The following is a 144,179-nucleotide window of genomic DNA, read 5'->3' on the forward strand; positions in this document are numbered from 1 at the left end:
GAATGTTCTCTGATATTAATATGATTTATGCTTGAATGACATAATAGATTATTATCTAGGGCTTGATTTTATTGATTATCATAGTATATGGTAGTTACATTTGTTTGAAGGTTGTCATAAGACATATAGCTTCACATGCACCTATTGTAAAAGCTTTATATTTTGCTTCTTTTAAGGAAAAACATACTGTTGGTTGTATTTCTTGCAGCAATCTCTTTCATAGTGTCCAAACTTGTGACATTAGTTGCACTGGATGTTTGACACATTGGTGGATGCATTCCCTAGTCCTTGAAATCTTCCTCGATTGGAATGATTTCCTCTTTGCTAATTTTGATGTTGCTGAGGATGATGCTGATGCTGATTCTAATTTTGTTGATGATGTTGTTATTCTAATATACTAAAGTTTAAATTTTTAAAGTCTTTGCAAGAGCTCGAAAAACACAATGCTCCCCAAGGGGATGAGTTTGTGTGCTAGTAATGATTATTATTATCACTCATTACTATCAATAATTATTATCATTATCATTAAAGGGGGCTATTGATACTCTTGGACTTATGCCATTGTACAAACCATGTTCAATTTTTTTTAATTTTATACAAGTTTAACTTATTCAGGTTCATCCTTTATCAAACTATATTAAAAAAGGTTTAAATCTATCTACGTTCGCTCTTTTCAAAAAAGATTCCATTTGATATATCTTTTGCTACTTGTTTTGGGCAAGAGCAATTATATAGTTTCTTTCTTGATGCTTTTGATGCGGTATAAACATTTCTCTATTGCCTCAAGACCTCGTAGATAATGTTTTTAACCATCTTGTGAAGTAGTATGTAGCTACAAGCTATAGACTTGTCTAGACGATCCCAAAGCAGAAATGGGCACCATAAAGTCTCCCACTTCCCAAAGGGGAGGAGAATTAGAAGGAAGAAAGAGTCTCGATTTGATTCTCTTTCTAATTTCCTCCTTGGCAAGCATCACAAGTATCAATTGGCTATCTTTTATCATAGTCAACAATACCTACTAAGAGAATTTTCCAGCTGTTGATTGCTTAGAGTAATGCCCTCCATAGGCAGTCATGGAATTTCTTGAGGATATCATCTAAGGCCACACATTTCTAAAGATTCCTTGAAGAGGTCTTCAATGCAATGCTCGATAACAATGAAGTTTTGATATTGCAAGGCTAGCTTGCATTTTTAATTTCAGTTGGATTCCCTAGGAATATTACTAATCTAGAAGTAAGTACAACATTGCATACTCTAGGATTTTCTCAATCCAAAGTAGACCTTCTTTAAGCACGTGAACTTAGTTGCTCTTGTTGTCATCATCTTTGGGCACGGTTGCCTCATCTTGCTATTTATTTCTTCATCATCAATGGTGGATACCTAGCACTCTAGCATAGATTGCAACCAAGAGGATTTATTCTTTAATTCATAAGTGAACATCTAGAGGAGCACAATCCACTTCATCAAAATAAAGCAGGAGGTCTAATCTTGTTGAACATAAGATGAATACTTCTTTTAGACAAATATCACTCCTTTCATTCATATGATGTAGTGTCTAATCTTTTGGGTGGCAGATAGTATTGCTAAGAGTTCAGCATGGCCATATTGGGCTTTTGCCAAAAGTAATGTTTGATAGTAGCAAACTATCAGATGATGTAGTCTGTCCTATAATGTGGCTACAAAGGCATTTGAGACACTATCGTGGCCAACAAGCTACCATCAAAGCACTATGGTGGATGGGAAGATGTAGAGTTATTGTTCATAATAGGTACTCTCACAAGCATTCTTTACATTTCCTCAAATGCTAGCTCTTGCTTAGAATACCACTAACAATCTTGATCCTTCTTTAGTATCTTAATGAAGTGCAAAGCTCGAGCTACATAATCCAAAATTGAAACTTTGGTAATAACATATCCTACTACCAAAGCTATGGAGATGCTATGTATTGCAAGGAATTAGAAGTTTTGAGATGTGCTAGACCTTGTTAGAGTCAGCTACTACTACCAATACTCCACATCCTATGTGATCTTTGCTCTCAAAGTCTTAGGGTTGACAACTGCTCAATACCTTCCTTAGATTATGGGAATTTTCACTTTTGTACCCCAATTTTTGATTATCGTGATCTCAAATCCCCAATCATGCAACACCTTGGCATTTTTCAATCGAGGTCTACCTAACAAGATTGGATATATATCTACAAAAAAATGACAATCAAAGTTACTATGCATTGTATCCCTTCTATGGTGATGATGACATCTTGAAGTATCCTTTGGGATCCATGAGTCATCATCACTGATCTACCATATGTACTAAAAAAGGAGAAGGTTTCAAATTCTTAAGCTTTAGTCACTCGGCCACATCCTTCGGAGATGATATTAACTCTTGAGCTTTCAAATTCTTAAGCTTTAGTCACTCGGCCACATCCTTTGAGATGATATTAACTCCTGAGTCACCATCCACAATCACACCAAAAACACTCTACTTTTTATCTTGGTAATGACAACCAAAAGTTTCTCATCCACTACTCATATATCAATGAGAAGAATGCTAGCTAGAGAATCTGTGACTGAGGGTTGTTCCTCGGTAGAAGAACTCTTAGCAATAATGTGGAAAGCTTCAATAACTCACCATTGTGGTATAGATTGTCATATTGAAGAAGGTTTCCCATGCTTCATCTTTGAACTAGGTTCCTCAATGATACTTGGCTTGGTTCAAGACTTGCTTGTTGAGGCTTCACCTAACTTAGTTGATGGCAGAGCCAACTATGGTTTTGATGGAAAATTCACTATAGTTCTTTCCCTTTTTCTTCCCTAGCAAGCTTAGCTGCCACTTATTTCTTATTGGATCTTGACCTAGCTAACATGTTTGGGACTTATTGGTTGTAGTCATGCTGCTCTAACCTAGGTAGGACTTGCAACTCAATGAACAACTAGAGTTGAATGGTCACCTGGTCCATGTCAGTAACTCCCACTATGGTTATGGTTGTCGTGCGTTTAACCTAGTATGGGGACATTGCAAGGTCGAGTAGTTGTAGGTGGTTGCTTGTGCATCAATATATCTTCCAAATGGACTCACCTTCCACCAACCAGTGTGAACCTCATAGCAGGTGGACCAATTGGTGCATCCCATCCATAGTTTTTCTCTACCTCCATTGTACAAGCATATCTTCTTTGTCTTAATTCTGGCTCCAAGTTTTGTCTGGCCTTAGGACTTGCATGACACCTTTTAGGTTGTAGATTGCACTCCTGGCTCAACTCATGGAGAAAGGTTTTATGAGACAACTCAAAACTATGTCTTTCTGTGGATGAATGCTTGGATTGTTTATACCACCACCTTGAAAGGACATAGCATTAATATAATGATAGGACTACCGATAGCATGCCATTGATCACGTAGAAATATTTCTTGGTTCGTCATGAGTTTTTTGCTTATAAAAGGCTTGCAAGAACCAAAATCTCTCTTCATTTGGCAAGGTTATAGCCCATAGCTCTTGTTCCTATTGTGTTAAGGTAAGGTAGAACACAATTGACTCTTGAGAGGATGAGGGTGAGGAAATTTGTTCATTGTGGTTACGAAAGTTGTCGACTGCTCAGATATTGGGGTGAGGGTTTACTACAACTACAAGCCAACAAATGTGATGGAGAATAGGGGGGAAGACTGAGGTAATGAGATTTCAAAGAGGTTATTATTTTTCATTTTTTGAATATAAATTCTAGTACAACTTGCACACACCGCACTTTATATTTGTGTGAGGTGCCAGTTGTATCTAAGAGATTATATTGACATGTCTTTATGCTTCTAGGCTTTTATAAGTATGGAGACAATATATAAATGCATAGTATACTAAAGTACAAAGAAAGAGTGACCTTCAAGTAGCAGAAAAGTTACAACTATAGCTTAAAAAAGAGAGGCCTCAGTTGTTCATACTATGCACAATGTGGTTGATAACCCGTTGAATGGAGTTGTTAATGCTAATGCAAGTCAAAATGAAGCTCCACAACCACAAGTGCATGAAACATCTTCCTTGCATAATTCTCATGAGATTTGTAGGTTAAGGTACGTGTAGAGCCTTTGTTAAGGGTTCTCAAGCAATACATTCGTATAGAATGGGAATTTGCAATCAATTTGTGTGACTATGTTGAATGTAGATGCAAAATTTTTCGTGAGGAGAAATTTACAAGTGCCCTCATACGAGGGGTCAACTACTTGGCTCTACAAATAAATCTATTGCACTTTGTCATGTCTTGGTTAGCAATTATATCTATGGTCACGTATGAATTACAAATAGTACGCAAGGTATTTTGCATGCATAAATTCAAGCACATGACAAATTTAATATCAATGCATGGAGCATATAAGATTTCACAATTCAAGCACATGTAACATTTAATCTCATTGCATGCAACATTTTACATAATAGGATGCATGATGCAACATGATGATGATGCAATCCACATGATGCCACAAGATATGATGCATGAGGATGCTACATCAATAAGATACAACATGATCCAACGTGATATGATGCATGACCTACATGATGATGCATAACAATGCTATATGATAAGATGCAACATGATGTTACTAAAGGATATGATGCATGATGATGCTACATGATAGACGTACAATCAATTCCAGGAAAAATTTATTGCTTATAAATGCTGAATTACAATAGAACTTACATGTCCATGAGATACAAAACATGCATAAATCAAAATGCATGCATGCAACATGATACAAAATGCATGTATGCAACATGATAAGGAATGCATGCATGCAACTTAATACAAAATGCATGCACACATGCAAAAGGGAGAGTCTAGGCACCTGCACCTCAAGAGTCATCTCATCTAGCCCCTAGACTTGGCTATGCCTTGGGGGTGGGGCTTAAAATAAGAGAGGAAAACTAACTCTCAAAAGTAACACCTCAAGAGTCATCTCATCTAGCCCCTAGACTTGGCTATGCCCTAGGGGTTGGGGATTAAGATAAGAGAGGAAAAGTAACTCTCAAATCAAAAGCATCAAGAATTACCAGGTAGGCTTCTTATGTAGATGGGGCAGTGCAGCAATATTACCCCATCAGTAGTATTCTTGTTACTATCACTTATAGAACCATTGCAAATGGTCCAATATCATACCAAGTTTACCATCCGTATTTATGCCTTTGTAGGTGGTACTGCTGGTTCTATATATTGACGGTACATTTAACATCTATCAACAGTATTGTTTGCATCTACCGTTGCTAGTAATAGAGCCATTGTGGACAGTCCAATATCCTACCAAGTTTACCATCGGTATTTATGCCTTTATAGGTGGTAGTGCTAGTTCTACATCGATAAGCTTCCATATACTGATTGTAAATTTAACATTTATTGATAGTATTGTTTGCACTATTGGCAATAGATTGTTGGTTTCCAAATTTTTGATATTGGGCAAATTTTAATCATTGTGTTGGTCGCCCTTCACTTTATCTTGTAACCTTTTGAATTCATTTTGAGTAGGGCTCCTCATGTGTAGCCATAATAAGTAATTGCCCAAAATACTATGATGATCGCATATCCTTTGGAAATATATACATATATTATGGATGCTAGACATGAATTATGGATTCTAGATTTTGGGTTTTGAGTTCTATGGAATGGGTACACTTGTTCCAAGTTCTTGATCTAGTTGTTTGGGATTCGTGTTTACTTGGATTCTAGATTTCACGAGGATTACATATACAGATACTCACATGCACTTTTGTGTGCTTTACATACATGACCATTATTTTCATGCGTTACAAGAAACCTCCAAAAAAACATTAGCATCCCATATAATCATTCTTATTTGGCATCCTGAAGATGTTCTTGGTAGACAAACTCACCTACCATCATCCCACAATGCACAAACTTGGAAGTTACAATGCCACCTTAAGGAAGATGGGTTTCAATGCTTACCTTTAAACTTTGTAGGTGGTTTACTCACTTGCTACGAACCCACATTGACAAGCTTACAATGCCATCCTAGGGAAGATAGAACTTGATGCCTATGTACAGAGGTTGCAGTAGATGAACTCACGTACCACCATCTGATAATGCACAAAGCTAGAACTTATAATGCCATACTGGGGAAGACAAGCTTCAATGCCATCTATATTTGTGTTACCACTTCATCAAAATTTTAAATAATTCATAAGCCTATTAATAATTTTTTGGGAAAAATAATCAATGCTACACAAGTTCAAATGGATATAACACGATTGTGTGCATCTGGTGTGTGTGTGTGTGTGTGTGTGTGTGTGTCTTGTTAGGAGCAACGCAATAATGAAGCAACAATGCGAGAAGCGGAATGCATAAAATACACAATACAAAAAGTGCATAAAATGGAAGAGACGCCGATATAAGTGGTTCACCCAGCGTAGGCTAAGTCCATGGAGAAACATCCAATCTTATGTCTTTCTTATCCAGCAAGTGAAAAGATACAAGATACAAGTAGTATATCCACTACTTTTTTGCTATGTGAGCGACACCCTTATCTTACAATTTTGACCACACAACTCATAAGTAACTCATGCACCAATTTTCATGTATTTTTGGCTTTGGGGGCATGTCGCTGGCCCCCTTGGGAACTCCTCGATGATGTCCTAGGGGGGGTGTTGCCCCCCCCACCCCTTCACAGAATGGGTATAAGCACACCTGGGTCCAAAGCACAGCAACACAAAATAACCTTTGAAAAAAGATCAGGCTCCACATACAACATGTGTATGTGGAGAGAAGAGAGAGAGAGAGAGAGAGAGTGGGGGGGGGGGGCATGCACACACATACACATAGACACACCAACTTCATTAAGGTCTTGAGAATGCAAAAATGATACCAATTAAAAGTATAAATACGTGGGTTCAAGAGTGAAACTCTCTCACAGACAAAAAATAAACAATATCCTTAACCATAGGCTAGAGAATGAGAAATCGTTATCAAGAACTATCTATCTTAATGGTTGTCAATCTACTAGTATGAGGCATGAAGAGTCTCCACACTTCAAAATTGGTAATGTGAATATTTCTAAGTGCATGTTGATAATGACTTGCTTTGATGGATTAGATCCAAGTAAGGGTTGCAAAGTTGTTTGAGAACTATGGTACCCTCCTTGAATAGGATGGTTGTATGCACTAGGACATGTGGATCAAGTGATATGAATGAGGGGCTAGTCTAAAAAAAGAAAGAATATGTTGGTTTCTTTATTAACATGGACAACATTTTGTCATTGTTAAAAAGATACCATTTCAAAAGGTCCCATTGCGTCTGAGAATATGTTTTGTATCTAATAAAGTAAAAATCACCCAAAGGCAAAATCATCTAAAAATTAACATAAATACTAGGGAAATTTTTATAGTCTATTATTTTCATTTTTGGATTTTTTTATGTCTTTTGATTATACATCTAAAACTAATCAAAAAGATCTAATATGTGACATGGTAAGAGTAATTAAATAGTGCCATTTTATTATCCTCTACTAAAGAGATGTAGCTTATGTGGGATTCTCAAGAGTAAGAGCGCAAGCCCATTCTAATAAAAGGCAATGAGGAGTTTCTAATATGAAAGTAGCATTTTAATCTCTTTATATATCATACCCTAGATGAATTGCAAATTTTGACTTGCATATTTATGGCTCCATGCAAAGCAATGCACACTAGAAGCCACGCAGATGACATCCATAAAGTATCTCCTTGATTGCGTGGTCCACAACAACTCAAAGCAAGCTTCCCATTCTCAATCAAAGAGCTCGAAGATTCTTCCCAAGTTGATGCTTTCTAGTTACTAAAACCAATGCAAATCGAAGGTTGTCCTACAACATCTCCTAAAGGATGGGAGAGAGAGAGAGAGTCTACAATTCTTACATTTTCATTCTTAGAGAGTAGATTTGCAGCATACCAATACCTACACAAAATGCATAGTTACTAAGACCCCCAAATTAGTTTTTTGCAGTCGACAAACAAGCATAGAAGATTCATGCATATTCATGTGTTCTTTTTTATCTCTCGATAAATTTAGTGCTATGAGACCTCTAAAATTCCCGAAAGCTATCCATAGAGCATGGAAAAGGAAAGACCTAAAGTACTAGTAGCTTGTAAGACTTCCTAGGCAAATCTAGGGGAAACTCTTTAAGTAAAATTGTTATTATATACATAAGCCAATGTCTAGGGTATCAAGATCATATAAAATAAGAAGATGCAATCCTAGTAATGCAATACTTTCTATCCATCCATCATTATATTAAGGCCTCACATCATGCCATTGCTAATCCATATCAACAAATCCATGGTTTCTTGAAATAGTTGCAAGAATATATCATTAATACCCAAAGGATCTTGCATCATCTTTTGATGAAAGTGACTAAGTCTCAAGACTTTCTATAAGAGTATTATCATCTCATACATTAACACATGCCAATCCGTTATTGCAAGAATATACAATTGATACCCAAGGGATCTTGCATCATCTTTCGGTAAGACTAACCAACTCTTTATAGGAAGATTATCATCTTAGACACCACCTCTAAAAAATGGCGTAAGTGATAGCATATTAGCTATTAAAAAATTGTCAAAGTGACGCAAGATCAATCCACTATAGCTAGGTGCCTGGTACATATATCCTAAATGTTAAATGCATTCAATTTGCTATAGGTATGAAACAAGGATTCTCTTTTCTACTTGATGAATTAATTAGTCCTTATTTGAATTTTAGGAGCTTTTATTTAGTTTGAGAGCTCATAAGTTCATCTAGAATTAATGAAAGTTTCATATTATATCAAGGTAAGAGCTTCAAATGGAAAAAAATTAAAATGTGTCCAATGAGGCCTTTAATACTTTAGCAAAGATCTTGAATAGTACATGTATAAATACTTTAAAGCTAAAGAAGCATGGTGACCCAACTATGGTCCACATATAATGCTCACATATGTAGCTATCAGAGTATCAAAGAGAAGGGACTTTAGCTCTACTTTGTTGAAGGTTACGTGGAAACCATTAGATCACAAACATTCTATAAAGCATTCAAGCATGCACTTATAATTACAAGCTAGCACCTAGAAAATTTAAAAACCACCGGATTCTAATATGCCATTGCCTCTACCTGGTGTGAGTATTATTGTATGCATAAGATAGAAAATTCAACGAATCTATAATTGAAATATGTATGGCTCCCCTAGTGAGTGTAAAGGGCGTATTAATTAATTAGTATGTGCCCAACCCCCGTGATGAAAATTTAACGTAAGCATAGTAGCCCGATTAGAGATAAGCTTTCAACAATGAAACCTTCCATTCCGCCCGACCAAAAAATCTATCTTCTAGCAATATCTGTGGTTGCTCCCTACTCCCTTTCATTTCCTCTTGCTCCCCTCTTCCTCATTTTTCCACTCCCTCCCTGATCACTTCCTCCCTACTGCCCTTTCATTTCCTCCTACTGTCATTCGAATATTGTGTTGAGACAAGGGCCAGAAGGCTAGGATAGAGAGAGATATTGAGAGATGGGAGTTGTGCGGAGGGGGAGAGAGGGATGGAGATGAAGATAGGAGAGAGGGGGAGAAGTTGCTATGAGAGAGAGGCAGACTGAGGGGTTGAGCAAAGGGAGAGAGCTCACGAGTGAAAGGCATGAGAGGGGAGGGCAAAGAGAGCTAGCGAGAGAAGAAAATGGAAATTTAAGTGACGGCATGAAGAATGGAGGGGAGGTGAAATTTGTGGACATACCTTGCAATGGGGCTTGTCAGAATGGAGGCAAATCTGTGGGCTTGTCAGAATGGAGGGGAGGTGAGATTTATATTGGAGAGCATACCTTGGAATTAGGCTTGTCACTGAGGAGATCTAGAGTGACATAAATCCAGGCAAGGGAGAGAGTAGAGATGTGGTAATCGGAGAGGGAGGCAACAAGGAATTGAGGGGGAAGAAGTAGAATGTGTCGGTGACATCTTGGCTAGTGAGGCTCAGGAGAATTTGTTGGACACTAGGGTGGGGGGGGGGAATGTGAGCATAGGAATGGGAGCAGAGATTGGTGGAGATGAGGGGAAGGCCAATGGAGGAGGTGGCATCGTAAGGAGGGAGGAGAGCGGAGGCGGGCGAGGGTTGAGACTTAGGTTAGTTAGGTTGATCTAATAATTTGTGTGTTTAAACTATTTAATGAATTGATTCAAGCTAAGCAGCAATTAGGAGGCATAAATTGAATTGTTTAGGTGGGTGGGCATAAATTGTTTAGTTGTATAAATTGTGTATGAACTATGTAAGAACTGTTTAGGTGGGTGGGTGGCAATTAAAATTAATCATTGAAATAACCTAGTACAACTTGTAAAATATCTACCAATGAAGACTTGACACATCATTAAACCAAATAGCAAGTTCATGGATACATACATCATTTCACCATCTTATCCCCAAAAATAATTTTCATACAAACTAATAGAGCATGAACACTTCCCTTTACTTATTATTCCTGACACAAATGAGTATTAAAATCCATGTTTAGTGACATTAAGTTAAAGTGTTTCCCAACATGGCGAAACCATAGCCTATAGATTACTCTAGGAAACACTTAGATATTAGCTATAAAACAACCAATCATGATGATCTTCCCATTGGAGGGATCCATAAAGTCTCCAATGTAATGGGGGAATGGATGGACTAACTGAAGTAGATCTTTGGGGGATTAAGTGATGTTGGTGGATCAAAGTATTATAGGATTGCAAGAATTGTTCTAAATTCACACAAAGTGCAATACATAACATATAGAAAATATTTGACTATCTCTATGCTAGCAAAAAGGTTGAAAACTTGAACTTTGATGGAATGGTCTAATTTCAAATCTACAGATTGTTAGAAATCATGTGAGTGCAAATGGAGAGGAGCTCACAAGAGGGATGAAGAGATAAGGTGGTGAGCCACAGAATAGAATTGACACACAAGATCTTATTAATTATAACCTTATCAAAGGGAAGGCTAGAATGATCCACACCATAAAAGAGGGGTGACCATCCATTAAATAGGAACCAAGTCTCCACCATCACTGACCCCATCTAATCTCCACATCCACCAATCACGAAGAAGTAGATTTACACCAATCCTATTATCCCGATGTACAAATCTCAACACTCCCCCTCAATACAAAAGGGTTGGAGTATTGTAGGTGATATCAACTAAGGTACAAGCATTTATCATTTATACAAGGTTTTGGGTGGTAATTTGAAGACATGGTGTTAACACAACTCACTACATCAATGTCTCTACATATCACATACATAAATCCATATATGATGTTATAGAAAGGCCTTACCAATGTCATATGTCATGACATGGCAGTGTCTACAAGAGATATATCATGTGCATGAGCATGAAAACATAATAAGAGTCGACACATCCATCACTACAATAGTGATTTATCCAAAGAATCCCATATATCGAGACTTCCTCTAAATGACGGAGGAATCTATTATTAACATGTAGCAAAATATCAGTGTGAGCTAGCACATCTTCCTCCGAATCAAAGGCACTCTCAGGATCAGATAATCTTCCATGTGGCAATAGTCTCTTTATTAATAAGAGACTATTTGATTGAAGTTTGCCATATAAAAAGTATCTTGCCAATGGAAATATCTTGGACCATTGACGCCCAAGAAAGAAGAAAAAATTACCGCAAAAGAAAACCATCCTTTTTCAAATAATTGCCTTAAATTGTAAAAAGAATGACCTTGATCGAAGATATTGAGGTACAATATAAACTGCCAGTAAAAGACGTACAAGAACCCTATTTGTAATTGCCTAAGGCTTCAACGAATGCTGACATTATTTGGATACATAAACAATGGTCAAAAGATCAAGAGGGGCCAAAAAAATCCCAATTAACCGTATGGTTGACTTGGATGAGAACCTTAGAGAAAAAGAAATCTGATCTAAGGTTAGAAAATGTGCCACGCATCAACATAGGAGGACTCTTGAGAATCTTAGAAAGATAACATTGAAGGAAAGCTCAGAGATTCTGAGGCATCGACATATATATATATGTTTGTATGTGTTGGAGCATGAACTGAACACTTTATTCATGAAGAATCCCAATATATAGGCAAGAGAGTATACATCTTTGACATCATCAATGATCTTAGGATGGATTCCTTAGATCCTACCATCACTCCCTGATTCTCTCAATCACACCTAATAGAACCTTCTACTCTAGCACACCTACACTCGCACACTCCTAGCGTAGAACTCCTAGCCCATAGGCACACACCCATACATCAATTTGTCCTTCATTTCCCTCTACAAATTGATGACCTCATCCCTCAGCATTAGTACATGGGATGCTCCATGGCTTGCCCACCGTCATGTGGCAACACACATGGCCCCAACCTGTGACTCACTCCTAGGACTCTTGGTTTACAACTGGGAGATAGACAATGACTATGTATGAAAATACCTCCAGCAAGTCTCTTTTAAGAGCCTTCGTGAAGATGTCTGTAGCATTCTCTGTAGTCGGACAGTACACCAAGTCGACCTCTCCATTCATGATGAGCTCGCATACAAAGTGATATTGAATCTCAATGTGTTTTGTGCGAGCATGGAACACAGGGTTCTTTGTGATCGCCATGCAACTCTGATTGTCACATGATAACTGCGTAGGCTTGTTTTGCACTGCACCCATGTCCCCTAAAATCCTCCTCAATCACACTGTCTCGCAACAAGCAAAGCATGTTGATTTGTACTCGGCCTCGATAGAAGAAAAGAGCAACTATGGGTTGCTTCTTTCTGACCCATGACACAGCTCCATATCCAAGTGAGAAATGATAACCCGTCACTGATCTCTTGCTGTCCACGTCTCCTGCCCAATCCAAGTCACAGAATCCGGTCAAGATGTTGCCCTTGGTATAGGTGATGCCGTAATCAAGTGTGCCTTTGATGTATTTCAGCACCCGCATCCCTGCCCTCCAATGGTTCTCCCGGGACTTATTGAAAAACCTACTTAATACACCAGTCGCAAAGCTGATGTCTAGCCACGTGTTGCACAAGTAAATCAAGCTGCCCACAAGCCTTCTGTACTTCGCTTCCTCCACCAGTGGTGATGAATCCTCGTTTGAGAGCTTCACGTCAACCTCCATAGGGGTACCAACTGTCTTGCACTCAGCCATGCCAAATGCCTTCAATATCTCACCAGCATACTTCAGCTGTGAAATGAAGATCTGCTTCGGCTCTTGCCAAATTTCAATCCCCAAACAGAAATGCATCAGTCCGAGGTCTGTCATTTCAAACTCTTCCTAGAAAATGCTTTGTCTGCGAGATCATCTCTTCATGGTTCCCTGTTATAACAAGGTCGTCCACATAAAGGACCATGATCATACACCTGCCTCCTCTGAAGATATACAAATTTGCATCAGATGGGCTCCTCCTGAACCCGTTTTGCAAAAAGTAGCCATCAATTCGTTGATACCCTGCTCGTGGGACTTGTTTCAGCTCGTAAAGTGTCTTCTTCAGTTTACAGACTTTACCTTCTGAACCGAGGATCTCAAAACCTGGTGGTTGTTCCACGTATACCTCCTTCTTGAGATCTCTATTCAGAAAGACGAATTTTACATCCATTTGAAACACGGCCCAACTTCCTTAGGCAGCTAAAGCCAAAACACTGCGAATTGTGGTTAGTCGAGCTATGGGAGCAAAAGTATCCTGATAATCAAAACCATGTACCTGTGCGAATCCTTTTGCCATAAGCCGAGCCTTGTACTTATCCGTGCCGTCGGCGGACTTGTACTTGGTCTTGTACATCCACTGGATTCCGATTATCTTACGTTTTGGTGGTCGATCCACAAGGTCCCAAGTGTTGTTCTTCATTATGGAGCCATACTCCGACTGCATAGCCTCCATCCACCTATCATCACCTTGTGCCTCTTCAGGACACTTGGGTTCTTCAGCACGGATCACCTTTGTCATCAACGCGTAGTTGACCAAGTATTCATGCGCCCTTCTTTGCTCCTCTAATCTCTTGGACCGGCGGTATTCGGATGGTTCCTCCTCAATGGCTGGAGATTCTCTGCCGTCCAAAAGCTGCTTTATCCACTTCGAAAATGACTGTTGCCGTTGTGGTTCTGCAGGCTCTTCTTCCTCTTCTTTATCTTCAATCCTCCCAAGCACCATTGGAGGAGTTCGGTCTATTGTTGGTGGTTGTACTGGATGGATATCCTGGTCTTGGTTGTCTGAGAAGAAAGCATCCTCCTTCAATTGATGCGGCTGTTTTGAGAAGACTACATCGCGACTTACAATTACCTTCTTGGTAACAGGGTTATAGAGACGGTAACCCTTCGCCTCTTCACTGTAGCCCAAGAAAATACACTTCCGGCTCTTTGCTTCCCATTTGGTCATGTTAGCATCAGGGACATGCACAAAACAGTCACATCCAAAAACTTTGAAATGTGCAGCTAAAGGTTTCTTATCAGAAAAGGCCTGTAGTGGAGTCATCCTGTTCACAGCCTTCGTGTAGCTACGATTCAGAATGTAAACTGCACTGTTACATGCTTCAGCCCCAAAAGTCTTTGACAAATCTTTCCCTTTCATCATACTCTTGCCCATTTCACAGATGACGCGCATCTTGCGTTCTGACACTCCATTTTGCTGTGATGTATGTGACGGGGATTTCTGCCTCTTGATCCCGTGACTTTTGCAGTAACTCTCAAATTCAGTTGATGTGAACTCTCTACCTCTGTCTGATCTCAACTTCTTCACCTTCTTCCCCGTTTCTTTCTCGACCATTACATGCCATTCCTTGAACTTACTAAAAGCCTCGTCTTTAGTCTTTAGAAAGTATATCCATATCCTTCTACTGTAATCGTCGATCAGCGTCATGAAGTAGTAGGAACCACCCAAAGCTTTCGTCTCCATCTTTCCGCAGAGGTCCGTGTGAACGAGCTCTAGAGGAGCCTTTGCCCTGCTGGCCTCTTTAGGAAAGGGATGCCGATGCTGCTTGCCTATCATGCAAGCTTCACATACATCGGACAGATCTGCAATTTCTGGTAGGTCTGCAATCATTCCACTTTTATGCATCTCCTTCAAAGAACTAAGGTTTAGATGACCAAACCTCTCATGCCACAGCTTAGTGTTCTTCACATCCGCTCGAGCAATCCGCTCGAGCACTGAAAGCTGAGAGTTCGTAGATGTTGCGCCGTGTACCTTTACCAATGACCTTCCCTTAAAGATCCAAAATATGTGCGCCATTCTTATCGAAGTGAACTTTGAGGTCCCGATCCGTGATCGCAGAAATGAACAAGTTCCTCTTGATATCTGACACATAAAGAACAGTAGACAACTGTTTTACAACTCCATCTGACTTGAGAGCAATCGTACCTTTTCCTTTTGCTGGACATTTTGCATCATTTCCGACTACTACCAAGATGTCATTCCCTACCGGCTGTAGAGAGGTATACCAATCCTTGTAACTGGTCATGTGACGCAATGCACCACTGTCAATGATCCACGGTTCATCTACAGGTACATGAACTGCCTCCGTGCAAATCTCCTCAATTGCTACGAACAGCTCTACTAATACTGCCTGCGCGCTGTTGCTGGACTCTTTCTTTACTCCGTTCTCATCTGCAATCTTCTTTCGACACTCATTCTGCTTGTACCCTGCCTTGTTGCAATAGAAGCACTTGATCTTCTTCTTTCTCTTTTTATCATCAGAAGATGGATTACCAGAGTCCTTACCCTTACCTTTCTTTGATCCAGCGTAGAAAGCCGAATCTTCTCCAGTCCTCGTCTTTTGACGCATCTCCTCCTCCAAAAGCATTGCGCTAAAATCCTCAAAGTTGAGGGACGGATTTTTATTCTGTGTATTCAGCGCCGTAATAAGACCGTCGTACTTTAGTGAGAGAATCCATATGCACCTTCGTGCTAGATTCTCACTGGTGAGAGTGATGCCTATCGCAATCATCTGATCGCGCAGATTCTGCACCCTGGTGATGAACTTCTCTGTCGCTTCAGACTCAAACAGCTTCTCGTTCGCGAGATGTCTCCAGATTCTGAATCCACGTCTGATTCGTGATCTCGTACTAATTTTTCAAGACTGTCCATGCCTCCTCCGATGTGGTGACATGTTGAATTAACACCATGACAGAGTCACTTACATTGCAGACAATAGAACACAGCGCATCTGCATTTCTTGTCCACGCAAGAATCTCATCCGCAGTTGATACTATCCGTTGTGCTGCATTGACCGGATTCGATCTCGGGACCGGCTTCATGTCCACCCCAATGTCCACCCCAATAGCAGTATCCCAAAGCTCGTATGCGCTTCGAATGGTCATCTTGAACTTTCAGAGTGGATAGTTAAAGCCGTCCAACTTTTCGCTTTCACCAATCGGTGGGATTCGCAGTTTTACGGACTGGACCATCTTTCAGAAATCTGCTCGGAAACAGAGTCTAGGCTCTGATACCATGTAGGAAAACAATACAACGTCTGTGCTCAACAGATGATAGGATCTCAAACGCAAGAGAAAACAGATAGTATGGAGAATCAAAAATTTGATTATTGTAGAATTGATACAATAGATGGCATTGCCTCCCAACCGTGCGCTCCTGTGAAAGAAGCTTCGATGGCATGCTGAAAACAGTAGAAGGCGGAGGCTAGATGCTAAGGAATCAGGATTGCTGTAGCCAGTGATGAAATGAGCTTCACGGGCTTGCTCTTGTATAGCCACCACAAGTGATCGGCTAGAGCCAATTGGGTGACCGACCCAGTCCGCTCAAAACGATCGACTGGGGATCGGTCCCGAAATAGACCACCGACCACATGATAGAACTAGCGCGCAAAATAGAGCAACTAACCTACGGTTACAGTTCGGTCCAGAGCCATCTGAAATCATCTTAGGCTCCAAACGAATCCCGCAACTTGAGTGGGATGTCATGAGAAATACTCCGTCTACCCTCAGTGCGGTTAGTCATGGGATGCATTCCCGCACTTGCATGTAGCCTAGTTGACGGTGTGCCAACTCTATCTGAAGCCGTCCAACCATCAGGCCACACATGGCCTCCATCTGGTGTCCAAACCAGGTCCTACCGGATAACCGAGCTACTCAAATGCCTTCTCCTAGGCTTACAAGTAGAGTTAGCTGGTTCCTGCGTAGTTACACGAGAGTGGAGCATTGATATCTAACACTAAGTAGGAACCAAGCCTCCATCATCACCTAATCAAAATTCTATCCCATATTCACATTTGTCAATTACGCGAAAGTAGATTTACACTTCTATCACCTGGATGTTCAAATCTCAATACTTATCCCCTTGTTAATCTCTCTCCATACTCTCGAATGCAAAAACACCTTATATTTTCGTCACTAAACAACCAATCATGATGGCCCTCTCATTGGAGGGGTTCACCCCATTGATGGGAGAAATGAGTGGTACTAACTTCATAATGATGGCTTGAAGCATTAATTCAATTCCATAGCAATCTTTGATATATTCTCCATTATATAATTGTAGATAATCATCTATTGATAACACAAAATGAGAAAAAGGATACCTCAATGGAAAAAATGTGTGAAGAAGATAGCTTTGACATCAAAGGAATGGAGATAATCTATGATTAACATATTGATATAATTTATATGTCATGAAATTTTACTTGTAATAATATTATATACTACATATTAATACATGTAGTTTTGTACACCATAATTACATAAGACATCCACCTTGCATTCAATCACATTGCTTTTTGTAACCTAGACGACCTTGTACACTACTCGAACATAGCCACCATAAAATTGTAATGACATAAGACATTTCAACATTGGTTGATTGAATATATCATCTACATTTGCTATGTGTGAATAATCTATTTACAGTCTCTTTCAAGTAGTTTGCTGGCCAGAATCATTGTGTAGCGACCCTCACTAAACAGTAAATCGCATAATGATATTTGCAATGTGTGACAAATGAATCAAGAAGCATGAATAAAGGGAATATCAATTTTCATCCGAGAGGATTTACAAAGCTGTTTCAAGTAGTTTGCTGGCCAGAATCATTGGCTTGAGTTTGCTGGCCAGAATCATTGTGTAGCGACCCTCACTAAACAGTAAATCGCATAATGATATTTGCAATGTGTGACAAATGAATCAAGAAGCATGAATAAAGGGAATATCAATTTTCATCCGAGAGGATTTACAAAGCTGGGGCAACATTTCAGGAGGGAGTCCTCCAAAACCTTATTCATCAATATAATTCACTTTACTTTTTCAACAAATTTGAACTAGTCACAAGCAGTAAGTGTAAGAGAGGAAGAGCTGTTACAGGTTCCGCACAACCGAGCTCTTGGCCTCCTATTTTGTAAGCTTTACCTTTTCTTGATCCCGTTTCTCTTGCAAAATTATGGTGACAAAAATATATGAATGCAAATGCACGAATTGCCAACATTAAATATATGAATGCAAATGCACGAATTGCCAACATTAAATGAGTGGAACCCTTTTATTCATTCTGCCCTCATGCAAAGATCAATCAAGCTAATACATTGCTCAGGGCTGCAACCCATGTAATATTACATTTCCCTTTTAGTAATATAGAAGAGCATAGCCTTTCTAAGAGCCTCATTTTACATTCTAAACTCGCTCCTTTGAGCCCTCTTTCAAAGTATCCTAAACCTAATTGAAAAAATAAGGCGCTTGCAAGACCTCCTGCAAATCAAAATCACCTCGATTTGGAACAGGGGGGAATCTCGCTTCTGGAAAATCCTTTTCAAAACCTTTCAGCAACTGTTGCATCAAAAACATTCTTAGAAAAAGGGCCAAGCCATTGAATAGGTTACTTGAAAGCAAGTGTGCAAGTGAGAGTGAACATAAATGCCAGAAAGAAAAGGAGGTTGAGCCTGATTCCTTCAGATTAAAAAAAGGGGCAAGCCTGATTCCTTCCAATAAAATCGTCTTACACAGGAAACAGACTTAAGCGGGAAACGAGTGAAAACCAAAAGTTAGGAATGACGAAACGTTAATGAACTAGTCAATTCTAATGAACAAGTTGCTATATGAGATTCCCGACCTCACGCCATTTCAAATATACACCTGAAGGAAGAGAGAGCAAGAAGAAACTCGACGACCTTTTCAACTCTAAAGAACAATCTGCTGTATGACTTCTAGACGTCTCATAGAAAGTAAGGCAAATATTTAAAACATCAGCACTAGAGGAAGGAGAGTAAAACAAAGGACAACATTCTCAAACTCCATAAACAATAGACAGGAAGAAATCTTCAGGAATTAATCAAAGATATATATCTTTGCACACCCACAATCCACATCTACAAGAACTGCGGTAGTATTTCAGATACCACTGCTTTACGCAATTGGGAGAAGACATTACAAAACATTCAGAAGAAAGCACAATCATCATAAAGGAGACTTCGATGCCCCAACAGAAGCCCAGCAGGCACTAATAACAGAGGAAGGCAAAGACCCATGTTGGATGGATGAATTGATGAGAACAACAAAGAAAGGAATGGGTGGAAGAACACCTCAAAGGATGACACACATGGACAAGCATTTTGTGGGTGTTTCGGTTACAAATGTGTGATAGTACACATTGATTCAATGACACACAAACAAACATGCAAGACTCCACAAGGGTCTAACATGGTTCATTAACTCATAATCAGCCTATAAGCAACACACATTGTGGACAATTTTATATTGAGGAGACTCTGGAATCCAACCACCATGAAATATTTAAAATTAAAAGAGGAGAGTCCAAAATTCGGCATAACACAAGTGCAGAAAAAACAAGAAACCAGCAAGAGAACAAAATTACAAAATAATGATACGAACAAAGAAACAGGTTTATTAAGGACAAACAGTTTGAACAATTCAAGGAGCCAAAGAGAAACCCAAGAAGTTATTCAAGAAGCTGCATGCAAAAATTTTAACAAAGTAAAAGCCTATCATTATAGATGCAAACAATGAGGGCCTGACAAAATTAGAAAATGGAAAGGCCCCTGACCTCTACAGGGCCCCTTTCGCCAAAAAGTTGAAATGGGAAGGGGATAAACCAAAGAAAGGCTAACACTCATAGAAAACAGGCATTGGAGGAAGATTTTCCCAAAGCGTGACAAATCAGTAAAATAGTCCCAATTTTCAAAGGGAACCGATGCCAAAAACCTTGCAGTTATTGCAAATAGTTATAGTCAAAACTCATAGTTGCGATAGATGCATTGGAAATTGAAACAGCAGGCATCATAATACTTGAATCTGATTGTTGTAAGCAATGTGAGATTGGGAGTCCTCTCTGCCTCACACTTTTCGTGATCATTTTCCCTTTTCCTCTTGTTCCCTGGCCTAGATTTACCTTTGAGGAAGTTTCATCACATCCTTCTTCCTAGCTGTTTTGAGTTTTGCCTCCTAGAGGAGAGAATTAGCAAAAAATAACCTCAATTTCATGAACTTACACATGGGTTTTTTGGGGACAAGAAAGATGCAAAGAGCTATGGAACATTATGATACACAGCTCCATGGCCAACCTCTATGGAAATAGCTGTTTTCTAGAATATATAAAGCCATTGAGAAGGAGCTAATCAGGGGCAAATAACCTCCACTTCATGAACTTAGAGAACGGGTTTTTTGGGGACAACAAAGATGCAAAGAACCATACCATTATGAATGCAGCTCCATGGCCAACCTCTATGGAGCTAAGGGCAACAACAAGGCACTGAATTGCTGTTTTCTAGAATTCATGAAACCATAATACACCATTGGAACCATTGAAACCGGCCTCCGGGAAATCCAAAGGGCAGTGAACAGATAACAACCAGCGAATACTTAACTTTCAGCCATAAAGAAAAATATCCACGACACCAAAAACAATTCCAAAGCCATTATAGAAATTTGCGTACCCATGACACCGTACACGATGCCTGGCAAGCAACTATGGGAAAGAATGGGAAGCTAAAAGTACCTCCTCAATTGATCTCTCTCTCTCTCTCTCTCTCTCTCTCTCTCTCTCTGTGGCAGTGCTTCATCGACACAGTTTCACGTACCAACGCGAGGCCTGTAGAGATTGTGCAATCCTCTACCCATATCTCGGAGTAGTTTTCTTGGGCCCTATCTTTAGGATGGTCCACACAGCCAGACCACGACTCACACGCGCCCTAGCTCGAGGGTTTAGGGTTTTAGGACTAGAGCAACATGGCTTTTAGGCACACTTTCAAGACCCTCAATTGAAGGGATGGCTTTTTGATACACTTGTGAGACCAACAGCCATGTATGCAGCACCCTTTTGAGGGGGCTGACAAGAAGAGGTTTCAGAAACTGGAAGTGATTATGGGTTCACGGAAAATAAGAAGTAAGCTCTCGGTCCCTCATTAGATTATACAGACAGGGTCCGCCATGACACCTCTCCAGATTGATGCTAATGTTCAGACCGTGACATATATCCATAAGGTTTGGGATCTGCCTAGCTGGAGATTGCAAAGCCCAAACTGGAGATTACAGAGATTGGCAATAGAGTCATCGCGATGACGGCTTGCAGAGAGTGGGGTCAGCACATCTTGGTATGCATGTGTCTTTAGATGGTTTGATAGCGAACGGATCCACATGAGTCGACTCCTGCCCTTTTGGTACAGCTTTGATGCCCCGTTCTTCCTGATCCCACGAGATGAGATCAACCGTACCATACGGTTGGATCTATTACAGCTCTACACAACACAGACTTGGGGAGGGGACCAGGAGTTGCCCACCAAGATCCAATTCTATCGCAACCACTTCCTTAGGATATTAAAGGACGGATTGGCAATCAGACCATCATACATGAGAACAAACGTGTCTCACATTCGTTGAGGATTGCCATCAGATAGATGAGAGTCTCATCCCAGTAGTTGGGGATAGAAGAAGATATAGTTGTTAGCATACCGAGGGAGCATCAGATATGCATACTCTGCATATTAGGGGAGGTGGAGACGGAGGAGCATTCTCTATGCATATGTTCAGCATACTATTGAGATTCAAGGGCGGTACCACTGCCTCTAAATGAGGGACTTAGCTTTGGACCTCTCTCACTTGATCCACTCCCGAGACTAGGTCTGTGTCGGTCTTTTTATCTGATGGAGATGCGATGACATAGAGAGACCCTTTTGAGATGGATCAAATAGCTTGCACCAACAATCCTATCCGGGCCTGAGATAGATGCAACCCAAAGACATGTCACAAATTTTATGCCTTTGAGTCGGCCCCAAGACGCAACAGAGTGGAGGAGGAGATTGATGATACGAGGGCAGAGTGGGCTAGTGAGAGGAGACAACATAGAGCAGGAGAGCAGAGAGTGGCTAGACCATGCACCATGGAGGTCCGGTGAGGTGAGCACCAAAGTTAAGGGGTCACTCTTGCCACGGCTCATCGGATACAGAAGTCTTGAAAACCATGCCCTCCCCTACCATTGCACGAGACGACACGACAGACGTAGCTCCAAGATATCCTCACACTGGTCTGTGTCGGTCTTTATCTGATGGAGAGGCGACGACATAGAGAGACCCTTTTGAGACAGATCAAACAACTTGCATCGATAGTCCTACCCGAGCCAGAGATAGATGCAACCAAGAGACATGTCACAAATTTTATGCCTTTGAGTCCGCCTGGGGATGTAACAGAGTGGAGGAGAAGATGGATGATATGAGGATAGAGTGGGCTAGTGGGAGGAGACAACATAGAGAGGGAGAGCAGAGTGCGCCTAAACCACGCACCATGGAGGCCCGGCAAGGTGAGTGCCACAATCGAGGGGTTCACTCTTGGCATGACCTAACAAATACATAAGTCTTGAAAACCACGCCCTCCCCCGCCGTTGCGCGAGACGACACGACAGACGTAGCTCCGAGATATCCTCGCATCTCACAGGAGAGCCACCATGGCACCAAGATATGCCTTCTGAGTAGTTTGAGTATTTTTTAGTTATGATTTTCTTGGAGTTGTCAGCAAGGGTCTTAGCAAACCCCTTGCCTCAGCCCATAGCGTCTTGTATGAATTACCTCATGATTATACTTTGTCTCATAGGCCCGCGAGGCCTCCCGAAGACGTTAATGCATAGAGAGACTTGACAGTCAACCTTGGAAAGACCAAGGTTATGGTCTTCAACACCTCACGCGCAGTGCTCCGCCGACTCACCTCCACTTATCGTGGCGAGCCAATGGAGATAGTGCAGTCCTATACATATTTGGGAGCAATCTTCACACGACCCATTTTCATGATGACCCATGCAGCCCAAGCACGACTCTGGACCACAAGATATTGAGGCTGACTGGGCACAACGATGTTTTGGTTTTGGGAGAGTTCCCTTCTCTCATTTCCTTTGTCAGATTGGTGCCTTTGCCTTGCATTTTTTACACTATGGCTAGCAACAAAAATGATCTTTTTGGGATGCTTGGGACTGATGACAAGCTTGATGGCACCAATTACCCCATGTGGTCATACATGATGGGGCATGTTTTGGTTGCCAAGAATCTATGGCACATTGTTTCAAGTTCTAAGGCCAGACCTACACGTAATGCAGCTGCTAGTGCTCCACCTTCTGCCTCTAGTACTACTTCAAGTGATGGGTCTTCAGGTGATGGTTCTAATGCTTCTTCTAGAGCAACTGCATCTACTACTATAGGTACTTTGCCTCCTACATAGGAGCAAATTCAGTGGGATGGTCAAGATGCCAACAAGGCCACCATCCCCCACGTGTAGTCCCTCTGAAGGCTCTGCATGCTAGTCATAATCTTGAGGGCTCCCATCCAGATCCTCACTGCACTACGACATCTCCAGAGGCAGTGAGGGATCGTCTCCAAAAATCCAGCAGAGCAGCAGTGACACTGACACTCCACCCGCATCTACTCCAACCACGGGTCTATGGGCAAGCCTCCAAGGATGGCCAACCAAAAGAAGTAGGAGATCTTCCTTGGCCGCAGATTGGACCACAGAAGCGTCCAAAACCTGGAACGGACCTCCTGGGGCACCCTCTGGGCCACCCAATGCCTCTCCCTCGAAGGGGTCAAAGTCGAAGAGTCCATCCGAAGCCTCCTGCCAATCCGACTGGTATAGGAAAAAAAAGGCACCTCGCCACCTGCTCAGCAAGGCCGATCCTGGAAAGCCAAAACAAACTCTCCCGAATCCCACTGGACCTCCCTCAGGGGCCTACCTTCCCAAACCCAAAGACGCCATCCGGGGGCATCCTGCTCTAGGATGCTAGGAGGATCAATGTGCCACTCCTTCCCCAATCAGCCCACCACTCTGACCATTTGCCAATGAATCCCATCCAAACTCTCGTCCATCTCTAGTGAGTGCCTGAAGTAGGCTCCCCGCCCCTACACGGAAGTTTTGTTACACTAAAAAGACTATTGCTTTCTCTATCTTTTTTTCCTAGTACTTATTTACACTGTCATGACAAGAGAAATCACTAATCCGTGATTATTAGATATTGAAAACATTATTATATATTATACGCCAATGGTGTAACATGTATATGTATTTATGATGGACACCGACCGATTTGTTATGGCGGTGGATCATCTGAGTAGATAGGACTAGTCAGGCAGGAGCCACTGCTTCAGAGGGCATCGAATTTGGACATGTGATACTTATTCTATTAATATAAATGTGCACATACGTGTTTAGGTCCTAGGGGCAATAGGAAGCGAAGGGTGCATTAAGGTGCATTGAATGGTAGATGCATGGGTCATAGGCTAAGGGTAGGTATAAATGGAAAGATGGAACTTGTGTGATCTCAAGGGCCATTAATGAAAGGGCATCACCCTTTCATTGTGAATCTCACGTAGCATTCTTCATTCACCTTGCATTCATCCGCCATCTCTCTCCCACCTTACATGTAGGTCGAATTAGAAACAAGTACTCTCATGAGGGCGCTCTTCCCAATTGGAGAACCAATTGGTATTCAAATTCTGCATACATTGCACACATTTGCATTCTCGAAAAGTCTGGTTCTTCACATACACATTGTGAGATAATTTGTCTCATAGGCTATTTTTGTCTTCCAAAGAGGTTTATAGACTCTTCTTGCTTTTTATAAATAGGCTCCCTTTCAAGGTTTCTACCTTAATAGAATACTTATTTCCTCTTTTCTCTCTCCGCTACCTTCCTGTCTTCTACCCTCTCACCTATTAAATCTCTTTCTATCCCTAAATCTTTCAACTCACCTCATTAATAGCTTTCATTTTACTAAAAGTGTAATTAAGAACACATAATGTCAAAATTCTCACATTTTCTAGAATAGGTTGATTGTATAGCTCGACAAACTTCACCCGTAGAATTGTATTCAAATTTTCCACATCTCCAGCATGCGTCCAAAATGAATCATGCACACCTGTCAAAATAGAATCAATATGTTTTCAAGCTGAAACTCGTATAATCTCCGCAAAGAGTTAACCTCTTAAAATTAAAGTCATAAAGACAAATGCATTTCTGCAGCATTGAAATCGAAAGCCTACTCACTCACACCACACAGAGACACACACACATATCCACCCACACCCACCTTTGTAAGACTCTAATATTAATCTCAGTCCAAATTTCTATCTATCTGTGTGTGCTCATGCATGCGCAGGTATACATACATACGCGCGTACGTGTGTGTGCGCGCGTGTGCATATGCACGTGTACATATATTTTGGAAATGGAAGCGAGAGAACAAGAGAATGGAGCTGAACAAGATGACCTAGAGTTGCAGCAACAAGAATAAACTAGGGTAGTCATAAAGACAAAACCCTAGGATGGACCCTAAATGGTGACTAACTCACCCACAAACTCAATCTCACTTAGGTTGAGGGGGGGACGTTTAAAAGGAAAAGAGTGCCCCTAACCCTTAATTAGAAACTATGAATATTTCTAACACCCCCTGCAGAGACAATGTACAATGTAAACATCAATCACAAACGGATATAAGTTCAAATGTCACAAACGGATATAAATTCAAACCTTTGTGGAAAGCCTCAAATTTGGACGAGGTAATGCTTTGGTGGAAAGATTCACACATTCTATTATGTAAGGTAGAAGACCAAGCTGATATCCCATGCATGTAGCTGCTCCCTGATGTGAACATGAAACATAAGATACCGTGCCACAGCGATGGCACTCTAACTGCCACTGAAAATTGGAGTAGGGTCCTCCAATGATGCATTAAAATCAGCCAGCGGCCACCTCAACTAAACACACTCGACTGTGGTTGTGAAAGCTGCCCTATGCTCAGCTTCACAAGATGAGGTAGCAAACCAAGAGAGTAACCTTGCAAGTATCAAGACGCACGCTTCACAACCTGCCAATGTCAAGTCTTAGGGCTGTGCATAAATCTGCTCAGCTAGGACACTGAATACTAAATATCAGGCCGCACCTTACACAAGTAAATGAGGCATCCCATAGCCTAGCTGTAAATAGTGGTATCAACGGTTCACTAGTATCATGAATGGACAATATAAAACCTGGCCCCATAAGAGTGGAAATTGAACCATTCCAATAGTTTCCCAATATATTTGGACTGCAATAACCCAATGCCTCTGTCATCTTGCAGAAATTGAATGCCCAAATGAAGAAACCCCAAATCAAACAATTCAAATGTCCGCCGCATTTTTTGCAAAAATTGTGTCAGTGACCGTCTGGACATATAGGACCATAACAAGCAAATTCCCCTTTCTTTCTTGACATAGGGATGCTCTTATGCAGACTATTCGGCATTCCCTTGCTGGTCAAAAAGGCATCAATTTCGGCATAAATCAATGGACTGAGTAGCATAGACCACACCTAAAGGTCCCCGTTTAAGAATGCAGTTTTAATGTCCAATTGATGGACATTCCATCCATAAAATGCAGCTAATGCAACCACACATCTGATTGAGGTCATATTGGAAGTGGGGGAAAAAGTCTCATCATAATCTTGCCTTCCTTCTATTCATAGCCCTTTGCAACAAGATGGGCTTTGTACCTGTCTATAGAAGCTTGGAAGTGGGGGAAAAAGTCTCATCATAATCTATGCCTTCCTTCTATTCATAGCCCTTTGCAACAAGATGGGCTTTGTACCTGTCTATAGAAGCATCTGCTTTGTGTTTCACCTTGTACACCCACTTAGTTCCAATTGCTTTCTTGCCGGCAAACAATTCCATCAGCTCCCAAGTATGGTTTTTATGTATGTGTACAAGACCTTGATTTGGCTCAACACGTCATGCCCATTCAAATATGATAAGTGTGGTTATCTTTATGATGCACTCTTTTTACTGTTATGCATTACAATAAACTGAGTGTCAATCTTACCCAACCAATGCCTCGATTGATAGAACAAAACAACACTTGATTGATCACTCTTACCCACCTAGGGCCTAGGGGATTGAGATTAATTTAATCAAACACTGCATCTGGCAATTCCATCCCGTTGGGGGAACAACTTCAACAGATTTTAATGCAATGGCCAACCAAGGCGGAGCTTCTAGTAAAGGCTGTGGGACAAAGAGTGTACTTGTAGTAGTGGTTTTGCTCAGCAGATCTTTGTTGCAGACTTCGCCAGCAGTGATTTTCCAGTAAGAATAATTACACAGGCTCTGTCAACAGAGGTTTTGTGTAGAAACTCTGTCTGAGGATTATCATCAGCAAAGATGAGGTTGAAAAACGTCTCTAATAGCAGTAGGAAAGGAATGGAAGGAAGGGAACAGGAAAGCAAGATCATCAGGCTATGCAAGAGGAGGAAAATAGCCTAGAATGAATCGCAACTGAAGGGCTGGCATAGTCTTTCTGATCAGAAAGAGAAACGGGGCCACAATGGAGCTGCTGGTCTGCAGATCACTGGAACCCAGCAGCAGATTGCTGGAACAGGGTGCAACCTGGAGTACAGCGTTGAGAGGGACTTTTTCATTCCACAGAAGTTCGCAAACTGCAGCAGGGTGGAGAGGGTTCAGTAGAGCTAGAGAAGCTTCACATGGGAATGAAGTAGAGGGAGCAGCAGCGTTGCAGCAAGGAAGAGGCGAGAATGAGAGTGTCTTTTGTAGGAGAGGAGGCGAGGGGACGGAGAGGTAGGGCCTCAAATACTTGTCGCGCAGCAGGAATTTGTTGTAGTTCCAATGTCCTCTTTTTGTAAGGTTCTTACAATCTATCAAACCTTTGATCTCAAAGAAAATGTATTTGAAATTGCACCTTCTATTGCCCCTTTGGAGTAAAATCTTCACCTTCTCAAGCCCTTCGTCATAGTACCCGCATCTTCAAAAAGCTGAGCTTGATTTCATTCTATTTACCAAAAATACTGATAGAGTAAATTAAAGGTACAACTAAGCTCTGATGCATCACCCAAGTCATGAGTAGCTTTAATGCCTTTTCATATCCCAGGGGGAAGATCTGTTAGTGCAAAAACCTTGGCTAGTTCATTTAATGGCCACAAAGCTAAAAATAGAAGGTTGGCTAACTAGTCCCTGTCAAGTATCTCAAACTATATGCTCTTTAAGCGCTTCCCCATAGTGTCCTTTTTTTATTGAGACTGACTTTATGGTGAAGTATTTTACGATTGGCTGACTATTCCAAGGCCAATTTGACTTCTTCTTTCAAGGGTGGACCCTATTCACGTTCTTTGTGCATCCCTAGAAATGTTTCGCCCCACCAAAGTAGTGAAGGCGTGATTCAGAGGATGCTTTCGGCATCAAATCGCATTAAATTTTAGTCAAAATAAATCCTTAAAAATATATGTAGAGACCTAGGGATGCAGAACTATCAAAATGGATCAAGTTTAGGTAGTCTACATCCTCCTCTAAAAGCATTAATGCGCTGTGGTGCATCATTAAATGTGCAGTTAGTGCACAATCTTAGCGAGGTTGCCCCTAAGATGACTTATAACTCCAAAACTTACGTGGCATCCCTTTTGCTTTAAGCATGTATCTCCCCATCTCCATAAGTGACCTATTTTTCTGTTTAGCTACTCAACTATGCTGAGAGGTGTACCATATCATACAATGATGTTTAATGCCTTTCTCAGCCAAACGGTCTGTTAATGCCTTGGACATATACTCCCTCCTTCCCCCCCCTTCCTCCCTCCTCCCCCCCCCTTCCCTCGATCTGAACGAAGAGTCTGCATACTACATACCAAATTGATTCTCTACCAAGGCAATAATCGGATTGAACACAATGAATACTTCAGAATTTTGCTTGCAAGGAAAAACCCAAGCAAATCTCGTGAAGTCATCTATGAAAGTAACAAAATAAAGATAAACCCCCAAGAGACTTCATCTGCATTGGACCACAAACATCACTGTGTACAATCTGTAATTTCCTCACAGCCCGGACCGCACCATCCCAAAATCTACACATTTTTCCAAAATAGAGCCCCCAAATATATGCTCAGGCGGGGCCTGCATACTGAGGAAGGCAGCGACAATCTGAAATTTATGTAACAACAAAAGGCTTTACATGCCCAAACCAGGCATGCCATAACTCTTCATTTTTGCATGGCAGAGGTAGATGTAGAAACGGCATAAGATGAATGTGTTCCATTCCAATAGGCATCAAGCTGAAACAAACCATGAGAAAGTGTGCCTTTCAACAACAATGCATAATCCCGCTCTCTGTCACGTATCATATATTTGTACACGGAAAGAAAATTCTTCTTAATCCCAAGGACAAACAAAGCATCCTAGATGCGGAGATCTGAGCCATCCGAGGCTGTGAGCAAGCTCTCTCCAATCCCTTTAACCGGATAGAAGAATCGTTGGCACATGAGACTTTCTTGCCAACTTCAACCTGTCAAACAATTCTTTTCAGGATATAATATGGCGGGATGCACTGTTATCAAAATACGATGTTTCTGCCGTTTCATTCATGCTGAAAGTGTGCGACTCCCAAGAGGGATCATAGCTGCAAGTAAAAAATGCCCAATCATGCTCAACAAAGTTGGTTGAAGTATCATCTCTTCCTGCATTATGGGCTGAGGCCATACTGGATTCCTTCTTCATTTCCTTTGCAAGCCTCTTCTGGCACTCATTGATGTTGGGAGAAGCAAAAGCTTGCATGGGGTCGTTGGTAAATCCACGTGGTTGGTGAGCTGGTTTCATATATGCATGGAGCAATATCTGGGCAGATAAGGGGGGAGATTCCAGCCTCTATTGACGCTTCTATTCCTCAAGTGATTCCTGACTGCATCAACTTCATGGCAGCTCCGTAACTGGCACAATTTGGTGGGTTCTTTCTTCAACTCCACAATAAAGGAATGGCACGATGTAGAGGTACGATGCAGAAAGCAAGTTAGATAATTTCAGCATGCTTTTGTTATGTAATCCATGATCCTCCTACGAGCCCCATAGTGATGCCGAGGATCAATGCATGTGGAAGCTTACCTTGCTTGCAATCACACTATATTGACTATGAGTGTACTCATCATATAGTGAGATTTTCTCATGACGTAATTGTGCTGGCCTTTTTCGGGTTAGCTTCTCTATAATATAATCACTCATAATTTTCACCCCAAAAAAAAAAGCGTGTGTGTGTGAGTGTGTGTGATCACAATGCACACTCACAATATTGGGGCCGATTGGATAGGTGGTACTTGATTCATGCAAACTTAAATAATGATTTCACATGTTGACATGTGATTGGATCACTCCCTTGTACTTTCTGATCATTCACGGCTTTGGATGGGTCTCTATTTTGGTATGCATACTCTTGCTCTCAAGCTGCCCATGGAAAGATTTCACATTGTCAATAAAAGTTATCTGAAACATCGACAATATACAGAAATGGTGAAGTATGCACTTTGGCCTTTTCTTATGCAAGCCAACACTATTTTGCCAGAAGGATGCAGTATGTCATCAAGCTATTGCCGTCAATATTTAGGGAATCAAAGACAAAATGTCGTAATTGCAAAATAGGAAATGCAGGAAAACTCGGAATGGTGTCAACTACGGCCATTGCAAAATGCTGAGATGCTTGATTTTCTTGCAGCTGGTACCTACATAAAACAAAATGACCAGTGCAATCTTCTCAAATGGCAAATTCGTGCAAGACAAAAGGCTTTGAAGATAAGGGTTGCTCATCAAAAAGCTTCTTTAAAAGTCTGCACACTTCTAGACAAAATAATCCATTGCTCAGGTTAAAAGATTGGATGGGACTTATGAGAGATGGAGAGGGAGATAGAGTAGGGAGTAGGGGTTGACTCACTGCACACAGCTCGCTAGTGGGGATAATCACAATGAGTGAGTGGTACCTCCCCAAGCACACACTTTATATATTATGGATAAGGTAGTAACCCTTAAGTACAGCTAAGTACAAATGTGTACTTAGCGTACTTAGGTGTCCTACACTAAAGTACAACATAAAGTACTATTTACATAGGGTGGCCAGTGCCTTTACCCCAACAACCTCCCACTTAAAGGCAGTGTGCCCTCAAGGAGAGAAAGAATATTGGCCTCAACCAATACCCATAAGAGATCTGCAGTGTGCAAACCTCTCTGCAGCTAACCCTTTGGTTAACAGATCTGCAGGATTGTCATCTGTATGCACCTTAACAAGCTGAATTTGCTTGTTCTCAAGCACCTCCCTGATGAAGTGATATTTCACATCTATGTGCTTCGTCTTTGCATGAAAGACAGGATTACGTGCCAACTGTATGGCACTCTGACTGTCACAATGCAACAATGGAATCTCCAATGGATAACCCAAATCTGCCACTAACCGAGATAGCCATATAGCCTCCTTGCATGCCTCAGTGGCTGCAATATATTCAGCTTCTGTGGTAGACAAAGCAATGCATTGCTGCATTCTAGATACCCACGACACTGCACCTCCAGTGAAAGTGAAAACATATCCGATAGTAGACTTCCGGGTATCAGGGTGACCGGCATAATCAGAGTCTGTATAACCTTGCACTTTTGCATCTTGACTGCCGAAACATATACACAAATCTTGTGTACCCTTCAGGTATCTCATGACACCTTTCACTGCATTCCAATGCTTCTTGCCGGGGTTTGCCATGTATCTACTAACCACTCCCACTGCAAACGCAATATCGGGCCTGGTTGCAACCATAGCATACATGAGACTGCCACACGCTGATGCATACGGGATCTTTGACATCTCAGCTCTCTCAGCATCTGTCTGAGGGCTGTCCAAAGCACTGATTTTCACATAAGGAGGCAATGGAGTACCAATACTCTTCCCCCCTTCCATGTGAAATCTCTGCAAGACGTTGCCAATGTATTCCTTCTGAGACAAGTATAGCAACCGCTTTTCCCTATCCCGAAGTATCCGCATGCCCAGTATATGGTTGGCATCACCAAGATCCTTCATATCAAAGGTTTGGTGCAATCTTTTCTTCAAGGCATTGATCTCCTTATGAGATTTTCCAGCAATCAACATATCATCCACATACAAAATGAGGATCAGTAAACTGCCATCTGAAGCTTTCTTGGTATACAAACAGTGATCAATGTCACTTCTCCTATAACCTTGGATTCGCATGAATGTATCAAACTTATGATACCATTCTCTGGGTGCCTGCTTAAGACCATAAAGACTTTTCTTAAGTCTGCACACAAGCTTCTCCTTTCCCTTCACTGTAAAACCTTCTGGCTGCTGCATAAAAATCTCTTCATGTAAATCACCATGAAGAAATGCCGTCTTGACATCCATTTGGACCAAGTCCATATCTGCATGTGCAACCAATGCTAATACAGTTCTGAGAGTTGTCATCTTAACGACAGGAGAGAATATCTCATCAAAGTCAACACCATATTCCTGCTTGAACCCCTTGGCAACCAGTCTGGCTTTATGCCTTGGCTTTTCACCAGGTGTGACCTTAAGTCGATAAACCCATTTGCATGGCAGTACCTTCTTACCAGTAGGCAAGGATACCAATTCCCAAGTGCCATTCTTGTGAAGGCTGTCCATTTCAGCCTTCATAGCAAGATCCCATTGAACCTTGTCTGCCCTCTGCCTAGCCTCTCTGTAGCATGAAGGCTTCTAACCCAATGACCATCGTCTTGAGCTGGCTGTCCAGCCTGTTCATCACCCAGATAAGGTGGCTGTCCCATGTCTCCTGGCTGCATTTGCATGTCAGGAAGATCACCTAACTGTGCCTCATCCATTGGGATGTCTTCTGCCATACCTGGCTGTCCATTAGGACCTGCTGCAGCATCATTTAATGGCTGGTTATGCTGCTGTTGTGGCTGATTTACAGCCTGTCTGTGTTGCCCATGATGCCTGTCATCATCAATAGTTACTTTTAAAGGTCCCTGCTGTACAACAGGTTCCTTGAACATGATGGTTTCATCAAACACGACATCATTGCTGCGTATAAGCTTTCTGTTCTTGGGATCCCAAATCCTGTAGCCCATCTCACCTTTGTCACCGTAACCTAGGAATATGCATTTAAGAGACTTTGGATCCAGTTTAGTTCTGTCCTCCCTGCGTACATGCACATATGCGACACAACCAAAGACCCGTAGGTGTTTGTAAGACGGAGGCTTACCCGTCCATACCTGTTCAGGCACACCGCCACATAGTCTCTTGTTTGGTGACCTATTAATAAGGTGCACAGCTCTCTTTACAGCTTCAGCCCAAAATGTGTGGGGCAGTGCAGCATGTGACAACATGGATCTGACTTTCTCTTGAATGGTCCTGAACATTTTTTCAGCGGTACCATTCTGTGGAGGATCATATGGTGCAGACAACACCCTTTGAATACCCTTTGCCTCACAGAATTCTTAAAACTCTTTGGACAAATACTCTCCACCATTGTCAGATCGTAAAGCTTTCAGTTTATTGCCTGTCTCATTTTCGACCAGTGCAACAAACTTAGTGAAAGCCTTGAGCGTATCACTCTTCTTTTTGAGAGTGTAAACCCACACTTTGCGGGTGGCGTCATCTATGAATGACAGTATGTACTTAGAACCTCCTAAAGAGAGTGTAGGCATCTCACACACATCTGTATGTACAAGCTCCAAGAGCTGTAATTTCTGATCTGACCTTCTCTTATGAGGTATTTGTACTTGACGACCGTAGAGACAAAATTCACATTTCTTTAAATCTGAAAATTTTAGACTCGGCAAGTAACCAAAATGAGCCAATTGCTCCATTCCCTTAATACTCATATGGCCAAGCCGGCTATGCCACAATGAAATCTTTGGCAGCTCGGCGGCATTTACATCGGAATGCGGACAATGTCCAGCATGAATTGAATACAAAGTATCAACCTTAGGACCCCTGGCAATAGCCATTGTCCCTTTGCTGATTTTCCATTTCTGACTGCCAAAGGCGGTCTGATAACCATCGTCATCCAATAAACCTGTGGAAATCAAGTTCTTCTTCACTTCAGGGACATGCCTGACTCCTTTGAGCATTAACTGTTGGCCATTTTCAAGAACAAGCCTGACATCACCTATGCCAATGATCGAACATGCATGGTTATCACCAAGAAAGACAACTCCCTTCTGCCCTCCTGCATATCTGACAAACAGATCTCTGTAGGGTGTAACATGAAAGGAAGCACCTGAATCTATAATCCAGGAAAGCATATCTGATCCATCACCAACATGAAGTGTATGAGCCTCCAGTGAAGAGGTGAAACATATCTCACGTCCACTGTCACTGTCACTAACATAAGTAACATGCAGCTCCTCTTTTTCCTTGCCCTTAGACTTGCCTTGAGTCTTGCCTTCTTTGGCTCTCAGGTCGTTCTTCTTTTGAAAACACTTTTTCTCAATATGTCCCTTCTTGCCGCAATAGTTGCATACAAGATCACTTTTAGAGCGGGACTTGCTCCTCTCTCTTTCTTTGTAATTTCCACGTGTCTTGGACCTGCTGCGTGCATTCAAAGCATTCGACTTCCCAACAGCATTGTTCTTTCTATTCATCTCTTCCTGTAGAAGAGCACTCTCCACATCTGCAAATAACAGAATGGCATTTGAGTTGCTAGTAGAAGTCCTGAATGTGTCCCATGACTCAGGTAGAGAACATAGGATGAGTGTAGCTTTCAGCTCATCATCGAGCTTCAACCCCTGGTTGATCACCTGGCTGAATATGCTGTTAAACTCAATAATATGAGTGGACATAGGTGTCCCCTCCTTCATTTGAAGACCAACAAGCTTTTTTAGCCAGTAAGCTTTTCCCGTGGCACTTTTCTTGGCATAAGTATCCTCAAGACGTTTCCACATCCTCCACGCAGTAGGTTCATCCCTGATGCCTACAACCAGTGAATCAACAACTGTAAGCATAATGGTCGACATGGCCAAGTTGTCCATCTTCTCCCACTGCTCATCAGTAACGTTGGAGGGCTTAACACCCTTCTCCTTTATAGGCTTGTACTGGTCCTTCTGCATCAGCACATTGTAGCATTGTGTCCTCCATATGTCATAGTTTTTAGCTCCTTCGAGCTTCTTTATCTGGAACAAGGACGACACGTCGCTGCCGGAACTCATGGTAAAGAAAGTAGAGTTTGTTCCTCAATGGAACCGCCTGACTCCCTGAATGAATGTGCAATCACGCACAAATAAATAATCTCCCACAAGCGGAAGCTTCAAGATAATTCCCTTACTGTTTATGTGGCATAAACCACTTCTCCCACGTGCTGCAGAAACAGTACAACAACCTGTTTTTCACTTCCAGAGCGGTACAGCTGTCCTAAAACAGCGTACAATACGGCCCAGTAACTATAGAGATCAATAATGAGGCATACAATGCTGATATAACAGCAAGTACAGACTTGAAATCTGCGTTATGACAGTCCCAAAACTGTCGTACAATCTTCAGGCCTGCATGTGGCACGGTTCCCCCAAAAAACCTGATTTTAAAGTGACGTTTATTTACTTGAAACAGGCCTGATACTGCAATATACAGTATAGGACTGGAAGCCAACAAAAGCCCCTTGTTTGAATCTGAATTTCTGAGAAATTTATCACAATCTTGCTCTGCACCGCTTTACAATGTCGAATGAGTGGAGCAGTTGCTTCCCCCCAAATCGAAATACAGAGAGTGTAAAAGCCCCAAATAATCAGTCACTGCATGTGCTCTAGGAATGCATTTGTTCTGTGAAATGTCGTTCACAATCTTCCAAAGAAAACATGCAACTGCCTGTAATCACTGCATGTGCGAGTACACACTGACAAAAGCATAAACCTCTGCCCAAGTGTCAAGCATACACACTGCAAATCTGACAATGCATACACTGTGTCAACCCTCACTGGCCAAGTGAATAACCTGTCTCAACTCTGTTTGCGGCATAAGCTAAGCCTCAGAGTTGAGTGATGCCCTGCCACAGTAGCACCTGCATACCTTTGCTGCGTCGCAAAAATCGTGAAAATGGCTATGCTTTGTCGGAGATGAGTGCAACCGTTGCTGCTGTTCGTCTGGCACGGAAAAAGGAGCCGGAAGAAAAAAAAGGGGGGGGGGCTGGTACGGCGATGTGGCCGACGGATGTCGGCCTTTGGCCGACTGGTCAGCTGCGGGGCTGCAGCTGACCTTGCTCGGCTGTAGCTCGCCCACCTGCAGCTCTTACGCTGCAGCTAGCCCTTGCAGCTTCGCTCGCCCGCACCTTCACCGCCGCTTCTCCGCCTTGCACACGCTCGCCCGGAGAGCTCGTAGAACCCCTGTCGGCCGGCTTGGCCCTGGCCGACCTGTGTCGGCCGACCTGTTGGTCCCGCACGCTGTGTCGGCCCTGTCGGCCGACCTGCTGGTCGTCGCGATGTGTCGGCCCTGTCGGCCGACCTGCTGGTCGTCGCGATGTGTCGGCCCTGTCGGCCGACCTGCTGGTCGTCGCGCGCGCAGCCGCGCGCAGATGTCCGCCGACTTGCAGCCACTCCCACCTGTGTGCAGCTGCTCAATGCTCGCACACAGCTCGTGCATTCTCGTCTGCTGCTCGCACACCTTGTGCACGTGCCTTTGCCATCGCAATGAGAGAGAGAGAGTTCCCTGTTCCAGCCCGTTGGCTGAGAGAGAGAGAACCCGCAATGCCCGTGAGGATGAAAGGAGGGGAGAGAGCCCGTTGGCTCTGATACCAGTTGAGAGATGGAGAGGGAGATAGACTAGGGAGTAGGGGTTGACTCACTGCACACAGCTCGCTAGTGGGGATAATCACAATGAGTGAGTGGTACCTCCCCAAGCACACACTTTATATATTATGGATAAGGTAGTAACCCTTAAGTACAGCTAAGTACAAATGTGTACTTAGCGTACTTAAGTGTCCTACACTAAAGTACAACATAAAGTACTATTTACATAGGGTGGCCAGTGCCTTTACCCCAACAACTTAGACAATAGATACATTTGAACTTGAAACGAATGCTTGACCCATTTCAGCCAACTATTTGCAGCACCATTGCCACCTACTCCATCACGGATTGAAGCCAATAATCTGGTTTTGAATACTGTAATGCCGATGGTGTTTCTCGAAGATGCTCTCAATATGGATATGCCTTTTCTTCAGAGTGAGCTAGATGATGCTTTGAATTCTTTAGGTGCATGGAAATCCCCAGGAGGGATGGGCTTACAGTGGAATTCTTTCATGCATATTGGGGTCAACTCAAGGGTCCGCTCCTTCAAATGATTAACCATTGTTGGGAGATTCAGCTCCTCCCACCCTCATGGAAAGAGGGACTAGTAAAGTTGGTCCTGAAAAAACAAATGTGTGAAACCATCTCTAATTGGAGACCTATCACTTTAATGCCTATTACATACAAGCTCATAACAAAAATGTAGGTCAATCAATTGAAAGGGGTTCTTCATGCAGATCTACATGCGGCTCAGTATGATTTTGTGCCACAAAGGCAGATACATGACAACATTGCCAATATGCCAAATATACAAATCAAGATGTGCTAATTATGCAAGTTGATATTGCTAAGGCTTTTGATACTGTGGAATGGGATTCCATTGCTCACGTAATACACAAATTGGCGCAATGCTATCTTTAGTTATATCAAAATAGTATTGCTAGTTGGTGGTGATCTCTCCCGCGCGTTGGATGTTGGATAGATCAATGAGGCAAGGATGCCCTCTCAGTGCTTTACTTTATGCCACTGCTACCCATCCATTATTGTTATACATGGACAAACTTACAGCTGAGAGCAGTTTACATGGGCTTCAACTTTCGAATGGCAAACACTTTGTGGCTCAAGCATATGCAGATGACTCTTTCTTCTTCCCGCGCAACACTCAGTCTCACTCGCGCTTTTATCATGGATACTTTGGAATTATATGGACTGGCTGCTGGGCTACATATCAATTTTCAAAAGTCTAAGCTCTTGCCTTTGACTACAAAAAGATTGGCATGAGATACTATGGCCAGGTCAGATTTTGGAACCAGGACAGATAGTATGTCACTTGGGATACCCGATTGGCTGTTATGCTTCTTTAAAGGAGGATTGGGTGATGCTGACTACTGAAAACTCTCTACTTGGCCACTACATTGCGTCAGGCAAAACTCCTCCCAAATTAAAGCCAAGGGACCCATTGAGCATCATACAAGCAATCATCATGGCTTATATACAATTTCATTTGCCGCTTATAGCTTCGCTAGTTTGTTCTCGAAAAATGCATAGAGGGCTTAACATTTTAAACATACACTATCATTTGGTTGCTCGAAAAGCTACTATGCTACTTACTTTTGCAACTCAGCAGGAGCCATGGACGCAAATGCTCGCCGAAATGTGCACTGAGTTTCATACACATGCTTTTGGTGGCTAGGAGACCACCTTCTGAGATTTTATTACGGGCTCTTTTCAAGGAAACATCCATGGTAGTCCTTTTCCAAGCCGAACTGATTGCTTATTGGCAAGTAATCCTGCAATACCTCTGCTGGTCTAGAAGTCCACTAGATATGGAAAACAATATGGCATTGGGGAGTATACATTGGAGCAGACTCTTACAAACACCTCTTGCTGTGGTAGAGCCATATTTTTTTGCATGCAAAGGTGTCAAATATGTGCAGGATGTCATTCAAGATAATAGCACTTTCATGTCCTTTCCTACAGCAAATAGGCGTTATAGTTTGTGCATGCACTCGAGGCCTGTATAGCATAAGCTGCAGGGTTTAATTCAGCCCTTCCTCCTGATTCTACGTCTTCAAAGCAAGATCGATTGGAGAATTGAAAACTTGAAAGACTAGAGACTGGTTGTCAAAACATTCCGATGACGAAACTAACTGCTACGCGAGCTTATTAGCTTTTAAGTGAATAAGAGCAAAGTGCTTTTTTGCTTCCTTCTCACCCAAGAATGCTGAGTGGGAAAAACTGGAGGTGGTTGTGGAGTTTCTGTCCTTGCTGAGGGCAAAACTACTGCTTGTCGTGGAGCTGCGTGGTTCCGTGCCTCTTTGGCTTCTTGAGCTCTGTGGTCGCTCGCTCTTTGGCCAACTCAAGTTGACGTATACTGGTTGAAAGTGATCTCTAGTCTTACTCTCAACTTCGGTCTTAAGCTAATGCAGTCCCTTTATTGAAATCCCAAAATTCATGCTACCTTTATATCCTCGTGGCTGCCATATACTGTTTGCCTTGTGATGTGCAATGTATCGGCTATTGGCTCTCTTTGCTTTTCAATACAATTATAAACACCCTAGATAGGAAACTGGAGTCACCATCTAGAGGACGCGGATTGGATCCAATGCTGCTTTTCATGTTCTCTGCTTCATCTTTCATGTATTATTTTTGAAGTTTTGGCTATGAACGAATTCTATTGTGTTGCCATCAATGCATGACTAGCACGTGATGACTAAGAGCGTGATATTTTAAACCACCCTAGGTGGCCATTGAGAGTAAAGGCCTGGACCGAAGATTTATACAAGCTAGGATAGCATAAAGAGAGAAGGAAGCGAGTCAAGTTGGATGAGTAGAGCAGGACAGTTTATTCCATGAAGGCACAATATCAAAACAAGCATTAGCATATAGGACAGATACTATGCATGTTGTGATGTTATCAGCATGTGTGGTATCTGGTGCACCTTAGTACAACAAGGCATAACGCACTATTCTAAATATATTTGTGTGTGTGTGTGTGTGTGTGTGTGTGTGTGTGTGTGTGTGTGTGTACGTGTACATACATATACATATATATAGATACTCAAGCCTCCTGCTAAGCTTGGTGCGCTGACCCAGAATAGCAACTCCTCTTTAATTAGGCTCTCAAATTCAGCTTGCATCAAGGGGCTTTGAGATAATTAGACACTGTTCATCATGAGTTCGCTGTCATATACAAAACATCATATTTATTCCCATCTGACACATGCATAATGAAAGTGAAATCATTTTGACAAAAACAGAAATAAGCATCCTATTTTAGATTAGAATAAAATGAATAATAAATGGGTACATGCCAATTGTTGTGTGTGCAAGCAATAAAATTCCCCAATCATTAGACGGGCCTCAATATCTATTTCAGTTAAGTCTCTTCCCATTTGTTCGTTGCAAGCATCAAATGCATGGACCCATTAATGCAATCTCCTTCTAAGATAAATTCATTCTTAAGTTCATGGATCGAAACTCTTTATTGAAATAGCTTTAAGGCTTATTCTTTCCATTTCAAAGGTAGATGGATTTATGTCAAAGCTAGATTTCTGAATCTCTAACTGTGAATTTGTGTATAGAATGATACATTTATTCTGGCTATTCAAGGCAACTTAGAGAATCTTTTTGTATATAGTGAACATTTACTCTGGACATTGAAGGCAAGTTTGAAGCCTTCTGCTCAATTGGTGACCTGGCTCAGACCAGCATCCCATTGTGTTTAATAATGCTCTCAGAATCAATGCATATCAAGGGGGCTTTGAGACTCTTAGACACTGCTCCACACGAGCTTCACAGCCATATATAATATTCATTCCCATTGACACATACATTATGAAGTAAAATGTATGTTAACATATTGCAGAAATGCCACATTAGCATACCAATTTAGGTTAGAAAGATTTGAATAATTAGGTGGCAGGAAAAGGAGGAGAGAGGAAATGGACGGAGGGGGACAGAAAGTAACAGGGACAGTGATATGAAGAAGAGTATTTGGGCATGGCACGACATCTCTCACCAGCAAATGTGAGCCCTGCTTTTCTGCAAGCAGTAGCAGTCATCATCATGTGAGTGCCATCTAAGGAGTGAACAAAATTTGGCGGAAATGCAGTTTTTTGTCTCTTCGTAAGCACCTGAAAGGGCCACAACAATCAGGAAATAAGCAGACAAAAAGAAAATTGAAAGTTAACAGTTCTTTTTAAATTTAAAGAAATGCATATTCTAGTTCAAGCCAATCCACGGAAAAGAGGTATGAAGTGTCGTGGGCCCAAGATAGGTAGAATTTCCACGGCAACACAAATATGACTGGAGTTGTGATTACATTCTAAAGATATGCAGGAGCCACATTAATTTTATTAGCTGTAAGAAATATTAAATCATTCAGGGCTCTATGAACCCAACGGATGCAAAAGAAAATTACTTAAAGACACCCTGAAAACTTATCAAACAATGAGTCAACACATGATAACAACGAGTAGACAGAAAGAGCTTCAGAAACCATCAGAGAAGGGCCAAATAGAAGAAAATATGGTACCTTTGTATCGTTCACCTCTTTTATAGCAAGAATTTGCAATGATGTCTTAACCTGTAAAATGTCGTCCATTTCAAACATAAAGCATAGCAATTTAAAGAATTTAACACACCAGAAAGACAGCACAAAACCACAACAGTAACAGCAGACATATACCAAGACTTTACTCGCTTTCCGGTAAGGCTGCACAACTGGAAGGCCAAGGGGTGTTGTCCACCTTACTGGCTTATTGTGAGAAGCAATAATCTGCCCACCCACCAAAAAAGAGGCTGTTAATAAAATCTATCAACTTTTGCATAGACACGATGTATGAAACTTTCTATGGGTAAACAACCTTTCTAGTAATGCAATCACCTTGGCACAGTCACCAAGCCATCCCATTATAGTCCTTGCGTCCTTGAACATCTCACCAAGAGCTGTGAGAGTTGTCTGCGCTATTTGAAAAAATGAGTAATTCTCTGGCACACTTGTAAAAACGAAGAAGAATCCCCCCACCCCACACAAAGAGAAAAAACAAACTAAGGAAGAAAAAGCTCATATATGACCTTGGCTGCATAGCAGGATGCTGCAAAGACTGCCCTGCTATCTGCTTTGGTGTCTCTTTCACGTAACCTGTCTAGAATTTGATCCCGAGCCCCAATATATGTAACTCCGTATACTGAGGTCATGACAGTCTGCTTCACAAGTTTTCTGTCCACCTAAAACACATCCAATGGCATTAGAATAATGGCACGATGTGCCTAAGGTATCTCAGATGCTCTTCATAAGGACATTATGGAACAGCTCACCTGCCCATGCAATAACCTAGCATTTACAGCATCAGGACTAACTGTGGGATCTTTCAAAAGGTCCTTTTCAAGTAGTCCACTCACCCTATGAAACAAGCATGGCTGGGTTAGCAACCACAGTATAACTCTACTATAACTCTACTACAATTTTTTAAGCATACATTATATCAAGCCCTTTCTTTGAGCTACATGCAAAGCATCCAAATAGATACAATTAGTAGCCTGAAACGTTCTCCTGCACTGCTATGTGAGCATGTGGATGTGCTTGTGCATGGGTGTGAGTGCATGTGCCAGTACAAGATGTGTGCGTGCATGTATGATAAGATGGTGCCAGTGCAAGAGACAAAGAGATGTGTACATGCATGTGGTAGAAGATAGTGCCCTTACTCCTGTCAAAAGTAATTTGTGATATATTTTAGATCAAAAAGTTCATGGTCCATAGCTTCAAAAGCTTTAATTTATATATCTAGATGAATCCAGGAACATGCCCCAACTCATCCTCTAAAAACACAACATAATGCAGTTTCGATTTCATGATAGTCACTCATAAGGTTGAATACCATAAACTCCATCACGGATAGCAGGGACTAGCTACTATGACATCCCCATTGACGTCATAGTGGCTTCAAAAGCTTTAATTTAACCGAAATTTGTTCCCATGCGATTAGTAGTACAATTGTATTCCCCTAAGGTACCTCCAAAGACTAGCTACATACTTCCAGTTCTCCTACATGGGGTTTTCTGATGATGATATATTTCAGCTTTTGGTCACATGAGGCTTTTTGGTGTTTCGTAGACTTTCTCTGTTCCTTTGCATCCTCTGTGATCTTTCCATTTTTACAGGTTCGATAATTAATGTCTCGTCATACTTGATCAATGTTTCAGAGTTACGGAATATCGGACATTACAAAAGCCTCACCGGACAGCAATATCAGAATATACATCTGCAGGCTTGTCTTGAACTGTAAGGTTCACTGATTCTGCTCCCAACTGCCAAAAGACAAAACCACCTCAGATGGCAGTCACACCTGACAGAGACAGCATATTAACCCCTTCAATGTACTATGATGTGAGGTGATGCAAAATCAAACTTACAACATCCCTTCCAAGTGCAGCATAGTGTTGCAAGCCATTGCAGGACCCGTCCTAACATGTCACAAGCTAAAGTTTTTAGTCAGAAGGAAAATTACTTTTGCATGCCTAGCATTCCAGAAAAATCAGATGAATTAATAAACAAACAGTTGGTGTGTTCCTTTAATAGGCATATGAACAATAAGGAAATAAAGTAATCAGAACAATAAGGAAATAAAGTAATCAGATGAATATATATAACCAGACAGGAGCTGTGAGTTTAAGATCACAAAACATTCAGTAACAAAATCATGCAATAGGCAGGTAGTTAAGCTATTGAAAGTCTGAATAGCTGAAAAGTATTAAGGGTAACTCACTGAAAATAACCCCCCCTTCCAAATAAAAATTAACAAAATAAGAGAGTGAGATGGCAACCTGATGCACTGGCAAGTGTGAAATAAAGTTCTGAGGGTTCCCCGATCTTGATGCACTGCAAATCTCCATGCAAGTAGCAAGACATTGCAAAGGATCTTCCGCCCTCAGCCACCAGCGTTTACCCTCCAGGGGCTTCAAGGCAGAATTCAATATATTTTCCATATTCTCCTCCACAAACGTAAGACGATCATCATACGAAATCTTATCCACACCATTTCCAAACAAGTTGGCAAGCTGAATTTTCAGCCAATAAAGGCCTGTCCTCCCCAAAGGACGACCTTCTCCAAACTCTAGCAAACCCCGACACATATCAGATCCAAGATGATTCAGATGGGGATGCATAGGATATGCACGACCACGGAAATCCAGATTGTGAGGATAGTAGAAATATTCTTCATTCTTCATTTGTCGAGCTATCTGTGCACATAAAGCCACATTATAACTTGCCAAAACTCTCTCTCTCTCTCTCTCTCTCTCTCTCTCTCTCTCTCTCTCTCCCCCCACAGATCCAGGTTTCTCTCATATGTGAGATCTGTAATGATTTGATTATGTTGTACTCATTGTGGTGATGATGCCCTATTACAGGCTCCAACCTTTCAATTTCATTGTATCTGGTTTCATAAATCCTTTGGTCTTTCGAAGACTTCTATTATACTTTCTGTTTATCTCTATCACAGGTTTCCTCTCATCACGGCCTCATTCATTGCCAAACCTCCCTTGAGCTGCCTCTCTCTCTCTCTCTCTCTCTCTCTCTCCCTTGGTTCCAAAAATGGGAGGTAGAGAGGTACTTGGACTACTCTCCAGAGGAGGTAGATGAGGATGCCTTTCATCATGACCTGCTGAATGCACTACACAGGAAATGGCAAACAGCTGAAAACAGAGATAAGTTTGAGTACTACCGTACATTTATCAACCCCGAATATTGGGCTACTTATACAGGAAGAGAAACAGCCACGCAGAAGTACATTTGCACACCTATGGCAATACATAAGCGAAGAGCTTTGGCCTCACTTCGCACCCGATCACACCAGCTGCAGATTGAAATAGGAGGATGGAAAGATATGCCAAAAGAGAGCAGAATATGCCAATTATGTGACCAGGGAATGGCAGAAACTGAAGAACACATGGTAATGATATGCCCTTACTATACTCACATCCATTAGCTCTCTTCTCGAGGGACATAACAGACTGGCTGATATGCTACATAGCGGGTCACCCCCCGCTTTAGGAACGTTTGTCTATAAGCTTTTCAAGCACAGGAACTCACCTAAGACATAAAGGTAGTTTCTCTTAATACCCTCCCCTCCAAGGGAGGAGTCTTTGTGTACGAGGATTTTGTATTGCTCAGGTCCCATAGGCCGATTTTTGGTCTTCAGAGGACGATAATATATTATTCTTCTTCTTCTTCTTCTCTCTCTCTCTCTCTCTCCCCCCTTCCTCACCGCCCACTGCTATGTAGCTCCGCCCTCCTCCACCCTCCGCCCGCTCCTGCTCCCCCCGTTCTCGACTCCTCCTGCTCCGCTCGCTCTTGCTCCCCCCGCTCCCGACTCCTCCTACGCCTCTACTCTGCTCGTCTCTGCAGCCCGGCGCTGCTTTCCCGACGCTGCAGCCCCTCCGCCTCGACTTGCAGCACCTCTGCCTGGCCACCTGGCTGCCCCCCACTTGGCTGCAGCTCCCCGCCCGCTGCAGCTCCGCCCACAGCAGCCCTGCCTGGCTGTGCTGCCCTCTCGTCCGCCCTCCTCATCAACTGACCCCCCCCCCCACCTCCTAGCCTCTAGCTTACCCCCCCCCCCCCTCCTAGCCTCTACCCCAGCCTCTTGCCTCGAATTCCCCCTCCCCTCCAAGCCTCTCCCCTAGCCTCTTACCTCCTCATTGTTTTCAGCCCCCGGGACTGGGTGTGCCTCCCGCCATGGGGGGGGCTCATGCTCCCGCTCCCGCTCTTGCACTAAGACCTACACCGAGGACACGGGATCAATCAAAAGAAATGGGGAAAGGTGGCAAAGATACAGATAAAGCCGCCAAGAAAGATGACAGCAAACACAACTGAAACTCGAGGATGTGAACACATGCTACAACTGAAGTGGACTCAGAGTTGACAGACATCGTCATCTTCAGCTTGAGCGCCAGCCTCGATTTCAGCTTCAACGTCAGCCTCAATTTCAGTTTCGGCTCCAGTTCCAGCCACAGCCTCTACATCCTCAGCTACAGTTTCTGGCAGTGACACACCCATACCCATGACATCGATTACTCCACTCTCCCCTGGGATAGAGGGGTTGTCACTGACATCATCTCTTCCAGTCACAGGATACCTCTCCTCAGTCTAGCCGACGACTCGGACGTGAGCGAGAGCCAGAGCCACGACAGCTGCGCCAGCAGACAGACTCACACATCCGGGTCCATGACATCTCGTCTCTGCTCTCTCCCCGCCCCACCAGGGTTACCGTTGCCCTCATCCACAGGGCCATCCGCCGCCCTCGACGACCGAGCTCGACTAGGCCGTGTGACGTCAGAGGCCAATCATCTATCGCAGGGTTTTTTCCGGCCTCCCATTTGACGGCCCCTCTATGATTGGTCTTTGACGATCACCACCTGCACATATATATTGTATCTCCCCCCTCTGCCCCATTTTTGGTGCCCCCCCCTTCTTTTTTGTATCATCTGGAGGTAGACACATATTTTTTGTATCAGGACTAGACACACCGTCCTTCATAACCTCTTTTTTGTAGAAACGGTTGGCTGGCCCGTTTTGAGACCGCCACCGTTATGCTCATTGTATCAGTTATCTTTAGTCTCATAGACCTTCACGGTCTCTCGAAGACTTTAATAGACTGTCTTTCTTTCTTTCTTTCTTTCTTCCATCTCTCCCTTCCTCTCCCGCTACAGTCTTCTCATCAATTATGACACCTACTTCGGAGGGGTCATACACTGTTCCACACTATGCCTCGACCTTTCTCTCCACTCTGCATCTGAGTCAACCCACGTTCCCACACCCTGTTGGGATCACCTCATCCAAGCCACTATCATCTCCATATCGCACCCATCTCACCCACTCATCACCCAGCCTCCAGTCTCATCCTCACACTTTCATGCCACAGTCTTTTCATGCCTCGACCTTTCTCTCCCCTCTGCCTCTAAGTCAGCCCACGTTCCCACACCCTGTTGGGATCGCCTCATCCAGGCCACTATCATCTCCATATCGCACCCATCTCATCCACTCATCACCCAGCCTCCAGTCTCATCCTCACACTTTCATGCCACAGTCTTTTCAGTTTTCGCTAGGGCACGGATCAGCTGACCCATCAGAGGCTTGGGAGAACTTGCTGATGGAGGTACATAGTATCCGAGAGCACAAGATGGAGTTGTCACGCTTCGCAAAAGAGCAGGCACGCTTCACCCAGGAGCAGGCGCATCTCATACAGGAGCAAGCTCATGCTATCCGAGACCAAGCTAATCTTATTCAGGGACTCAGACAGGAGATCTTACCGCTCCGACAGGAGGTCACTGCTATATGCACAGTCCCAAGGAGCACCCCAGTTGTGGAGACACAGATTGCGAGCATGCAATCTACCATTCAGGAGACGTCCAAATGGGTTGACGTAGCCAAACGGGGACCTACAAGGATAACCGTTTTGGCTATCCTCTTGGAGCAACAGCAGAGAGCCAGTAAGGCTCTCAACATTAGAGTGCATGGGATCTCACCCACTGAGGCTACACCGATGACAGATGCAATGGCCTTCGCGGCCACTACTCTGGATGTGACTGAGCACAGGATTGAGAGAGCATGGCGGGTGGGAAGAGACCTCGACCGAGAGCAGCCCCTAATCATACGGTTTCATGATGCTCAGGCACGACTTTCGGCTTTACGTCGCAGGTCAGCCCTACCAGACCAGCTAGCGAACTCCATGGACGAGGACCTCACTCCACTACAGGTTGAGGAGAGGCGCTTCATGTTGCAATAGCGGGATCAGGCCCGCAAGGAGGAACAGTGGGTAGTAGTACAAGATGGACGACTCCTTACAGGCCCCTGTCGCGCACCCACCTCCCCTCCCACATAGGGAGCGGAGACCCTATCCTGCACCATCTGGAACTGTAATGGTACCTTATGGTCAAAACGAGGGAACTTCTCAAAATCCTATACAGACCACGACAGTCTTTTATACAAAGACACATCAGAGTCCAGAGCGTCCACTACCAATAGTCAGCGGGTCACTTTTGGGGACCATCTCAGTAGAGCGAAGAGATGCACATTCCATGTTTCTTTGGATCCGGATTCTCAGCACATGGACAGCCGGGTTTGTTGCAATTTGCTACTTCCCCCTTGAGACCTCCCACTTTGCCAGAGATATTCAAGATGAGGATGAGACATCTCCATGTGCTGCTCTTTATCAGTCCATTGTTGACTTCTCTATCAGCGGAGAAGAAGTCCTAGTTGGGGACTTCAACGCGAGGACAGGCGCTCGTCAGGCACCACTCCTCAACTTCAAGGATGATCACCACTCCTCAACTTCAGGGATGATTCCACTCTAATGCCAGACATTGACCTTGAGGAGGCAGATATGCTACGGGTTTCAGCTGACAAACGAGGTCCATTCACATCTTATGGACACGCCCTATTAGACCTCAACAAGATGCATGATCTCATTATTTATAATGGTCTTGACACATGGCCCACCTCAAATGGTTTCACATGCTTTCCACATGGGGGAGGCTCCAGCGTTGATTAGTACATCATGGGATCCCCTGCCTTCACATCTCGCATCACTAACTTTACCGTAGCACCTCTCCCTCTAAGGGCTGATCATACCTATCTTTTCTTTAGCATTTCGGCTCCCCGTCGAACAGTACTTCCCACCCCGCTGAGTTCTTACTCCACCTACCATGATATATGCTTTGACCACGATCACTCACCTACATACTCTGGCCTTCTGTACATACTTCTCGCCTATATTGACTTCATACCCCTTTTAGAGGATCGTGCTGCCCTAGTCACCCGCTCACTACACGAGGCTACCCTTCACGCTTTCCCTCACACCACCCATCCACCACTCCCTAGGACCGTACCCTGTAATAGCTGGTACAATGATGAGTGTAATGCTTTACGCAGTCAGCTCAGATTCGAAACCAAAAACAGTCTTCCAAGCGAACCAAAGACGCTACGCGAAAGAAACTAGACTTAGTTCGTCAAAATGAGGAGAAGCTACTGAACTTTTTTTTTTTTAAACCAGAGATTTCTAGAGGGATGTTCCCCCTCACCACTCACTGACACTCAAGTATGGTTTGATTATACACGCACACTTTATGATATCCCAAATCAGCCAATCCCTAACCTCTCACATATGCCACGCTCCACATCCTGCACCCTCTTCACTAGGGAGGGGTAAAGGATGCCGTAATGAAACTTCATGATGGCCGAGCGAAGGATCATGAGGGACTATGCACTGAGTTCATTGCATATGGGATTAACCTCCTAGCCCTGATCTTAGCAAAGCTATTTAATGAAGCTGTTTGTTTGGGGTTTCCACGCACCTGGACCATTAACACTATCTCACCCATCCTCAAGGTAGGGGATCCCATGAGCCTAGAGAACTACAGGACCATTACGATTAGACATGTCATGTCCAAGATATATGCATCAGTACTTGATTCCAAGGTTAGCAGATTTGCCGAGTGTCAAGGACTTAGAGCAGCAGGACAGGCCGGATTCTGGCGTGATCATGGGACCATGGATCACATCCTCACGCTTAGGTGTATCATTGAGGAGGCAAGGGCACGGAAGCAGAGGGTTTACTGTTGCTTTGTGGATTTCCGCAAGGCATTTGACACAATCCTGAGAGCCCGCCTCATACGGTGCCTACACGATCTACATTACGACCAGGAGATCATTTGGGCTGTCATGGCACTTTACGAGAGAGTTCCAAGCAAAGTCCGAACAAGATCTGATGGACAGACGAGATCATGAGCACTATCGGGGTCAAACAACGGTGTCCATTATCACCTACCTTGTTTGGCCTTTACATTGACGAGCTTGAGACAGTGATGCAGACACAGGGGGGTAGGTTGCTCTCTTGCGGGCACGCTAATCCAGATATTGCTTTACGCAAATGACGTGGCTCTCTTGTCTTCCTCATCAGAGGGGCTCCAGAGACACCTTGATGCACTCCAATCCTTTTGTGAGTCTCATGATTTGAATGTCAACCTGGGTAAAACCAAGGTTATGATCGGAATACATCTCGAGCCGTCATGCGTTAGGAGCAATTCGCATTCGATAGGTCACCTGTTGAGGTAGTTTCATCATACACTTATCTTGGGGTTGTCTTCTCCGAACCCATCTTCACTATGAGACCTACGATGCAGGCATGCTTGAGCAGAGGATATGCTTCATTGGCCAAACTAGAGAGGCAGTGCTTCCGCTCGCAATTTCAGGATCCACAAACCAAAGGGTTGCTTTTTTACTCCTTCGTCCGTCCAACAAGGATGTACGGCAGCCCATGTTGGGGCCCATACTTATTGGATATAGAGTGGGCCTATGTGGAGCGGCTACAGGTTCCCATGTTATCACGGATGATTTGTGGTAAGCCATCCGTTCCTAACCAAATCATTCGGGCGGAGTTTGGGTCACCCCCATTACAACTAGATGCTGCATTTCAGGTCATCACGTATCTGTACCGAGTCAGGGAGTATGGGGATTACACCTCTGGGCGTAGCAGGCTACCATGGCTAGCACTGTCCTCTTCTATGGCACTTGCAGCATAAGAAGACCAGAGGCTGGTATGCACGCACAGAGAGATGGTTTGAGGGACTGGGGCTTCACATTGACAAACTACCTCCCTCCCAGTACAGCATGGATGCTCTGTTTTCTCCCCTCCTATCACACGAGGTCAACTAGGTTATCCATGAGGATTTATTACAGCTACACACATTCCGGACCTGGTTGGGACCGAGTGATCTTCCAGTGAAGCTTAGCTTCTACAGAGATCACTTCTTACATATCACAGCAGAGGCTTTCATTGACCCACTAGGATACACGCAGATTTGTCTCTCTTGGGCAATTCCGGGTCTCTTCACATAGACTTCGTATCGACAGCAGCAGAGCAGAGCGACTACCCAAGGAGAGGCGCATATGCACTTTGTGTGACATGCAGGAGGTTGAGACAAAGGAGCACTTCATCTTTAGGTGTCATGTTTACTATGAGATCCGAGGGCGTTTCTACTGCCTCTTCAGAGACAGCTATGGGAGTTTGGCCTGATTCATCTCCTACCCAGACCAACAATGTTTGGTAGGTTTCGTTCATGAGGTACTTAGACACCGTGAGAGGATACTTCAAGCACGGAGACAGGAGCAGACTTTTTCCTTGGCTGATCCCTCTCAGAGCTCTATCACGAAGTTTTTTCAGCCAGATCACGTGGACCCCCACGAGACAAGGCCTCGACATGACCGTGACCCAGAGCCAGTGACCCATTTTTTTGTAATTACTTTAAAAAAACATTAGTGGGACAAAAAAGGGCTTGATGTGGCCCTGTTTAGCTAGGTGTGATTGCCATAAGCAAAGGGTATTAGCAACGAGACACCCGAACGAGAAAGGTACAAATGAGCTGTGGTGGTGGAGCTACTAAACGAGCATCCACATCATTGCAAATGCAAAAAATTCAGAATGGCAGTACGAAGTCCTAAGTACAACATGGTCATGTCTGTAGTCGACTATCTCATCATCATCATCATCATCATTAGGACATTAGGGTGGATGAGGCAATGGGGGCATGAAATTGGCGATAGAGTGTTGTCGGCCACTCAAAGGTGCAGCCCTGGCATGTCTCCCGGTCATAGCTCTGCATCTAACCAGGGCTACTATGACCCCCGTCGGGTGGGACCCGACTCTAAACAGGGAGGGGATGTCCCCAAGTGTGATTTGTGTGTCAACCCTCTGTCTGAGCACCAAGCTTTTTAGTCTCATAGACCCATCGGTCTTTCGAAGACTTTAATAAACTCTCTCTCTCTCTCTCTCTCTCTCTCTCTCTCTCTCACACACACACACACACACACATATAGCTCCACCCCTCACATCATTGTATCAAGTTTCTTTTAGTCTCATAGACCCTTTGGCCTTCCAAAGACTTTTAATTTGCCTCCTTGGTATTATAGCTACGAAGTGAAAAAACCTCTCTCTCTCACACACGCAAAGCAAAGCATTTTTATGAAGCGATTTGCACCAGTTTCCCTCACCATATCGGAGGGATAACCCACAAGAATAACAGTGGCAATTGTTCGCCACAGGGCTATAGCCAGGAGACCGCCGCGGACTACACATGTCGACATTCGTCAACGCCTCATCATATGCATAGAGAGCAGTTCAGACCGGATGGATTACCAGTAGAGGTCATTGCATCCTACACATACTTGGGAGTCCTTTTCTCTTGCCCGATTTTCACAATGTGACCAGTAATGCAGGCCCAACTGAGCAAGGGATACGTTGCACTTGCTAGACTAAGTGGCGGTGCTTTTCCTCTATTTCCGCGATCCCAGGACCTAGTCTCTTCTCTTTGACTCCTTGGTCCAAGCAACAAGCATGTATAGTAGTCCTTGTTGGGGGTCTAATCTATCAAATGCAGATTGGGCCCAAGTGGAGAGGCTCTAGGTTCTCTTATCATCACTAATGATCCATACTAGGCCATCGGTCCACATCATATTAGTTTTGGCTTTGTTTGGGGCACCTCCACCACAGTTTGATGAAGCATTCGAGGTGATCACATACATGTACCTAGTGAGGGATTATGAACCTCATACCGACGCAGGTTACCATAGCTGGCCTTATCCTCATTCATGACTTTAGCAACTGAGGGCAATCAAATGTGTTGGTATGCACATATAGGTAGAGATGGTTTGAGAGTGTAGGTCACCATATGGACACATTACCCCCCTTTCAGTATAGCCTTGAGGCCCCTATATTCCGCTCACTTCCACGTTATTCGAGAGGATCTCTTACAGTTACGCACATTCAGCTTCTAAAAAGATCACTACTTATGGATATCAAAGGAGGGCTTCACAGACCTGCAAGACTATACACAGTTCTACCACCCCCACTCTTTGAGGGTATGAATCGCGCAATTCTCTGTTTCAAGGATGGATTTAGAGGCCTCCCCACCATCTTGTCTTATCCGGATCAAAGATTAGAGATGTTTGGCGACTTTCATTCATGAAGTCGTACGACACAAAGGCCATCCACTCAAGGCACATATACAAGATCAACCAAATTCCACTCAGAGTGTCATCACTAAGTTTTTCCAGGCAGATAGCACGGACCAAGAGACCCCAAGGAGACATCGTAGAGAATGAGAGAGACGACAAACCCGTCAGCGCGTCAATGCATAGATCTGGTTCGAGGTCTTCCCTCGATGTTCACCATACTAGAGACACAGCCGTCGCGCATGACACTGGCACTTGTCTGACGTTGGGCCACAACTAGGAGACCACTGTGGACCACACCTACTGACTGTCACCAACACTCTATCATGGGGTTTATGCCACTGCAGCCACGTACATCAGCAGGACCTCCCGTGAGCTCAACTCCTCCGCCAGCATCTAGAGGACCATTGATGCCACGAAACAGATTCCATCAGGCTCAATCATTTTTTGTAATGGTGTTTCTATGTTTATGCTGCACTTGTCTTCGATGCAGATGCCCGTTCCACCTATTCACCTCATTGTATCTGATTTTTTTGAGTCTTGTAGACCATTTGATCTTTCAAAGACTTGTAATTAACTGTCTTTATTTCTTTCTTTCTCTTCCTTAAGGTTGATTCAACGAGGAGGATTCATACAAATGAGACTCTAGCACACATCAAAGCAGCAACCCCTAGCATTGAGTCATTGGAAGAAGAAGAAGACAAAACAAATTCCACAACTTATACTCGCCACTCTAGAGGGCATGCCATAAGTAGCGCAGTTTTATACTAATCGAAAGCATCACCTCGAGTTTTCTCAAAGGGTCACTAGGTTTACTTAAGAATCCCAAAAGATTCCGGAGTAATGCGCACTAGCAAGGAATACTAGATATCTCATAAACTATTGTGGGTGTCTAAGATCCTTAAGATCAATGAAGCCGCTTACAAACTGCAATTACCGAATAGAATTCGGGTACATCCGGTCTTTCACGTCCATAGATTGAAAGAAGTATTGGGTGCTGGAGATAACTTGGTCTCTGAGATTTGACCACTTAAGTGCCTCCTGAACTGGAATGTCTTCTAGATTACAAGAACCGGCAGCTTGTGAACAGGGTTGTTCTTTTTTCCCCACCCTTGAGAAAAGAACGTCTATTAATCCTTGAAAAAAAATCATACAGCTCAGCAACAAGCTGGATGTCAGAGACACCAACCTGTTTTCTTTGGACCCAGCTCACTGCCTCGGGAATTTCTAGAACTTGGACTACCTACCAGGGTGGAGGTCTATACATCCTGCAAAGACCTCTCACGGTCATGTTATAAAAGATGCCTACTGCACGCCAAGGCTGCTCTGGCCTCAACATAGTTGTTCTAGAGCTGAAGGTTAAGTGGAAACATTGCTCAAAAGAGAGAATACTTGGGAAACTATTGACTCTCTTCAGCGCCAATTCCCTAAATTTATGTCTCAGTCCTTCTTTGATCAAAGGGGGGGGGGGGGGGATTTTATGTCTACATCAGGACATGACATCACTAGTCTTATGGAGGCCAGGTAAACCAATGGTCAGCATATACCTAGATGAGTTCAGGAGCATGCCAACACTCATCCTCTAAAAACATGACATAGTTTAGTTGTTTCAATCTCATGATACTCACTCATAAGGTTGAAAACCATAAACTCCATCACGTATAGCAGGGACTAGCTACTAGGACATCCCCACGAACGTCATCAGCGCCCAACAATGGATTTAGCATTTATACAAAGTCTTCATACTGAGTTTCTGTCCGCACTCCGAAGGTGAAGAGCAGGCTCAGCCATGATGAAGGTTAGCACTAAAGGAGAAGGCCAATCAAAAGGTAAACCTATGATCATGTATCCTAACCTTGGAAATGTTTCGAACACACTAGGTACCTTTGATACACTTAGGTTTGTCGTAGGCTTGAAACTATATAAGTGAGTCATTACTCACTAGGACTTTGGCCTTGGAAGCAACTCTTCTCCGTGGCATTAGCTACACCATGGACATGAATGGGTACCTAGCCCCCACTCGATTTTCAATCAACATAATCCAAGCATGCTCCCCCTTCATTCAATCTCTTCATCACATTTGACAAGAGTTGAGACTTGCTTTGTGTTATACTATTGCAACAGAGATGGGAGATCTTAAAACAGGAGACAAAAGATCCTCAAACAACCTCTATCCTTGAACACAAACCATGGTCACCCATTTGGCTAAAAGCTAGAGCTTGTTGGGCTCTTTTGGTACAGGTGTTACCTCCTTAACGGGAGATCATCTTCTATAAGTTAAGTGGTCATTAAAGTACGATGGGGAGCTACTGAGTACATGTTGCAAAGTGTTCATTCTGAAAACATCAACAGACATCTACAGTGTGCCAAATGGCATTAAAAAAACTTGCTCTGATAATCTCATGCATTTGTTCATGCTACATCTGCAAAAAAAGATCCAGACCAACTCAAAATAGATGCATGGAAAGAACTTACAGAAAGCTTCAACTCAGTGTCACAACGCTGTGAATGTCTTTCACGGTTAGTCCGTTTTACTTTTACTGTCTCCCACTTCCATTTTTGCAGTAACTCGGCATCCTCCGTGTCTGGTTTCTCTGGAACAGGAACCTGAAGCGTGTACAAAAGCAGTATTTCTATATTTCACAATTCTCACACATCCACAATTGGAATGATTTATTTCCATGACAAAATACCACATAACAGCAGAATTCATTTCTCAGGTTGTAGAGAAAGAAAAAAACATACAAGATTGTGACCCCAAGTCACAAGAAAGAAATGGAGGCAAAGAAAATAATATCCAACTAGTCAAGCTATTTCCAATGATATCCAACCACCTATTTAAATTGGGTAACAATCACACAAAACTTTGCAAGACAGCAAAATACAGTCGCTTCACTTTTAAAGGGCAATGTGAGAAATGGGCAACTTCCTACTCATGCAACAACCTTCAAACTCAACACAACAGATCCAATCCCCAAACCTCAAAACACGGATTCAAGCCCCAACCCCCGCCTCCTCCCCTGGGCAGGGGGATCCAACAGGCAAATATCTGACAATATACTTGTGAGCTGTATTGCATGATGCATCAATGCTTTAGAAAGCATAGCGATAATATCTATGAACCAAGAAAATCAACAAAGTATTGGAAGGAGATTCTTACATCCTTACGATCAACAATATCAGCAATGCAACCACCTCCCTCCCAAAGCTTTTCTACAACCTCAAGCACCCTGGTGTTGATTCTCCATTTTGTTGTTCCAAGTGTATCCAGAGCCTGCCATCAAGCCCAAAGTAAGATTTCACCACAAAAATCAAGCAAATATTGAGTACTTGAGTTCACAACATAATTCAGCCAATTTAAAGTGGGATGCTTACCTCAAATACGGGGCGCAGTTGCCGCCTTGGAGTACATTTTAGAGTTTCTCCTAGCTCTCTTGCTCCATGGGTCCGCATAATGCATGAAGGTAAAACTAGATAACCCCCTCTCCTATACCTACAGAAGAGCAACAAAAATCCTGAGTCCCCATTCTGGAAAAACTCTGGCCGTGGCAAGCTCGCTCATAATTAGTCTGAAAGCGCAATGAATGTAAGTTCTCACATGAAGCATGACTTTTTTATGAATCTCAGTGCATAAATGACATACAAAGATATGCCTGTTACAAAGTAAACAACCAAAAATGGGATGTTCATCTTCTCAAAGTTAGTTGTGAAAGCACTCAACCATGGAGACAAATGAGCGAGCATATGACTGGCATATCTTGAAGCCCAATCACCCTGTCGAGGCACATGGCCGTGCAATACAGGAAAATTGACGTAAGAAGCCATCAAACTCTGTATAATTCACTATCAGACAGAGCTCAGATGGGATGGTAACAGGCCTTACGTAGGACACCTACAACCAACACCAAAACCCTGATTTCCAATGGCTGTGAGTTGAACAAATGCTGGTGGGAGAAGCCTTGGTAATCTTCCTCAATCAACGGATCTAGCCTAACCAAACCTTTATCCCAAATCAAACACACAAGAAACATCGCTTCAGAACCCCAACTAGACCCATTTAAGATAAAATAAGGCTGCGATAGAGAACTGAGATAAGACCAATGGAAACCACAAAATACTGAATCACAGCCTCATCCTCGAAAAGTCTCACACAGGCCTTCAAGAATCTGCTGGGACGAGTGACAAGTCTGCACTTCTGAGGAAGCTAGAGGTGAGCAAGTGACACAACACAAACAGGGGCTACCAGGATGTTGCAGGTTAGGAACTACATCTATAGGTCCTCAGTTACATTTCAACTGCTATAGGTTGCAAAATTGCTGACAAGGACAAGCACGTTTCTGGGAGATGTAAGAAGCAGCGATGCAAAGTGTGTAGCAAGAAAACAATGTTCGGATACACAAATGAAACTGATAAAATCAAGGAGAACAGAAGGGGAAAGGATTGTAGGGGATTATGGGTGGGGGAGGGTTTTGCAGTGTTGGGTCGTAGTTCTATATATTTCAATTCATGCTTCAAAAAGTTTACCCATTTTCCAATCAGAGGGTCCACAAAGTCTGTTGATAGTCAACACAACAAATGATGCTCTGATGTAATTATTGAGAATGTAAAACCGTACCCTTGCCAAGGGATGGGCTTCACCAGCATGGGCATATAAGGTGTCACCACACCCCGAGCCTAGCAAAATAAAAAAGAAACTTAGAATAAAGCAAAACACAGAGTAGTCAACAATTAAACAATTCAAATCATCAATGCATCAAATAAATTATCCATCACAGCTGAGGCAACTCAAATGCATCGAGTTACCTAAAATCACTTTAAAAGTATTATTCCATGAATTAATTTGGAAAAACATGAGCAGTATGAAAAACACTGGGCAAAAAGGAGGAGACTGTTTTAAAAATGATATCCATTAAAGAGCTGGCTTCCTCTCCTCTCTGCCATGTGCACGTCATCACTCCAGCTGCTTTCGCCTTTGCCCTTCCCCACCTCTGCCCCTCCCCACAAAAACTCTCCATCCCCAGTCCCATTCATCTCTTGCATTGACCATAGACAGTGGCCAGTTTGAGAGAAACAGGGCGCTCTGCCCAGTTTTGCCCCCCTGCTCTCCAGTGTTTGACGACATCCTTTTATGGGGCACGTGTAATTCACCTAATCTCTTTCATATCAACAGCCATAGGGTGCCAGCTATGTATTTTTCAATATGAATGACCAGATACATATCACCATAAAACATATAGAAACAAACATAGCAACAAAAAAATTGCATTATAAGATAATATAGCAGAGTTTGTGCAAGCTTACAAACAAGTTCCACAGAAGGTGCCTTCAAGGGACAGATGAACACGATAACAAGTTAGGCTCACTATACTACACCTCTATAATAGTCCATGCTAAAATGAAAGGACTCTGGATTATCCTGGGAATTACATTTGCAATTACAAAACAGACTATTCTGGCTCCCCTAAATACACTTGGCATGCTCTTCGTTCAACTATTCAATCATCACATCATGATATGTAGTTCGATCAGTCTCTGTTTAGAAACAATTTCATGTTTCTGCGAGAAGAGACAGTTGTATGAGGATTCACTTTACACAGCACAATGTGGTAGAAACCTTTCATCAAGAAAATAGACTACAGCTGTCAAATTATACGATCTGACCAACCAAAGAGATCCCATTTTCTTGCTTCATTGCCCAATGCCAACCATATAGAGGTATGAGTTACAGAACATTAAATTACACCAAAAACTGACCACAAAGGCTTCTAAATGCCTTGGCCTATTTTATCTGAAACTTCTATGTAAAGATATCTTGTAGTTGGTTTTGCGACCCTTGATGTGCTTGCTAACAAAAATCACTAATTAACCTAAAATCAAAGAATGTATATTTCAAACTCTGCATGAACACCTTCTCATCACTATGAATTGCATACCATGAAGGGAAGCTGTACAATCTAATCTGACTTTCATCTATTTGGAAGACACCTGAATAGACGTCAAGGCCAATCCAGACACAAAAACGAAGCTAACACCTCACCCTACACAGCATACATTTAGACATCATGGATTTGTCGAGTCACTGGGAAGTCATTCTTATTGGGGACTTCAACACGAGGACAACTACACGAGGGGTACCGGTTCTTGATTTTTGAGATAATCTATTTTATTACCTAAGTTTGATCTACATCAAGAGGGATATCTCGAGTATCTGCAGACAGGCCAGCCCCAGTCACTTTGGAAGGACACTCTTTCTTAGACATCAGTTGGATGTTGGGTTAGGAAGCAATGGAAGCAAGGAGGAGAAAAACGAGATGCTTTAATAGATTACTGCAAAACTGAAGTGTGGAGGCTCAAGGGTGAGCCAACATAGCAAAATCCTAGGGCTAACTGCCCTAACTGGACTAAGTGTCCTAACTGACCTAGATGGTACATAAACTATTTGTACCAATAGTCCTAACTGACTATAACTAGGCTTACAAGACACATACCAAGGTATAAGTCGCATCTATGGATAGCCCATGAGATGGCCTACAAACCCCCCTCCATGGTATGGGCTTGAGTATCCTGGATATGGCTCAGGATACCTAAATATCTAGTGTCATGGTTGCACATGTTCATCCCGTAGGGATATAGCAACCTATGACTGTACAGAGTACAACAGATCAAGTTACAAAAGATACTAAGTTTAAAGCTTGCCGAAAAGCCTCAAGCTTAGGTCGAGGTAGAGCCTTCGTACAAAGATCTGCCAAATTGTCTTCAGTGGGAACATAAGACAACTCAATATTACCTGCTGATAATCGCTCTCTGACATAGTGATAGTGAATCTCAATGTGCTTTGTACGAGCATGGAAAACTGGATTCCGTGCAACAGCCAAAGTACTCTGACTATTAGTGAAGATGACGATAGGAGCAGTCTGACATGCACAAAGATCTGCAAGTAGCTTCCAAAGCCAAACACACTCCACTGTAGCTGTAAAAGCTACTTTGTACTCAGCTTTACAGCTAAAGTAGCAACTGTACTCTACTTCTTGCTGAACCAAGAAACACATGAAGTACCAAGCATAAAACAGTTACCACTATGTGACACACGAGTGTTAGAACAACCAGCCCAATCACTATCAGTAAATCCATGCATGACAAGTGAAGTATCAGCCCCATAAAGAAGGCTTAAATATTAAGTGCCTTTGAGATATCTGAAAACACGCTTCACGGCATGCCAATAGTGCATAGATGGAATGTCTACTGCAAATCAAGTTTAAAATCTGCAATTTGCTAAGCATGTGTCCTAGTCACAAGCATGTCATCCCCATAAAGGACTAAAACCAGCAAATCAGTCCCACACTTGCAGATGTAAAGGGTAGCCTCTGTAGAGCTGTTCTGAAAGCCAAAGTGCGAGCAAATGAGTACGAATTCTCGAATACCAAGCCCTTGCTTGTTTCCTTGTTCAAAACCTACTCACACAAAGGAGGAAACCCATGATCGAATTATCCTGCCAAGTTTGAAACCTCTTATAATTGCCATGCTTATGGAGCTTCTTTGCCCATTGCAACCCAGGCACATACAATTCATGATCACAATCCTAACACACATTTCATCAATGAGTTTAAACAAAACTTCATTTCATTTCAGTTTTGATCAGAGATCTATTCTCAAGAAAGAGTTCCAATAACATCAAACCAGATCCCACATTTTAATAGACAGACTATTAAAATCAGAATAGAAATTGTTAGCAAGCCTGGCATCGGGTGCCTTTGTACCTACTTTTTTTCATTTAGTCTGAGCAATCCCCTACCCCCATGGAGCAAACAGAAAATGTAAGAACCGGCACACGTCTATCTGCTTAAAAGACATTTCAAATCTATCGTGCCCATCTAAAAGGTTGAAGAATTATATCGACGGAGAGATCACACAGCATGGTACACACACCATCTTGGACCTAGCAGACACCTACATGTTTGAAAGAATATTAGTGACTCTGTGAAAAATCATTCAAATCCGTTATAACAGCCCAATAAGGTTGGGTTTTGGTGCAACTCCATTAAAATCATTCATGGAAGGAGAGAATCAACGAGTTGTTTCACCCATTGCAATACATGATTGCATGGACTGAGATGTCATTTGAATGATCTGGACCAGTTCTGACACTCAGAACCACACAAAGATAGTACTCATCTTTTCCAGAAATACATAAGCATGCCGATCTCAGGTCTTCTAGACATAGGATCTAAAACGCATTGCAGACAAAAAACACACGCAGGTCACTGAAACCTTGATATAAGGACGTGAGACAAAACACGACGACAATATATACACGCATGTACATGTTTCTGCTTACAATAGGCTTCCAGATTAAAGGGATTTGAGGATTCCATGAGTAGGTTGAATGTAACATTCACAACCATGACTTGACCTGGCTAGGGCTGGAGTGGTGAACATTTGTAACACTTTCTTACAGGGGAGGTAGGGACATCTGGAAGCGAAGATTGATGCCATTCCAGTTTCATAAATACACAGATAAGCAATTGCATGTTTCCTTGTTCAAAACCTACACACACAAAGAAGGAAACCAGGGATCAAATTATCCTGCCAGGCTTGAAACCTCTTACAATTGCCATGCTTAAGGAACTTCTTTGCCCCATTCCAGGCACATACAATTCATGAAGACACATCCTAACACACATTTCATCAATGAGTTTGATTTCATTTCAGTTTTGATCAGAGATATATTCTCAAGAAATAGTTAAATAACATCATTATTTTAATAGAAAGACTAATAAAATCAGAATAAAAATTGTTAACAAGCCTGACAGTGTGCCTTTGTACCTCGTTTTTCATTTAGTCTGAGGACATTCCCTACCCCCGGGGGGCAAACAAAAAAATATAAGAACCGAGAACACATCTATCTGCTTGAAAGACATTTCAAAGCCTTTATGCCTATCCAAAAGGTTGAAGAAATATATTGGCAGAGAGATAACACAGCATATTACACACACCATCTTGGACCTAGCAGACATCTACCTGTTTGAAAGAATATTAGTCACCCTACGTGAAAAATCTTCATTATAACAGCCCAATAAAGTTGAGGGAAACATACTAAAGGAGAGATCATACAGCATGGTACCACACACCATCTTATGGATGCCTCTGGAGATAAATGGATCACACTCTATGACTCCATATCTTCGGCTGGTTGAACTGCATCAAAAACAGCCAAATGAGTGAGCTTCCAAGGCATCCAGCATTGTGATTAAAAGGCAAGCATGCAATAAGTCAACCTCATTAAACATTGTTCCCAAGTCTTACTAGCATTACCAGGCCTTTCCTTTTATAGTCTTAAAGAAATGCCGAAAGGCTGGCCGAACTTCTAGAGAGCCTTCAGAAGGATGTTCACCAGGGTCCTGGATATATGCTGTTTCGATGAGAAGCTCGAGCAGACGACTCCCAAGCTACATCCAAAAATATCAAATATATATCAAGCATTTCATAAAAAGGATACTGAGTTATACTCAGCTGTTATCAAGATTACCTTAGCCTGGACAGCTCTGTCCCATGGCTCAGCATCACCTGCCTCCTTGACCATCTTTTGCACTATCCTCATTCTCTTTCGTCTAAGCAATTTCTTGACTTCCTTCTGTAAGGCTTGATGCTTAGCTATCTGAGACTTTACAATCTCATCATCCTCTGGCTCACCTTTCTGATCACCTTTTTTCCGACCCTTTTTTTTAAGAACATGCTGCAATCTGACCTGAAGGTAAAGAAACCATGTAAGAACCCAGCTCCGTATTTTTAGATTCAGCATATTATACAGAGTTGCATGCTACACACCAACATAAATTCATTCCGTCCATAAGGGTTATGCTAACTACTATCTTTACTAGAACACACCCCCTTGTACAACTGCCAGTCCCTCAATGAAGAAGGCGTACATAATGGTTCCCACTCAAGGGATATGAAGCTGTTCACAGCTGAGGCTATGCTCGCTGCTCTGGGTCTGGACTCTGAGGCTGACTACAAGGAACTGTGCCCCGTTCTCTACTCATGATGGTGTGCATGAAAATCTCTGATGTTTTGTATGTGCAACTCTTGCACAGACTCTGCTTTCAGTTTCTGCCATGAACAGGAATAACATGAACGAGGATTTGATTACAAGCAGGTCTTTGTCAGAAATCACTAGTAATGAAATAGCAGCCCGAGGACGGGGGTTTGCACTGGATCAATTGGTTTTCTCATGATCAAGATTCAGCAATACATTGTCTGCTCACTAGAAGAAAGGCTAAGGGCTGCTGCTGCTGCTGGTGCCTCTGATACACCCTGCTGTTGCCTGTGTCTCCACTGTCTCTAGTGCTCTGATGCACTTCTCAGGCTGGAGCAGACGATGAACTGTTGACTGCATGTACCCTTGCCGCTGCCTGTATCTGCTCCTTCTAGTGCCTGGCTGTTCACTCCTGAAGGGCTTGCTACAGTCTGCAAATGGAAACCCACTTGCACTGCTGCGCCCCCACAATAGACCCCTATATAGGGGCTGCTAGCCCCCTGAAGAGAGGGATAAATGATGCATTAAGAAAGGACCCTAAATTGAGGACATGTGGCATATTAGATCCATCTAGGGAGTTTGGGGCTCCTTGGAATTAAGCAAGCAGAGAGCTTTGAAAAAACGAATCTTTTTGGGATTTTACAACAGAGAAGCTTGCAACCAACAAGGTTGGCTGGGAGGATAGACTAAGTGCCTTCGCCCGTGATTCAACGTAGAACTAGAAGCAAATAGATTGGAATGCATCACAGCACTTTTGGCACCCATTAGCGCATGCATAGAAATAGTATAAAGTGTTAACTGGGCATCCCAATAAACCTCATCCTCATTCACAGGAGCATTACCACTTGCATCTTCGCGTGCATAAAAAGGCATCGCATCCTGATGCTCCACAGAAAAGAGTGTTGACCTACGGCCTCTCATGCCACAACTGGGCAGAATCTCATACAAATCCAAAGCATGAGTGTCATGCGCAGTAGCACCACCAGGATCAAAAGAAAAGTCAGTGCCCTTCGTGGCTCCAACCAATGTCAAGAGCCTCATCTGCATCATGTGTATTTGCCATCTCATCCTGAGACGTATCCAAAGAACCTAGGACATCAAACAATTCCTCGTCATCTGAGAGGTCAATGATCATGCTGAGCTTGGCAATACCACTGTTACGCATCTTGCACACATTCCTGTGCTCAGGAGTCCATTTCTCGCCACATTTAAAACATAAGTTGGCCTTCTTTCTGCTGTCCATTATTGCCCGTGTATGCTGTTTTATCTCAGCCTGCTCATTTCCAACAGTAGGCTTGGCATCAAGATACATGTAAGGCCTGGCATACGGCATCTTACTACCCGAGACAGTAGGGAAGTGAGAAAATGGTGTTGCTGCAGATTTCTTGTCAATCCACTCAGCAAACTTAGGCTTCGACTCAACGTCATACCCCATAGCATGCGAGCTGCCCATGGCATTTTTGTGCTTGCCCGCATATTTAGGCTTGAATACTTCTGCAAGCTGAGCTGCGCTCTCAATTGTTTGAGGGTTATGTGTCTTCAAATCTGCAGCGAGAGAAGAATTTAACCCATGGATGAAACGCGACAGCTTTCCCTTTTCAGATACGTCTTGCACAAACAAGGAAAGCCTCCAAAAGCGTTGCAAGTACTCTTGGACCGTACCAGTCTGTGACAAGGCATAAAATTCAACCAAGTATTGATGCAATACAAGTGGAGATACAAATGTAGTGACCATCAATTGTTTGAAACCCTTCCAAGTAGTTGGTCTCTAAGGCGAATCCCTCATGTATCGCCACCATGTGTGGGCATAGTCCTACATATGCATACCTGCAAAAATGATGCGCTCCTCCTCAGACTTGGGGTAGAAGTGGAAATAGTCTTCCAGCTTCGAGAGCCACTCCTCCAACTCATTGGGAGTGCAAGTGTCCCCTTTAAACTTATGCACTGTGAGTTTGTCCTAGATATCCTTGGCTGCATAATTCTTGTGTGTATAACCTCCAGAAGTGCGGGCATCATCACGCTTGAGGTTCACATAATCGGAGAAGGGGATCTCAAGTTTGATGGCTTCAAGTAGGGCCCTGTATGAACACAAAGAATCTGCCAACATGTCATCAAAAGTGGCTTGTTGCCCACCACCAACCCCCTGTTGCGTAGAAGTTGCTGCCATTTGATGCACTGGTTGCGTCTGGCTATATGTGCTCGCTGGCGGAGCGATAGGTGCATGAACCCCGGGCTAGGTCTCTCTACCAAATGCATCTCTCCGAAATGATGGCATATCAAAGGGATGAGAAGAGGACTGACCTCTCTCCCAGGGGTGTGGGCTGCCATATAAACCCAAGCCAACTCCAGGCATACTCGCTGGTGCGGTGGAAGGAGCACTAGCCGGATGCACACCAACGGGTCAGCCCAAAAGAGACGGCTCGGTCTGCATAAATGCAGAAAGCTGAGAGTCAAAAGATGGCTTGACATCCTGCAAGGAGGTGCTTTGTGGCACAGAAAATGCATCATCTATGTCCAAATAATCCCCAAGATGGGGTACCTGCAATGGTCCAGAAGACTGATGCTCATAGGCACGGTGGGCATCTGCCATAAAACCCCTACGTGAAGCAGACAAAACATCCTGACTGTCTGAATGGTCCCCATGCTGGGGTGCGGGCTGCTTACCCTTATCCTGCATAACAATGGCAGATGTGATCTGCTGTCCCATCTGGACAAGAGCCGTATCTTGCGTAGCCATCGCTGTGGTAAGCTGCTAGCTGAACTCCTGTCCTATCTGGCGGAAAGCACCCTGGAGCATAAAGGAAAGGGCATCCAAAAACTGTGTCTATGCTGCTTGCACTTCCCAAGATGCAGGAGAGAGAGGTTGAGTGGAAGGAACCTCTGCACCACCAGTGGATGCAACCACTATGGCACGCACTTGCTCATACTGAGCAGCCTCATCAGTGTTATGCAATATATCACGAGAAACACGCTTCGGTGCCATGGTAACTGGCCTTCAAGAGAGGAGCTCAAATGTAGGCAAGGAGAAATGGATAACAAAACCGTGCGTAATGAGCACCTCAGATCGTGCGTGGAAACACGAAAATGTCGATGGAGAGGCTCGGAAGAAGGGTGTCATCGAAGAAGCTTTGAAAATGAGTCCAAATAGGGCTGTGGAAAGCCCTTAAAAGAGGCTGGAATTCTGAGTTTTTTCCCCCCTTTTTTTTTTTTTTGGGAAAAGGGGTCCTAAGTCACCTAGGACAGCTCTAACCTAGGAGCTTTAGGACTGTTAGGACAGTGTCTTAGACCAATCTAACCCAACGTTTAACCTTAGTTAATACTAACCTAACCTAGAGCCAAACTAACTAAACCTAATTGACTAAACCTAACCTAACCCAATCTACTAACCTAACTCACTCCACTAACTAAACCTAACCAAACCAACCAGACCTAACTTGACCCAATTAACCCTAGCTACTGAACCTTAGGAGAAAGCTAAGGTTTTTTTTTTAAGGGATAAGGCGACAGCGCGGCACGGCGCAGCGTGGCGCCGTCCTGGCTAACAGGGACGACGGGGAACTAGAGCAACGACGACGGATGGAGAAGGCAGGTCAAGCATGAGCGGAGGAGGCATGTGTGAGTGTAGGATGGAGAAGGCGGCATAAGGCGGGTCAAGAGTGAGCGGAGGCGGCGTGTGTGAGTGTAGGATGGAAAAGGCGACGTCAAGCGTTGTGAGCAGACGACGGGCAAGTCGGCACTGTTTGGGTTTGATCAAAATCGAGAGGTACATGTATGCATCACCCGCTAGGGTGATGTCTTGCAGGGTCGAACGTTGAGGAAGCTTGTGGTGTCCTTTAGCATCACAGAAGCGCTCCTTCCCTTCAATTCATATGTCAGTTGCTAGAGGCTTTGGAGATGACTTCAATTTGGCGATGGCAATCCTTCCTCCCCCAAGCAGGACATTAACTCATTGGTCATTTAGTAGATGTCACGCATTGGTAGCTAGCGTTGGGTTGAGGCTACTGGCGTAGCTTCTAAAGCTTGCAATCTGATGTTAGCGTTGGCGTAGTAGCTGTTGGGAATTTAGTGAACATGTAAGTGGAAGCAAAGGTGCCAAAGTCAGAGCTCTGATACCAATGTAGAAAAGGAGGTAGGGGCACATTTAGAGAAAGGGGGATAGACTGGCAGAAGGGGAGAGAGATAGGGAAAGAAGGGAGGAGAAGGGGTAGGAGAGAGAGAATGAGGTAAGAAAAAGAGGGAGAGAAGAGAGAGAGTGAGTGAGCGTAGACAGGAAGGAGGGAGGGAGAGTAGATAGGATTAGATGTCACATCAAAAAGTACATAGTAGGGGGTGGATGGAGACTTATATAGTCCCTCCACATTTTCCACCTAAAGGGCCTCTAACTTGGCCTCTTTTTCCCCTTCATTACACAATCATTTTAATCCCCTTATTGATTCCAAATACATTCATTTTAGAGAGACAACTATAAGTCTAAGAACCTTTATTGACTCAACACAAAAAGACTAGTACCACTAATCATCATCTAGCACCTCAGAGAGCAAAAGATCATGCAGGATAGCAAATAAAGCTTGCTCCTCAGGTCCAATAGATGTGGAGTAAATATTATCGAGCTTGTCCAGTGTCTCGTTGGCTGAAGTAGTGATGTCAAGATGATGAAGTAGTTTGTAAGCCAGCCTCACACCAATAAGCGCCAGTGCTTTGTCATTCTATTCATCCCAAGCTGAGAGTTGTGCTGATGGGTCTTCACCACGAGGACTAGGCTCCATAGTAGCAAACTGAGGTATCAAATTTCGCATCAGTAAATGAAGATCCAGCAAGCTGAAATGGATAACCAGCAAATGAAGGGGCTGGTCTAGAGATTTGAAATGGATCAGCATCCTTCACAAATGCAAGGAAAGTCAAGAAATGCTTCAATAAACGTGTCCACCAGCTGGCTGATGATCTCGGAGGCTCCAAAATGCAAACCCTAATGAAAACACAGCAAGAAAATGACTCAAAATGCAGAACTGAACCAGAAGAGGAGCCCTTGTGATCGAGCTAAGTGCTGGAAATGCTGCAATAGGTCCGAAATAAGCAAAGTGATAGCTGTAGGTGCTCCAAGTGCAAAGGTAGGTCTCGAAATTTGTAAAGCTGCTCAGCAAGACAGCTCCAAAATGCAAAGGCAGCTGTTCAAGGTACACAGAAGTGCTGCAGCAGGTCTTCAAACAGAGAAACGGCTGATGTAGATGTGCCCCGAAATGTCTCTGATGAAGGCACGCAGCAACAGCTCAGAAACCCTAATTTCAGCAGTGGAAAACTACAAAACGTACTTGGGGAGCCACACGTGCACGCGCCTCTTGCAGGAAGTGCCAACCAGCAAGTAATAAAGGCCGTGAAAAGCACCAAAAGCTCTAGAAGGTCTCGAATGAAGGCGGCAATGCAGGCCGGCTGTGGACTGGCAGAGACGGATGCAAATGGCTGCAAGAAGAGGCAGCTAGAGGCAGAAATGAGGTGCCTGCAAGAAAGAGAGAGGTGAGTAGAATTAGGGCTAGGTTGAAGAAGATGATGACGTGGAAGGGCGGACTAGGGCAGGACTGACCTGCTCTAATACCATGTTATAAACATGATGTGTGTGTTTGTGTGAGAGAGAGAGAGAGGCTAGGGAGGAAGGACTTTATAGGCTACACACACACATATAGCACCAAGTACATATGGGATAAGTCCCAAGGGGACATGTGGCACTCACCCCCCAACCACTACTAGATCTCTAGTACAACACACCACACAACACATCTCACATACTCTTTGGCTATGATATCTCCAACAGGCCCATGTGCCCTGGCAGCCTTGGCGGATGATCTCCGTGACCTATGAGCCCATGATCCCCTTTGGGCCTCTACCTGGAGGTGTGCTTGGACGAGAGCTGGAGGAGCTCGAACAGAGCTGGAGGTGCGCAGTGCAAGTCAAAAGAGGCCCAAGTGATGGTGAGAGGTTGTACACACCATATAGGCTGTTGCTTGCGTCGCTGCACACCAAGAAGGAGCTGAGTTGGAGAGGCTTGACGGGTTGCGTGCGTAGTTGGAGCGGGAGGCGAAGTGGGCGAGGCGAGAGGCTGTGAGAAACAAGGAGAGCAAGAGTGAGAGAGAGAGACAGCTGAACATAAGTCTGCTGAATAGTAGACTGAAATGAAGTAAGCACAAAAGAGAGATGAGGGGTTTTGTCTAAGTGACAAAACCCTATCTAATCACTAACCGTAGTTAGGGATTGGACTGTGGTTAGGGAGGAAAACCTCTAAGAGGGAAAAGTGCCCCTAACCCACTTATTACATTACATTGGCCACTGCCTAGAATATGATAATAATTCTAACACCCCCCATGCAGTGCCAATGTGGTGTACAAGATAGTGATCAATCACCAAAAGGAGATAAGTTTAGGGCACTGCGAAATGCCTCAAACTTCTCAAGTGGAAGTGCTTTGGTGAAGATGTCTGCAACATTGTCATGTGTTGACACATAGATCATACTGATCTCCCCTGCATGCAACTTCTCTCTGACATAATGATAGTGAACCTCAACGTGCTTCGCGCGAGCATGAAACACATGAAACACATGATTCTTTTCTTTGCCACTACTATAGCACTCTAACTATCAGTTAGAATTGGAGAAGGACCCTCCAATAAGAGACGAAGATCAGCGAACAAACGTCGCAGCCAAACACATCCAACCGTCGCTATAAAACATGCCCTGTACTCAGCTTCACATGAGGAAGTAGCCACTGTAGACTGCTTCTTGCTCAACCAAGAAATGCAAGCTTTGCCCAAAAAGAAACAATTACCACTAGTGGACTGCCTGGTATCATAGTCTCCATGCCAATTTGAATCACTGTAAGCATGCATCTGCAAGTCACCCTCCCTAGGAAACATCAAGCCATAAGACTTTATGCCTTGCAAATAACGGAAGATGAGTTTTACAGCCTGCCAATGTGTTGTCTTTGGGCTGTGCATATATCTGCTCACCTGAGATACTGCATATTGATGGGCCGTGTATTGCACAAATAAGTGAGGCATCCAACAGCCTGGCTGTAAAGTGTGACATCCACTGATTCACCTACATCATACATAGTAAGCTTCAGCCCCAGCTCCATGGGAGTGGCTATAGGCTTACAATCATGCATGTTGAACCTATCCAAGAGCTTCTGCACATACTTGGACAGAGACATAACAATGCCACGCTTCTCTTAACACGGTTTGCTTACATCCATACTAATTTGCGTCTCATTTCCAAAATCAAGGAAAGGGGATTTGAGAAGATAGAAGTGACCCTAGAAATGATCAACAAGGAGAAGGATGATGATAGGCTGCTAGCAAGGCAAGCAGATACAGAGGGAGAAGACATTGCAGCCCCTATTGTTACACTTACAGGAACGATTGATGTTGCTGCAGCTTCAAGCAGCTCTAGTCTTTTGGAGTTCCATGGCGAGGCAGATGAGGATGATAGTGATGAGGAGGAGGAGGATAAGGAGGGTGCAGGCATTGATGCAAATGATGATAAGGATGAGGATGAGCAAGAGGATGAGGATGAAGATGCAGCTTGAGGCTTGAGCCTCATTGGTTGTGAATTGTCATGCATGCTTTATTTCCGGGCTATGGCACACTGGCAGCCTTTTCTTTATGATGCCTTTCATGTTTTGGTGTAGTTACTAGTACCTACTTCCTTTGATCATGATGTTTTCGTATAGTATTGATTATTGATCTATGATCTATGATTCCATCATTTGACAGTGGACACTATGTATGTATCAAAATCTAGAATCCAGATGACTACGGTCTCTGGAGGCTGGAGTCTTTCATGAATGATGAATCACGATTCACAACTCATGACTCATGAGTGATGACTTTAAAATTAATACCAGTTTAATACCTCTATGTCAATTTAATGTGTACAATGATCAATGATCAATCTATATTTTTCTGAAATTTTTTGGGTACAACTAGGGTCACGTATGTTTCAGCCCCAAGGGCTGAACCATACTCCAATCATACTTCCGTACTCATATGACGTATGCGTTTTCAGAAAAGGGGTTTATTTTACAGTAAAAGTCAAGTGTTGTAGAGTTGGTGGTACTTATCCGACTCCCGCTTCACTTGTGTCGAAAAACTACTTCATTTGACCTCTTCTTCCTTCTCTTTTAGCCTTTCTTCCTTGTTTTTATGCTATAAAGTGGTATACTCCGTTTGGGCTACTTGTTTTGAGCAGAATGGTGCTCTAGATACCGTTATAGGGGTACTTGATGGATGGATCACCCCCTTAAAATCTTGTTCCAATCCGACTTTCCGTTGGGGAGAACCGAGGGGGTCTCTTTTCCTCACGATTTAAGGGTTTTAAGGGTCTATTCAGACAGAGAGGGGGGGAGGGGGGGGTCACCCCGTTAGGACACCCTGTTCCCTATCCAAAGACCACAAAAATCAAAGAAAGTCCTTGCCTCAGGCCTTCCAAAGTTCAGGAATCATGGCTTCCAAGATTGCAGCAAATATACAGCCCTGTTTCGCATGGGGTCCTTGCAGATGTCTGTTTCGCGTCCAGATTTTTCACACGGACCCCTGCCAAATGCTTGTTTCGTGCACAGATTTGCAAGCTCCTGTACCCTTTCGCGTCCACACAGGCCTCTTGCTTCCCGCGCCCTTTCTTCTGCCCGCAATTCTCCACGCGTAGCCTTCTTGCCGCTCTCTTGGCTTGCGCCTTGCATTCATTCTTCGCCCGCACGCTGCCTCCTTCTACGACTCTTTTCCACGCAGCCTTCTCATATGATAGCGCTTGCTGTCCGTACCTCCGTCCTGCACACTCTTCTATCTCGATCGTGGATTGTCACGGCTCTGATACCAAATGTGAAGAAACAGCCTTCTCAAGAATGCAAATGTGTGCAATGCATGCAGAATTTGAATGCCAATTTGCCCTCCAATGGGGAAGAGCGCCCTCGTGAGAGTACTTTCACAGTGCCCACATCTAGTGTCGGATGGGACTCAAACTTTGCAAGAGCATAGAAACCATAGGGTTTAGGACCTGTGCAAATTTTGAGCTAGATCGGACACATGGACATGTAAATCCCAATGACCCATTCCTTATTTTGCTCATTCACTAATGCAACGAGGTGCATAGGGTGAAAATAGGCCCTTCGACCTTGACGTGCCCACATCCGATGTCAGATGGGACTCAAACTTTGCAAGAGCATGGAAACCATTGGTTTTAGGACCTGTGCAAATTTTGAACCCGATCGGACACATGGACATGGAAATCCTAATGACCCATTCCATATTTTGCTCCTTCACAGATGCAACGAGATGCATAGGGTGAAAATGGGCCCTCTGACCTCGCCTTGACCACATCTGGTGTCAGATGGGACTCAAACTTTGCAAGAGCATGGAAACCATAGGGTTAAGGACGTGTGCAAGTTTTGAGCCCGATCGGACACATAAACATGCAAATTCCAATGACCCATTCCTTATTTTGCTCCTTCATTTGATGCAACGAGGTGCATATGCCATAGAGTGAAAATGGGCCCTCTGACCTCCCTGTGCCCACATCCGATGTCGGATGGGACTTAGACTTTGCAAGAGCATGGAAACCATAGGGTTTAGGACCTGTGTAAATTTTGAGCCCAATCGGACACATGGACATGCAAATCCTAATGACCCATTCCATAATTTGCTCTTTCACAGATGCAACAAGGTGCATAGGATTAAAATGGGCCCTCTGACCTCGCCGTGCCCACATCTGGTGTCAGATGGAACTCAAAACTTTAAAAGAGGATGGAAACCATTGGGTTTAGGACCTGTGAAAATTTTGAGCCCAATCAGACAAGTGGACATGCAAATCCTAATGACCCATTCCATATTTTGCTCCTTGAGAGATGCAACGAGGTACATAGGGTGAAAATGGGCCCTCTCACCTCGGCGTGCCCACATACGGTGTCGGATGGGACTCAAACTTTGCTCCCCCCGTTCTCTCCCATTTCCCTCCCCTCCCCTCTTATTTTCCATACTAAATTGCCTAAAAGATCCCAATTTCAAGCTTTGGAGTCTGCACAAATGCCAAAAGAGCTAGGCTAAAACAAACCTCTAAAAGTTGCTAAAGAAAGCCAAGGTAACATATCTCACCTACACACGATATTGTACTTCTACAAGAGAGTCCTACCAATATCAAGAGAGAAAGAATGCCTCCTAATCCCTTCCCATTCATATTTTTGCTCCCCCTTCTCTCCAACACAACTGACGACCATTCCTCCTCCCTCTTAGTCCTCCAGCGACCATTCCTCCTTCCATTTCATTCTTCCTCCTCTCTCTTAGTGTTCCAATGTCCCTCCACCAGCTAATCACCATTTATTCTCCCATTTAATTCTTCCTCCTCCTTTGTTTTGCACCAATTCTCCAACAACTCACTACCATTCCTCCTCCCATTTCTCCAACACCACCCCTTTTTCCTCATTGCTTGAGGTATCTCTTCCTCCCCTCCTTTCTCTTTTCTTTCCCCCCTCCCTCTCCTTTCCTCTCTTCTTTCCCCCTCGCCTCCTCCCCTTCTTCCACCCCTTTTGGTTCTTCTTTTCTCCCCAACCCCTTCTTTTATAGAGAAACGATAGGGTTTGCAGTGGAGCGATCAAAAAGTAGACAATACTTAGACACAAGTGAAGAATGGAACTCAGAAAACATAGTGCCTGTCGGTAATATGAAAAACTGAATACAAGAACCTCAAGCCGTCGTGTCTGAAGGACCGTGGCTGAGGTGAATCAAAAAGATGATTCCATGTAGAGAGACAGTAGAAAAGATAGCAGCAGAGGGAGTGTAACGCAGTCCTCCGTGTAGCTCAATGATGACGAGGATGATGAAGGGCTGGAGCTGCCCTAGGAAATGGCTGAAAACCAGCATGCTCTGAGGAAGGAACCTTCAGGCTATCTGGAATAGCAACATGATGGGCCACTTGTTTGGCTGAGATGGCTGGCCTGTGAGTTGTTAGATTGCCCCATAAATTGGGGATTGTTTAGTTGCTCAATATCTTTTTCCATCCCCTTTCTTTTCTTCTTCCCACCCTCTTCCTCCCCTTTCCACTCTCTGTCTTCCCCGTTTCTTCCCACTCCTCTCCCCTCCTCTCAATCACCCCCACGTTTTCCTCCCCTCGCCCCCCCCACCATGTTGTTGTTTCCCCCACTCCATCTTGTTTTTCCCAATCTCCCCCTTTCCATTTTCCACCTCCCCCCTAACACCCATTTTCTTATTGCCCTTCCCATTTTTCCCACTCCCTCTCAATTCCCATTTTCACCTATTTTGTCTCCTCCCCTCCTAATTTTCCATTGCCCACTAGATCCCTTGTAATTTATTTTTTTCCACTCCCTCAGTCCATGTTTTTGCTTGCCCCCTAGCCCCCTCGCAATCGGTTTTCTTCTCCCTCTCCCACTTTGGCCACTCCCCCCTTTCCTTTTTCCACCTCCCCCTAGCCCTCTCCTATCTCATTTTGTCTTCCCCCTGCCTTACCCTCTCCCCCCCCCCCCACTTGCCCCCCCCCAAAAGTCCCCACTTTTGTTGCCCTTGTGTTTTTCCTAGTCTCCCTCCCTATTTTCCACTTTCCCCAATCCCTTGTAGCTGGACCACATTCTGACGCTCAGATGTATCATCGAGGAGGCGAGTCACGGAAGCAGACGGTTTATTGTTGCTTTGTGGATTTTCGCAAGGCATTTGACACGGTCCCAAGAGCCCACCTCATACGGCGCCTATAGGAATTGGGTTATGACCAAGAGATCATTTGGGCTGTCATGGCACTTTACGAGAGAGTTTCTGGTAGAGTTCGAGCAGGATCCGAGTGGACAGACAAGATCATGAGTACCATCGGAGTCAAACAAGGGTGTCCTTTGTCGCCTACCTTGTTTGGCCTCTACATTGACGAGCTTGAGACAGTGATGCACACACAGGGGGGTGTAGGTTGCTCTCTTGCGGGCACGCTGATCCAGATTTTGCTCTATGCAGATGACGTGGCTCTCTTGTCGTCCTCAGCAGAGGGGCTTCAGAGACACCTAGACGCACTGCAGTCCTTTTGTGAGTCTCATGATTTGAAGGTCAACCTGGGTAAAACCAAGGCCATGATCTTCAATACATCTCGAGCCATCATGCGCCAAGAGCAGTTCACATTTGCGGGGTCATCTGTTGAGATAGTTTCATCATACACTTATCTTGGGGTTATCTTCTTCGGACCGAGCTTCACTATGAGACCCGCGATGCAGGCACGCTTGAGTAGAGGGTATGCCTCATTGGCCAGGCTAGAGAGGTAGTGCTTCCGCTCATACTTTCAGGATCCACGCACCAAGGGGTTGCTTTTTGACTCCTTAGCTCACCCAGCGGGAATGTACGGCAGCCCTTGTTGGGGACCAGACTTGTCAGATACAAAGTGGGCCCGTGTGGAGTGGCTACAAGTTCTCATGCTATCACGGACAATTCGTGGTAAGTCATCCATTCCTCACCAGATCATTCAGGCTGAGTTTGGGTCACCCCCTTTACAGCTAGATGCTGCATTTCAGGTCATCACATATCTGTATCGAGTTAGGGAATATGGGGATTATACCTCGGGGCATAGCAGGCTACCATGGATAGCTCTATCCTCTTCTATGGCACTTGCAGCAAGAGGAGATCAGAGGTGCTCGTATGCACGTACAGAGAGATGGTTTGAGCGACTGGGGCTCCACATGGATATACTACCTCCCTTCCAGTATAGCATGGATGCTCCGTTCTCTCCCCTCTTATAACACGAGGTCAACCAGGTTATCCGTGAGGATCTACTACAGCTACACACTTTTCGGACCTGTTGGAACCGAGTGAACTCCCAGTGAAGCTTAGCTTCTACAGAGATCACTTCTTACATATCACAGCGGAGGGTTTCATTGACCCGCCAGAATACACACACATTCACCTACCCCACTCAATGAGGATCTCTCTTGGGCAGTTCCCGGTCTCTCTTCACACAGACTTCGCATCGAGAGCGGCAGAGCAGAGCGACTACCTAGGGAGCGGCGCATATGCACACTATGTGACATACACGAGGTTGAGACAGAGGAGCATTTCATCTTCAGGTGTCATGTGTACTATGAGATCCGAGGACGTTTCCACTGCCTCTTCAGAGATAGTTATGGGATTTCAGCCCATTTCCTCTCCTACCCAGACCAACGGTGTTTGGCAGGTTTCATTCATGAGGCACTTAGACACCGCGAGAGGATACTCCAAGCACGGAGACAGGAGCAGACTTCTTCCTCAAATGATCCCTCTCAGAGCTCTATCACGAAGTTCTTTCAGCTAGATCACATGGACCCCAACGAGACGAGGCCTCGACATGAACGTGACCCGACAACTCACAGAGGGTCAACACACAAATCACACTTGGAGACATCCCCTCCTTGTTTAGAGTCAAAGCCCGATCGACGGGGGTCACAGTAGCCCTAGTTAGACGCAGAGCTACGACCAGGAGACGTGCCAGGACCGCACCTCTGAGTGGCCGACAGCACTCTATTGCCGACTTCATGCCTCCACTGCCTCATCCATCTTGATATCTTGCTGTTGTTGGGGATGATGATGATATTGATGATGATGCTGAGATTGATATATATAGTCGACCATCGACATGACTATGTTGTACTTAGGACTTAGTACTGCCATTCTGCATTTTTGCATTTTTTGCATTTTGCATTTTGCATTGGTATGGACACTCGTTTAGTAGCTCCACTACCACAGCTCGTTGTATCAGGATTTTCATAGTCTCATAGACCCATCGGTCTTCCGAAGACTTTAATAAACTTTCTTTCTTCTTTCTCTCTCTCTCTCTCTCTCTCTCTCCCCCCCTAGCTCCTCCCCCTCGCTTCTCTCTTCCCTTCCCTCCGCCTATCGTAGTAACAGCAGGGCAAAGCAGCACAACAACAAGGGCGGCAGCAAGGTCAGTAGCTCGGTGGGCATTAGGGCTAGGTCACAGTGCACACGGTGGCGTCAAAGTTGGGTCAAGCGACAGCTCCAAGGTTAGGTCGCACGGGGGAGGTCACGTTTTTGTACGCAGGTCACCAGCCTAGGAAAGGCACAACAGTAGCCTATCCTCAGCCCCCAGGCTGAGTTGAGCCCCGGGCTCAGCTTGGGGTGTTAGAGACAGCAAAGGGGCCTCCAAAATACTTTCAGGCCGTCATGGAGTTCTTGAAGGCCTCCATGGAGAAAAAATCTACTATCTCGACACCTACAACGAAGAAACTCTTCTTTGCTCCCATTACTGGTTTTGCACCAATTCCCTCTCCTTATGATCTGAATTATCAAAGGCAACGCAGCATAGTCACAGGTTGAACCTACAAGAACAAGTTTACTATCTACAACAAGCTAAGGCTCGACTTGCCTCTCTGGAGATGAAATCTTAGAAAACAAAAAATCATACAAGAAGTATTACAAATACAGAGTGAAGCAGCACTCGAACCAAAGCTGGTAACCAAAGTCCAGGACTTAGTTGCCACTCAGGTCAAATCAGTAAAACAAGAAATTACAGCCAAAATGGACAACAAAATCAACACATGGGATGTTTATGAAGAAGTACAAGAACATGAGAAAAGAGCCTTTAATAGCCGGATTCGACGCATAGGAGGATAACCAGTGGGCTGGCACGATGGGAGCATGGCAAAAAAGCTAGAACATCTCATAGAAGCAATCCCCCGATTGAATGGAACTCAAAAGATATGGTTGGTGTCCTCCAACAAGGGATACAAGCCCAATTAGTTTTGAAGGACAAGTTAGCAAGAAACAAAATTCTCAAGTAAGCCAACAAGTTAAGAGGCACTAAGATATGGATTTCAAAGGAGCTCACCCCGACTCAGCTCAAGATGAAAGCCACTGAATTAGCCAAAGTGAAGGACGCTCGCAAGAAAGGTAAATGGACTGTTTGGTGGGATTGGAGATCACAATATGCAACTTTACAAAACACGAGACTCATTTATTTTCATATGTAAAAACTGACAACTAAAGATTAGAGCAGCGCATCCCTTCGGGGCTTGTTGCTGTCTTACAAAGCAATAAGACTATGGACCCTACGATCTTAAACAACTACTATAAGATCCGACTACAAGCTATAAGCCAGTCTCTCATGACCAACAACACCAGCCTCGAGATACTTAATCGACTATCATCAAGAGAGCTTAGACAAGAAGAGTGACTACAACGATTTGTAGTAGCCATGCCCACGGTTGATGCCGCCTTAGAGGAATACCGCCTCTTGTCGTCGTCCCGTGTCAAGACCATGCAAGGTAAGTCCCTCTTGGACCAATGAGCAATCACCCATGTGCTTTATACGCAAGATTATCCAATCAGAATTGCCATGCAACGTAACATGAGGCTCAACTCTTTGACACCATCCCATGAGGGCGCACACATGCTATACCCAACATGCCCTCCCACGACCGAAATGGGAGACAAACAACAAACTAAGGACATCATAGTCCCAAAAGATATCTAGGCGTCAAAGCCTTCAAGCAGTTATCTCGACCACAAGGGCTCCTTTCGTGGTTCAGTTCTACATTTCGGGCCATATTCTTGCTGTGTTTTGATTAGGGTTGGTAGTTGGAGCACCGCCAGCCACCTATCTTTACCCTTTTTGCATACATGGAGTCTACTAATGTGTTTTGAAGACCTAGACCAGCCGACTCAGTTTGTGGTTATCCATTTCAAGCTGCTGTCCACTCTCACGAAGCTGTTTCCAATCATGACCTCCTTGTCTTCAAGTTCTATCCTCATGAAGAAGTTTAACAAGGAAGGTCTTCCCACCTCGCAAACCAAAATACAGCTTCTCCTTATGCGTGAAGGAGAGTTTGGGATATTGAGGATGACTAGGTTGAGTTACTTGATCAACAACACCAAAGGATTTGGAAGCAGCAAAATGCTAAGGCCATTGCCCTCATTGGTCTTTGCTTAGCCGACTCTCTCATCCATCATGTGGATTTCAAGTCAACAACTAAGCAGATTTAGAGTCGCCTCAAGACCTTCTTTGGTAATAAAATCACTTTAAAGTCTTTTTGAAGCTCAAATTTTATGATCTGAAAATGGAAGAGAGTGATGAGTTGAGTGATCATCTAGCCCGGTTTCAATCTCTTGTTCAACAACTCTCAAGTTTGAAAAGTGTCCCTGATGATGAAGATAAGATGGCTGTCCTTAAGAAGAGTATGCATGGAATTTCTCGCTTTGAGTACACTCTTGAGATCCTTCGTCTTGCCACTACCACGTTTGGTGATATGGTGGCCCTCCTCATTGAGAAGGATCGTCGCAATAAGGAAGCCGCTCTTGCCTCTCCTATCGATCATGCATTTGCTTCCACAAGCAAATGGAAGACCAACAAGAACATTATTTGCACGTTTTGCAAGAAGAAAGGACACATTTGAAGCCCATTGTGTAACATGCAACGGTTATCTGATCGTGTAATTCACAACAAGACCTTCTTTAAACCTTTAGCGAGGAATGAGCGTTGTTTACCATAGAGACAGAAAGGAGATGAGGGTAGAGAGAGAGTAGAGTCGACAACCGATTTGGGTCCCTGTACCCACTGAGGGCCCCCTCCCCCAATCAGGGGAGAATTTGCTTTATACTTGGAGAACTGAGAAATACAAAGAACACTCTTCAAGAGAGCATGGAACACGCTTCTGAAGAGCTCACTATGCACACGTATAGCAAACCCAAAGACCTGAGAGGCAACGCCAACCAATACTGAGACCTTGATGCTGTCATGTAGGACGCTTTTGCAAGGCAAGGAAGAGGCTTGTGCTGTCTACCGGAATGCAGGGTTACTGCGTGAGTGAGAGAGTGAAAACTAGAAGTGATAGATCCTATGAGAGAACTAAAAGATGACTGAAATATAGAGCTGAGAGTGAGCTCTGTAAATTGTAAAAGAGAGCTGAGAAAGCTGAGGAAACAGTGTCCAAACCTCTCTCTGTTTGCTGGTCCAAACCTCCGACTGTTGTGCTGCGTGGTCACCTTCAGATCAGGCTGAACTGATGGCCAAGGGCCTGAGGCTAGAGCAGGGCCAGATCTGAGGATCTCAGGGGCTGCACAGGAGGCTGAAGTGGAGCTGTAGGAGAACTGAAGGCAGGAGCAAACTGAATGAGAAAACAGGGCAGCCAAGGGGCCCTTTTATAGGGCTGGACTGAGCCAACCCAGTCTGTAAACAGACCGACTCAGTCTGTTTTACAAACTGGCTGGCCTACAACCAGCCTATAAAAAGCCCTCCCTGGCTCATTTGCCAGGGGAGTTTTTGGGCAGCCTTTGCAGGCTGCCTTCCCTGCCTACCTGTCCAGCCTTTGGGGACCCTAAAGGGACTCCATCAGTAGCATAGTTGAGGCTGATGAGGCTGATGGTTTTGATGATGTATGAGACAATGCAATCGGATACAAGCAGAGATTGACTCCATCAAGAAGAATGACACTTGGGAGATGATTGACTCGTTTGCCAACAAGAAGGCAATTGGCATGAAGGGGGTGTACAAGCTCAAACAAAAATCAGATGGTTCCATAGACAGGTACAGAGCTAGGCTAAGACCTATACCTAGATGAATCCAGGAACATTCCCAAACTCATCCTCTAAAAACACAACATAGTGCAGTTTCAATCTCACGAGAGTCACTCATAAGATTGAGAACCATAAACTCCATCATGCATAGCAGGGACTAGCTACTATGATATCCCCACTGACGTCATCAGCGCCTAACAGTGGGTGTAGACCATAGTATAAAAGTATGCTCTCACACATACAAATCCACACACCCACACATACTTGAGCATCCATTTATACAAAGTCTTCGTACTAAGTTTCTGTCGGCACTCCAGAGGTGAAGGGCAAACTTAGCCATGACGAAGGCTAGCACTAAAGGAGAAGGCTAATCAAAAAGTAGTCCAAATCTCTTCATTTAAGCTACAACTGCTTGTGAAGTCTAAACGATTTCATTTTAGTCTCTCCCAAACGAGCATCTAAATCTAAATCTAGCTGGTAGGGCAACGCACCATTTAAGATAGAAAGAATTATCGCAATACCAACAAGCCACAACTTGGACGAAGACCTAAACTATAAGATGGAAACACTTAACCTACTGTTCTCCAATGGGTACTAGTGAACAAGAACTGACTACTGACTTGACCTAAGGTTGAAAGACTAACCTACATAGCTTGTGCCTGACTGTCCCTGGACAAGGGCTCACAAAGGGGTCACAGCATACAACAAAATCTCCTATCTAGGAACTATAATGCACTTGTCGATGTAGCCAGTGTGTCACCTTGCACCCAAGTACAGGGGTGCATGTGCCACATTGCTTCAAGAAGAAAGCACAGGAACAAGAGTAGCATCATGCCAATCTTCTAGCTGAAGAACCACCTGAACCTGAAGAGCCCCCCGAGGAGATACATGCAGCTACAGCAGAGGTTCACAACCTCTCTCTTGACAATGAGGATCCATTTGACATAGCAGAGGGACCAGGGCTAGGCTTTCTAGGCCCCTATGCTATGTGTGTTTGTGTTGAGTCAAATAAAGGTTCTCAGCCTTGGTTTGTCCCTCTAAATTGAATGTATTTGGAGTCAATAAGAAGTACTCTACCCTAGGTTGTCCCCCAAAAATGCATGTATTGTCTTTTACTTTGGTTGATGGTATTGACCACCCAGTTCAGAGTAAGGGGGGATGGCGAGTGATGGTTTGCCCTTGCCAGTCGCAAGCTAACTAAGAAGTCACTAACACACGGAAGGTGTTGGATAGTTGGACTTGCTCTTTGCAGTATTGCGATGGAGGGGGGATCGGTCTACTCTTGCGTGTTGGGTTTCACATTCTTTGCTATGAAGGGGGGTGTTGGAGATATCGTAGTCAAGGAGTGTGCTGGTATGAAGTGTTGGTGTGTAGTACTAGGTGATCTAGTACTAGTCTATGTGTGTGAGTCATGTGAGTGCCACGTGTCATCATGGGACTTATCTCATATGCACTAGGTGCTAGTGTGTGAGTTAGTCGCCTATATACGGCTTGTACTTCACTTGTCTTGTCATACTTGATGAATGAATGAAGGCCTTTCTTCATGTCTTCATTTGAGCATTATTTCCTCACACCCTAACACACTCTCTCTCTCTCTCTCTCCCTAACAGACTGGCTGATATGCTACATAGCGGGTCACCCCCAGCTTTAGGAACGTTTGTCTATAAGCTTTTCAAGCACAGGAACTCACCTAAGACATAAAGGTAGTTTCTCTTAATACCCTCCCCTCCAAGGGAGGAGTCTGTGTACGAGGATTTTGTATTGCTCAGGTCCCATAGGCCGATTTTTTGGTCTTCAGAGGACGATAATATATTCTTCTTCTTCTTCTCCTTCTTCTTCTTCTCTCTCTCTCTCTCTCCACCATGTTTCTAACATTAAAGATCCGACATGGACCCAGCTAGTTCTTGATATAATCATAAAGGATGACTACTGCTTAATTTAGCTTCCATGGGGCAGCAAGAATTCGCTTTGCCACCTCCCCACCGCCTTATGGATCTTCACAAAATAGCTCTTGATTTTTATATAAAATAGCTAGACCTTTGAGCGTTCAAAAGTACGGAGATGCGCATTTCCAGATGCTAATTCAAAGAAGCTTCTGATGAGTAGGACCTATGCACAAATCCACAAAAAAGAGTTTGTGTATTTGCAATCATTGATCCAAAAAACGACTATAAGCACAAGCGCTCAAGAAAAGAAAGCCTACCAAAATTAGATCCAAGTCTAATGTGATTCTTAAAACATTGGTCAGTGATACCAAAAATCCAGAACTGACAGATCATAACTCCAACGTTTTTGCAACCTTCAATGAAAATAGTAAGCTGCCTGACCTCTTGTTCCACAGCTTCACCAATGCTCAAAGCTGCTGCCACAACACGTAATCCACCATTTTGACTATCCGTCATCAATTTGGCTACGGTCTTGTGCATTGTGATTACAGCTAACTTATCTGCTGATAGTAAACAGAGATATGGACCATAACATTCACGATACTTGAAGTATTCACATTTCCGGTAAGCTTCTTGTTCGGCTGAAATGGCATCACAGAGAGGCTCAAACCAACCCAAGAACATAGACTTCATAAAAGGTAGGCTTGGAGCCAACTGGTTCTTGCACAGTGCTTCCAACGCATCCTTGTATTCTTTGGCAGCACGCTGCCATGCGTCCGATTCCATCTTTATTTGCCTTGCGCGCAGCGCCCTCTCGTTCCTGCACCTTAATTCAGCTGTCGAGCCAGAGAGCGATTCCGATTTCACCTGTTCCGAGCGCGATATGTCGGGAGGCTCTGTAAGAAGACCGCCCATTGAAGCCTGCAACCTACTATTTTCATCCACAAAATCACTTCTCACAAATTCTTTCAATTGATGAGTCAACAAATGTTCAGAGCACGCGCTTTGTGCTCTAAAAGCTGGGATGAAATCGTCGCTGACAGGCGTCCCTTCTGGCAACTTCAAGCACATTTGATTGGCGATCCAGGGGATACCCCAGAGGACGGTGTTCAAGGTGCCGTGAACGTCAGTGATGGTGGGAGGGGAGGAGCTATCATTGCCGAATTGGACGTGCAAAAGGGGAACTTCGGAAGCTACGCGGGGGTGAGGCAAAGCCAGGGAGTGAAGGTGACGAAGAGCGCGACTGGGATTGGGCACGAATTCAGTGGTTTTACTGGGGGAGAAGAGCTGGAGGCTAATTCTCCACATGCCGTCTCCCGCCCAAAGCGAAGCTGGGGAGTGGGCAATGCCTGCATAATATGGAGGCGAGGAAGGGGCAAGGGTGGCTATGGTGAAAGTGCTTGGAGCTCTGGAGGAGCAGGAGGAGTTGATGATGATGAAGAAGAAGAAGCTCCTCCCTGCAAAAAAACTGTTCCCTCAACAGAATTGCCTTTCTAGTTCATTCATCCCCCAAAACCCAAAATCTTAGGTCAAATCCCTCTCCAACCTTTCCACCCCACATCTTACCTAACTCAGGTTTCACACCCGTCCCGACCGGTGCACTCGTGCCTTGGGCATACCCACGTTTGGATGCATTCAGTGAGATCTCTTCTTACGCCTGGCCGGTGCAATGGACCTTCTGGTCATCGCTCATCATCGCTGCCTACAAGGTGGCCCAACCGCCACTCACCGTTCAAGCCACACACACACACACACATCTGTTCAAATGCTCAAATGGGTCACAAATTCTCGAATGGATCGGGCAGGGCCTCCATGGATCAGTATGGCGACTCAAAGCAGCACATTTACGACCCACGTGTGAACCACGGGGGTGATGCGTGCACCTATGCATCATAAGAAAGTGCCTCAATATCCCCCTCCGGACATGTGCACCAAAGAGTTGCTTTTCCAATTCCAATGCCCATGCTACACCCAAAACCCCAATCTCAGGTCAAACCCCTCAAAGGTTCAACCATCTCTGTAAGCTAAATTTCAAGACCAAACCATACCACAACCATGGGTAGTTTCAAACGCATTCGGACGAGTGCATTGAGTATCCCCCTACAGATCCAAGAATAAAGAATTGCCTTTCCAATTCCACCACCATGCTACACAGAAAACCCTAATCTTAGGTCAAGCCCCTCGACCCACCTAAGGGTTCACAACCATCTTCTCAAAGTTATCTTCTCTGCTCCTCAAGGTTTTCGCGACGGGGGTCCACACAAAATACATAACGCGGGGGTCTAAAGCAAGCTCTCAAAACAAGAGTGTAATGCACAGGGGCACTACCTCTTAATATAGTATTTTTAGTGTGTTGATCTATTAACAGGCAATTTTACCCTCGAAGGTTCAAAGTGATCTCCATAAAAGGTAGTTTGAGAGGCATAAGTACATTAACTTTTTAAGAAAAATTGCACTTGGGAATTCACAAAGGAGAATCCAATTCTCCACTATAGCACTACCTCTTAGAAGCCACCCCAAACAAAACAAAACAAAGCAAATTTCAAGCATTCATGAGGACTAGACCATGACCAACTAAATGACACCCATCCAAATACATGGCAATGATGCCCATTTGTAGATCCTTGCAAAGTTTCAACGCAAAAGAATGGGCTTCAAAGAATGCGACCCCCTAGTGCATCCTCGCCACTATACCCTTGCATCTTCATGGATTGAAAGCAAGCAACCCCAATGCACTCATGATGCACTCGTAAAAGCTTATTATGTCCATATGCTTTGGGTTGAATAATGTCAACTCCCAAGATGCCTAAGATGAATACACTCTTGTCGTTACCCACCCCATCTTACATGACGATGTTGCACCTCCTGCCATGTCCTATAAAATAGTACCTTTGATGTGTGCATGTGTGTGTGCACAAGCATGCATACATACATGCATATGGGTTTTTTAGTACTTATAATTCTTTAAGATATTCCCCATCCATGATTTTTGCCTCCAAGTTACCTATAAATAATTCCTATCTTTGCGATCCAAACTACTCGCCTTAAAGTTGTGGGAATGATTGGATGGAAGAAAGCTTGCTAACAATGATACTCAAGGGTGCAAACTCAAGATTAGAGACTATAATGCGTGCACTATGTGGTGTATGCACTATGTACTGTTAAATTGAATTACACTTGTAATTAGAGCTCGGGACTAGACACCTACATATTAGCTAGAATTTATTCCAAATTCATAACTAAGAGTGTTAAACGGAATTACACTCGGCTCATCCTATTAATAACTACAACTCAGGACTTAATAGGCTATGTGCTCACTAGAATTTATTTCGAATTCATAGCTAATGAAAGAAACAATGCAATAACACAAACCGCAATCCATTGAGACAATATACTTCAATGCATATCCATGTAAGGAATTATCCAAAGCAATTGCTCTTTAAGAGCTTCCCATGATAGCGCAACACAACCTAAGTCAAGACTAAACACTGCGAGATCAAACTTTAGAATTCTTCTTCCTCAAATGAAAACTTGAAAACCAACTCACAAGACCCCATAAAAAACCCTTCCTCACTCTCTATCTAATTTTCCATTAGTCTAGTGGCTTATTGGAAAAATCTTTGAACCTTCTTTGTGCCTATCAACATTCATATTCTTGCTAAAATCTTGTTGACGAGGCACTGGCAGGGGATTCCTTAGCTTGGCAAAAGGCCTTAATCTACTTATGTTGTACTCAAGGCTAGCTACCACAAGAGCAAGGTTTATCTCACACATGAATTCACATGCAATAGAGCTTTTCGAGCAAACCACATCTTGTTCCTACACGAGGCATCCAAGGTGGAGTACCAAATAATGTCGAAACATAGCTTGATCCCGTAATATATAACTTGAGTCATCATTGCCACGTCGGCTTGAGTTCATGCTCAAGATCAGGCTTAGCTCCAAGACTTACGTGTTTACATGGCAATTTTTCAAAAGGGTTTCAACAACCTTTCCATTTGAGACTTTGACTAGGCTACCACTTCCATATTGGCCATGGGTCAACTACCTTTTTGCATATAAATATAACAATCCTCTATGTAATACTCATCAATGAAACCCCAACCATTAAAGTTACTTTTTTTCTCAAATGGCCTTGTTGTTTTCTTACAAGCCTTGGAATAGGTGCTTCCTAGCTAGGCTTTTAGAAAAATCTTGATCCTTTTCCATTTCTTTAAGAGACCCCATTTTAGATTTATATCTCAATGGGGTTTGCTTTATAAAGAAGGTTTGACAATTTCATTTTTTCCCCTTACCATAATAAATATTCAAAAAGCAACTAATAGCCTATAAGACATCATCAAAAAATACAATGCACTTGAAATATGTTAGGTGTGCAAATTCATTGAAAAGACCAACCAAGCCCCACAAGGTCAATAAAGATACATCTACATAATGTAAAGAGCAAGCCCATGAAGCCCATATTCATCACTAGCTACAGCAATCCTAATTCCTTAGCATCCAGCCTCCGTCCTCTACTGTTTCCAGCATGCCATCAAAGCTTCTCACATAGAAGCTCACGGCTGGGAGGCAACGCCATCTATTGTATTAGTTTTACAGTAATCAAATTTTTGATTCTCCATACTATCTGCTTTTCTCTCTTGCATACGAGATCCTGTTATCTGTTGAGCACAGACGTTGTATTGTTTTCTTACACTATCAACAAAGGATTGCAAGTTTATTTGGTGCTGAACATCTTGCTCAAGTATTGAATTCTCCCCACCCTCTCCTTCTACCTATCTTAGACTACCAAGAAACTTGGGATGTCCGGATTTTAGTCTTGGTATGATGACATCTTGGCTCCTCCAATTTGATGGCACATACAAACCCTCAACCAAGGCTACTAGTGTGGGTGTGAAGCTCACTTCACCAGCGAGTGAGGTGTATTGTTATAGCAAGTCTGCACCAACAAGTACTTGCAACCAAGCTGAGTACTCGGCACTCATTTTTGGGCTACAAAAGGCACAAGAACATCACATCAAGCAACTTGAGGTGCAAGGAGATTCTCAACTGGTGTGTGAATAAGTTAATGGAAGGTGGAAGGTGCGGAGCGAAGGCTTCGGGTTCCATGACATCAACAAGCATTGGAACTTTGCCAACAATTTGAAGAGGTAAAAATTCAGCATATCTCTCGAGCTCAAAATATAGTTGGTGATTTCTTGGCACGTGAAGCTTGTACTTCAATCACGCATGAAGCGAGTGGAAGCACTGGCCTAACAAAGCCACAAGCCACGAAGGAGAGTGATCATTTGTAAGGAATGCAAAGGTTGTGGTCATCATGAAACTAAGTGTTGGTCATATTTGATACGAGTTTATCGACTTCGGAAGATCATCAGAAAGGTCCTCAAGGACATTGCTCAAAAGAAGGATGCCAGACCACACACCCCTTGAAGAAGTAGAATGGCAATTACAAGAACTAGAAGAAGCTGAAGGTGATGTGCAAGCTCTCCAATTGTTGACATTTGTCATGGCATTCTTGTTTGCCTTTATGAACAACCTCATGCAGCACCGTGTCTCTAACCCTAGCTTGTAAAGATGGATGCGATATCATGAGGAATGGTCCTTTTAAGATTGTCTACGAGCTATTCTATGCTGAACATTCTTCCCGTGTAGTATTTCACAATACACTAGTCACACCCTACCCTGCCTATGTGTTCGTTGTGGATGTATCTTTGCCTGATTTTCAGTTCAAGCTACCTCTTTCCATTGTTTGCCAATAGATAAGCCTCATTTCGTCTCTCTCTTTTCCATTTTCCAAGCATGGCTGACATTCTCGTGTTCTGTGGACGGGTTGAAGAAAATCCAAATGAGTATCTTGTGGCCTTCAAGCGCTGTTGTGTTTCTCTCAACTTTCTTACTGAGGATAGATGGCTGTTGGTTCTTCCCACATTTCTAGAGGGTTTGGCTCAAGTGTGGTATGAGAAGCAATCCGATGATGTTCACCAAAGCTGGCCAAGGTTAACAGCAGTGATGATTGAGTATTTCAGCAAAGAAGAGGAGCCAGAGAATGTGTACCTGCAGGTGGCAAACTTAAAGCAATCAGAAGGTGAGATGGCACATCGATATGTGGATCGAGCGGATGTGCTTCTGGACCGTTTAATTGCCATGCAGGAGGACAATGCTGGATTTCGAGCTGGAATGACTCAGCATGTGCTGGGCTTCCTTGTAGCAGGAGCAAGTGATGAATTCTGCCTCAAGCTTAAATGGGAGAATCCATAAACTATGGTGCTAGCTCATGATATTGCTCAAAAGTTTGATAAAGTTTAGTCTGACCCCACTTCAAAGAAGACGATTGTCCCTCCGCAACCTCCTCAATTCTTGCAACAACAACTTGGAGGGTCTAACTCAGGGGCATACCCCCACCCCTCATCTAGGATGTATCCACCGCCTCCACCTCAAATGTATGGTCCTCCCTTAGATGCTTACCCTCAACAAGGAGTATATCCTCAACCTTCGCCTGGAAGATTTCCCCAGCCTTGCCCATGAGCCCCCTCCTTCCTACTCCCCCGGCCCCTCCTACTAAAGAACCCGAAGTCAATGACCTAGCCAAGGCCCTAAATGATGTTCGGCTTGAGATGATGGGCATCAGAAATCAAGCCAATCGCCCTCCAAGAGAACATGCCAATGTTGTGTGCTACGAGTGCCACCAGAAGGGTCATTATCGCATGGAATGTCCCAATATTCCAAGGGTGAATCTTATGAGTGAACCAGGCACCGAGGTTTCTGACGTAAAGATCCTTGACCTCAGGAAAAGAAGTCGTACCACCTCAGACCCCTCTCCAAACCATGGACTGAGCCACCCAGGGAGAAGGTGTCCTTCTCACAGCCCTCAGATGCTAAGATAGCAGACCCACCAATAGAGAAGAATAAAAGATCTCGTAGGAGTAAGTGGTTGCCCTCATATTTTCCCTTTAGCTCGGGGCAAGAGAACTATTCAATCGTTCAGGACCTTGCTCATCGGTCTTTGAGCATCACGCTCCCTCAACTAATAGCATTAAGCCCTAAGGTGAGACGTGAGCTACAGCATGGGCTCTCAACAAGGAGGAGCAAGAAAAAGGAAAAGGTACGAGAGGTTTCTTCTATCTCTGAAGAAATTGATCAGCACCCACATACAGTAGATGTCATCATAGATAATTGCCGTGTTAAAAGTGTGTGTGTCGATGGGGGAGCTGCATGTAATATCATGGTGCCCCGTATCATGAAGAAATTGAATTTGAAATGCACAAGGCATTCCTCCACTCGAATCAAGGTGGCAGATAGTCGACGACTCGCCACCCTAGGAGTCATTGAGGATTTGGCCATCATTGTCAATGGTTTAACCACCACCCTCAATTTCTATGTAGTGGACATCGAATATACAGGCAGGAGTTACCCAGCCATACTTGGGAGACCATGGTTGAGAAAGAGTGATGCAGTCAGCTATTGGAAGATAGGACACATGTCTTTTGGTGCTTCTAAGGAGAAGATCCTGATTCAACCAAGTGCCACGGAACTAGAAGAAGAAGAGGAGCAAGATAGTGATACTCTCTCATCCTCAGTGTCTAAATCAATGGAAGAATCAGACGGGGTGGAGGAGTTCTCAGAAGATAAAATTTACATGATGGGGATGTCTCCGACCCTGCCATCTACAGAAAAGGTAATAGCTAGTCCTCAATTGCTTGAATATATGCTTTCCCCAGACCTCACTCCAAGTGAGAAAGATGAGTTCCTAGAAATGTTCAAAGATTTCCCTGACCTCTTTGCAACTAGCTACCACCACCTTCGCCATGTGGCTGCCATAGAGCACAAGATAGAGTTGAAGCCTAATGCAAAGCCTGTGGCTCAGAAGTATTGGAGATTAGGGCCCCTATAGACCAATGCTTTGCACTCAGAGTTGCAAAAACTTGTAGAAGCTGGGTTTATCGTTCCGGTTCACAATACTGAATGGGTTTTACTAGTGGTAGTCACCCTCGGGGGGTCACTTAGTGTAATATGTCTATATCATGTGCATTCAAGGGTTCTTTTCTAAATCCCTATGTAACCTATTTCTAGTATTTCCTAGTATCCCCTCTGTAAATTGTGGAGAATTTTATAAATCCCCTTCTGTAAGTATATTTATTTTCCTAGAGGAATTTTAAAAGTCCTTATGTAAGTCATACACTACTACTTTTGGAGTCCCTTTAGGTAGGATGAGATATTTAGAATGCAAGATCTCTACATCACCTGCATTATTTGAATCTATACACAAAAAATTGAGGTACTAACTGCAATAATGGGCAATGCATAAGTTTAAGATGGGTTTGTGTCTTGATGATGCCATAAGGCAAGAGAAACAAAGAATAAAGACGTGCAAAAATTAAGAGGAACAAATATCAAACAAGACAAATCATGTGTGCCGTACACCAAGAGCAAAGAATTGTGCAAAGTCACTTGAAACACGTAAAGAGCTCAAGAAACAACCTTTATAAAAATACTACATGAAAGATTGGGAGCTTTTATAAATGCTTTATATCTTTCAATTTTTTACAAAACCATATGTATGGGCATTTCAGCTAGGAGAAGGGATGATAGATTAGCCAATTTTACAAAGCATTCAATGACGATATATAATGTTTATTTCTTGCCAAATACAAACATCTAGAGCTTTCTTATGTGAAAGATTGGAAACTTGTTTAAACAATGTATATCCGAGACTTAGTAATTTCTTCCATGTCTTTATTGTTAGAGAAGGAGTAGAGAAGAAAAAACTAAAACACCATGCTTTCGGCCACATTCACGATTGGCCTTGCCACTTTTTCCATGTCTTGATTGTTAGAGAAGCAAAAGATGGAAATATCATTCTTCTTTGTCACATTTATAGGAGACCTTTCCACTTTTTTTCTTCCATGAAAACCCTTACTAAGTCATATCAAACCATGGTATTAAAACCATAGAGGCTACATCACTACTACACACGGATCCTATTGCGACGTTTACATACCGATGTTTAGCGCCCGCTTAGCATTAATCATCGGTATGAAAAGTGGGTTTCGTAAAGCGTCGCTATATAGTGACTCTTGCTAAAAGTCGCTATATAGCAACGTTTATAAAGGTCGCTATATAGCGACTTTTAAGTGTTGCTATATAGCGACACTGATATACTATTTTATAGTGACGTTTTCCAAAGAGGTTTTTTTTTTTATATAGGCCTTAAAAGTTAGTTTTTTCCAATGACAAATTTTTTTAAATTTTCATACATGTTTGATCTCATAGAGAATAAAAAAATGAGAGCATGTACATCAAGCCTTTGAAGCTCATATATTCATGTCGAAGTTTGAGATGAGAAAAATCAATTAAGAGCATTTACATCAACTGTTTCATCTTGAGCCAAGTCTAAGGCACCAAACAAGTCTATCTCCAACTCTATACCGAGTTGATCTCTTATATCATCATCGTACTCTAGCATCGTACGTTCATCTAAAAGTATTTGATCATCTTCTTCAATAAAGTGTGGTAATTCTTGATGATCATTGTCTTATTCCTCAATATCATGATCTCCATCTTCCTCCCGTGCGATGTCATTATGCGCATCTTCCTCTTAGCTCATATGGTGATCTACATCTTCTTCATTAGATTCATCAATTGGATCCGGCATTGGTAGTGGCATCTCCATATCCACATCTCGATCTTCAAAAATTTTCTTACTTCGTGGTGCAACTTGGATCACGTACCACCATCTTGGATCAGAACGATCCGAATGAAAAACCACCTATATTGAAGATGGGTGCCAAATGTCGTCAATTATATATATGAAATTATGCTCAAGTACATGTATCAATGGACTTTAAAAATGAAAGCTTCGATTAATTAAATCATTAGTATGCACCTGCTTACAGTGCTCGGGAAGAACAAAAGTATCACTTTCATCGGTCCAATGTTTGGTGGAGTCTATTGCAAAGAGACCGCTACTATCTTTTCTCACTGTCGCATGGGGACCGTTGTAAATAGTTCTAAACCATTTTACATCAAGAATGAAAATACTAAATCATCTGAAATCAACTTCATAGATGTCGCGTATGGTTCCATAATAATTCAATTGTGAGGAGAGAAGATTGGTATCCGAAGCACTTGCTCGGCTATCTTGTGTGAAGTTAGCCATGACTCCACAATCATACGTGACTCTCTTTGAATCGATGCGTTCCACATGAAAATTTTTATTTATATGACCATAATGCACTGTACTTTTTTTAATTACGCTAATGCATCACGATTATCGGTACACTAATTCTACTTAGAATACCTATAAGACCTTGTGCCAATCATGGGACTTGAGCCCACTAAGCTTATTGTCCTTTGAAAATGCTCCTTTCAAGCAACGCATGTACCCTGTCAGTGTTTGAAAAGAGGCAATGTCTGCCTTGATTGCTACCTCCTCCCTCGTAGAGAGGATCCATGTTGCTTTCGGGAGGACAACTTTTCCCGAAGCATGCACTTGGGGCTACAAACGAGACATCCTATTCATAGCATGCAAGTCTTCTCGCACTCCTCTCGAGTCCTTGGAAGCAACCAAGTGTGCCCAAATAGTAGCCACCACATTCTTGAAGATATGCATGGGATCCAAGAGATGATTGATTTGTATAAGGAAGCTCGTGAAAGATCGATAGCCTCTTCATACTAGGACGAGGTTCCTCTCCATTCGCCCTCCAAGCTTGAATCCAGTCACTTGCCTTCAAATATGATGGTGGTGGATCAAGCTGACCTCCACGTGCGAGATGGTCGAGCAGAAGGTATCGAGCATGACTTTCATAAACATTTTTCCTCATATGTTTGGAGTAGCGTGCAAGCGATTTCAAAGCCAGTCCACAAATAGGACAAGCATGGTACCCACTTTAACAAGTCTTGCACGCGTGCACGAATGTGTTAGTCCAAGAGATGCATACGAAAGAGAGTCAAAAAAGCATAATCCCTCATTGTACATGTAAAGACACAACCACGCACCTGCTCACTCTCCATATCCTGGGTAGTCATGCATGGTCCACATCAAGATACCCCCGACCAAAATATCATTGGTATGTTTAGGAGCTCTGGAAATATCAAAGACCTACACTCCTCTCCATAATATCTGTAACTCCTCTATCAAAGGTGCCATGTACACGTCCATATTTTTTGCCTTGTACTTTCCTGGCACAAGTAGTGCAAGCATGAGGTGTCCCTTTTTTATTGTTAGCCATGGTGGGATATTGTAATTCACCATGACTATGGGCCATGTCGACCAAGATGTCGAGCGTAACCCGAAAGGATTCACGCCGTCCATGGCTAGCCCAAGATGTAAGTTGCGTGGCTCCCTTGCAAAGTCCGGCCACTGATTATCTATGTGCTTTCAAGCTGCACAATCTGCAGGAATCCTTAATGTGTCATCAGTGGACCGATGAGATGCATGCCATGTCATCAACTCTGCTATGGATTTGCATCGAAACATGTGTTGTATTCTTGCAATGATGGGAAAGTGTCTCAAGACCTTTACCGGTATCCGCTCACCCTGCAAGTCATCTCTATATCGTTGTTTCCCACACTTTGGACAACTAGCCAAATCTCCATGCTCATGATGAAAGAGAATACAATCATTACGGCAAGCATGGATGGTATCATAATCCATACCCACCATTGTTAGCATCTTTTTCACTTCATCTCTTGATGCGGGCATGGTATTTGGTGCAAGCAACATCTTCTGGAGCAACCTATGATAATTCAAAACATACATAGGCTTCGAACAATGATGATTTGGTATACACTATCCAAATGATGATTATCAAAACAAACAATATCCAAATAATGAGTCAAATTAATGCAAGAGCTAACCTCATTAAGGCCGAGACACTTGTATCCGACCACCCATACTTTACTTGTAGATTCAAGATTGAGAGACAAGAGACAAGCATGTAGTTTAGACATCCTAGCACCCTCGTACAATTGTGTTGATTGCAACTCTCGCATTTTGACCTCAGACTCTGACATCACATGTACATGGGATGTAGTGCCCCTAAAAATGGAATCCATCATGTCGACCATACCCTTGTTATCATCCGGGAGACTATAGTCTTGCTGAAAGTGAGAAGGTATATGCATACTCTCATCACCCTCCTCATCCTGTTTTAAGATTTCGTGTAAATATAAGATCTTGTATTTTATGGTATACAATAAGACTACGAACTTAAATAGCTTTGACTTACCGATGGTCCATCAACATGTGCAACACCAACGGTGGGTACTGGTTCCGGCTCCTCCCCATACATCCGCAAGTGGTGCATGATAATACGACGTTGATGTCATACTTCTCGCTTGCAATGAGTGCAATGACAGTATAACCTCTCCGTAAGCCACTTCGTGCTCCCAGGCGTTGGCGCATCATCGGACGAGCTTTCACTAGTCCCTTCCATCTACACTTATAAAATCACAACATAAGCATGAAGAAGAGATATTAACAGTTATAAAATAGTATCTATGAGCTTTTTTTCATGCTACAACAAAAAAGTGATTGTAAGCGTCGCTATATAGCGACCTTTTTGCTCTGTTTTGTCGCTATATAGCGACAGAAAAGCGTCGCATCGCTATATAGCGACGCTGTGGGTTAAAACTCGAGACTCCCATCGCGCGGCGCTTTCTTTATCCTCTTCTCTAATCTCTTCAATAAGCAAGCCAATCTCTCCTCCCACCTATTTTCGACGACCTCCCACCTATTTCCGACAACCTCCCACTCTATTCTCCACTCCTCACCCTTCTCCTAGCTCTTGTACTCCCTCTCTACCCTTTTCCCTCTTTGGTTTCTTGAAAGGAAGTTCTTCAAGAGGTGAGTTTGTTTCAACAATGTAGGTTGTTTGTTTGTTAGCTTTAGTTTTGTGAGTGCTTCTCCTTGTATTGCTAAACCTGTAAACTAGTTTTCATGCTTGTTTTCAAAGGATTGAAACAAAAAAAAAGATTTCAAGAAATAAAGAAGACTCACCTCTTTTTTCTGTATTTCTCTTCCTTCTCTTTCTCCTTGTCTCCTCAATCTCCTCCTTTCCTTGTCACCTCAATCTCCTCCTTTCAAGAAGTTACTTTTGTAATCTCCTCCTTCCTCTAACATCTTATTTGAAAAATGGTTTGTTTCCTCTCTTTTGTAGGGCCAATCCACAACATCGAGCGGGACGTACTGTTTCAAGTAAGTGCTTCCTTTTTTTTCCATTTATTATTTTTGTTATTTGCATTGGCCTGCAGCTAGCGCCTTAAGGGCTAGCTATAATGATGGGTGTAGGAACCCTCTCTTCCCCTTAATCTCTTTCCTTCTTCCCTCCTTCAATCTATTTCCTCCTCTTTTTCCCTCTTTCCTTTTCCTCTTCTTCTCTCTTTCTTTCCCTCTTTTTCCCTCTTTCCTTTCCCTCTTCTTCTCTCTTTCCCTGTTCTCTTGCTTATGCTTATGCATGAGACATATGCTCATGCTTATGCTTATGCATGAGCATAAGAGAAGTATACATATGCTCATGCATAAGCATGAGCATATGTCTCTTTCCCCCTTCTCTCTTTCCTTTCCCTCTTATTCTCTATTTCTCCCTTCTCTTATGCTCATGCATAAGCATAAGCATGAGCTTATGCTTATGCTTATGCTTAAGCATAAGCATGAGCATAAGAAAATGAGACATATGCTCATGCTTATGCTTATGCATGAGCATAAGCGAAGTAGACATATGCTCATGCATAAGCATGAGCATATGTCTCTTTTTTCCCCCTTCTCTCTTTCCTTTCCCTCTTATTCTCTATTTCCGCATAAGCTCATGCTCATGCTCATGCTTATGCACATGCTTATGCTTATGCTTAAGCATAAGCATGAGCATAAGAAAATGAGACATATGCTCATGCTTACGCTTATGCATAAGCATAAGCGGAGTAGACATATGCTCATGCATAAGCATGAGCATATGTCTCTTTTTTCCCCCTTCTCTTATTGTCTCTTTCCCCCTTCTCTCTTTCCTTTCCCTCTTATTCTCTATTTCTGCATAAGCTTATGCTCATGCATAAGCATAAGCATGAGCATATTTCTGCTTAAGCTCATGCTTATGCTCATGCATAAGCATAAGCATGAGCATATTTCTGCTTAAGCTCATGCTTATGCTTATGCATAAGCATGAGCATAAGAAAATGAGACATATGCTCATGCTTATGCTTATGCATGAGCATAAGCGGAGTAGACATATGCTCATGCATAAGCATGAGCATATGTCTCTTTTTTCCCCCTTCTCTTATTCTCTCTTTCCCCCTTCTCTCTTTCCTTTCCCTCTTATTCTCTATTTCCGCATAAGCTCATGCTCATGCATAAGCATAAGCATGAGCATAAGAAAATGAGACATATGCTCATGCTTATGCTTATGCATGAGCATAAGCGAAGTAGACATATGCTCATGCATAAGCATGAGCATATGTCTCTTTTTTCCCCCTTCTCTTATTCTCTCTTTCCCCCTTCTCTCTTTCCTTTCCCTCTTTCCTTTGCCTCTTATTCTCTATTTCCCCCTTCTCTTATGCTCATGCATAAGCATAAGCATGAGCTTATGCTTATGCTTATGCTTAAGCATAAGCATGAGTATAAGAAAATGAGACATATGCTCATGCATGAGCATAAGAGCATATGTCTCTTTTTTCCCCTTCTCTTATTCTCTTATTTCCCTTGTCTCTTTCTCTCCCTCTTTTTTCCCTCTTCTCTTATGCTCTTCTCTCATTTCCCTCTTCTCTTATGCTCTTCTCTTATGCTCTTTTTTCCCCCTTCTCTTATGCTCTTCTCTCATTTCCCTCTTCATTTATGCTCTTCTCTCATTTCCCTTTTCTCTTCCCTCTTCTTTAGATTCCTCTTCTCTTCCTCTTCTTCTCTCTTTCCCCCTTCTCTTATGCTCATGCATAAACATAAGCATGAGCATAAGAATGCTTATGCTTATGCATGAGCATAAGAGATTCCTCTTCTCTTATGCTCTTCTCTATTTCCCCCTTCTCTCTTCCTCTTCTTCTCTTCCTCTTCTTCTCTCTTTCCCCCTTCTCTTATGCTCATGCATAAACATAAGCATAAGCATAAGAATGCTTATGCTTATGCATGAGCATAAGAGATTCCTCTTCTCTTATGCTCTTCTCTCTTCTCCTCTCTTCCCCTCTTCTTTCTCTCTTCTTTCTCTCTTCTTCCTCTTCTCTCCCTCTTCTTCCTCTTCTTCCTCTTCCTTTCCCTCTTCTCTCCTCTTCTTTCCCTCTTTCCTTTCCCTCTTCTTCCTCTTCTCCTCCCCCTTCTCTTTTCCCTCTTCTCTCCCTCTTCTTCAGATTCCTCTTCCTCTTCTTCCTCTTCCTCTTCCTCTTCTTCCTCTTCTCTCCCTCTTTGCCTATGCCTATGCTTATGTTTGTTTTTTTGTTTTTTGTTTTCGTGTTTGTGTCTATGTTAGACATGGGATCACGTCGCTCATCCGACGAGTACGGACAGCCTCGCAGGAGAAGAGCTCATGATCTTTATGCTCCAGAGGACTTTGATTCCTCTCAGGTGACTACCCCGAGGACTACCCCTAGTCCGAATCCTCTCGGACCTAGCACTACGACTACCCTTGGTCCGACTCCTCTTCCATGTAGCACTGCGACTACCCCTCGGGGAACTCCTTTGCTAGCCATGCATGGCTTTTTCGGGAGTCCCGACGAGTTTTTAGCATAGATGAGCGATGAGGAGGCAGCGAGATTCATCTCTCTGCTATCTCAGAGGACCTCAGCAATTCCCTCCCCTACACCGACGGCTAGACATACTGCCCAGCCATCCCCTCATGCCCCTTCGACCGAGGGGTCATCACCTACACATGTCTCTCGTAAGGGAAGGAAGAGTAGGAAGGACAGCTTATGTTGTGCTGACTCGGGAGATGTAGACGAGTCAGCACACTCATGTCCCTATAGGTTTCCACTTGGTCCGGAGACATAGTATCAGTCAGGTCCCTTTCCCTCTCCTACTCCCATTGCTACTCCTCACTCCGGAAGCGCTCACGTAGCTTCCACTCCTTCTGACTCTGCTACCGTGAGTCCTCCTTACTCATCAGGGGATCTCTCCTATCAAATCAGAGCTGCTGGAGAGATAATAGAAGATAGAAAGGGCAAAGCAGTGATGGCCACCATGAGGAGGTTGATGAGCCATCACTTCAAGAGCGGCATTGCTACCGATTGGCGGTATCAAGATGGCCAAAAGAAGCAGGCGGTCATCGATGAGTTAAAACAAAAATACCCTAACCCACCAAATTGGGAGTTTAATGAGGATTATATGCGAGAGCGCATGGGTTTGGTCTTGAAGCATCGTAGATCAACCTTCCGTACGTCCATCACAAAGGGGTTGGCTAAACCCAGCTGGGCAGACAAAGCTGATTGAAAGTTCTTCAAGAAGCAAAATAGGGACAATCCCGAATTGTTCGAGGGTCAGAGGAGGGCTGCAAAGAGACAGTTGGACGTCGTAGGTACTTCGCACTTTGGTGCAGGCGGACGGTTGGCATTCGAGGCAACCGTGGTAAGTCTACTTCTTCTCATTTAATGTATTGTTCTATTTGTTTTACTACATATTACATGCACTTTAACTAACTCTAACTCTCGTAAATTGGATCCACAGCAAGCTACGATGGGTCATCTTCCTACAAATGCAGAGTCGCGATGCGCATTTTGGATAGGAACAAAGTCGTGGTTTATTGAGCAAGAGGCAATGGGAGCGACGATCGATTGGGCTGAGGTGGCTGCTCGCACGGTATAAGTTTACTCCTTCTTGTAATCTCACTTTTTAAATTGTTTTATTCTTTAAGTTCCAATCTAATTTTTGATCTATATGGTTCACTCTTAGGGTCAAAGCTCAAGCGTCCCATCATCGGAGGCGAGCGATCAACAGGGCCAGGGATCAGATGCACGTGACGAGGATGAGGGAGAAGACGCAGCTGATGAGGACCAAGGAATAGTCCAATAAGACGAGGACGATTCGGATTCGGATGAGTAGTAGTGGTAGTAGCATTTTCTTCACCTTGTATGCCATTTTGTATATCCGCTCGTTCGAGCAATTTTGTATCGCCCTTTCGAAAGGGTAATTTTGTTACAAACAATGTTATATATGTCCAACATGTATATGCTTTTGTTGCTCGATCATTTCATTTGAGCAATTTTGTATCACCCTTTTCGCAAGGGAAATTTTGTTATAAAAAAAATTATGAAAAAAATTAGAAGGAAATTAATGTGAAGGATTATGCAATGAAATTTAAAGTGGAGGATAATGTGAAGTATAAATTGACAGATAAAAGATTTGAGAAGGGGAAGGGGGTGGGGGGGGGGATTTTAGATTAAATAGGCTAGGGAGTAATAGGTTAAAAACCATAAGATTTGAGCAATTAAAAAATAAAAAGGAAGGGGAGATTTAATAAACATAATGAAAGAAAGGGAATAGAGGGGGGGGGGGTGTCAATGAACATAATGTAAGAAAGGGGAGGGAGAAAGAAGGTAAATTTATGGAAATAGAGAGGGGAGGGAAAATGAAGGTAAGGGAAAATATATATCTATAAAGAGAGGGAAGGGGGGGGGAGCAAGAGGGTAAAAATATAGAGCACGAGGAGGGAAATAAATATATGGAATGAGCGAAGGAAACTTTAAAAGGGGGACCTTAATAAACTGATAGGTAGAGGAGGAAAAAGAATAAATAAAGGGGGGGTGAGAGCGTGAGGTAAAAATAAATGAAAGAGGGGGAGGAGGGTGGGAGGAGTACTAATAATGAAAACCTAAGAGTCCATGTCGCAATGAAGAGGCGGTGCAAAGAAACTTAGTAGAAGGAATGGTGCACGAGAGCCGAGACGCAAGCTGTAGTAAAGAGGAGAGGCATTCTAGTTGAAGCATGACGAGAGAGGAGGGAGAGGAGAAAAGAGGAAAATAACGACCTTGATGACTTAAAGGTCCTATGTGCAACCATCCAAAGTTGCATCGAAAAGTGTGTGTGTGTAGTAGACATTTACAACACCCCTTTCCATAGTGAAAAGTAGACAAATTTGGAGTAGGAAAGAGAAATGTTTAAAAGATAAACTTTGCAATAAACATCCACAAAAAAATGAAGTAGCATCATTAAAGGATGAACAATTTTTTCAAAAGAGAAAAAGTGAGTAGTAGAGCTTTGATAAGTTGTTGGCAACATCACTTTTATTGAAGAAGGGAGTCTACCTACCTGCCACCATCCAACAAGAAAAATGATAAGAACCATATTTTAACTTAGTTGGGAAGATAAGTGTCATAGACACCCCTCCCTTGTTATCGGGATAACAATAAAAAATAGTTGCACATGCTAAAGACTTATAAAGCAAATTTTTGACATTGCACTTTTGAGTGTAATAAATAGTTGGTGTGAAGATAGTAGGTAGAAATTATTAATGTATGTAGGTGTCAGAGGTAGAGAAGTGGAGAACTTAATAAATAGGGTAAATTTATGCAAAATTTTGGAAAGAAATTGTGAAAAAAATTGGAAGGGAATAAATGTGAAGGATTATGCAATGAAATTTAAAGTGGAGGATAATGTGAAGTATAAATTGATAGATAAAAGATTAAAGAAGGGGAAGGGGGTGGGGGGAAAGTTAGATTAAATAGGCTAGGGAGTAATAGGCTAAAAATTCATAAGATTTGAGCAATTGAAAAATAAAAAGGAGGGGAGATTTAATAAACATAATGAAAGAAAGGGAATAGACCGGGGGGGGGGGGGGGGGTTTCAATGAGCATAATGTAAGAGAGGGGAGGGAGAAAGAAGGTAAATTTATGGAAATAGAGAGGGGAGGGAAAAAGAAGGTAAGCGAAAATATATATCTATAAAGAGAGGGAGGGGGGAAGCAAGAGGGTAAAAATATAGAGCACGAGGAGGGGATAAATATATGGAAGGAGGGAAGGAAACTTGGAAAGGGGGACCTTAATAAACTGATAGGCAGAGGAGGAAAAAGAATAAATAAAAGGGGGGGGTGAGAACGTGAGGTAAAAATAAATGAAAGAGGGGGAGGGGGGTGGGAGGAGTACTAATAATGAAAACTTGAGAGTCCATGTCGTAACGAAGAGGTGGTGCGAAAAAACTCAGTGGAAGGAATGGTGCATGGGGGCCAAGATGCAAGATGTAGTAAAGAGGAGAGGCATTCTAGTCGAAGCACGGTGGGAGAGGAGGTCCATTGTGGAGCAGTCAGCACAATCTCGAGCATTAGCGAGAGGGTATTTATGGAGAGAGGATCTCTACAGTGAGTAGGGAGTAGGGGCACACAGGTGCGACACTGTGTAGGGGGCATGGGTAGGATAGTAGTAGGGGTGCACAGGTGAGGCAGAGCGTAGGGGCTAGAGGAGCTAAGAGTGGGGGTAGTAAGTAGTGAGTGAAGGGAAGGGGTTAATATATAGGGAAGGAATAGGCTAGATGGGGGAGTCAGGGAGGTGAGCACTTAGGAGCCTGAGGAAGTGAAAGCAGGAAGGATGGTGGGGGCACATTTCGAGGTACACAGACCACGACGCGAGGTGCAAAGTTCAAACAAGGCGACGTGCACAGGGATTTGGGGGGGTTTAGATTGTAATAATTAGGGAGGAGTAGGGGGAATAGAGGAAGATTAGGGGAAAGTAGGAAAAAACAGGGGAGGATTAGGGGAAGATCAGGGAGGATAGGAGGAATTTAAAATTGGGAGAATAGGAGAAATAGGGGAAACTAGGGGAGAATAGGGAAATTAGGGGAGAATAGGGGAACTTAGGAAAAAAAGGGGTTTAGGGAAAAATAGGAGAATTAAGCTTGGGAAAGGAAATTTAAGTTAATTAAAAATAGTAAGAAGAAAAAATTAGGATAGTAGGTTGGGGGAGGGGGAACTTGGAAGGGGGAGAAATGGAACAAAAGGGAAAATAGAAGAAAATAGGGGAACGAAGGAAAAATAGGGGGATATAAGTGAAATATAGGGAAAATAGGGGGAAAAGGGTTTGGGGAAAAAGGGGGAATTTTTTAAAAAGAAAAACGAGGGGAAGAGGGGAAGGTAGGGAAAATTAGGGGAAGATAGGGGAGAATAGGGAAATTTAGAGGAGATTAGGGAAATTAGATAAGGGAAAAGTAGAGAGAAAAAATGGGGGAATTCGGGGACAATAGGGGAAAGGGAGGGGGGGGAGGTTAGAGGAAAAAATGTAAAGTAACTATAAATGAGAAAATAAATAGGAAGTGTGTGTGTGTGTGTGCATGTGAGCGTGCACGTGCACACACACACACACATACATGGATCATTGATCAAATGCTTATCAAGGTCAAAATAGGAGAAGCAGAGGCCTTTGTACTTTCTCACCAGTATGACAAAGCTATCTCGTTGCTCTTTTTCTCTTTCTCTTTGTGGTAGACGCTTGGGCTACTTTCTACGTTCTTAGGCCAGCAAACCTCATTGGCTTGTGGCTCTCGATTTGTTAGGAGGAATTATGGACTCAAAGTTTGCAGATAATGCAACACTCTTTGTGGAGGGCACAACACAAGCCCTAGAGGGAGTTCGGGGAACAAGAGGTCTTGAATTGGAGAGTTGCGCTCAGCTTCTGGTGGATTCCATGTGGGCAGATGATAGGTATTTAGATTGCCAGGCCAGGTGGGCAACATTGACACTTCAATAGAGCAACAGATTGCTTACATGCTTGAGAGTGTGCAATGCAAGCTTTTGTACTAGAGTTTGAACAAAATCTTGCTCATAGGTAGGGCCCTCATGGCCAACTAGGTCCCTCCTAAATGCTATGACATGGTACATAGCCTCATGCTAGTGTTTTCATGCTAGTGTTTTCATAGAGTTTGCGTGGGACAGCTCAAGTGCCTAGTGTGTGATTTCTTGTGGGTGGGTTTGGATGGCATGAGGAATACTAGAGTTAGGGCTGCTTACATTAGGTGGGGAGGACATGGCATCCTTGATCTCAAGATATACAGCGTAGCCTTTTTGGGCAAGCTAGTGGTACATGGTCTTACCACAAGCTCCAAGCCCTGGAAGCTCTTGACTCAACAAGAGCTTCTCATGAACACACCCCACATAGGAGGATAGTGGTAGCAATCTCACAAGTGGATCTTTTTAGAGGGCTTCCCTCACAAGAAAGGGCTCCCCCCTGATGAGGAGTCTTCGTATTATATGGCAATGTTTGTTTAGAGGGCTCATTTGGGCCAACCTATGGTTCCATGAGGAGGTTGAGCCACAACCCCTTATTTGGCATCTAGAGATTCATGATCAGGAACTTGTTGGGGTCGAGGAGCATTGGAAGGACACAATGGTATAGTGGCATAGTAGGATTTTAGGGCATGGAGCTGCCTTCCGGTAGAGGTAGGGGCATGAGTACAACACTCTCTCATCTTAGGGGGGTAAGCACTTGAGTGATGGAGATTGATGCTATGATCCTAGAGTCTTGCTGGGAGGGGCTACATAGAGCCTTGGTCCCCCCATGATGGTATGGGCACTTTTATAGGACAGGAGTACCCATCCTTTTGTAGATCTCCCCCACATCTTATCCTTCCAAATTGTATACAATAGTGAGGCTTGGAGGCCTTCTTCAGACCGAGATTGTGGAATACATAGAGGTTGATGAAGCACTGGACTTGCTTGAGTGGTAGAGGATTAGGGTAGTGGGTTCCCCTTTTTTCCAAAAAAACGATAATACTAATTAGCTTGAAACCCCTCTAAGATGGTGTATAACTACAATGGTCAAAGCTAAAGGAATCAACATACCAAATTAATAATTTGCATAGCATAAACCTAAGAAGATAAGATGGTGTATAACTACAATGGTCAAAGATACAAGAATCAACACACCAAAATAATCATTTGCATAACATAAACTCAAAAAGTTATATGTGTACTTTGCTTGCATTTATGTTGTTTTCAATCCTTCCTCCCCCTTGCAATTATAGGCATAATTTCTGCATACCTACCCACTCTTTTACCCATACACTTACACATAGATTTTTTCTCTCGCAGGTTTTTCGAAAAAGAATCCTTATAAGTTAAATAGCTAAGAAGCTATAGTTTTCATTGTCTATCCTAACAAGATGAGTTTCTTCGACCTTCATCACATGCTTTTTTATGCACACTAAGTAGGCCCTCACTACCTACTTTTTTTCTGAGGCCTCTCTCTCTCTCTCTCTCTCTCTCTCTCTCTCTCTCTCAAACACACACACACACACACACACACACACACACACAGACAATTAACTAGAAAAGAAATCAATGCATGAGGCTAGATGCTAGGCATGGCGATGCTCAAGGGCCATGGAGGAAAAGGGAACATGAGGGAAGAAGCGTTAACATAGGTGGGGAAAAGGGATTAAGAGGGGTGGGAATGAAGAGGGGGACTATGGCACAAGGGGGAACGAAGAGGGGGAAGAGGAGCATGTACATGATGGGAGGTGGAATGTAGAGATGGAGACATCAAGGAAAGAGAGTCACGCTTTATTGGAAAGGAAGGATGGGGGGGGGAAATCAAAGTACTAGCTAGATACGCTCAATCATCTAGGAGGAAAAGTGGAGGGTTGGCACAAGGAATCTTGCCACCTCATCCTACTTTCCCCATTATCTAACTTGCATTCTTGGACTATCTACCCCCCCCCCCCCCCCCACATGGGCCTATCCTACATGGAGGGAATAATCCAATATAATATCCATCTCCACCTATTTTATATTACTTCTCCCATGGTCCTTGGTCCATGTCTCACTAAATGCAGGCATGGGACCGCCTAGGTGGAGGGATGGCACATGGAGGAACCATGCCACCTTAACATTTTACAATATAACTACCATGGATTATGTACAACACACCTTATGGGTCCTCTTACGTGGAAGGGTGGCACATGGTCATGCCCTGCCACCTCAACCCTGGGCCCTATGCACCCCATATTTTATTATACTATTGCCACACATATATTTATGCCTTTTACCTTGGTCAAATTTATCCATAACAGTTCCCCCCTAGGCAGGGAATGCACAGCATTTCCATGCCTGGGACCACATCACGAACAAAGAAGGGCTTGAGATAACGCTTATTGATCACCTTCTTGCCATATGGCTCATGCAGCTCCTGTACCTGTACAGACCCATTGCTATGTTCCTTGATGTCTTTGTATGGACCGGTCCACAATGGAAGGAACTTTTTATCCATCTGGTGGTCCAATCTATTATCAAAGCATAGCACAACATCCCCCTCAGCAAAGTGTCTTTCCCATCCCTTGCGAATCTTAGCATCCATGCAGGCCTTTTGTCAGTTCTTTTGGATCTCTGTTTGATGCAGTGCAAGGCATCGGGTTTCATCTAGCTTCTCAAGTTGTACCAACCTGGCCTCTACACGTTCATCTTCTGTCATCCTCTATTATTGTGCTAATCTCAAGGCCGGAATCTCTATCTCTAATGGTAAAACTACCTCAGTATCGTACACCAACTCAAAAGGAGTGTGACCTATAGATGTTTTATGGGTCATGTTGTAAGCCCACACGGCTTTAGTGACCTTCTGATCCCACTGGCTCCTATTCCCCATGGCCATTTTACCCATGGTTTTACAAAGGAGGTTGTTGGTCCGCTCCGTTTGTCCCATGGATGCTGGATAATAGATGCTAGAAGTGCGATGATCAATACCCATGCGATCCATGAGCAACTCCACTGCTTCATTTAAGAATGGACTCCCATGGTCAAATACTATTTCCATGGGTGTCCCAAACCTTGTGCAGATACGTTCAAATATGAAATTTGAAATTGGCTTACCATTTGCAACAGGGAGGGCGATAGCTTCGGCCCACTTAGTGACATACTGAGTGGCTACCAGAAGATACTTCTTTTTGCAGGCAGTCATAGGCAGGGGCCCAACAAAATCTATTCCCCACTTCTGAAACGGATGGATAGACATCACTGGGTGATGTTGGCCAAGATGCAAATCCTTCCTACCAAAGAATTGGCGGGTGATGTTGCCCAAGATGCAAATCCTTCCTACCAAAGAATTGGCATGGTTCACAAGTTTTGCAATACATAGTGACATCCTTGAACAAGGTCGGCCAGTAGTACCCAGCATGTAAAATCTTCTTAGTTGTATAGTCACCGGCATTAAGGCCTCCACAAAATCCATCATGATATGCTTCAATAACTTAGGTACTTCATCTGCATCAATGGTTTGTCTTAGTACCCCATCCATGCCTTGAGGGTACAACACCCCATCAAAGAGAGTGTAGCGCCTACTATCTCTGTGGATCTTCTTTCTCTCATAGCTAGTACTTTCTGGAGGAAAGGAGAAAGCGGTCAGAAATCTATAGATACCACCATACCATGGATCCCCAACTTCTATGGCCGCTACAAGGGTTACATCAAGGCACTCCTCTAAATCAATCAAAGCATTCTTCAAGTTGGAACAACCCCCCTTTACGATTTTGAAAGAAAAATCATATTCTTGTAGAACTGCCAACCATTTGGCCAACCGGCCCATGGGATTTGGTGATTGAAGAACCTGCTTTGCAAGACCATTGCTACAGATTATAATGAAGGACTTTCCAGCCACATAATGCTTAAATTTCTCAATGCAGAACACCAAAGACAAGGCATGTTTGTTAGCCTCAGAGTAGCGTCGTTCAGTTTCGAGCGATTGTCGAGAAGCAAATTGAACAAGATACATGAACCGATCCTCCCCTTGCTGGAGAAGAATACCTGCCAGAGTATGCTCACCAAACCCAGGATTGATATAGAAAGTCTTTGACCAATCAGGATTGCGTAGAATGGGTTTTGAAGCTAGAGCACTCTTGATTTGTAGAAACCCATGATCACAATCCTCATCCCAAGCGAAATCAACCCCATCTTTTAATAGCATAGTCATGGGTCGTGTCAAAGCAGCATATTGATCAATGAAGCAGTGATAGTATCCTACTAGATTGACAAATGAGCGTACCTAACATTTGGTTGTTAGCGGGGAGAGCTTGAGGATAACTTCTACCTTCTCGGAGGCTTAACGCCCTTGGATGAGACAATATGCCCCAGTAACTACCCTTGAGTGGCTCCAATGGTGCATTTATCAGGGTTGAGGCTGCCATTCGCATCATTGACCCTTTGGAAGGCCAACCTAACCTTCATGACATGCTTCTTATGTGCCGAGAATATACAGAAATCATCTAAAAACACCTCCAAGAAATCCCCCAAATAAGGAGCAAACACCATCTGCATAAATCTTTGAAAGGTAGCAAGAGCATTGGTGAGGCCAAATGGCATTACTTTGAATGCAAACATCCCCCAAGATGTCGCAAATGTGGTTTTAAGCACATCCTCCTTAGCAATTCTGATTTGATAAAACCTGGAGTAACCATCACAGAAAGTATACATCTCATGACCACTTACCTTCTCAAGAATGAGGTCTTGAGAGGGCAGAGGATGATGGTCCCTCTTGGTGGTTGCATTGAGTTTCTTATAACCGATGCAGACCCGCCACTTGTTGTTTTTCTTTGGGGTGACTACCACTGGTGAAACCCATTCAGTATTGTGAAAACAATAAACCCAGCTTCTACAAGCTTCTGCAACTCTGAGCACAAAGCGTTGGCCTATAGGGGCCCTAATCTCCGATACTTCTAAGCCACTGGCTTAGCATCAGGCTTCAGCTCTATCTCATGTTCTATGGCAGTCACATGGCGAAGGTGGTGGTAGCTAGTTGCGAAGAGGTCAGGGAAATCTTTGAACATTTCTAGGAACTCATCTTTCTCACTCGGAGTGAGGTCAGGGGAAAGCATAGATTACCTTTTCTGCAGGTGGCGAGGTCGGAGACACCCCCATCATGTAAACTTCCTCCTCTGAGAACTCCTCCCCCCATCTTATTTTTCCATTGATTCAGACACCAAGGATGAGAGAGTATCACTGTCTTGCTCCTCTTCTTCTTCTGGTTCCGTGGCACCTGGTTGCACCGGGATCTTCTCCTTAGAAGCACCAAAAGACATGTGTCTTGTCTTCCAATAGCTGACTGCATCACTCTTTCTCAACCATGGTCTCCCAAGTATGGTTGGATAACTCCTGCCTATATCTTCGATGTCCACCACATAGAAATTGATGGTGGTGGTCAACCCATTGACAGTGATGGGCAAATCCTCAATGACTCCTAGGGTGGCGAGCTGTCGACCATCTACTACCTTGATTCGAGTGGAGGAAGTCCTTGTGCATTTCAAATTCAATTTCTTCATGATACGGGGCACCATGATATTACATGCAGCTCCCCCATCGACACACACACTTTTGACACAGCAATTATCTATGATGACATCTACTGTATGCGAGTGCCGATCAATTTATTTAGAGATAGAAGAAACCTCTCGTACCTTTTCCTTTTTCTTGCTCTTCCTTGTTGAGAGCCCTTGCTGCAGCTCATGTCTCATCTTAGGGCTTAATGCTTTTAGTTGAGGAAGGGTGATGCTTAAAGACCGATGAGCAAGGTCTTGAATGATCGAATAGTCTTCTTGCCCTAAGCCGATAGGAAAATCCGAGGGCGACCACTTACTCTTGCAAGATCTTTTAGTCTTCTCTGTTGGTGGGTCTGCCATCTCAGCATTTGAGGGCTCTGAGAAGGACACCTTCTTCCTAGGGCGGCCCGATCCATGGTTTGGAGAGAGGTCCGAGGTGGTACGACTTCTCTTCCCGAGGTCAAGGATTTCTACGTCAGAATCCTCGGTGCCTAATTCACTTAGAAGATTCACCCTTGGAATATTGGGACATTCTGTGTGATAAAGAACCTTCTAGTGGCACTCGTAGCACACAACATTGGCACGTTCTCTTGGAGGGTGATTGGCTTGATTTCTGATGCCCAGCATCTCAAGCCGAAGATCATTCAGCCTTGGCAAGGTCATTGACGAGTAGGAAGGAGCGGGGCTCGTGGGCGAGGCTGGGAAAATCTTCCAGGTGGAGGGTGAGGATATACACCTTGTTGAGGGTAAGCACCTAAGGGAGGACCATACATTTTAGGTGGAGGCGGTGGATACATCCCTGATGAGGGGTGGGGGTATGCCCTTGAGTTGGACCCCCCAGGTTGTTGTTGCAAGAATTGAGGGGGTTGCGGAGGGATAATCGTCTTCTTGGAAGCGGGGTTAGACTGAACTTTATCAAACTTTTGAGCAATCTCATGTGCTACACCATAGTTTCTGGATTCTCCCATTTAAGCTTGAGGCGGAATTCGTCACACTTGCTCTTGCTACAAGGTAGCCCAGCACATGCTGAGTCATTCCAGCTCGAAATCCGACATTGTCCTCCTGCATGGCAATTAAATGGTCCAAGAGCACGGCCGCTCGATCCACATATCGACACGCCGTCTCACCTTCTGACTGCTTCAAGTTTGCCACTTTCAGGTACACATTCTCCGGCTCCTCTTCTTTATCGAAATACTCAATCATCACTACTATCAACCTTGGCCAGCTTTGGCAAACATCTTTAGCTTGCTTCTCATACCACACTTGAGCCAAACCCTCTAGAAATGTGGGAAGAACCAACATCCATCTATCTTTAGTAAGAAAGTTGAGAGAAACACAACGGCGCTTGAAGGCCACAAGATACTCATTTGGATTTTCTTCAACCCATCCACAGAACACGGGAATGTCAGCCATGCTTGGAAAATGGAAAAGAGAGAGATGAAATAAGGCTTATCTATTGGCAAACAATGGAAAGAGGTAGCTTGAACTGAAAACTAGGTGAAGATACATCCACAAAGCACACATAGGCAGGGTAGGGTGTGACTGGTGTATTGTGAAATACTACACGGGAAGAATCTTTAGCATAGAATAGCTCATAGACAATCTTAAAAGGACCAACCCTCATGATATCGCATCCATCTTTACAAGCGAGTGTTAGAGACACGGTGCTGCATGAGGTTGTTCATAAAGGCAAACAAGAATGCCATGACAAATGTCAATAGTTGGAGAGCTTGCACATCACCTTCAGCTTCTTCCAGTTCTTGTAATTGCCATGCTATTTTTTTAAGGGGTGTGCGGTCTGGCATTCTTCTTTTGAGCAATGTCCTTGAGGACCTTTCTAATGATCTTTCGAAGTTAGTAAACTCGTATCAAATATGCCCAACACTTAGTTTCATGATGACCACAACCTTTGCATTCCTTACAAATGATCACCCTTATTCGTGGCTTGCGGCTTTGTTGGGGCGGTGCTTCCGCTTGTTTCATGCGTGATTGAAGTACAAGCTTCACGTGCTAAGAAATCAGCAACTAGATTTTGAGCTTGAGGGATATGCTGAATTTTTACCTCTTCAAATTGTTGGCAAAGTTCCAATGCTTGTTGATGTCATGGAACCAAGCCTTCGCTCTGCACCTTCCACCTTTCACTAACTTGTTTACACACGAGTTGAGAATCTCCTTGCACCTCAAGTTGCTTGATGCAATGTTCTTGCGCCTTTTTTTGCCCAAAAATGAGTGCCGAGTACTCAGCTTGGTTGCAAGTACTTGCTGGTGCAGTCTTGCTATAACAATACACCTCACCCCCTGGTGAAGTGAGCTTCTTACCCACACCAGTAGCCTTGGTCAAAGGTTTGTATGTGCTGTCAAATTGGAGGAGCCAAATGTCATCACACCAAGACTAAAATCCAGACATCCCAAGTTTCTCGGTAGTCTAAGATAGGTAGAAGGAGAGGGTGGGGAGAATTCAATACTTGAGCAAGACGTTCAGCACCAAATAAACTTGCAATCCTTTGTTGATAGTTTATCTTTAAACAAAAAAGAATTACAACTTGAAGCTCAAAATGAGGCACAAAGGGTTGATTAGGTATAAAGGAATTCCTTGGTCGAAACATTACCAACCACGAGTCCTAAAAACCTTTGTAATGAGATCGAGAAGAAATCATTTAAGACGAGCTTATCCATAGGAATTAATAAGCAGATGCGCCAAATCTCCCCCTAAGCTTGGGGAACATGCCACCCTTCGAAGAATGTCACTCTTTTAATTTCCTCCGATGCAGCAAGTAGCTCGATCACCGCACAATGAGTAGAATTGAAATCAAAGTCCTCCCAGTGTATCACTAGTTCTTCACCTTGAATCATCCACGGTGTATCATCCCACCCGTCGTCTCCTTGAACAATGCATTATACAATCAGTTGTTGAAGATTGACATGAAGATCAAGAAAAAGATCTCGCCAATTGGTAGCCGTAATGGGCGAGGTCTGTTGCAGGTGCGCAGGAGCAGTTTTGCGTGGCGCCACACAGAAGATGCCCAGAAGCAATTTTGCAGACACGGTCGACCAGAAGACGCGTGGCGCCGCACATAAGACGCGCAAGAATCCAGAAGATGCACAAGAACTGCAGGCTGAAGGCGCAGGAACCTAGAAGATGTACAAGAACCGCAAGCAGAAGGTGTAAAAACTGAGAAGTTCTGTAGTTGCACAGATTAAGAACTGGGAGTAGAAGACACGCATATTGGAGGCATAGAAGCAGAGAACTGCTCATGGAAGGTGCTATAGAACTACACCTAGCCGTAGGAGTAACGAATTTTACGCCACTAGCCGTGGAGATTTCGATCCTAGTAGCCACACCAATTCTATTAACTAGAAAAGAAATCAATACATGAGGCTAGACGCTAGGCATGGCGATGCTCGAGGGCCATGGAGGAAAAGGGAACGTGAGGGAAGAAGCGTTAACATAGGTGGGGAAAAGGGATTAAGAGGGGTGGGAATGAAGAGGGGGACTATGACACAAGGGGGAAGGAAGAGGGGGAAGAGGAGCATGTACATGATGGGAGGTGGAATGTAGAGATGGAGACATCAAGGGAAGAGAGTCATGCTTTATTAGAAAGGAAGGATGGGGGTGGGAAATCAAAGTACTAGCTAGGTGGCTTTACAAGAATGAGCGTGTCCCATCAAGGAATAGCCCCCTCCTTTTATAGCCAAGAGAGGGGGTCTCTTCCAATAAATGCATCCTCCCACATGCATGACATCCTCGCACATGCATGGGGTGTGTGGAAAAGTCTCCCATGTGGGCTAGGCGGTTACGCACTCTCAATTGTGTGCAACAACCCTTGGCCTCATTTTTCCACATATATCATCCCCTATATCCCAAGTCTAAGATACTCCCCTGGTCTCTTCCCAATTTGATAATACGTTCAGTCATCTAGGAGGACGAGTGGAGGGTTGGCACAAGGAATCTTGCCACCTCATCCTACTTTCCCCATTATTTAACTTGCATTCTTGGACTATCTACACCCCCCCCCCCACATGGACCTATCCTACATGGAGGGAATAATCCAATATAATATCCATCTCCACCTATTTTATATTACTTCTCCCATGGTCCTTGGTCCATGTCTCACTAAATGCAGGCATGGAACCGCCTAGGTGGAGGGGTGGCACAGGGAGGAACCATGCCACCTTAACATTTTATAATATAACTACCATGGATTATGTACAACACACCTTATGGGTCCTCTTACTTGGAAGGGTGGCACATGGTCATGCCCTGCCACCTCAACCCTGGGCCCTATGCACCCCATATTTTATTATACTATTGCCACACATATATTTATGCCTTTTACCTTGGTCAAATTTATCCATAACAACACACACACACACACACACACACGCACGCATGCACGCATGCACACATAAACACACACACACACACATTTACAATCCTCATTCTCTATTTTGTACTTGCAAATTACTGTGCTTCCCTTTAAAGTCCTTTTGAAAAACACTTTAAAAAAAAAAAGTTCCCTTATTTTCTTCTTTATTTAATCTTATTTTAAAAAAAAATTGTGCTTTATTTCTCTTTATTTTTTTATATTGTATTTTTTCTTATTTTCGTTTACTCTTTCGTATTTTTTCCTATTTTTCTTAAATTTTCTTAAAATTTTCACTTTTATGCTTTATTTCCTCCCCCCTATTTTTTCCGCTTATATTCTCCTATCTTCCTTTTAAAAAATTGCATTAATTTCCCCTAAATTTCCATATCTACTTTAATTTTTTCATTGTTCCTCCCTAGTCTCTCCATCTCCCGACTAAACTCGCTTACTGAACTCCCCCCCCTCCTCGACGCTTGCTCTATCTGTTTTACCCCTCTTAAACTCTCTCTCCCTACTTTTCCCTTCTTTCCTTATCTATTCAATTTATTCACAACTTTTTATATTTCTTTACATTTTCTTACCTTTTAGATTTATTTCTTATTCGCTTTTTATCCTAAAACTTTCATTTTTCTTGTATTTTCTCTAATTTCTAGTTTATTTTAGTTTGCTTAATTATTCTCATTTATTCACAATTATCTCTATCATAACCCTCCTAAACCCACCTAGCTTTACCACCCCCCAAACCCCTCCGACTTCTACTATCTCCAAACTCTGTCACTCCTATGACGTTCTCTCTTGCGACTCCCCCGACTACGAACCCTAGTTAAACCCCCTTACAAGCCTCCACACTCACCGATCTACTCATCCTTACTGCCCCTCCCACAATGCCTACTGCTCATGCTCTCCTGCTCCCATACTAATCGCTACCCTCTCGCCCGCATGTGGCTCTAAGCTCCTTGTAGTCACCTTGATGCTCCTTGTACTGTTGGTGGTTGCTCATTAATCTCCAGCTGCCATTTCTATGCCAACTTCGGTTCTGTGTGTTGTGCTGCTTTGGGCTGTTTGCTAGCACGTATATCTTGGTTTGCGTGCCTTCATGTTTCTCCCCCTATGCCTGTGACTCGCGAGTCTTCCTTACTCCCCTTGGCCCATGTGATCTCCGATGACGGCCATTTTTTGGCTCCCCATGCTTGTAGACACGTCTGAGACCCCTGGTTTCCGCTTCATCAAATTTTGTGCCTCCTAATTCGTGCTTTAGGTGCTTCTGGGAGTTTGAGCTCACACTTGGACACAACTACTAACGAGTGGCTAATAGAACCAATAGGACTAAACTAGATCTATTGGCTACAAAAAGGTGTAATGCAATGGAGAAAGGTGCCGCTAGTCGCACCTTATGATGGAGATTTTGTCACACCACGTGATGGAGAAAGGTGTTGCTCGTCACACCATGCTATGGAGATTTTGTTGGACGGTTGATAAGCGACACTTTGCATGCACGACTGAATGTCAATTTCAATTGTGCGATCATTAAATGCCTTGCTCCATGTGTGTGCCTTTGAATTGTACCATTAGATCTACAGTAGATCTAATAAATGACCTTGACTATACTATGGGCAGTCCTTGCAACCAAGGCACATGGCGCACATGGGTCGGCTCACCTCCCCCTCCACCTAATGCACTTGTAGCCTCCCTTACACAAACTCTTACACCACTTACATTAGGAAACGAATCATTATTTATAATTCACACATTTAATATAGCATACCATAACCTCTTAAGCTTTGTACTAACAAAATCACTGCTACCTTAATCCAATCCTTATAAGGCCCTTTTGGGTTCAAAAATCCCCTAATGGGATGTTAATGATAGGAAAATAAAGTTTAAAAAAAGGTAGAGTAGGTTATTGGTTAGGGGTTGAGGCCAATCACTATGTTGAATATGTCATATAATTTGATAGCAAAAGACGTGGCCATTGGAATTCAAGAGATTTGCATGTCTAAGGTATAAGAACATGATTAATATGCCATAATTTTTAGAAAAATATGTATCTTGTTGGGATTTGATCTAAATAATATAATTGGTTGACATGGGAGCTACATTGTTAACATGCTAGAAGGAATCTATTTATCCAAATGACTAGGGCATTGCTTGGACTACCTTTTCCATCCTATGCCTCATATGGTGGGATGGGCCAGAGATACACTTCAGAGGTCATTGAGGCAAGGATGTTCACTTGCCCATCTATTGTCTACTTTGGTAATTGTCTCATGAATTATAGTGATTAAGGTTAGAGTGGAGAGACGGATGACCTGAAGACCTTAGACTACCCTCGGGCAAGCATCTAGTGTTAACAACATCTCTTTGCAAATGAAATTATAGCCTTATCAATGGTAGAGACAAACAAGGTCAGGATCCTTGGAGAATTGGCACACTAATTTATGATATGTCAATTCCATGTTTCTAATAGAAGAGTTATGGACTATGAATTTCAAACTGTGACGAGTAGATTGGGCACATAGTTTGCATATAAAGTGGATAAATAGAGGTAGAAGTGCATTTGGAGTTTGATGTAGTTGCTAGGCAATGGTACAATGCATTCATGGATAAGCAAGGAAGAGATTAGACCTTGGCAAAGCTATGGACTCCGATAGAAGTCTAGGGTGCTCAGCATGTCGTAATGGCAACCACTTTTCTCCATTAGTTTGGTGATCCTACCTCATCTAAAAGACTCTTTATCTCAACAAATTATTCCATACATATAACTTGACCTAAGCTAAAACTTAACTGAAAAGTCCTTTTCTTTTCAATGTTAGTTGGAAGTCAAAGAGATAACTTCAAAATTTCGTACAAGACATATTGTATCCACTCATAGGGCCACTATGAGAGAGGAGTACTCCGGAATTATATGGGAGGCTATAAGTGCCCATGTAAACTTTTGTGTGAGAGTAGTAAGGCTATGAAGTTGCCATGCTAAGAGCTTGTATGCTTTGTCTTTCAATTTAAAAAAAAAAGAGCTTGTATGCATTGTGTGTAAGGTGTAATGAACAAGTGAATGTTTTAGAGAGCTTTATGCTCTATAACAAAGATTCGAAGTATGGAGGACTTTAAAGAAGCATAGTTCTTCTAAAGACTCCTGGTGTTACAATAGCTTATGTAAAAGAGTTTTAAGTTCTTGCCCTTATGAATGAGAGGGAACTGGCCTCATTATTAGAGCATTACAAACCATTTTTTAATTCCTTAGGCAAGCAGCATAGCAAGATCAATTCCAAATTCAAGCTAGGATTGAGACACGTGTCACCCTATTTTGAGATTCTTCTCGCCTAAATAAGGTTCTCATCTTTTTTTGCATGGATAGGAGCTCCTTTACAAAATTCAAGGTATGGTTGCATGGACAGTAGTACCTTCCTAAATCACGTAAACGAATAACTAATAACGCTGGGTCCGACGCCATCCATGGGGAAGCGCACACGTAGTAAGCAGGTGGTAACACTTGCCGAGGCCAGAGAAGCGGCCAAGGCAATCGTGTACATGCCAGGAAACCGTCTGTTTGATAGGAAGCACGCCATCCCTTTGCCGTATCTAGGAATGGGAAAGTCGAATGTTCAGCCTCCCCTAGATCTCCGTTACATACCTTGCACGGATTTTTTGCAATTGTGCAGTGCCTTTGCCGCAGGAATCCACCCAAAGCTGGTAATAACAGGGCCAAAGGGCATTGGAAAGAGCTGCGATCTCCGAACTCTGGCCTGCTTTGTTTACAGGGATTTTGCTAGGATCCTCTCAACAGGCTCCCGTAGGCCGGTGTGCTTCTGGAACCTGTCAGAAACCACGGATGATATAGTAGAGGTGGTGCGAGATGCAATTCTTTTCGCCTATCTGGTACCTCGCACAGGGGAGACAGATGACGAACGGGCAAAAAAAGAAAGCGAGACAAAAAGGAGATCTTCCGTTTTTTGGTGGATGGATGGGAATATCTTGATGAGAGGGACTCTCATGGCAATCCCCTGGATAGATCTAGGCAACGCGAATATGTTCAGGTGCAACTTGGATCGCTGTTCTCGAAAGGTTTCACCCTGTGGAAGGTTGCAACCGCGAAATCTACAATCGTCCGTGACAAATTTGTGTCTACCTTCACGACGAAGAATGCTTTTAATGAGGTACTCTCGCCCCACATGAACGTGTAGTTACAGGAACATGTGGTTAAATTTGTATAGAGATGATCATGCTTTTACATGATCATATGGTTATATACACTACCAACTTTCTATCTACTTCATAAAACAAAGATGATCATGCTTTCATATGATCATATAGTTATATACACTGCGAACTTTGTATCCACATCAATGTATGGTTGTATGCAATATTGCTCCACTATTAGTACTACTTAAAATCCACTTCAGTGTTGATCGTGTATTCAGACTGATATTGTCCACTTCGAAATTTCAACATTACTACTTCTCAAGCTCACAAACATCAAACTACTACACATCACAGTCGAACATCCACTCGCCATTTACTTCCTATACATAACAGCTGCCTGCCCGGATCTAGTTTCAAGTGGGGGCCTATACTCCTTAGCACTTGCACAAGTTGATAACCATTTAGGCGTCTGTTATGGGCAAAGAAGCTGAAACACCATTTAGGATGGACAGTTTTTGGCAGCAAGAAGATGAAACTGTCTCTGCGAGTTTTCAGTTGACTTCAACAGCTAACAAAATAAGTAAAGTTAAGCTCAATAGCGTGTAACAGAGCTACTTAAAGCTACCATATAACATAAGGGAAACTTCTGTATTTCACTGCTACTTATCTGTAAGGTTATAAAATGTCTTGGAAAACAAAGTGAAAGAACAAGATCGTGCCCGTTTGAACTCCTAGAATGCTGTGTAAACCTATAATTCTGTGAACGGAAACTCTGGCTTAAGCAATCTCAAGGAATAGGTTGTTGTGGTCAACACGGACAGTACAACAGAATCAATCTGCTCTCAGTAGTTGCTTGAGAATGCATACAGGTCGAGGGGATGCAGACTTCGAAGGCATCCAGAGATTAGATTTACTTTCAAACATAGTTTACACAGTAAAGTCTAAAGTTCTGCACATGAATCTGGAGATGAGAAAATGCAGCACGAGCAAATGATGACGGAATTAACCGGAAACAGATAAATGGAACGTGAGCAGAAATGGTGATGAATTTCAGGCTTTCTGCGGTGGAGGAACAGAGCATAAGCAAAAAAGATAATAGAAATCAAGGGTGGCTTATCACGATTTGTTGGAGTTAATGCCTCCAAGGAGCCTTGGAATCGCCTGCAATCGTGGCTCGACCTGCTGCTACAGATTGAAGAGTGATCTTATGGCCGGCAGAGACGAACAAAGGCGCGAGAGGAAGGGCTGACGGGTATTTGAAACGTCCGAGCCGGCGAGCACAGCGGGTGGCGAGGAGGAGGCCCTCGAAAGGCAAGAGGGGGAAACATTCTCCGGATCGATAATTTCAGCTCCACAATCTATCGAATCGCTGCTGTTAGGCATTGCCGAAGAATGAGATTGGCCAGCGATATCTGGTTCCGTGCTGGAGTGATCAATGTCATGAGGGGATGAGGGGGAGGGGTTGGCCTCCATGAAATGGGGTCGCAGGAACCAATCCGTCAGCGAACTTACGTCGCTAACAAAAACGTTCTCACCAAGTCGGGCCAATTCGCTGCGAACAAGCATCGACATGCAGCAGGTGCGCAACAGAACGTGAAGGAATACGGCCAACAATACGTACAGGGTCGCCCTTCTGGCGTAAAACCTCCACCACGGTTCCGTCCAAATTGATGCTGGGACGATTTCCGGCGCTGCAGCAGCTGGAGATGGCGAAAACGACAGCTCGAGTCGATCAGCTGTGAAATCCGAGTCCAGCGATGGTGCACCGTCTCCCTGCTTTCTTCTGTCACCATCCAGCTCGCTAGCTTCATCGTCGGAGCCGTTGCACACATTCTTCGCACAGGTTTCATTCCACTCGGTGAGTAATTCCGGCAGGCATTGATCCGTGCTGCAGATGCTCGGAAGGACGCTCACTGGCATGAATCTCCCTTCGCCGAATCGATCTCCCCAACAGAAGAGAGTGGAGTTGCCCTCCACTGGCGCGCAACAGAACGAATGGCGCAGCGCTGTGGCAGACACGAAGATCAAATTGCACGTCGTGATCAAGCACCGAATCATTGTTCCGGGAAGCCGCGATCGACCTGTTACAAAATCGAAAGTCGCATCAGAATCCTCTGCGCCCCACTTTCTGCAAGGAATTCGGCTTGCAGTGCGCAAAATCCCAATCCTCCTACTCGCAAATCGATTCCACAACGAAAGGCAAGCACAACATCCATCTCCCTCGAACTAATCGGCCGTTAATGTTGCAACGACACGGCACAAGCGTCGATATAACAGAGTCAATTCAAAGTAGCTCCGAATGTCCGGTAGCTAGTAGCCAAAATAAACCGATAAACTGATTTCTGAAGAAGACAGAATCCGGCGTATGGTGCATTGGCGGGAAGACTAGAACTAGTTTGGCATTCCAACTGTATGTTCTCGGGCAGCGCAAACGGACATCCCACATTTTCCCTCATTCCATTACAATTTGAAAACGAATGCGCATGCAGAAACCTATGCTTTGAGCTTCCGAACGGACGATCGTGAGGAGCCACAGCTGGGGATAAATTTCTACGATCTCTTCGAGTTCACTCTAAAACCTCAATCACGGATGAATTTCACAAAAACTATGCGTGAATTTGAGTCTTCGGAACGGATTTGCTCACAGGAAACAGAAAACGCCGACATTCAATTCTCTGTTCCACAATAAAGCATGCGTAAATTTCAGTCTTCGGAATAAGACAGAAACGATGAAGGATTTACAAAAGGAATCCGAACTTGCGGACGGATTTGCGCACAGGAATCGGACGGAAACGCACTGATTCAACACTGCTTATTGATCAAGAAGGAATTCATGTAATAGATTTACGTTTCGGCACGGATTTGCGCACCGGGATCGGACAGAAACACAGTGATTCAACACTGCGTACAGAAACAGGAAGAAGGAGAATCAAATGTTTACCAGAGAAGCGGACGAATGCTGCGCAGATGATCTGAGCTTTGGAATGGATGATCGCGAGGAATTACGAACGAAAACTTTTGAGGAATTGGAAGCTTTTTCACAAGAAATCCACAAAGCAGGGAAGGTCTCTTCGGAATCCTGTGTCTGATTCGGAATGCGTTCTCGTCTTAAGAATGCTGAGGTGTCAAGGAATCAGCATGCATTGAGAAAATAATGCTGAGGTGTGACATGGTGGTTCATGGAGAGAGTAGAGATTGAATTCCCCTCGCCCAGTCGCGCCACTCACCAAGGAGAGTTCCCATCCAAACCAAGGCTTGGTTAGTAGAAATATCTGGCAGTCCAATGCCACCCCAGCTTGATGCTTTTTAGTGAGTCCACCCCAACATTCCACCATTGGACTTGGATATCTCCTTGTCAAAGACATTGAAGTGTCTATCTCTGCCTATGGTGGTAGCCAGTGATAGCACAAGAAGTGGTGTAGCCATTGCAAATGGTGGTTGGGCAGGAATTTCCAACATGTGGAGAAGCAATTTGCCCCCCCCCCCCCCCCAGCTAACTCCCTAGTGCCAGCAACGGCATAGGGAAGCCCTCTAAAGCAAAATGTAAAAATCTTTTAGGCTAAAGGCATCAAGGTAGCCACAGTCGCACCGGTCGTCTAGCAACCATACCGTGCTAAGATCTTGCCTTCCACATCATGATGTAGGATTGCACCCAAGGTGAAATAGGCATGCTTATAACAATGGTACCTCAACATTGCTAGCCTATCATGGCATGGTACCACAATGCTTACAACAATGGTACCACAAATTGCTAGCCTATCATGGCATGGTAGGCTAGGATTGCACCCAAGATGAAACAGACACACCTACAACAATGGTGTGCCCAATGTGGGCTGTGGGTTCTTACTTGATTGTAGGTATGCGAGGGGTATGGAGAGAATGCATTGGTAAGTTGAGCTGGAAGGGACGGGGAGGACTGGGGAAGAGCTGTGCAAGCTGAAGAGGGCCCGTTTGCTCGTCTGTTTATGATAAGTGCCTGTAGCATGTTCAGGAAAGGGATTGTCTCCTGGGCCAACATCTGGGACGAGATTGGTGTGAGATGGATGAGGAGCATTCATCAACATGGTTGGGGGAATGAAGGATTTCACCTCCATTGGGAGTTTTAAGGTGTAGAAGGAGTTTCACGGTTCAGAAAAAGGTTCAAGGTTTCACTATGAGTTTCAGGGTTCAAAAGGAGGTTCCAGGATTTAGGAGTTTCAGGGGGGGGGGTTCAAGGTTAGAAGGGGGATCCGGGGTTCAAGATAGAGTACCGTGGGAGTTAAAGGCCAATGTGTCTTAACCCCGGTCATGCACAATACTCAAACACATATATATATGGATGACATAGAAGATATAGGGTGTTTTGCACCCACTAAACCTTGTGTGGATCTCCTTCTCTCACCTCTTCCGTTTTCGTTTCTGCTTCCGTTGCTGAATCTCCTCAACTGGTATTAGAGTGCAGGTGGTCTAGCTGAGCCCGTGTGTGTACCTAGAGCCCAAAGCCTGCTGCTGCTGGCTGTAGCTCTGTGAGAGGAAGGAGAAGCTCTGTGGGTGGTCTTATCTCCATCCTGGGTATGCAAAGACCTAGAGGGAACCTTTTGGAAAGTGGTTTTTGGATCTCTGGACTGGTTTTGGAAAGCTTGAGTGGTTTTGGAGACAAGAAAGTCATTTTTTCTCTGTCTGTGATGATTTTCAGCTTGAGCCGTTTTGAGTTGTAGGTGTAGCCATTACCTGGTTTTGAACCCGTTGGCTCATTTGGTGAGCAAAAAACTTTGAAAGAGTGAGAGTGTAGTCCCATATCTGAAAGAACCTTTTCAATTCTTGCAATCTTCCTCTCACTCTCTTGTTGGGGCTTCAAGTTATATGCATCAATGATGTACGGATGTATGAACTTTTCAATTATTCTCACAATAGCATGAAGTGCACAAATGTGTACTCGCTCAAGAAGAATTTCAAGAATTAGGCTCCATGATGGATCTTTCCCTGGCACATCCCTATCCGGTGCCTTAGTTTGATCTATTTCTACAAGTTCAGAGGCCCATTTCTTTTTATTCTTTTTACCACCCTTTGTAGGTACTCTCATTTGCATGCACAGTGGACAAGGATGGCTTGTATTTGCTCCATGTGCCACATTAAACATGGTATTTTAACGTTGTGAGTGGTTTTTTGAGCAAAAATTCATTTTTTGCTTTTGTGTGACGATTTCTCTCTGAGAGAGATGATTTCTTCTGTGAACCACCTCATAGTCTTCTGTGAACCACCTCATAGGTGTTGCCATTCACTATTTTGGGACTCTGCTACTCATTTTGTGAGCTCTGTGAAAGATTTAAAGCAAAGAAGAAGCTTACTGTGTGAATCTGCGTCAGTCCCTCTCGTGTGCTCATAGTTCAAGCCTTCCATCTAGCTTCCGAGCAGCCCGTGTGAAGGAAGCAAGTAGGCATTTTGTCCGTTTTCATGATCTCTGATCTCCTCCTACATTCGGACGCTTGTGGTTCAGACCCACTCCTTAAGGTTACCATTTTCTATTCCGCATGTTACGGTCGAGCTAGAACTGTTGTCTGTGAAATTTGGGACAATTCGGTGAAGCATTCAAGGAGTTAGAGATCTCTGCGTAGTGGTTTTTCTCCTTGTTGCATATTTTCTCACACAAAGGTGACACATGGCATTTTTGCTAAGGTCTAAGTTACTTGAGGTTTATTTGCTGGTAAACTACAAGGGTTGACTCCCGATTTCACATCCGTTGGTTGGGATTTCGAACTTCACCAGAAGAGAGATATTTGCAGATTTTCTCGTTGATTTCGATTATGCAGTGACACCCATGTTTTGAGGCATCCTAGGTTCTATTTTCACTAGCGGTCATTGTCACGGGGCCATGATTTTTTGGATATACCTTATGCAAATCAATCCGGTTGAGCCATGTGCGCTCATTCGCGATTTGCATGGGGTTGTAGTGGATGCTTTACAGGCCATTTGCATGCATTGCGATCCTTGTTGGATGCACTAATAGGCCCAGATTACCTTGTGAGATGTTTTATTGATGGACGTTTAGTACACACATGCTATTTCATGCTCCGTGATGGCTTTGACACATTGTAGTTGATGCAAGATAATGCTATGCTCTCTTGGATGCGACATTATTAATGCTTATGCCATTGGAGTGTGTTAATGCTTGAGGCATTTGGCTCTTATTGGCATTGGGTTTGCCATTTTTTTTGTCATTGCAGGTTGATATTTTCTTTTGGGCCATATTTGCTCATATGGATGCATAGTATATGCACATGAGTCGGTTGCATTTTGATGCTTTGAGCCTTTGAGGTTTGGTGATATTATCTTCCATTGTGGCATACATTTTTGGGTGCACTTGGTATTTGGTGTGACTCTTTCTTGTTGCAAGTACTAGCATTTGAAATTTTGCTTTCTTTGCATCATGGCATCCTCTTCCATGTCTGAAAAGGAGCTTTTCAGCGTTAAAAAGTTTGATGGGACAAACTTTTCTCTTTGGAGAGAACATATAAGGGATGTGCTTACTCAAATGAAGTAGATTAGACCCTGGGAAGGGAGCAATTATGTCTGAGGATGATTGGAATGAGTTGGATGCATTAGCAAAGTCTACTATAAGACTTCGTCTGGCAGAGTCAGTTTATTTCACAATAGTAAATGAGCAAACTATGAAAAATTTGTGGAAGAAATTATGTGCCACTTATGAGAAGGCAACTACCTCTAATAAAGTTTACCTCATGAAGAGGTTGTTTGATTTGCAAATGAAGGAAGGGGTCCCCATTGCTTCTCTCTTCAATGAATTCAATATTGTTTTCAGCCAGCTTCAGGCTCAGAAGCTAAAGTTTGATGCAGAGACTAAGGCAATATTCCTCTTGTGTTCATTGCCATCCTCATGGGATACCTTTTGTATAGCTGTCAATACCTCTGCACCTAGTGGAGTACTAAAGTTTGATGATGTTGTGGATAGCTTGTTGGCCAAGAAGATTAGACGAAAGTCTATGGATGGCAACGAGAAGGATGCATCCTTAAATGCAAAGGGACAGATCACAGTTCAGGGAGAAGTCCCAAGAAAGAGGGAAGTCTGGTAGCAAATCCAGGGCATTAAACATTGAGTCTTACCATTGTGGCAAGAAGGGCCACATGAAAAACTATTGCTACAAGCTGAAAAGGGAGCAAAAGGATAAAAAAAAGAATGCAAATTGAAGTGCAAATAAGAAGGAAGAGATTCCAAGGAAGGAAAAAGAAAAAGTGAGGATCAAGAGATCAATGCAATCACTGATAATAGTGACAATGACATTCTCTTCATGTCTAGTCTACCTACAAAGTTGCTTACCACTTCACGTGATGCATATTCATAGGGTTGGCTTTGGATTCTAGTGCTTCATTCCATGTTACACCCCATAGGATATGGTTCTCCACTTATGACAATGGAAAGATACGTTGTATGCATCTTGGAAATAACTATGCATTTGACATAGTGGGAGCAGGCGACAAAAAAATTTCTTTTGCAAATGGGTCTGCTTTTGTTTTAAAAAATGTGAGACATGTGCCTAAGCTGACCAGGAGTCTCATTTTATCGGGTCAGCTAGATGATGTTGGTTTTTAGACCACCTTGGGCTTTCAGAGTTGGAAAATTGGGAAGGGCTCTATGGTTTTGGCAGGAGGTGTAAAGTGTGGGACATTGTATCCCTTACATGTATCAGGGGTGCCTGATCATGTTGTTGCAATAATCGAGCAGCTAAGTACTTTGTGGCATTGTCAGTTGGGGCACATGGAGGGCACATGAGCCAGAATGGAATGAAACTCTATTGCCACTTGGTTTATGTACTGCATTTGAGTTTTTCTGATTGTGAATTTGTGAGCATTGTCTCTATGGGAAGCAGACTAAATCAGCCCATAAAAGAAGGGGAAAGAAAGAGCTTGAAAAGATTGATTTGGTGCATTCAGACATATGTGGTCCCATGCCTACACGATCATTAGGCGAGGCTGAATACTATGTGACATTCATTGATGATGCAACTAGGAAAGTGTGGGCATATGCTATGGCTCAAAAGAGCGATGTGTTCTAGGTATTTTAGTTTTGGTTGAAAATCAATAAGATAGAATGCTCAAATGCATATAGGTTGACAATGATGGAGAGTATCTGTCTCATGACTTTTAGCATTTTTGTGATACATGTGGTATGAAGAGGAAGTTCACATCCCGTCATACTCCAGAGTAAAATCTAGTTGCAGAAAAGATGAACCACACCATTTAGGAAAGGTTGCAATGTATGCTTTCCAAACAAGTTTTTCTGGTGGTTTTTGGGTTGAGGCAATGAAGACTGCAATGCATGTGATCAATATATCACCTAGTTATAGTTTGGATGCTGGTATTCTTGAAGAGGCATGGAGTGGCAAGAAGCCCTCTTACTCTCATTTGTGTATATTTGCGTGTGAGGCATATGCACATGTGCCAAAAGAGCTTCGAAAAAAGCTAGATCCTAAGTCTAGGAAATGCATCTTTTTATAATATGGTGAAAGTGGAGAGAAGGGCTATCGTCTCTGGGATCTAAAAGCAAAGAAGATCATACAAAGCCATGATGTGGTCCACAATGAGAAGAAGATGCATAAGACACCCATGAGGGATGTGGAAATGAGGAGAATCACTTTCTAGGATATGAATCCACCTGCATATGTTGATAGACAACATGTTATCCATGCACCGAATGTGCAGAAAATGGTGCGATCAGGTAATCTCATAGGTACATGATCAAGGGCAAATCATGGATCATCTATTGATGGAAATGATGAGCCAAATAAGGTTGATATGCAGGCAGGAAATCAAGCTAAAATGCCTTTGAGAAGATCAGCTAGAGTGTCTAGACCCTGCCTGAGAGATTTGTTCCAGGGGTAGACTATGTGATGCTTATTGCCTTCTTGCTATAGAGAGGCTATGCGCAAGAACCAACACAAGTCAGAGCATGCTATGCAATTAGAAATGAATTCACCCATGAAAAATAATACTTGGGACTTGGTTTCTTTGCCACATGGAAAGAAAGCATTGCCATGTAAATGGGCCTGCAAGATGGTCATAGGTGATGATGTGTCTAAGTATAAGGCTTGTTTGGTTGCTAAAGGGTTCAAGCAAGAGAAGGGTGTGGACTTCGATGATGTCTTCTCTCCGATTGTGAATATGAACACACTTAGATATGTACTTGGACTTGTGGCAGTAGAGGATATGGAGCTTATGCAGATGGATGTCAAGACAGCTCTCTTGTATGGGGATCTGCATGAGAAAATTTACATGGTAGAGCTAGAAGGCTTTGAAGAAAAGGGCAAAGAGCATTTGGTTTGCAAGCTGAAAAAAAGTCCTTAAGCAAGCGCCTACAAAATGGTATCATAAGTTTGATGCTTTCATTCGGTCCCACGGTTTTAGAGAAGAAGTGAGATTGATCACTGCCTCTATACTAAAAGGGCTAAGGATAATAGCCTGATACTCGTGGCACTTTATGTGGATGATATGCTATTGGCTAGCAAATGCATTGAAGGCCAAGTTGCATGAGGCCTTTGACATGAAAGATTTGGGACCTGTAGGTCATATTTGATCAGAGTAGGAAACTCCTTTGTCTTTCACAAAAGGAGTATGTTACAAAAGTGTTGTAGCTTTTTAATATGGAGGAGGGGAAGGAAGTAAGCACTCCATTGCTTCCATATGTGAAACTGAGTCAAGAAGATAGTCCCAAATCAGATTAGGAGAGGGCCATGATGGCCAAAGTTCCTTATGCATTAGTGGTTGGGAGTCTTATGCTTGCTATGATAGTTACTAGACCGGGTGTTGCATTTGTAGTGGGAGTTGTTAGCTGATATATGGCTAATCTAGGAAAGAGGCACTGGGAGGCAGTTAAGTGCATCATGAGGTACATGAAGGATGCCAAGGAGATGTGCATCTACTTTGGCAGAAGAGAGATGCGTGTACTTGGGTACACAAATTGAGACAATGCAAGAGGCATGTGGATAGTAGGAAATCCACTTCTAGTCATGTGTTCACCTTTGCAGGTGGTGCAGTGTCATGGATGTCTTGCACACAGAAGTGCATTGCTTTGTCTACGACAAAGGCTGAGTATGTTGCAGCCATAGAGGGTTGCAAGAATGCTATATGGATTGATCAGCTAGTGGGAGATTTGGGAATTCATACATGTATACCGACATTTCATGGCGATTCCATGAGTGCTATTCAGCTAGCATAGAATCTGGTCAGGTACCATTTCATTAGGGATGTACTTGAGGACAAGTGCATAGAGCTTGTCAAGGTTCATATAGATGATAACCCTATAGATGTGCTGACGAAGAGTCTACCTAGTCAGCGGTTTGAGTATTTTCATGTATTGATGGGCATTGGATAGTATGCTCAATGGTTGTTCTCCCTTAAAGGCACATTGGCCTTTAAGTTGGAGGTTATGGGGGTTAAAGGCTACTGTGCCTTAACCCCAGTTATGTAAAATACTCAAAAGCATATATATATATATATATATATGGATGACGTAGAAGATTAGGTGTTTTGCACCCACTAGACCTTGTGTGGCTCTCCTTCTCTCACCCTCTTTCATTTTCGATCCCGTTGTTGAATCCCCTCAAGTACATGGTGGAGAAATAGTCTCCCTCATAGATCATGGAGGTTAAACTAATCTAAGAGGGTAAGAGTTTAGGGGAAGCATAGGAATGGGAGAGAAAGAAGGTGTAAGAGTAAGGGGGTGGGGGGAGAGAGAGGAGAAGGGTGGAAGAGAGGGAGAGGAGGAGTTGCAAGGTTGGAAGAGACGGGAGTAGGATATAAATTTAGGACATGCTTTTGGACATGAGAGTACAAGGGAGCATGGACACTTGGAGACCATTGCATAGAACACCAAAATAGAACTCAGCACAATGCCCCAAATAGTGTGGGCTTCATCCATCATGAGGTATTTATATAAGTTGAAGAGCTTCGCTCTCCACATGTAGGACTTTCTTTCTCTACATGTAGAAATTGCATCTAGGATGTGCATGTAGAAGTTGCATGTAGGATGCTAGGACTTCATCTAAAACTTGCATGTGAAACCTACATGTAGAACATGCATGTAGGAATTGCATGTAGAACTTGCATCTAGAACATGCATGTAGGAATTGTATGTAGAACTTGCAGGTAGAACATGTGTAAGACAGATTATTCCTAGCCTTATGTAAGTACAAGTGGAGATTTTCAATACTCCACACCCACATTCTGTGCTACTTAAGTCCATGTTAACATACCCTCAAATCCATTTTATTGCCCATCCTTGGGTTATGGCCTATTGTGATCATGGACTTGGGATGCAATGCTTATAGGCGGTCAAACAAGGTACCAAGTCCCCTCTGCAATAGGAAGGATTTTGTGATAGTCGAAAGTGCATATGCTGATGGAGGTGGCCACATACGTTCCTAGGATTCTGCTGCATCAATGGTCATATAGTTGGAAGGAGACCTGGGCTACATTGGTATTTCTCCCGATTCCCTTTCATGCATACTCTTTATTAGAGCTATCACTCTATACCATAAATGCTTGTGGTTGCTTTGGTTGAGAAGAGTTCGATGGCTGTGAACTTTGGCGGGGGTCTCGTTTTGCTGAGGCTACGGACTCTTTCATTGAATCTTCTTAAGCTTTGGCATTTCTTCCTATCATGCATTCATTTTGGATAGGATTGCACCCTGAGCATTCAACTTGTAGATCATTTTGTATGCAAGAGTGATATTTATGCATGAGGAGATGGCTATGAACTTTGGCGGGTGTCATTGCTAAGGATAGAGACTCTTTCACTGAATCTTCTTGAGATTTAGCATATCTTCCTGTCCTGCTTGTGATTTCCTTGCATTCTTTGAGACTTTTTATTAATGCAATTTATAATGTGCCTATTCAAAATTGTGTGAGTGCACGTGACCTAACGACTAGGCAAGGACTAACTATATTCTTATTTGTTGGGACTCAATCATCACCTCTGAGCCCTAGGTTGAAATTGATTAGGTCTTCCTATATGTGCAAAAATGTGCGTGTGTGTGACAATCTAGTTCTAACTATAGGGGATTTAAGATTTCCAAATCATTGGTTTTATTGATGTTGTCTTGCGAGTTGTCATGGATGAGTTGTGAGAGTTGTCATAGTGGAATTTGAGTTTGTTGCCATTGATCTCTGTTGCCATTCTTGCATTCTTTGAGACTTTTTATTAATGCAATTTATAATGTGCCTATTCAAAATTGTGTGAGTGCACGTGACCTAACGACTAGGCAAGGACTAACTATATTCTTATTTGTTGGGACTCAATCATCACCTCTGAGCCCTAGGTTGAAATTGATTAGGTCTTCCTATATGTGCAAAAATGTGCGTGTGTGTGACAATCTAGTTCTAACTATAGGGGATTTAAGATTTCCAAATCATTGGTTTTATTGATGTTGTCTTGCGAGTTGTCATGGATGAGTTGTGAGAGTTGTCATAGTGGAATTTGAGTTTGTTGCCATTGATCATTGATCTCTGTCCACACTTTCTAGGAGCATAGTGTCAATTGGGTACTTTATAAGGTCCTTGGACTTGATACTTTAATTTGCCCTTGTGGACTTTGGCGTTGTAGAGCAAGACAAGGTCACCTTCATTAATCTCCTTATCCTTGAGATTCCTATCAAACCATGCCTTCATCTTTTTTCTATTGTGGTTGCATGGTAGGATCTTAGCTTGATTTCAATATGCTTCTCAAGTTGGGATAGTCGTGCTTCCAGGGTTTTTTTAATCACTAAGGCGCTCTTGTACTACCACTCGTAGACTAGGGATAATGAATTCTAATCAGACTACCACCTCCGAACCATATACTTGTTGGAATGGCATAAAACATGTGTTGATATTAAAAGTGGTTTTATAGGCCGATAAGGTAGAGTTATGCTTTTCCTCCCAGTCAGAGCAATTGGGTTCCAATACCTTTGTCAGAATAATGCATAGGGTTTTATTGGTAGATTCTGCTTGGCCATTTCAGCGAGGATAGTAGCGAGTGATCTTCTGGTGTACAACCATGATTCTTGTGTTAAGTTCCTGAATCACTTCATCGACAAATTGCATGCCTTGGTTAGAGACTATTTCAAGGGGCAACCATACCATCGTGTGGAACTTGGCAGTACTTTTAGCATTAACTTGTGTACTGCTTTTGTCTCAACCCATTTAGTGAAATAACATGTTGCCACAATTATGTACCAAGCTTGTGTTCCTTTAAGATGTATGGGTCCTACAAAGTAAATTCCCCATTTTGCAAAGGTTTGTTGTGTTGTGACTGTGGTTAGGGGATTGAAGTCTTTGTGTTGGAGTTTGGCAGTTCTTTGGCATACATCACATTTTTTATGAACTCATAGGCATCATTCCACAATGTGGACCACCAATAGCTAGCTAAAATAATTTTTTGAGCTATGGCTTGTCCAACAAAGTGCCCTATTGTAATGTCTTCATTCAATATTTCATGTGACACATCTACGTAGGATCTGACCTATACTTGTTTTGTATAATTGGCCTGCTATGATTTCATATGATGTAGCTTTGATTATGAGTTTGTGGGATTCCACGAGACACAACTCTAGTGTGGGTCTTCCCATCTTTAAGTATCTAATGATGTCAGTACACGATTCTAGGACAGAACAATGTGCCATCAAGCAAGTCATATTTGACCCTAGTGGGTTCTTCTTATGATCTGACATCAAAAAAGTGATTGGCAATGTATTGTTGAGCAACATTACAGACCATTATTTTGAAATTCAATTCTTGAAGCAAGAGAAGCCATCTAGTTATTCTTCTTGTTGTACACAGACAATTTACAAGATGTAGTAGTGCTTGATGGTCAAAGTAGAATAAAAAATCATTTGCTAATAAATAGTATCAAAATTTCTTGACACTATAGACCATTTCCAGTGCTTCTTTTTTGGTGGTTGTGTAGTTTATTTTGGGATCATTGAGTGGGCGACTGGCAAAGTAAATTGGGTAATCCTTCTTGTGATCCCTAGGTTGGTATAGTAGGCTCCCAATTGCATATTTAGAGCCATCAATGTGGACATGAAAATCAATATCCCAATTGGGAGATATAAGGATCGGTACTATGATTAGGTACCATTTTAGAATATCAAGTCTTGGTCACACTCTTCCGTCCAAAATAATTCCACCAAAAACTTGTATAGAGGGCAAGCTATCATGGCATACTGCAAGATGGATCTTTTGGAGTAGCCAGTGTGACCCATAAAGAGGTACGCTCCTTTTGAAATCTGTGGAGGTGGTAATTCCCTCATAATTCCATGATGATTTTGACTTTGTCCATGTCGATTGCAATTCCATGTTCAGAGATGATGTGTCCCCAAAAACTCTATGATGAACTTGCATTTTGTTAGATTTAGGGAGATGCCATACTCCTTACATTTGATAAGAGCTACTTTAAGGCACTATAGGTGGCCATGTTTGTTGGAATGGATGCACAAGTCATCCAAGAAGACATGTAGAAACTTATTTAGTAATGACTTGCAAGTGGTAAACATGATTCTTTGTAATGTGGCATGGGCATTTCATAAATAGAACAACATGACTCTGTAGAGGCAAAGATTCCCATTCTATTGCAAACACTATTTTAGATTGATTTTTAGGATTTGTTTGCAATTGGTTGTAGCCACTAAATTTTTCGAAGAAGTATATTTTTTATCCTGCCACTTTTTCTAATATTGTTTCTGTTAGGGGAAAGGGATAGTGATCCTTGATGGTGGCAACATTCACATTCTTCAAGTTCAAACATATGCACAGCTTCTTGTTAGATTTAGGCACAATCATGATGGGGGAAACCCAATTGATCTCATAGATGAATACTGCATCTAAGAGCTTGTCTATCTCATCATACACCATGATGCCATATTTGGGATCTATTCGATATGGTCCACATACCTTAGGGCGTGTACCTTCCCTAATAAGTATGGTGTGTACAGCCACTTATGGGGTGAAATTCCTTTCATCTCTCTATATGACCATGCTAGACAATCCCGGTATTCCATTAGAAGTGCCTTGAGGTTTGTTTCTTCTTGGGTGAGTGTTTTCCCATGAATACTAATTTTTCTTCCCCTTCAAGGGCGAGGTTGATTGTTCTGGTTTTGGATGGTCCCTCATATACTAGAGTCTCACCAATGCTATAACTTTCTTGTACCTTGACTCCCGTAGTGGCCTTGGCATTGCTATGGGGGCACTACCACTTGTATAGTGCTTGAAGTAATATGACACTTCATGAATATCCACTTGTGATTGTTTTGAATTGGTTGAGCACCTGATATTAGCATCAATCCTTTTAGTATTTGGGAATGTCTTTTGCTGGAGGATCAGGATTGATCTTCATCCTCACATGTGGCTTGAACTTTTGAAACTTTTTACGTTGAGAATTGTGTGGTATCTTTTCCACTAGCAAAGTATTCCCAAGTGATGGTTGATTTGTTCTGCATGCTCCTTCAATACCTTCTAGTTTCCATTCAAGTTTAGAATTCTCAGTTTTTGGTGGTACTAGATTGATGAGGTACATCTCCACAATCCTTTGTTACACTCTTTCAAACTCATCGTAATGCTCAACCTTTGGTTTGGGTCGATTTCCTTCTTTGGCTTTCTTTTGATTGTTGCTATTTTGTAACTTTGGAGGCTTGACTTTGGGGAGCTCAAAAGCCATGAGGACATGCAGAATGGCTAAATCATTGTTAAGAAGACATGGTCTTCCAATTGAGCATTTTTAGCCTCTGTCTCAAGGTCCCATGCTCCATTAGAGCCATCACTGTCAATGATAGTCTCTTCACGATCACTATCCCATTCAAGGTCAGCCATAAACATTGGAATTGTAGGATCAATTAAACTTTCAGGCATGAGTGGAGATCCTACTCGCATGACTTTTGTATGAATTCTACGAGGACTAGATCTAGTGCATGGCAATTGTGGATTGTCACTAGTGTTTGGATCCAATTGTTGATATTTGTGTGTCTCCTACCAAGAAATTTTGTTGTGGGAGGGTTGATTTGCTAAATGCCATGGTAGAAAAGGTATCCTCCAATGGTCTTGGCAAATGGTTTTGATTGCTCTTGTCCCTACATTGATTCTCATCACCGCATCATGATTTTGTACTATGAGTCGATTAGTACCCCAATCATATATGCCTTGAAACTCGCCCAAAGGGTGGGATCATTCCATAAGAGGATTCTGATGGGGATGGAGACAGGGTCAGGATGCTCAAGAGGGTTGCACCTTCTTGTTGGCATCATGACACATTGTGTTGTGGACCTATTTGATGGAATGGAGGTTTGATTATGGTGTCGAGACTAGGTGAAGCCAGGTTAGGGACTAGATCTTGTGCTTACTTTTCAGCTTCAAATTGGGCTTGTTCCTTCTCTACACATTGTTGTAGTGCCTGAAATCAAGCCTTCTCCAATTCGGCAATCAGGTACGGAGCATCTTTGACAAGTGGATCTAAATTAGAGTTTGAAATACCTAATGCTTCTTTGTTTGGTAGAGGACTTGGTGCATGTGCTTCCTTTTGGAGCACCTTTTTTGCTAGGATAGGAGCTGATTGCTGGGTGGTCTCTTTCTATTGCAACGTGATGACATTTTACTAGTCGTGACAGAATGTTTTTGGGCCCTACACTATTGATCAACCCCAATGGTGACTATTGGGACATTAAGCTTACCCTCATTTTGTTTTGGGGGTTTAGAATTGAGGGGACAATCTATGGAAGGATGGTTGATGCCACAGTCTTTGCATAATGGTTGGAAAGTAGAGGGGCCACGATGGGGTCACTATATGATTCTGTGATTTTGTCCACAATTGTAGCACTTGATTGGTGCTTGATATGTGTTTGGTCGAACTTGATTTGCATAGATGGGTGTCAATCCTTCCACTCCTTCCACATAGTATACTAGGTACTCAGCCTCATAGTCAAATAGTGGATCCACTTCCTTGGCTTGAAGTTATTGTAGTGGAACTACTGGTGGAGGAGGTGGATTTGGTGCTCCTAGCTCAAAGCTGATCACACCTTATTTGCTATGTAAGCAGTTCAAAAATAGATTATAGATGTTTGAAAATTCCCTTGTGCTCCAAACGAGACTAATGCAAATGTTTGGCAAAGCGTTGTTAGGGACACTCGACACATTCTTAAAAGTGCTAGAAAAAATAAAGCATTTATACTTGTCAAAAAAATGTATAAGATTATAGCCAAGGTTGAAGCCTTGGAATCATAGGCCAGAAAGGCTCAAGAGGACTTGCTTCTAGTAAGGAATGAGCTCAAAAGACAAGAACAGATCAGAACCCACAATATTAAGGCCTATTTCAAGAATTGGTGGTTGAGAAAGATGGACAGGCCAACAAAGGAGGTGTTTAAACTCATTATAAGGAAGAGGGAGAATGAAAAGTTCCCTTTAATTGAAGTTGGTGACAATTTGTGGAGTTCTAATGAAGAGGAGAATTAAAAATGATTTACTCAACATTTTCACACCTCCTCCCCTCTACAAGGGAAAACTTTTTAGGCGAGCTTTTTCAAAATTTCATCATATTTATTTTACATTAGCCGAGATTTTTTAATCCAAAATAGCAAGCAAATGGTTACCATTTCAAGACCCAGCATGCACAGTCTGAGGCTTAAAATAGTAGCATTAAAATGTACACCTAAACCAACCATATTCCTTAATTGCACTATGTACATAAAAATAATAAGCAAAATGGCATAATTTCCTTCAAGTTGAGGTTTAGCCAATGTACACTGAAACCATCTTATTTAACTGCATAATTTACACTTTGCTCCATTTGTTTGCACATTTCCCATGTAGATTTTGCAAGAAAGATACGAAAAAAGTGTAAGTGGTATTATGTCCTTCCAATTGAGGTCTAGCCAATGTCCATAAATCTTACAAAACCAACATTCAATGCAAGATGCACAAACATATACATATGTAAGTGCATATATGTACATGTTTATGTAACAACAACATGACATATGACCTTAGGATATACCTTTTCCATAGTCAATGTGAGATGCAAAAAGAAGTGAGATTCTCCCTAAGATACATTTTCCCTACCCAATGCAATCTGCAACTCATGATCCCTTAGGATAGGTTAATGCACAAACATATACATGCCTGCATCCAAACGAAGCACCCTAAAAAATACAAAGTATATATGCTTGCAAGCCAAGTATGCCTTCTTCTTGTCCACCCTATCTTGAAATGGCAGTAGCAGAGGATAGAGCACCATCAGCACCTAGCATTGACATAGTGATTAATCCCAAAAACTTCCAAGAGGTAATAGAGCAACATGCAAAATGCCCCCAATTGGATGGCACCACACTAGCAAACTTGATAAGATGCCTAGTCATGATGCCAATTGGGACCTTACTAAGAAATTACGCTATAATGTGGGAAAGTTTCAAGGGATGGATCGAAACTTCACAATAATTCCCCCCACTTGAAGAAGAGGAAAAGACAATTTTGGTAAAATTCAGTGCTTGAGATGACATAAAAAATGTAACTATCCCATTGGAGCATAAAGCCTTTGGTCAATACTGGCAATAGTGGACGGCAGAGCTAGAGTAAACATTCTGGCAAGAGAGCTATATGAAGAATGGGGTCTACCTCCAATGCAAAAGGCTACATTTAACATCTGCCTAGCTAACCACATGAAAATGAAGCCATTAGGTATCATTTTGACAATGTGTCAAAAAAAATTGCTGGAGGAAGATTCACACTCCAATTTACTATCTTGGATCTTCCCAAGGGTGCGACAGCATACCATATATTGTTGGGAAGACCAGGCTTCGAGAAGCGTCGGTACTCCATGATTGGGGCACCGATAGGATCACTATCCAAAATAGAGAAACCGCTGTAAAGAAAAATTTGGGAATAGGGGAAATCAAACCCACTATTCCTAGAAATGTTGAAGACACTTCTTCCACTACAGCCACCAGTCATGCATCCCCTGAACCTACCAATGCACAAAAGTCCATAATAGAAGGGGATACACAAAGTGACATCAAAAATTGGATACAGACGTTGGCTACAATAGATAATTGTAAAAAAACACATCTAATGTTGCCAAATGTGGATGCCCAAATGATACAACTAGAAGCACCAATCTGGGATGATTAATCAAAAGTAGTGGAAATGCCAGTCTTCATGACAGGCATCGAATGGGACGGTGACCTTGAAGAGTCCATCATAGAAGGCTACAGTGCCGACATAGAGTGGGATTTGGAAATAGAACCTGATAATGCATCCTTGGAAGGCCAAGTATTTGACAATGACTTGGCAATCCTACAGGCACTCATGGCCATTGAATTCCCCAAGATCGACCCTCCATCACAATCTAAAGGCAATAGGTCTAGGAAAAAGAAGGAGGGTGTACAATGCCACAAGGCCAAGATAGAGCATTACAATGAATTTGAAAGAATGTAGACAAGAGTGGTAGAATTGTACTTAACTAAGCCCACAAAAGCACCTGAGTCCCCAAATTTTAAATGGGATCCTGAAGGGCTTGAAGGTCTTTGTATGGCCGAAGAACCACTCCTTGGGAATGCAACTCCTATTGAAAATCCATCATTGGTCTCACTAAGCAAAAAACTTAGAAAGTTCAAACCCAATGTGAGAATGAAGAGTGAAAAGGTCAATAGTAACAAAAAAGAAGAACAAGGGAACACAGGTGAATTGGACCAAACATGATCACTTGAAATGCCTTGAAGAAGTGCTTAAAAAATCCAGGGAGTATGGAATCTCTTTGAATCCTCTAAAATGTCAATTCTTGGTCACACACGGAGTAGTCTTGGGACACAGTCTCTCAACATGGGATTGCAACTGACATGGACAAAATAAAGATCATCATGGAACTTCCCCCCCGCTAAATGCCAAGGGAATTCAAGTCTTCATGGGACATGCTGGATACTATAGATGATTCATACTGAGGTATGCCATGATTGCAAGGCCCCTATACAAGCTCCTCATCAAATTCATTTGGACAGATGAATGTGAACAAGCATTTGAAACCCTCAAGTGGAGATTTAGAATTAGTTTCCTGGCATCCACTGCTTTCATTTCAGGAGGTGGTCTTCTTGCCATTAAATACCCAATGATGTTTGCACACCAATCAAGCACATCGTCTATTTGAAATAATGCAACATCTGGTAGATCATCTTCTATTCCTTCCGACTCTTCTCCTGTCCTCAATTGTGACATGTAATCGGCAATGAAATGTTGAGCCCCTTTTCTCACCACGATTTTGAAATTGAATTCTTGTAATAGTAGAAGCCATCCTACGGTACATGGCCGATTCACAAGATATAATAAGGCTTGATGATCTGTGTAGAAGATAAAGTCAGTAGCCAATAGATAGTGTCAAAATTTCTTCATGCTGTGGATCATTGCCAAGGCTTCTCTTTCTGTTGTGGTGTAATTCACCTCCGCATCATTTAGCTGTTTGCTTGCAAAGTATACTGGGTAGTCTTTGTTGTGTTTGCCAGGTTGACATAACACACTCCCTACTACATAATTGGAACTGTTAGTATGTACATGAAAGTCTATGTCCCAATTTCATGCCATCAGAACAGGGGCTGTGAGAGGCACACATTTTGTCAATGAGGTCATCCAAGAACTCTTGTCTAGCTTTATGGTGATCCATAGAAAGAGCACACCTTACTACCCCAAGGGAATGGACAAGTCGAATCCACCAACAAAATTCTATGTATTGTCCTCACCAAAGTAGTAGAACCAAGGCGTTCTGATTGGGGGCAGAAAAACTAAATGTAGCCTTATGGGCATATAGAACCACACTCAAGGTCAATATAGGAAATACACCTTTTCTTTTGGTATACGGCCTTGAAGCTGTGGTCCCAATGGAATTTGTAATACCTAGTCTACGCATAGCACTACAAGAACGCATGGGAGAACATGAATCATTGAAAGAAAGACTCTATGAAATTAGAGAAGCATATAGAGGCCAGATTAGTTGCCTACCATGCCATGACAAAAAAAAACGAAGAAGAAAAGCATGGTTTGATAGAAACCTCAAAGACAAAGACATCAAAGAAAGTGACCCGGTTCTAATGTACAATACCAAACTCCATAAGGGCAAGCTCAAATTTCTAGGTCAAGGACCCTATAGAGTCAAAAAAATGAATCCCATTGGAGTTGTGCTGCTAGAAACACCTGATGGAGTCCAGTTCATAACAACGATAAATGGGAGCCGCCGACTAAAGCACTACTACATCAACATGCAAGCCATCCCCAACAATAATGAAGATTTGAGGGTCCCAAGTCTTCCACAGTTAGGACTAGATTGTCCCACGAGCACTCACTAGCATATGTACACCTTCACACATATAGGTAGTTTCAATCGATTTCAACCTAGGACTCAGAGGTGATGATTGTGTCCTAGTTGCCCTATGATTCCCTTAGCAAATTAAGCATATAAGAGGAATGCCTACCTCACTACTCATGCATAGCGCACCCACATGTTTCGAGCACCACAAATAAAAGCCCCAAGAGATACTTGTTGTAGATCCACACACAGCACCCTCATCACACAGAAAGAGTAAAATGCATTAGCCACTCACAAAAGAAACATGCACTCTTGGCACATGATACTATATTGGCATTGTCAAATTGGGACCTGATTCATGTGTGCAATGCTAGGGTGAAGACAGTCTAATAAGATGGGAAAAAGGTGTACAACACCATCGACAAAGCAACACCATGCCAAACGGCCTAAGCCTCAACCTCAACAGCCCTCCTCAAATCACCATCCTGAAGAAGGACCTGGTGCAGACTCACCTACCCAGAGGTCAGCACCAAAACGACCACAGCTAGTGGTTCTGGACAGTGATACTGATGAGAAAATAAATGCAACATGCCAAGAAGAAATGCCACAAAACCAAGGGATACTAGAGGTGGGAGAAATTGAGCGAGAGCAATTGACTATGCAAGATGCTAGTGCAGAACACCTTGAGGACTAGACCAACAAAGAGCTAGCAACAGATGGAAGAATACAGCTTGTATGGCCATGAGTCTCAACGTTCACCATGTCACCCAATGCTTACAACTTCTTGTAGTCAAAGGGACTAGGTAGTCTTTTTAAGAAGCTAATATCCTTCTCACCAACACCTGCTATGACTGAATACATTTATCAATTCATAACATCATATAAAAGTAGAGAGTTTGGAGAAAGATAAGTATGGAACAGTAACATATAAAGAAAAGACCTTACAGATCTACCTTAGTAGATCCACTATGCAGGAGTCTTTCTCATTTCTAGATGCACAAGAAGAATATCCAAAGAAACATTTGGATGCAAGATTCTTTGAAATTCAGGATTTATTCCCACCTAACACAAAGTCACAAAGTGGGGGAATACACCATCAAATGATTTTGGACCCCATATGCAAAGAGGCAGCTAAGTTTTTGGCTAACATTTTCAATCATTCAGGAGTGAGCAAAAACTATATGTCAGTAAAAACTCTTACATTCCTTGGTAGAGAAAAACTACAAGATTGGGCTCAACACATATCCTTGCTGCTAACCAATTATGTATCCACTACACATAATGGCAAAAACTACATTGCCCATCTATTGGCCATAATAATTGGATTTGCAATAGAGCAAGAGGATGAGTCTACACCCCTCTCAACACAAGATATAGAGGACTTTGAAGCATTGATATTATCGCCAAAATGGGAATCAGACCCTCCACCTACTCTCAATGAGGACAGCATGGAAGGGCAACAATCCAAACAGACTGCAGAGAATGATAATGTGGAACTCTGCCAAAGAATACTACAACTCAGTTCAGTCTTGCTCTCGCAACAGAAGGACTCAAACATGGAAATCCAAGAGGATACCATTCCACATAATGACTTTGCAAAAGAGCCAAATAACATACCTCTCTAGGAACCACAAGTCACCAATATTGACAACTCAACTCTAGAGTCACAACCCCCAAATGTCTCTAGTGGCACCACATGAATCAATTGTATGACCAATACAAGCAAGGCCATAGCACATTCCAAATCATACAACATCATAGCCAATAGTTACAACAATGGTCTCAATTATTTACTACCATGGTGTCAGATGAGTAGGAAACAGAAATGGAAAGACAGATGCTCCCATCACTCCAACCCAAAGTGCAAAGCGCCGAGATTGAAATTATGAAGCTCAAGGAAAGCATGGCAGAAGAAATGCAGCAACAACTCCTTGCACAAAATGCTCTAGCAGAAAGTAGAGAGGATGCCCTACAAGCCACGGTTCCTCTCCAAGATAAACACCTATAGCTATCTGAGGCCTTGAACCAAAAGGAAAACGTTGAGTTATCCCTCTCCCATATGCAAGCCACTTGTGATGATATCAAAAAGGAATTGGTACAATTAAATGAAAGATTATTACTTAAAGAGGATCAGATCCATGCCACATTAGATACAAACAATGAGTTGCAAAATAGCCTCAAAGAGGGTGAACATCAAATTCAAGCTCTAGAGAAGGAAGGCATGGAATCAAGGGAGATACTTGTGCACACCAAAGCAGAACTGGACACTCAAGAACAAGAGATACTCCAACTCCATGTGCTTAATGATCAAGTTCCAGGGCATCCAAAAGTAGCTCAATAATTCAATAGTCTAAAGCTTGCATACACCTCCACCTTGGGTAAGTATAAAGATAAGTGCATGGAGTGGCAAAATGAAAAAGCTATAATTTCCAAGTTGGAAATTCAACTACTAGGTCAAGCCGATGATGATGCGAAGGGGTCAGCACAAGATCTTTTGATACAAGGCATCACTACATTATCTTGTTGCAGTCCTCTAGCAAGAGGATCACCTTGAAGGAAGAATACACATACTCTGGAAACACTTGCAAATCAAAATGTTACATGCAGTATCTAGTATTGATTGGACCAAACCAGTAAGCACAAAGAATCTTCGAGATCTATGCCAGCACATAGATGAAGATGAGAGGAATGTGTTCTGTCTCTCAGTATATGCAAATCTCATACGGGTAAAGGCTGATGCAATACTACATTATGAATGCTTGATGGGAAGCCCCCCTCTTTGGGTAATAGCTGGGCTCCTACCTTTACTACAACAATCACGAGCAATTTTTATGGGATACAACTCCCAGAAAAGTCCAAAATTAAAGCTATCAATGCCTACCAGAAGCGACAGGGATCTGCTAGAGGAATATACGGTCTACCTTCAATCTAATCTCCCCTATCTTGCCACTCTCTATTCTAATCTACTAACATCCCTACCTAACTCCATTACTATCCTCCATACCTTTCCAGAAATCCACACTAATCAATATTCCTTGCCATGCCTCTTTGCCCATGCATCTTAACACTATCGCCTAATCCAAGAATCTAACTCCTATCATCCAGTTACACCTAACTTTTTTCCAACACTTGACAATCCATCCCTTGAGGATTATCAAGTTGCTAAGTCAATTTGTACTGCTCTCTCTCCACTTTCCTCCAACATCCCTACTCTAACTTCTCGAATTCACTACTTGCTTCAACCTCAAGCTTTTCCCCTATAACATCTTTCTCTTCCCCAAGACCACATGTCCCTCCAATCTCCCTTGAGTTTTCTATGGAAGACACCATTAATGATTCCATCAATGAGCTTCAAGAATTGGAGAATCCAGTATGCACACCCACAAGGGAGTTGCAACAAGATACAGATAGGATTCCCATGCCTGGTAATCCCATTGATGGTTTGTGGAGGCAATACCCAAACATATAGTCAAGAGGAGGATGGGACCTCTCGTGAATTTCAATGAGTATCCGCCAAGCATAAATCACTCCAAACATCAGCATGAAATTGGAGGCACAGCCTGCTTGGCGTAGACCAAATCTGGTTAATGAAAAGTACCTCCTGTTGAGATATTGAGCTCCATTCATGATATGCCAGGGTGACTATTGTGCATTTATGTCACCGACTTGTTAGCTGCAGATGCGGTTGGTACACTGCCCATGAATAATAGCTAGATGATAGCTATCTTTATGTACTCTAGCTAATGGCTTAGTTAATATGCCACCTTAGTTAGTTGAGTTTGGTTTGAGACCCACATACAGGGTTCACCTATTCGTCTGTACTTAGAGTTCTTTTGGCTTTCACAACTAAGAAGAGAGAAACTATTTTCAGCCTCCACCTTTGTGTCTATTCCCCCATTGTGTATGTGAGAAAGCTACAAGTGAGACTCCGTCCTTCTCTCCCACTCTCTTCACATAGTATTAGAGCTCAGTTCGTGGTAAGGAGCTCAAGAAAGCAAACCAAGTTCACGGTGTCCTAGTAAGAGGATCAGTGTTGCTTTCCTTTTTTTTTCAAGTTTGGGAGCAAATCTCTGCAGGTAGCACAGCTGAAAAGTGCAAGAGTGCATTAGGATGCCCTTCACGGTGTGGCAAGAAGGTAGTATATACTATAGGCCATTTCTGATTTGAGGCCATTTTGGGGCCCGTTTTGGTGGCGAAAGTTTTCTGCAGGCACTCAAGAAAGTGCCTTGTTTCTGCTGTGCGACCACTGTTCTGCAGTCCCTGAAAAGTTATCGTAGAAATTACATCATATGCCTGTGTGTAGAGATATTGGGAGTGATGGAATCATTCTTATTGCCTGTTGATGCATAATCGTCATTAGGAAGTGACTGTGTGGTCAAATACCACTCTCATTAGTTTTGCAGATTTGCCCTTGTGAGGCAGAAGTTGTGTTTTTTTGCAGTGACAAAATGTTTGGAAGTGTTCATGGTGTCTGATGCTCTTTCATAGATTGTCACTGAAAGGCTTGACAAGAACAACTTCTAAGCATGGAAGTTTAGAATGACAAATTTCCTTAAGGGAAAAGGCTATTGGGAGTTCATTACTGGAGCTAAACAAGAACCAGTTATTCCTAACGTTCTTAATCAACAGGAGTTGCAGGCATTTAAAGGCTGGCATGAGAGAGCCAAAAAAGTTATGTACTGGCTGTCTTTTAGTATTTCAGATTCTATGATTGTGCATATGCAGGATGTAAGCACGCCGAAGGAGGCATGGGATACTTTAACAAAAATATATACCACAAATACACAAGCCAGGAAAATGCAGCTCAAGCAGGAGTTGCATAATGTGCAGAGAGAAAATATGACCATCAATGACTACCACAAGAAGGTGAAGAAGATTGTAGATGCACTTGCTTCTATTGGGTCACCCGTGGAAGATGACGATTTAGTTTCTATGACATTGAATGGTCTAGGAAAGGATTATGCACAATTCCAAACATCCGTTGCCGTCTGTGAGAATTTTCCTGATTTTGAGGAGTTGATTGCTCTTCAAAATCAGCAAAGAAATGGTGGTGCATCTTCTTTAGAAGGAACTTCAAAAGAAGCTATCTTCGACTGAAATGCTGGAAGAGGTAGAGGTAGAGCAGTCCGATTTGGAGGCCGTGCTAGAAATCAAAATAGGCAGCAAATTCAAGAAAATCAGTCCTATGGAGGAGGACGCGGTAACTTTAGAGGCAAGGGGAGCCAAAGGCATCGTGGTGGATGGCAGAGAGGCCAAAATGCAAACAACAATGTTGAATGCTACTACTATGGTAAAATGGGTCATATGGTTAAAGATTGCTATAAAAAGAAGAATGACATCATGACTGAAAAATTGCAGTAAGGCAATTGTGCATCCTCTAGTAGACAGGGTGATGAAAAAAATGAGCATCTGTTTATGGTGCAACACATGACCAATTCTGTGACAAGTGCAAAAGAAAGCAATGATGTATGGTATGTTGACTCAGGTGCATCAAACCACATGATAGGTCATGCAGAATGGATGCAGGATGCAAGAAAAATGGAAAGACTAGGATTTGTGGAGACAAGTAATGATACTGCACATCCTATCGTGTAGATTGGTAAAATTCCTTTGTCTATGCAGGATAGAAAAAAGAAATACCTGTCTGATGTATTTCATGTCCCAAATATCACCAAGAACCTAGTTTTTGTTGGTCAAATGGTTGAGTAGGGCTTGCAGGTCAAATTTAATCCTCATGGATGCTTTGTTGAGGA

At 43.1% G+C, this 144,179-nt stretch overlaps 1 protein-coding gene across 1 annotated transcript; it reads right to left on the minus strand.

Annotated features, from left to right (window-relative positions):
* Window positions 1-18,425: 18,425 nt before the first annotated feature.
* On the minus strand, window positions 18,426-83,890 carry LOC147902604 (DNA-directed RNA polymerase 1B, mitochondrial-like). Its single transcript, XM_087373644.1, has 19 exons — window positions 82,869-83,890; window positions 62,509-62,727; window positions 62,295-62,428; window positions 62,111-62,177; window positions 57,598-57,656; window positions 56,358-56,475; window positions 56,143-56,256; window positions 55,458-55,589; window positions 43,802-44,218; window positions 43,391-43,441; window positions 43,215-43,285; window positions 42,296-42,380; window positions 42,053-42,205; window positions 41,862-41,936; window positions 41,664-41,753; window positions 41,511-41,561; window positions 40,995-41,109; window positions 25,233-25,336; window positions 18,426-18,756 (listed from the first exon to the last, which is right to left on the minus strand). The coding sequence occupies exons 1-19, from the start codon at window positions 83,733-83,735 to the stop codon at window positions 18,646-18,648; spliced, it is 3,033 nt and encodes a 1,010-aa protein (XP_087229770.1). The 5' UTR covers window positions 83,736-83,890; the 3' UTR covers window positions 18,426-18,645.
* Between the last annotated feature and the right edge of the window lie 60,289 nt (window positions 83,891-144,179).

The sequence above is a fragment of the Dipteris shenzhenensis genome, chromosome 4 (genome assembly GCF_047967505.1).
Source record: "Dipteris shenzhenensis isolate YYH24624 ecotype China chromosome 4, Dip_SZ_1.0, whole genome shotgun sequence".
Lineage (NCBI taxonomy): Eukaryota > Viridiplantae > Streptophyta > Polypodiopsida > Gleicheniales > Dipteridaceae > Dipteris > Dipteris shenzhenensis.

Coding starts and splice junctions, on each gene's coding strand:
- LOC147902604 (XM_087373644.1), bottom strand. CDS start 83,735: ATGTGGAGAATTAGCCTCCAGCTCTTCTCCCCCAGTAAAACCACTGAA. Junction 56,257..56,357: donor AACTGCGCCCCGTATTTGAG/GTAAGCATCCCA, acceptor GCTTGATGGCAG/GCTCTGGATACACTTGGAAC. Junction 41,562..41,663: donor GGAAAGCGAGTAAAGTCTTG/GTATATGTCTGC, acceptor GACATTTTACAG/GTTAAGACATCATTGCAAAT.